This window comes from Neofelis nebulosa, chromosome 9, assembly GCF_028018385.1.
Source record: "Neofelis nebulosa isolate mNeoNeb1 chromosome 9, mNeoNeb1.pri, whole genome shotgun sequence".
Classification (NCBI taxonomy): Eukaryota; Metazoa; Chordata; class Mammalia; order Carnivora; family Felidae; genus Neofelis; species Neofelis nebulosa.
This window is the reverse complement of record NC_080790.1, coordinates 31,108,854-31,230,749: the sequence shown is the minus strand read 5'-3', so window position 1 is coordinate 31,230,749 and position 121,896 is coordinate 31,108,854. Positions and strand designations below refer to the sequence as shown.

Here is a 121,896-nt window from a genome sequence, read left to right as displayed (position 1 = left end):
GTGACATTCGCCCGTCTCAACTGGCACATTGTTGTAGCTGTTTCGAGAAAGCCGGAGGTATCGGTAGCCTTATGGACACTGTGTAATCTGTTGGGGTACCTGCCAGACTCCTGTCCCTTCTAGCTAGTAGTTTCAGAGATTGGGCAAGAGCAGTTGAACTGATTCAGGTATCTCGATGGGTCATTGTAAAAGACCAGAAGCAGGAACTGGCTTAGTTTGATTAAACAGCATCTAGGTCAGGGCTTGAAATTTTGAGTGTATAAATGTACGTGTGTGCCCATATATTTGGGATAGCAAACGGGAAACTCAAATTTTGACCTGATGTCCAAGGTGAGGCTGGTTAAAGCGTAGTGAGGAATCTTTATAGATCACTGCTAAGTACCATGGGAAAAAATATCCTTTTAGTTTATTAAAACTTGGGAAATATAAGAAATAAAACACAACTCCACAGAAATATGAACTACCAGTTGAGTGTATTTCCAATAGATGCTTTTCTGTGCACATTTTCATATAGTTGAGATCAGATGTATACACTATTTTGCCTCTTACTTGCACTTAAAATGCTCTATGCATTCACTATTTTTGTAATTTTTTCAACGTCAAAATAATATCCTACTGTAGTTATATTCCAATATGGTTAACCACTTCCTTATTGTTGGCCATAGTGTTCTACTGTAATAAATAATGCTGTCATAAACATTTGTGCATAAATCATTATATCTTTTCTCCTTAGGACTATTTCCCGGAAATGACATTACAAGATTAAAGAATCAATACATCTTGAAGGCTCAGGACATTTTTAAGGGTATTTTGACACAAACATTTGGTAAAGTGTTTGTGTCAAAATACCCTTCTACCGGCTGTGTATGGGAATGTTCCAACTCGTGCCATCATTATCAGCATTGAATATTTTTAAAGTATTTTTCATGTTTTATTTATTTATTTTGAGAGAGAGAGAGAGCGAGCGAGCCAGAGCACAAGCAGGGAAGGGGCAGACAGAGGGAGAGAGAGAATCCCAAGCAGGCTCTGCACTGTCAGCACAGAGCCCAATGCAGGGCTTGAACCCACAAACCGTTGAGATCATGACCTGAGGCGAAATCAAGAGTCAGATGCTTAACCGACTGAGCCACCCAGGCACCCCGCATATTTCTTGAAAGAAAAAAAATCCTTGCTAATTTAATATTAAAACATTACCTTACTGTAATTTCATTCACATTTCTGATTACTGGTTACAATATATTTACTCTTTTGTTTTTCCTCTTCTGTCAACAATGTGTTCATGACCTCTGCCTATTTTTTTCCGTTTTTCATTCGCATTAATGAAATTTTGTTTTGCCAAGTCTCCACTGAAGCATTAATCAGACACTCACTAGAGGTCATTTTATTGAATTGACTTAAATATTTTATTTAAAGAAATATTCTGAAGACTATAGTTTATTGGTAGGAAAAATAGAAATCATACGTGTTTAAAGATCATTTTGTACTGACATTATGCGAAATCGACTTCTCCAAGTAACATTATTAGTTTCGCAGTGATACTAGTGGAATGCATGCTGCAGAAACATGGTTTTACCTTCAAATCTGAGCACATTACCCTTACATCAGAAAAGAAAAAGGGATAATAAAAAACGCCACTTGGATTAGCTCAAAGTTTAGTAGACCACATCTGATTTGTTGAAGAGTGAGTTCTTTTATTTACCTCTTCAAGGAAGTGCTTATTTTTTTCACTTCTTTCTGTGCATCTTTATCCTATAAAGAAAATACAAATACACAATGAAATTTCACACATTTATCCTGCTCCTCTAGCTACTTTGAAACAATCTTCGGTTGAGCGAGGGGATACTTTGTGCGGGACCATTACAAGGAAACTACAGATTTCTGAGATCCAGGCATGATTCAGATCTCCGAGACCACGTGTAATGCAGAGAGCTACTCCCAGGCTGTTCCCCCGCCAGGTCTGGAGGGGTGGGATACCAGAAGAAGAGATCCTTCGGTGTAAGCTGACATATTGGCCCTCGCCACGGTGTTAATGGTAACATTGGTTTTTTTTTTTTTAATTCAGCTGTATGATGTGGAAGAAGTCCTAGCCTCAGCAGCAGGATTGGAAGAAATTGGAGATTCCACTGCAAGATCCAGGCTAGCTATACATTTCATCACTGACGTCATCAAGTAGTTTATATTAAAGGTGAAAAACCATATAATATGTTTTCTACATGGTCTAATATATTCCACTTGTTATTTCTTTAAAACAAGAGTGGAGGTTAGAAACAGTGGCAATAAATTTAGATGGCAGGGTACTCCTATGCACTTTTGCATTTAACATTTATTGAGTACCTAATTAGAAAGAATTTAAGGGATGTAACAAATTAAAACAAATAGATGAGAACAAATGAACAACATAATATTTGGAAGTGGCTGTTAGATTAAACAAACAAACAAACAAACCTGGAAGTTCTTCAATAGTTTTAATCATAACATAGTGTCTGGTCGATCAGATGTCTACCTACTAGCAAATCAGTATTTCTTCAAGGTTGCGAGAAACTATGATTAATGAATTTAAGGGATTAATGGATTATTTAAAATAACGTATAAAAAATATGTTTATCTTGGTAATTCATGTTTATCTTGGTAACCCTGGGGATAGTTCAGTGCCTGGCACTGATAAGTCCCTCAATGGGATACCTATTAGCAGTAACATTTCCCATTAATCGATGTTTAGGGATCAATTTCTTGCAGAATAATGACACAAGCGAGAGAATCATTTCAACTAGATGCCTAAAGGAAAGAACGTGCAGAAACCCGAAGGAAAGATTTAAAATTAAGATCACAGCTTGGCAATATGTGTCCTCGCGCACCCACACTCCCCCACCCCAATTCAACTGGCAGCGAATTCGCTCACCGCACACCCACACCCACACCCACACACACAACACCCCTCCCGTTGTACCTTGTTCCCGGGGCTTCCATCCAAGCATTTTATTTATTTATTTGTTATGTGCAGGTTTTTTAGCCCAAAACGCCAGCTAACGCCGCTACCCCCAAACACGCTTCCCTCTGTTATTGCCCCAAATATCTGCCCTTCCCACCATCAACCCTCATTGGGTACTCCCCCCAATACCACCCTCCTTGAGTCAACCTCCCACTTTTCCTCTTTTTCTCACACATGTCTACAGAGCTCCCTGGCACTCCTGTTAGGGGACTTGTTTTGAAGTCATTTTTGTATAACCAGCAATGCATTTGCTGAGAATATATTTTGGGGGAAGAGGATAATTGTCCTCTGCCATTTCTTATAGCTGTTAATCTCCTGGTCACTCTCCTTTTACATTTGATTTTTATGACTTTGGCACCTGGGTCACTCTCCACGCCAAGGCCTGCCATCGCTGTTGGAGACATCCTAGTCCCCATGGACCGTGGACCCCACCTTCCTGGAGTTAGCCTCCTCACCTCCGATGCCCTCCCCCATCACCCCGGTGAGTGGACCCTGGGCTTTGTCATGACCTACAACTGCCCTACCTCTGAAACAGGCGTCCTGCCCTCTGAACACAACTGCCCGTCTTTTCGTGTCATTTGTCCAATTACTCTCAATTACAATAATTTTTCAACTTCCACAGATTTATTAAGAGATTTTCTTTCCTTCTTGTTCTCTGCCAGCTTTCTCCTGCTTTGACTTATTTTTTTGTTTGTTTGTTTTGCCTTGACTTGTTTTCTACCCACTTTAGACTCTATATCCAGCGACCTTTGAACTAAAAGACAAAAGCCCTTTCCCCCTCTGTGGCACCTGCCCTGGGTCTCTATAAACCCCCAAGTCCACAAATCCATCAACTTTTCTATTGTGTTGGCAACAAAAAAAGAGAACCCTGATGCGCTCTGGATGCCTTTCTGACTTCCTCAGGGCCTCCCTTATTCTACCAATTATGTCCTCGCTCCTTGGTCGTTCTTGAATCCTTCCTTCTTTGCGGACCTTCTCGTCATTTAAATATGCTCCCCTATTTCCCATCTAAAAAAACACAACGATTTCTCACCTCTGGCACCACTTCTCCTCTCTTCCCCATCAAATTGTTGGAAGTGCATCTACCAGCACCGACCGCGTTGTCTCAGTGCTCTGCACCGTCTCTGCGGCTATCGTTCCACTGACAACAGTCTGGGTTAAGATCACCAGTGACACAGACATCATTGAACTCAGCTCATTCCAGTCCTGACTTCTCCAGGGTTTCTGACAGAGGTGACCACTTCCACCATCCTTTGGCTTCTGAGGCCCTGTCTTGTGGGGTCACTTCTGCTGGTCTCCCTTGTAGCTTCCTTTTCCTCCTCCCCTTCCATTATGCTGCTGTTTCTCAAAGCTGATCCTCTGCCTGCTGCCTTTCAAACACTACATAACTTCACTGGGTGACCTCTGCCACCTTGTGGCTTCAGACATCATTTATGTGGCAAATATAAAATCAGTTTATGGATTTGAAAATCTCACAAACTCAGAATGTCTATACCTGAGCTCACCTTCTCTACCAAATCTGGTTCTCCAATGCTCCCCGGGTCCTTAAAGGGTACCTCCATCTACCCTGGTCCGTCTCTAAAGCCAGGAACCCCGATCTCATTCTTGAGTCCTCCACCTTCGAGATATTCAATTTGTAAGTCTTGTAGAGAACACCAGCCATGAATCCGTTAAGTCTGTGTATCTCCGCTCACTGCTCACTGTCATCATCTTAGTCGGCATCAGTGGCTCAGCTCTGTGCTACTTGCTGTAGTTAATCAAATGCTACTCCTTCTTCTAGTTTTGCTTCCCTCCAAGCCAAGTCAGTCCCCACAGGGTAGCCAGTGTGCCCGCCCCAAAATCTCATTTGTCACTTGTTGCTTAAGACCCTGTAATGGTTTTTCCCTGCCTTTAAGAAAAAGACACAAGGCTCTCATCTCTTCTTTCCCTCTCGTGCCCAACGTTTCAGCCATATTGTTATTTGATTCGACGCTTTTAGGCCTATTTTTCCATTCCAAGCCTTTGTCTGTTTTTAGCGTTTCATAAAATAGGGCATGTCTGCCACCTGCATCAGTATCACCTGAGACCATGTGAATTACTTGCAAAGTGTGTGTTTAATTGTCCAGGTCTCCATTCGCCCTTGCCATGTAGATAACATATTTCAACACTAATATCATCATTAGAACACATTATTTTGTATTCTACAGTTTTTTTTCAGTTACATTAAAAGTTGTTTTCTGATTGAACGAAGTTTTTGGAAATATGTTGAGAGCTGCAAAAAGAATAGAAGCTGATCAGCTTTCGACAGTGATGTAATAAAGGAAAAATGGCCCCAATACTCAGCATAACGTTTCATTATTTTTTTAAAGACAAATGCCAATGCGTTAGATTTTTTACCAACAACTTTTATTAATCTACTGAGGAGAGGTTATCTTATTGCCTATTACAGCTTACAAATTCTGCATTCAACATTTCCAAGAATGCATCACGGTACATCTTTCTACTACGTTTATTTTCAGTGATATGTCATTTGCCAAAAGTCTAAATTATAGACTGAATTGTGTTCTAAAGGGTTCTTGATAGTTTCGTTTTCCAGTATGAGTTTTCTTATATAAATTGTAGATAAAGGCATTTCTACTTTGACTTGAAGCCTGGGAGACTTCCCAGTGTGAGCATTTTAAGGCTGACTAAGGTATATGTGATCACGGAAGTCTTTCTTTCCATCATGATACTGAGAGTGTCCTATACAGTGACAATCCTCACATGCCCTGTAATGTTGCTCTACGAGGAAAGGGTTCTCATGTTCATTTCATTGAATTGCTTCTCTAACATGAATCATCTAGTATTTCCCAAATGGCTTCCTCCTCCTGGTAAAGACTTGCTCCCTTCCTGCTTGGTTTGCTCAGTGTTCTGTGCATTTGAAGCCTTGAGATTTGGCTGAAGGTGACAGAGTTTCTCCCCTGTGGGAACTCTTGTGTCTATAAAGGTTAAAGTTGAGGCTGAAGGTTCTTCTCCATTCATTACATTTATAGGGTTTTGCTCTGGCGTGTATTCTCATGATGGCTAAGGTTAGAACATCAGCTAAGGGCTTTACCACATAGATGACATTCGTGTAGTTTCTCTGCCATGTGAATTCACTCAGGCTGTTTCAAGGATGAGTCGTTACTGGAGGTATTTCTGCTCTGATTATAGGCAAAGGGTTTTCCTCCTGTGTGAATTCTCTGCTGTGAACAGAAGTTAGCTCTCGGGCTGAAGTGTGTGCCACGTTCGTTACATTGGTAGGGTTTCTTTCCAGTTAACACATGCTGAATCAGTTGAGCTGTGGGTATTTCCCCATTCTCAAAGAGCTCCTCTCCAGTGTGAAATCTCTCCTACTAACGGGGACAGGAGAGGACGTGAAAGGCGTGCCTGCATCCACTCGTCTCTTCATTTTTCTACATACGAATTCTATGCTGATCCTTCAACGATGGTCTCCAAATAAAGTCTCTGCCGCATTGGTTACACTCACATGGTGTGATACTCTCCTCCGTGTAAGCATTTTTCTTCATAGCATGTCAACTGCACAGGCATCTGATCAACTCTGAGGGCTTCACTGTGTTTCAAGCACTCGATATATTGTCCACATTTGCTCAAATGTCATCTTCTAAGGACTCAGGTTATGGTTTTGAATTCAGGGTATTCCTTCCTTCTCCAGATTCACACTATCCAAACCTTTCTGCTGAAGCAGCACACTTTCTCTCCATTGAGAACACTGCAGTTTCAAATTCCGGGGATACAAAGCTGCTCACATGCATGAATCTAGGCCCTGGAGCCCAAGGGCTGACACTCTCAATACCAAGTGCAGTGTGACGAGCTTAGGGCTCCCTGGAAGGGACATAAGACATGTCACAAGTAACTATCATGCCAGGAAGAGGTTACAAGTGCCACAAAAAAGAGGCACATGAGGGAAAATATATCAATACTCTCCGCCAAAGGCTTTGGATAAGTAAGAGAGAGACTTACTTATATTAAATGGTTACACTCCTGGCATGTGCGTGATGATTATCAAACATCAACCTGACTAGACTGAGTGCTGGGTAAGAATGACTGATCCCAGACTGATGCCGTGTCACCAGATATTTTAAGAATATTATTAAAGGAGGTCTAAGAGCAACGCCTGGGTAGCTCAGTTGGTTAAGCATCCAACTCCTGATTTGGGCTCAGGTCATGATCTCACAGTTGTGAGATTGAGCCCCATGTAGGGCTCTGCAAGAACATGGAGCTTGCTTGGGATTCTCTCTTTCTCTCTCTCTCAAAATAAATAAAATAAACATCAAAAAAAAAGAGGTCTAAGAAACTTCTTTAAGGTGCTTTTAAGATCAACCTAAGAAATATAAGCAAGGCCATTATATATCAAGAAAGCTTAACAAGTAATATATTTTGGACTGCCAATAAAAGGTTAGAACCCAAAGAGTGGAAATAGGGGGTTGTAAACAGAGTAACAGTCCCTGCCTGCAACTCATGAAAATGTCTCTTCAGAGAGTAGGAAAAGTGTGTCCCTTCTTTAGTGGCCTTATTCATTTCCTTTTTAAAAAATATTTATTTTTTTATATTTTATTTTTTATATTTGAGAGAGAGACAGAGAGACAGAGAGCAAGTAGGGGAGGGGCAGAGAGACAGAGGCAGAATCTAAAGCAGGCTCCAGGCTCTGAGCCGTCAGCACAGACCCTGACGCAGGGCTCAAACTCATGAACCGTGAGATCATGACTTGAGCCGAAGTTGGACGCTTAACCGACTGAATCACCCAAGAGCTCCCCAAAATATTTATTTTTGAGAGAGAGAGAGAGCTCAAGCAGGGGAGGGACAGAGAGAGAGGGAGACAGGATCCAAAGCGGGCTCCACACTGATAGCAGAGAGCCCGATGTGGGGCTTGAACCCATGAACTGTGAGATCATGACCTAAGCCAAAGTTGGACGCTTAACCAGCTGAGCCATCCAGGTACCCCTAATTTCTTTTAAAATGCACCAGGAAGAATGAATTCTCCAGGCCCAGAAAATAAGTTCAAACCAGAAATAAAGAGGCAAATAAGAATTTCTAACAAATGAGACCGTGGGCAATATTGCTGGGTTTCAGTAACTGACCCTACTCATACTCTGAGCTGTAGCATTCCCTCAGCTGGAAGGCAGGCTGCACATCTGTGGACTAATTATAGCTTATAAACTTATCTGAGAAACCAATGTCTTAATTTAAAAAAAAATCAAATATGAGGGACGCCTGGGTGGCTCAGTCGGTTGAGCCTCTGACTTCGGCTCAGGTCATGATCTGTGGTCTGTGGGTTTGATCCCGTGTGGGGCTCTGTGCTGACAGCTCAGACCCTGGAGCCTGCTTTGGATTCTGTGTCTCCCTCTCTCTGCCCCTCCCCCGCTCATGCTCTGTCTGTCTTTGTCTCTCAACAATAAATGTTAAAAAAAAAAAATCAAATATGAGGTCTTAAGACAGAAAATTAAAAGCACGATTAGGATTTTATTACTAAGAGTGGTTACTAATGAGAGGGATGATTCTCCATTTATATAACAGGATGGAAATAACAGCCCAGGATTTTAAACAACAGGTTAACTTTAAAGCCAACTACACAACTTGTTAGCCAGGAAGACGTGTTCTTTACATTGAACACTCCCGGAGTCCTTCTCTTCCTGACACTGTTCCCGGTATAGTTTATTTCCTATCCTACAAGAGTTTGTCTTAGAAGGGCAATTAATGTCACTTCAAAATGTGACAACAATTTCAAAAGTTTTTTTCTTTACCAAATTAGCACATCCCTCGCACATCCCTCGCCGTAAAACAAAAGATTACATAATGCTTCCTGCACCGAACTTTGGCAGCCTGCCCCAGGTCAGTAACTTGGATACTTTGTCTAGGCAAACAACTCCCAGGCTGCCAGAGTGGTCATGATTTCCTTCATCAAGCATTCTCACACTGCCTTCGACACAGGAATCCTTTTTCAGTTTAAAAGTGGAACGTTTCTGGGGCTCCTGGGTGGCTCAGTCGGTTGAGCATCTGACTCCCATTTTCGGCTCAGGTCATGATCTCATGTTTTGTGGGTTCGAGCCCCACGTCGGGCTCTAAGCTGACAGCATAGAGCCTGCTTGGGTTTCTCTCTCTCCCTCTCTCTGTCTGCCCCTCCCCCATTTGTGCTGTCTCTGTCTCTCTCAAAATAAGTAAATAAACTTAAAAAAAATTTTTAAAGTGGAACGTTTCTCAGGACCCGAGGTGACCTTCCTAGAGTCAAGAAAAGGCCACGTGAATAATAAAATACTGTAGTTTCAAGTTCTGGGGATGTAAAGTTGCTCACATGCAGGAATCTGGGCCCTAGAGCCCAAGGGCTGACATTCCCAACGTCAAGTGCAGTGTGGTGAGCTCAGAGCTCCCTGGAAGGGGCAGAAGACATCACAAACGACTCCAATGTCAGGAAGAGGTTACAAGTGCCACGAGAAAGCAGGTATGTCAGGCAGGTTCACATGACAGAGGGAAAACTGATGGCTGGGTTGCCTTCACTGTTATTAGTGGCTCTGCTGGACATTTTGGAAATGAACAGACTTGTCAGCAAAATCACTAATGGGGTGGGTATATTTCAATCTGGAAAAACTTACAGAGATAGGGGGACTACAGATAACTCTCCTCAGTCTATTTTCTAATTGAAAAAAATTGATATTCCTGACATTACATTTACTACTCGAAACAAAACAAAACAACAAAACAAAACAAAACCTCCTAGAAAATATAAATGGAAACGTCATTGGAAAAATAAGTAACATAGGAAATACTTATTAATGCTATTTTGCTTATTACCTAAATATTTCCACAGTGCCCAGCTTTTTATTTTTATGCTATGAGTCTTCTGATTTTTCCTATCAGTACTTATGGGTGCTTATTACATGCCAGGCATGATAGTTGGCATTGGGAATAGAGGGGTGAATGAAACACACTTAGCTGTGACTTTCCTGAGAGAATCACACAAACAATTATACAACCACAAACCATGCTAGATGATGTGAAGGAAAAGTACGAGGTACTTTCTTGCCTGGGAGTGGCAAGGAAGTCTTTCCTAAAGAAATGACATTTATGGTGAGGCCTGAAGGGTGAGTAGGAATAAAGCAGGGGAAGGGAGTGGAGGACTTGGGTGAGAGTGTTTCAGGAAGAGGCAAGAACAGGTCCCGAGGGTGTGAAGCAGGGAAAGGCATAGTGCAGAGGTGGGGGGAGTGGGCAACAGAGATCAGAGCCTTGAAGGACATGCTAAACATTTAGGACTTTATCCCCAAAGCAAAGGGTTTCAAGTAAGAAGTGACATATTGAGGTTTACTCAATCTGTTCCTTTGCTGCTACTGAGAGCCAAGAATGGCCTGGTGGAAGGAAGAAAGCCAAAGACCAGTGGGAGGTTCCCACGTCATAGTTCCAGTGAACTCGGGTGGTTTCCTGCTTGGAATGGTAGCAGTCGAGTGAGAGGGCAGTTGGCTAGCTCAAGGCATGCTTTAGAAGAGGAAGACTGAGACTTGGTGAGTGGGTGGATGTCTGTGTCGGGGGCTGAGGGAGATGATTCTCAACTGATGGACAGATGTGTCATTTACTAGAGAGGAAGTTGGAAAAGACCAGATCCAAAGGCCCAATGACGAGTTGAGTTTGAGATGTCTGCGAAACATCTCGGTACAGATGTCAAGTAGGAAGTTGGATACTCAGGTCTTAGGGCTCAGAAGGGAGGTCTAGAGATACGAATTTGAGGACTCCTGGCAGGTAGATAGCATCCGAAGCCATGGACCATAGGTTTGTGGGGCAGGAAGGAGGAGAGAGGAGAGGAAAAGAGAGGAGGGAAGGAGAGCGGAGGGGAGGCGAGGAGAGGGGAGACTTAGGGACCAAGGACCAAACTCTGGGGGGGAGTCATTGATATTTAGCCCTTGTGTGACACCTCTGGATATCGTGCACAACTATTTGCACGTCAAACCAGGTATTATGCCTTACTATCATACTGTACGCTAATCTCAAATTCTAAAAAGAATGCACAGACCCTCAGTTTTAAATGACTGCATATAACTTGAAACATCATTCAGGACAGATGGAAAAGTTGGTAGGGTCCCCACCACCTCTATGGAGCAAGCAACCAGAGGGACAAAATCTGTTTTCTGCCCAAACAATTGCACAAAGTGTCTTCCGGAGAAGTGCCGCTCCTGAGCCTAGGCTGTTGTGCGCCTCGACCAAGTGAGGGATCGGAGTAAGAAGGACAATCAACCCCGCAGGAAAGCCCAAACGTAAGCCGTCCGAGACCTTGCGCAGGTGGTTGCCAGCAAGGCGCAGTGAGGCCTGAGCAGCCCTGTTTAAAGACGGAGGCATCCCTGAACCCTGAAGTTCCCGGCAGGTCTTATTATGCTCCCCCCTTTCTTCCTTGTTTCCCAGGACTGCGCTGAACACCCCTGCCCCTCCCCCTCCAGGCAAACAAATCTCCGCTTTTCCACCTCTGTGCCTTTGTTCACCGCCTGCGAGGCACTTCACTCTCACCTCCACCTTACGTACACTCTCAAAGTCCACCTCTGATGCTACCGGATCTCTTCCAGGTGAAAATAATTTCTCCCTTTCCACTATTTCCATCACCAGTTATTTGCCCCTCTCTGAGCACTTCAGGCTTTCCACCCTGGGCTACAGTTACTTGGGTATATGGCTTATATTCTCTCCCAGGGCTGTGAGCTGCTAGAGAGCTGTGGGCGTGTCTATATTTGAGGTTCACAACAACCATCGGAGCTGGTTTTGCTTCCGCAGAGAAGACAAGGGATGCTCCTTTCTGAGGCATTTCTTTCCACTGTGATTCAGAGGACGGTAATGTGCGGCGGTACGAGAAGGGAGCAGGAAAACACTGATCTATTTCCTTGTATTCCTACAATACCAATATACGGCTCACAGCAACACAGACTGGGCCATTAACTCTGAAATTCCTAAAACAGAGCACATCCAGAATCCTGAATTAGTGAATAAAAGGGCAAGAAGCAACGGGATAGTTTCTTCTTCGTTAGCGGTAGGCATTCAAAGACCAAGAAAATGTCAAGGCATCATTTTTAAGCTTCTTCACGGTAGAGGATAATCACACCCTACTGTGAGCAGAAGACTGAAGACGGCAGACCCCTGGACCGTCTTCTTGCGGTCTAATGCTTAACAAGCATCAGTATATTTTAACTGCTAGCCCATGATTTGTGTGTCCCTTAAAGAGACAGGGAGTCTGCTGGTGAAGGGTTACCCACAGCAATTCTAAAAACCTCACAGCACATGTTCAATCCCAGTGAAATCCCAAATGTTTTAGTATGGAAGAAAAATCCAGACGCACCTAAGCCAGCTGTTCCTATCTGGAGCTAGAAAAGTACTGGTGAAAATAACAGCCTTCGCTGTCCCTGTTGGGACTTACCTCTTTGGTAACACAAGGGAGCAATACTGCCAAATTACAAAACTTCACAGCATCATCTGTTTGTTCAAGATCGATGTAACACTAGAAATGAAAAGTCGACAATGTGAAAGGGAATCCCATTTTTATGTAATGCATTCAAAGTGATCTTAAAACAAGTGGTCTTCCTTACCTTGGCCAAGAACAAGTAATTGGACTTAGAAAAACCAGGGTGTAGTTCTTCAACCTGATTTTAAGAGAGAACAGAAAAAAGAATAAATGGGGCAATATTATAACAACCAGTAAAGAATCAGATATTAACCAAGTTGTCTGAAAAATTTAGATTGGTTGTATTACATCTGACTCGTTTGATCAATTCAAGTATGGTGGAAATACAGCTTTTGAGATTATCCATTAAAATGAGATTATTATTGGGGCACCTGGGTGGCTCAGTCGGTTAAGCGTCCGACTTCGGCTCGGGGCATGATCTCACAGTTCGTGGGTTCGAGCCCCGCGTCGGGCTCTGTGCTGACAGCTCGGAGCCTGGAGCCTGCTTCGGATTCTGTGTCTCCCTCTTTCTCTGCCCCTCCCACACTCATGTTCTGTCTCTCTCTGTCTCAGAAATAAATAAACATTAAAAAAAATGAGATTATTATTATTATGTTCATAGAGCTTGTGAAACAATGAGATCCTTTAAGATTTCAGGATTCCTTTGTATAACCTATCCTTTCTCTTTTTTTCTTTTTGAGGACAGAAACAATTGGCAATACATGCTCCCAAGACAAGTCCTATACAATTTAGTCTACTTAGGAGACGATTAGAGGATGATAGGTATCCCATGACAAACATCCTCCACCACATTAGTATTTGATTTCTTATGATTTCAACACATCCCACGGGCTGAATAATATCTAAAGTCCATCGCGTCAAGTATTTTTGAAGAAAAGACAGACCTGGGAAACAACTAGTCCAAGTAGCAGACCTACTTACAAATTTTAATAAGTGGGTATTATGAAGGCACTTTACTAAACTCTTATGCACATCTACTAAACTTTTTTTTAATGTTTATTTGTTTTTGAGAGGGAGAGAGAGAGAGACAGAGAGAGAGAGTGTGAGCAGGGGAGGAGCAAGAGAGAGAGGGAGACACAGAATCCAAAGCAGGCTCCAGGCTCTGAGCTGTCAGCACAGAACCCAGTGCGGGGGTTCGAACTCACAAACCACAAGATCATGACCTGAGCTGAAGTCGGATGCTTCACCGACTGAGTCACCCAGGCACCCCACACATTACTAAACTTTTATGCATCAGTTCCCTTTCTCTATCTCTGGTGAATAAGAATTCTTGCAGGTGCCTGGCATTGTTACTAGAGAGCACTTCTTAGAACCTAAGTCAATCTTCGGTCAGCTGCTGCTGTATTAAGGGCCAATGCAAATAAGCTCCCAATCTGACCTTGGAACCCAACCCAGAGAGACGTAGAACCCAAGCGAAGGTTACTTTTTTTTTTTTTTAATGTTTATAATTTTGAGAGAGAGAGAGAGCAGGGGGAGGGGCAGAGAGAGAGAGGGAGAGAGAGAATCCCAAGCAGACTCCGTGCTGTCAGTGCAAAGCCCAATGTAAGGCTTGAACCCACGAACTGTGAGATCACAACCTGAGCCGAAACCAAGAGTTGGATGCTTAACTTCCTCCAGGAGCCCCAAGAAGGTTACTTTAAAAAATGTACAAAGATATGCATGTTTTTCAAGATACAAGTGATACGAACATTTCCAAAACTAAAAAGTGAGTGCTTCTTTGTTCTGACTTTATTTTCAATTTCAATCTCATCTCCCAGGGGTAACCACTATAAACAGTTTGACATGAATCTTACCAGACCCTTTATCAAGCATACACAAGTAAAAAAAAAAAAAAAATTCACTTTGGAAAAAAATGAATATGGGACCATTTCTGTATATTGGTCCAAAACTTTTTTTCCCACAACATATCACAGACACATTTCTGTGTTTGCATACACAGATCTACCTCGTTCCTAAGAGGTGTATTTCATATTACGCATATGTCGTAATTAAATTAAGCATTCTTTATGACACATTTAGACATTTTTTTACTGTTACCAATAATGATCAGTGAAATACTTTCTCCTGTATACTTGTGTACAAGTGTGATTATGTCTGTAGAAGAGATTCCTGGAAGTTGAATTGCTGAGTCAAAGGATACATGCATTTTAAAGATGGATACTATTGGGTGGATCCAAGACTTAGGGGGCTGAGGAGTTCACATCTTTGGTAAAGGGCATATACTCTACAAAACCCAAAAGGGAAGGCTCCTAGGATAAAGTGTCTTGGGCTGGAGAGTCAAACTGGGTGTTTATTCTTTAGGACCGAGTAGATGAACAGTGTGTGGATCTGGCCAAGAACTTGCTAGTGAAACAGCAAGGCTGCCAACAGATGGGAGGACACTGTCAAGTTCAATCCTAGCCAGAGCCTGGAAAAGCCTAGAGAGCCACCCATGGTATTGATGAGTTCTGGTTCTGCTGGTTCTCTCTTGTCCAATCATTTCCATCTCTACTCTTCAAGTCTACTAAGTGCATTTTTTAAGTCTCTCTAAAAGGAAGACTTTGATTAAACTTTGTTCAGTTGCACGTTCTTCTACGTCCAGTAGTTGCCCAGCTCTGTCCAAAACCTGTTCATAAAACTTGCTTCAACATATGAGAATAAGCAGCTTATTTCTTTTTTTAGTTAATTAATTATTTTTTTAATTTATATAAAAGTTAGGATATAGCGCAACAATGATTTCAGGAGTAGATTCCTTAATGCCCCTTACCCATTTAGCCCATTTCCCCCTCCCACAACCCTCTGCTTGTTATCTATATTTAAGAGTCTCTTATGTTTTGTCCCCTCCCTGTTTTTATATTATTTTTGCTTCCCTTCCCTTATGTTCATCTGTTCTGTGTCTTAAAGTCCTCATATGAGTGAAGTCATATGATATTTGTCTTTCTCTGACTGACTAATTTTGCTTAGCATAATACTCTCTAGTTCCATCCACATAGTTGCAAATGGAAAGATCATTCTTTTTGATTGCCGAGTAATACTCCATTGCGTGCGCGCGTGTGTGTGTATATATACATATATATATATATATATATATATATATATGTATATATACCACATCTTCTTTATCCATTCATCCGTCAATGGACATTTGGGCTCTTTCCATACTTTGGCTATTGTTGATAGTGCTGCTACATATATAGGGGTGCATGTGCCCCTTCGAAACAGCACACCTGTATCCCTTGGATAGATACCTAGTAGTGCAATTGGTGGATCATAGAGTAATTCTATTTTTAATTTTTTGAGGAAACTCCATACTGTTTTCCCGAGTGGGTGTACCAGTTTGCATTCCTACCAGCAGTGCAAAAGAGATCCTCTTTCTCCGCATCTGTTGTTGCCCGAGTTGTTAATGTTAGCCATTCTGACAGGTGTGAGGTGGTATCTCATTATGGTTTTGATTTGTGTTTCCAGGATGATGAGTGATGTTGAACATTTTTTTTTTATGTGTCTGTCTGCCATCTGGATGTCTTCTTTGGAGAAGTGTCTATTCATGTCTTTTGCCCATTTCTTCACTGGATTTTTTTTTTTGGGGGGGCGGTGTTGAGTTTGATAAGTTCTTTATAGATTTTGTATACTAACCCTTTATCTACTATGTCATTTGCAAATACCTTCTTCCATTCCATTGGTTGCCTTTTAGTTTTGCTGATTGTTTCCTTCGCCGTGCAGAAGCTTTTTATTTTGATGAGGTCCCAATAGTTCAATTTTGCTTTTGTTTCCCTTGCCTCCGGAGACGTGCTGAGTAAGAAATTGCTGCTGCCGAGGTCAAAGAGGTTTTTGCCTGCTCTCTCCTCTAGGATTTTGATGGCTTCCTCTCTTACATTTAGGTCTTTCATCTATTTTGAGTTTATTTTTGTATATGGTGTAAGAAAGTGGTCCAGGTTCAATCTTCTGCATGTCGCTGTCCAGTTTTCCCAACATGATTTGTTGAAGAGACTGTCCTTATTCCATTGGATAGTCTTTCCTACTTTGTCAAAGAGTAGTTGGCCATATGTTTGTGGGTCCATTTCTGGGTTTTCTATTCTGTTCCATTGATCTCAGTGTCTGTTTTTGTGCCAGTACCATACTGTCTTGATGATTACACCTTCGTAATAAAGCTTGAAGTCCGGGGGTGTGATGCCTCCAGCTTCGGTTTTCTTTTTCAAGATTGCTTTGGCTATTTGGGGTCTTTTGTGGTTCCATACAAATTTTAGGATTGTTTGCTCTAGCTCTGTGAAGAATGCTGGTGTTATTTTGATAGGGATTGCTTATTTCTTTAATATTGGCATTTTAATCCTGCATATATACCTTAGCACTTATGTTTAATTAGCCATCCTGATTATAAATCAGAACATCTCTTTCTTTTTGTGCTCATGGTTAAAAAAAAAAAAAAAAAGAAGCCACCAAAGGTACATAGGCTACTAACAACACCAACTTCCTAAAATGGAGCAGATTCTAACTTTTTACCAAAGGGCTTGCCTAAATAACAAGGAAGGTAGTTATTTAAGTAAGTACCTAATGTTCAGTAGAATGTTCTAGTTAAGAAGCAGTTCCTAGCTAGGCTCTTAGAACACCCTATAATAATACCTGGCAGAGAATATTGTAGCTGTTTACTTGGTCTTGGCTGTACAAGTTCCCTGGAGACAGGAGCTGCATTGGTCATTTCTGCATTCCCTACATTTGCCATGCTGGTACTAGGTATGTGCTTAATAAACATTACTGAATAAGCTAGCATTGTTTTAAAAACATCTCAGAAACTCAAGCCATAGCCCTCCACCATATCAGGGCATAGAAGAAGGCTCTGCAGGTGGTAAAACCACTCAGGGAGATCCAGAGGTCTTATGTTGCAAAGAGTGAGTGAGATCAGGCCCGTCCGTCTATCCCCCAACACTGCCACACCTGTTATCTACTACACACACCCAGGCACTGATTTCAGGCTCTCAACCACGCCATGGGCTGCACAGGAATAGCTCTGAGAGCTTTAAAAACACTGATCAGGCTTTAAAAACACTTTGTTGTGACCCAATAATTCCATTTCTAGGTACTTACCAAAGAAAATTAAAAACATGTCTACACAAAAGCTTGCATATGAATGTTCATTGAAGCTTTAGTAATAATAGCCTCAAATTGGACACAACGCAAATGTCCACCAATGGGCAAATGCATAAGCAGACTGTGGTATATCCACAAAATGGAATATTACAAGGCAGTAAAAAGGAACTATGGATACACCGATGAAATGAATGAATCTCAAAACATTATGCTGAGCAAAGGAAGCCAGATACACAAAGTAAAAGCTCAATGATTCCATTTATATAAACTTTTAGAATAGGCCAAAAAAACAGAAAAGCAGATCAGTGGTTGCCTGGGGCAGGGGCTGAGGGAAATTGACAGCAGAGGGGCAAAGAGAACTCTTGAAAGTGATGGAAATGTTCTAAATCTTAAAATGGTGGTGGTTACCTGAGTGTATTAATTTGCCAAGCTTCAATGAACTGCACACTTAAAATGGGTGCATTTTGGGGCGCCTGGGTGGCGCAGTCGGTTAAGCGTCCGACTTCAGCCAGGTCACGATCTCGCGGTCCGTGAGTTCGAGCCCCGTGTCGGGCTCTGGGCTGATGGCTCGGAGCCTGGAGCCTGTTTCCGATTCTGTGTCTCCCTCTCTCTGTCCCTCCCCCGTTCATGCTCTGTCTGTCTCTCTCTGTCCCAAAAATAAATAAAAAACGTTGAAAAAAAAAATTTTTTTTAAATAAAAAAAATAAATAAATAAAATGGGTGCATTTTATTGAATATAAACTATATCTTAATATATTCAAAGATTCTGAAATAATTAGTCTGGGTCATGGTCTGGGCTGGCATTTTTTTTTCAAAGTTCACCCACTTATTATTTGAGAGAGAGAAAGAGAGAGAGCGAGCATGTTGGGGAGGGGCAGAGAGAGAGGGAGAGAGAGAATCCCAAACAGGCTCTGTGCTGACAGCGTGGACTCCATGCAAGGCTCAGTCTCAGCTCTCCAGATGATTCTAATGTACAGCCAGGGGTGAGAACCACTGCCCGAGGGAATTATGCCAGAATTTTGGATGAGGTGGGAAGCATGCTATAGTTTGAAAGAATTCCCACAGAGGATTCACAGATGACTCCTGATCTAAAATCACCTCCCTGGGTTGCTGTGATGCTGTGGGGGATAAGATTTCACCAGTTATAAGAGCAAAATAATAGCAGTGAATGTTTATGTGTAGTTAGAGTAGTTAATGTGCGAGGTTCTGGGCCAAGAAAATTACAAGCATTATTTGATGAATTGTACCACAAATCATATAAAGTAGGTATTCATCTGCTTCACAGATGAAGAATTTAAGATTAGGAGAAATAAAGAAACACGGCCAGGTCACAGGGACAGGGAGAGGCCCAGATCTCAAACTGATTCTAAAGCTAATGCTCTACATCTCTCCAGAACTGAGATGGATGGTCTAGGGACACATTCCTGGCCCCTATGAATCCTCTTTGGAGACACAGAGCTGGGGACAGGAGTCCTACAGTCTAGGGTCCAAAAACACGACTTCCTACTGGGACTAGGGGTTGCAGACTCTCCTAGGGCATGGGATCCAAGTTCCTTCTCCTCCCCACACCTCCCAGATTTCTCACTTCCTCCCCAGCCTTTGCCCTAGCTCCTCGGTACCCCCAGATGTTGCAGTCAACGTAGAGGGGAGCTTTCCTGATGCCTTCTGACTCTGAACAAACACCACCAAATGCATTTTCAGACGGAATCTAAGTCAAGACTGAATGGGGAGGTCCCCAAGATGATTTGCCAAGGTGTTTACATTTTAATAACATTAACATTTTCTGAGCTGATATGGAGCACTTCCTAGGAGCTAGGAAATCGCTAAGTAATTTACTTGTATTAACTTATTTAATGTTCACAACAACACTCTGAGTCAGGTACTATTCTCTCCATGTTATTGATGAACTTGAGAGAAAGGTTAAGAAACTCGTCTAATGTTAATCAGCCGGTAAGTGGCAGAACTGAGATTTAACCAGGTGGTCTAGTTCTAGAGGTTTCAATCCTTACCTCTATATCGCTGGGCCTCTGATCACTTTTGATTTTATCTGTGTAATATTTCAGGTACATTAGCACCTTAAGAATTTGGGGGCAGTGTCCTAAAGATCTGATCCCCCATTTATAACTGCTACTATGGAGAAATGAGTTTCAAGCCCCAACAACATTTTTCCTAATTAGCTTAGCACCTTCTATGAACCATTTAGCTTAAATATACCTATGATCTATATATTTTTTTAAATGTTTATTTATTTATTTTGAGAGACAGAGAGAGAGAGAGAGAGAGAGAGAGAGAGAGAGAGAGAGAGAATGGGGGAGGGGCAGAGAGCAAGAAAGAGAGAGAGAATCCCCAACAGACTCCACACACAGCATGAAGTCCAACTCGGGGCTTGATCCTACGACTGTGAGATCATGACCTGAGCAGAAATCAAGAGTTGGTCACGTGACCGACTAAGCCACCCAGGTGCCCCTACTATGATCTGTATTCTTATAAATTTAAAATGAAATAACAAATTACCAGTGGTGGATAAAAGGTGAAGAAATAAGGATGATACAGTTTTAAACTACATTCATGTCTTTGGTCTGCCATTGTGTGACACTAGAAAAAATTAAGCTCCTGAGGTCTTGATTTCCTTTGTTTAAGTTTTAATTTAATTTAATTTTAATTTAATTTAGAGAGAGAGACCACAGGTAAGGGAGAGGGGCAGAGAGAGACAGAATCTTAAGCAGGTTCCATGCTCAGTGCAGAGCCCGATGTGGGGCTCGATCCCATGACCCTGGGATCATGACCTGGGCCAAAATCAAGAGTTGGATGCTCAACTGACTGAGCCACCCAGGTGCCCCTTGATTTCCTTTTTATAAAACAAAAAAGATCACATTAAATAAAAAATAAGAAACATCTGGCCCTTGTACTTTTATTCCCTGTACTTTTTCCCACTGGACTCATGCTTAAGCTCAGAACATTTATTTTTTTCCACAGAGCACAGTAGGTAGGCACTAAGCATTCATTCATAAATGGAAAGTACAATGAAATATACTTGTGATCTTAGAATATGTGTTCTCTAAATCCCTTTCAGTTCTACAAAATTGATCCCTAAGATACAACAAAAAAATATGAGAAGGGACAAAATGTTGGACAATACAATTTAGAGTCTGATTTTGTCTATATTGTTACAAATCTGAAATAGGTAGACGAAAAAGATGAAACATCTTAGTCTCTATAAGATTCTATAACTGGTTCCAGAGAAAGATAAAGGGATTAGCCTACCAGAAAGTTGATTATATGCACACACATATATTACTGTTTAGTTTTATTATACATTTTAAACAGGAATGAAAATACTGGTTTGGTCTGATACCCTAAGAATGTTCTAGAGAACTGTCTGCAACCTGTAGAATGGCTTTTGAAATAGCTCTCCCTTTTGGCATCTTTTAGTTCTTTAAGATTAAACTGGTTCTATAGTAGGCTCATTACGAGAATTTGGAACCAAGTCTAATAATCAGGGCATGAATGCTTTTGCACATGCTCACACAACCTGGAGAGCTGCTCTTGGATTTGGTAGTAGGGGCTGTACCTAGGACCTCGGGAATAACTAGCTGCTCTGGGAAGCAGTTTGGACATGCTAAAACTAGGACTCCACCCCAGGCTTCCATTGGAGATCCACATGAAGAAGGGTAGGGGGGACTAACGCAGCTCATAGCCAGTTCGATACTAAAATAATGGATACACAAAATATACCTTAAGGAAATTTTGCAAAGCTTCTTCTACAGTTGAGGATGGTATTTTTCCAAACAGAGTAGCAGCCATTTTTTTCTCAATCCAGCTCAGTTTCGAGACCTGCAAATATGAAGCAACATCATTCTTAGAGAGTTTTCACTTTTTGAATGAAGAATCTCTCCTCAGTTAGATGTGTGTGTGTATGTGTGTGTGCGCGTGTAGGTGTATATGTGTGTGTATGCATATAATACATAAATATGGACATATTCCTAAATAACATATACAACAGAGATCAACTTAATGATATTAATATTGTACCTTCCCTTTTTTATAATTCTAACAAACTATGAGCTCTAAAAAGCACTGGTTACCAAACCAATTTAAAATACTCATGATGAGGGGCACCTGGGTGGCTCAGTCGGTTAAGCATCCAACTTCAGCTCAGGTCACGCTCTCGCAGTCCGTGAATTCAAGCCCCGCATCGGGCTCTGGGCTGATGGCTCAGAGCCTGGAGCCTGCTTTGGATTCTGTGTCTCCCTCTCTCTCACCCCTCCCCCGTTCATGCTCTGTCTCTCTCTGTCTCAAAAATAAATAAAAAAATAATAAAAATCAGAGTCAGGGGTGGGGATGGGGAATAATCCTGATCCTGTTTGTTCATGTGATTCAAGAGTCTGAGATGGCCATACAGTATTTCTTTGCATGGAGTATAGGAGCTACCAGACCCCACCTTTTCTTTCTTACTGCCTACTTCCCGCTGCCAACCTGATCCAGAATACAGCATCACAGAAATGTAAATAGAACAAGGATCCTCAACCCAGGGGGAGTGTAGAGCGAGGTCTCGGTATACATATTTACAATCCAGGAGAAAAATTTTTTAACCAATAACCACCAAAATTAAATTTCCTGTTATCATTTATTTTTTGCTTCCTTCTCCCATCATTTTATTTTAATTCCAGTTGAGTTAACATACAGTGTTATGTTAGCTTCAGGTGTACAATATAGTGATTCAACACTTTCATATATCACTCAGTACTCTACGAGATAAGTGTACTCTTAATCCCCTTTACCTATTTCCCCCATCCACCTGCCACTGCCCCTCTGCTAACCATCTGTTCGTTCTCTTAGTCAAGTGTTTGTTTTTTGGTTTATCTCTTTTCTTATTTCCCTTGTTTGTTTCTTGAATTCCACATGAGTGAAATCATAAAATATTTGTCTTTCTCTAACTTATTTCACTTAGTGTTAAACCCACTAGATCTGTCATGGTGTTGCAAATGGCAAGATTCCATTCTTTTTATGGCTGAATAATATTCTTCTGTGTATAAATACCACTTCTTCTTTATCTATTCATGTATCAATGGATACTTAGGTTGCTTCTATAATTTGGCTATTATAAATAATGTTGCAATAAACATAGGGACGCGTGTATTCCTTGGAATTAATGTTTTTGTATCCTTTGGTAAATATCCCGCAGTGTGATTACTGGATCATAGAGTAGTTCTATTTATAATTTTTCAAGGAACCTCCATACTACCTTCCACAGTGTCTGCACCAGTTTGCATTCCCACCAACAGTGCATAAGGGTTCCTATTTCTCTACATCCTCACCAACACTTGTTATTTCTTGTGTTTTTGATTTTAGTCATTCCAATAGATGTGAGGTGATATCTCATTGTGGTTTAGATTTCCATTTCCCTGATGATGAGTGATGTTGAACACTTATTCATGTGTCTGTTGTCCATCTGTATATCTTCTTTGGAGAAATGTCTGTTCATGTCTTCTCATGTTTTAGTTGGATTATTTGTTTTTTGGGTATTGAGTTGTATATGTTCTTTATATATTTTGGATACTAACCCTTTATCAGATATGTTATTGACAAATATATTCTCCCATTCAGTAGGTTGTCTTTTAGTTTTTTTGGTTGTTTCCTTTGCTGTGTAGAAAATTTTTATTTTGAGGCAGTCCCAATAGTTTCTTTTTGCTTCTGTTTCCCTTGCCTCAGGAGAATCATCGAGAAAGATGTTGTTATGGCCAATATCAGAGAAATTACTGCCTGTGCTCTCTTCTAGGATTTTTATGGTTTCAGGGCTCACATTTAGATCTTTATTCCATTTTGACTTTGTGTATGGTGAAAGAAAGTGATCCGGTTTCATGTTGCTGTCCAGTTTTCCCAACACCATTTGTTGAAGAGACTGTTTTTTTCCCATAGCATATTCTTGCCTCCTTTGTCAAAGATCAATTGACCATGTAATTGTGGATTTACTTCTGGGTTTCCTATTCTGTTCTATTGATTACATGTCTATTTCTGTGCTAGTACAAACTGTTTTGATTGCTACAGCTTTGTAATATAACTTGAAGCCTGGAATTCTGATACTGCCACTTTCGCTTTCCAAGAATGCTTTGGCTATTCAGGGTCTTCTGTGGTTCCATACAAATTTTAGGATTGCTTGTTCTAGTTCTGTGAAAAATGCCGTTGGTATTTTGATAGGGATTGCATCAAATCTATAGATTGCTTTGGAGAGTATAGACATTTTGACAATATTTGTTGTTCCAATACATGAGTATGGGTGTCTTCCCATTTCTTTGTGTTATCTTCAGTTCCTTTCATTAATGTTTTATAGTTTTCTGAGTACTGGTCTTTCACCTCTTTAAGTTTATTCCTAGGTATTTTACTATTTTTGCTACAATAGTAAATGGGATTCTTTTTTTAATTTTTAAGCATTTAATTCATTTTTGAGAGACAGAGAGAGACAGAGTGTGAGTGGGGGAGGGGCAGAGAGAGAGGGAGACACAGAATCTGAAGCAGGCTCCAGCCTCTGAGCTGACAGCACAGAGCCTGACATGGGGCACCAACTCACGGACTGCGAGATCATGCCTTAAACCAAAGTCAGACGTTCAGCCAGTTGAGTCACCCAGGTGCCCTGGGATCATTTTCTTAATTTTTCTTTCTGCTGCTTTTAGAAATTCAACAGATTTCTGTACATGGGGATTTCTTATCCTGTGACCTGAATGAATTCATTTATTAGTTCTAGTAGTTTTTCGAGGAAGTCTTTATTTTTTCTATATATAGATTCTCCCAACTGCAAATAGTGAAAGTTTTACTTCTTCCCTACCAATTTGAATGCCTTGTATTTCTTCTTCTTCCCCTTCTTCTTCCCCTTCCCCTTCTCCTTCTTTTTGTCTGATTGCTGTGGCTAGGACTTCCAGTACTATGTTAAATAAAAGTGGTGAGAGTGGACATCATTGCATTGTTCCTGACCTTAGGGGAAAAGCTCTCAGTTAGCTGTTTTTCCACATAAGGCCTTTATGATGTTGAGGTAGGTTTCCTCTAAACCAACTTTGTTGAGCATGTTTATCATGAATGGATATTTACTCTGTCAAATGCTTTTTCTGCATCTATTGAAATGTTCATATGGTTTTTATCCTTTCTCTTAATAATGTGATGTATCACACTGACTGATTTGCAAACAATGAACCACTCTTGCATGCCAGAAATAAATCCCACTTGATCACGGTAAATGATTTTTTGAATTTATTGTTAGATTTGGTTTGCTATTATTTTGTTGAGGATTTTTGCATGTATGTTCATCAGAGATATTGGCTTGTAGTTATTTTTTGTAGTGTGTCTTTATCTGGTTTTGGAATCAGGGTAATGCTGGCCTATTAGAATGCATTTGGAACTTTTCCTTCCTCTTCTATTTTTAAGAAAAGTTTGACAAGAATAAGTATTAACTCTTCTTTAAATATATGGTAGAATTCACCTGTGAAACCATCTGGACTTTTATTTGTTGGGAGTTTTTAAATTACTATTTAATTTCACTGCTGGTAATCAATCTGCTCAAATCTTGCATTTCTTCCTGTTTCAGTTTTGGTAGGTTATATAGTTTCTAGGAATTTATCTATCTCTTCTAGGTTGTCCAGTTTGTTGGGATAAATTTGCATAATATTCTCTTATAATCCTTTGTATTTCTGTGGGGTCAGTTATTTCTCCTCTTTTGTTTCTATTTGAGTCCTCTTTTTGTTTTTGTTTTTTTGATGAGTCTGGCTAGAGGTTTATCAATTTTGTTGCTCTTTTTAAGGAACCAGCTCCTAGTTTCACTGATCCTTCCTTCCTTCCTTCCTTCCTTCCTTCCTTCCTTCCTTCCTTCCCTTCCCTTCCCTTCCTTCCTTCCCTTCTTTTTCTGTATCATTTATTTTTGCTCTAATCTTTATTATTTCCTTCCTTCTGCTGGATTTGGGTTTTGTCTGTTCTTCTTTTTCTAGCTGTTTTAGGTGTCATGTTAGGTTATTTGAGATTTTTCTTGCTTCTTGAGGTAGACCTGTATTGCTATAAACTTCTCTCTTAGAACCACTTTTGCTGGACCCCAAAGATTTTGGATTATTGTGTTTTCATTTTCATTTGCCTCCATGTATTTTTTTTATTTACTCTTTAATTTTTTGGTTGACTCATCCATTGATTAGTAGCATATTATTTAACCTCCATGTATTTGTGTTCTTTCCAGATTTTTTCTTGCAGTTGATTTCTAGCTTTACAGCATTATGATCAGAAAAGATGTATGGTATGACTTTTTGAATTTGTTGAGACTTGTTTCATGGCCTAACATGTGATCTATTCTGGAGAATGTTCCATGGGCATTTGAAAAGATATACTTATTTTTATTGCTTTTGTACTTTCTACCTTTCTTACTCTTATTGATGGTTTTTCCTTTCCACTCACAGAGTCCCCTTTAACATTTCTTATAGGGCTGGTTTAGTAGTCCTGAATTCCTTTAATTTTTGTTTGTCTGGGAAACTCTTTATCTTTCCTTCTATTCCGAATGATAGCCTTGCTGGATAGGGTATTCTTGGCTATAGATTTTTTCTTTTCAGCACTTTGAATATATCATGCCACTCCCTTCTGGCCTGCAAAGTTTCTGTTGAAGAACCTGTCTCTAGCCTTATGGGGTTTCCCTCATATGTAACTGTTTTATTTTCTCTTGCTGCTTTTAAAATTCTTTACCACTGCTTTTTGCCATTTTAATTACTATATGTCTTGGTGTGGACCTCCTTGGGTTGATTTTGTTGGGGGATCTCTGTACCTCCTGGATCTAAATTTCTGTTTCCTTCTCCAAAATCAAGAAGTTTTCAGTCATTGTTTCTTCAAATATTCTGCCCTCTTTTTCCTCTTATTCTTCTTCTGGGATCCCTATAATGCAATTGTTATTACATTTGATGGAGTCACTGAGTTCCCTAAGTCTATTCTCATCTTGCATAATTTCTTTTCTCTCACTTGCTCAGCTTGATTCCTTTCTATTACTCTGTCCTCCAGATCACTGATTCATCCTTCTGTTTCTTCTAGCCTGCTATTTATTCCATCCAGTGCACTTTTAATTTCAATTATTGAGTTCTTCAACTCTGATTGGTTCTTTGCTATTTCTGCGTTAAGGGTCTTGCTGATGTCCTCCACTCTCTTCTCAAGTCCAGTGAGTAGCTTTGTGATCATTACTCTAAATTCTCTATCAGGCCTATTACTTACCTATGTTTCCCTTAGGTCTCTTGCTGTGATTTTGTCCTGTTGTTTCATCTGGGATATATTCCTCTGTCTCCTCATTTTGCCTAACTCTCTGTGCCTGTTTCTCTGTGTTAGGAAAGTCAGATAAATCTCCTGCCCTTGAACACAGTGGGCAGGGTGTGTACCCTTAACAAGGTGGTGCTGGTCCTTTTCCACAGGAGATGTGCAGCTGCTGCCAAGACAGGGGCCAGCTGGGCCACTCTGCAAAGCACATGTGGGCAGGGGCACGGTGCTTGCAAGTTGTGTGCATCAGTCCTCTTCTACAGGGGATGCACAGTATTTTTTGCTTCCTTTGAAAAACTTTTCTTTTTTCCCAAGTATGAATATTAGAGGTTTATCATAAAAGATTAAAAGGATTCAGAAATGAATACTTAAGAGGGTACTGATACTCTCTCAACCCCATCAAGTGCCTTCCTTCCCAGTATCATCTTCTAGGTTTCTAGTAGCCATTAACCTCTATTAAACAAAATTATTCTCTTGCCTTCCTACATAGTGTTACTTATTGCTCTGTTTATTTTTGCCTTTTTTTACTTAAAAAAAAATGATACCATGTTGTTTATTTCTTTCTATGACTTATTTTTTTCACTTATTATGGTTTTAAGATTTTATCCAGGTTGCTGAGTGTGACTGAAGTTCTGTCGTTTAAATAGCTGTGAAACATTCCATCATTTAAACATACGTCAGTGAGTTTTCACCCACTCTTTTGTAAGTGGACATTTGGATCTTTTTCATTTTCTTGCTCTTAGGAACAAGGCTGCTGCAGGCATTCTTGCACATGCCTCCCAGAGTACTTTTGCAAGACTTTCTCTAGGGTAGGCACCACTGTGGGTCATATGGTAGGCAAGTAATCAGATTTAAAAGCTAGTATCCAATTATTTCCAAAGCAGCATGCTCCTACAACAATGCAAAAGTTCCTGTTGCTCCACATCTTTGCAACATCTTACACGGATATTTATAAATTTTATCAAATGAGTAAGAATAAATGGCATCTCCTTGTTGTTTTTTTAATTATAACTTCTTATTTCAAGACTTATGTTTCTTAAGTTGTCTTATTTCATAACTTGAATTTAATTGCATTATGATCAGGAAACCTGTTTGATATCGATTCTTTGAAATTTATTAAGACTTGCTTCATGACCTCATATTGGTCAATGTTGTGAACACTCTACATATACTGGAAAAATGTGTATCCTCCAATGGTACATTATTTTCATATGTGTATTAGATCAAGGTTATTAAATGGGAAGCTCCAATGTTTTACATGCTTAATATGTTTTTTTTTGCCTTCTTGTTTTATTAATTACCAAGAGCACATGAAAATTTAGCACTGTGCAATATCCTTTCTTCCCTTCTATGTCTTTTTATCTTTCCTTCATATTTTCTATCTCTTTGTTCCTCCGTGCTGCACTCCAGGCAACTTTTTCAGATTTACCTTAAAGTTCACTAATTTTCTCTTTAGTGGTGCCTATCAACTGCTAAATCTTTCCACTGAGTTTTCTTTTAATGTGAAATAATAGACTTTTATACCAAAATTTATCTTATCTTTTTTCTAATCTACCTGGTCAGTTTTGTAGTCTCATGCTCCTCATCTATTCCCCTCTCCCCGATTCCTTTTATTTGAAAAAAAGAAAAAAACACACTGTATAAGTAGCTATTTAACATTGTATATTCCACGGTTCCAAGATCTGAAGTCCTTTTAGATCTATTCCTGATTTTGGTTTCTGCTGACTGTCATACTTGATGCCTTATTTCTTTGTATATTCTATTATTTTTGACTGTGACCTCATCATCCTTGGGCTACTCTGCAGTTTTATAAGGCCTGTGTGCATGTATATTCTTCCAGGGAAGATCAACATTAGCTTCTGCCATTTGTTTATGCCATGAAGATCAGGATCCACTTTAAATCAGAATTTCCTTCTTGGGTTTTTGTTTGCTTGTTTGTTTTATTTTTATTTTTATTTTTTTGAACTTTTAAAGAATTTATTCTATGAAAAAGAGACCAGGTGATGGCCACAGGCATGACAACTGGGGTCCAAAACAGAGAAAATGTCTTTTTCATCACAAAAATCAAACTCTACTCCTAGTGTCCTTCTCTCAGGGTTTGTGTTGAGTTTCCAGACCCTTAAGCTCTATTAAGAGCCAGCTTTCACTACTTTTAGGTAAATTCACCAAAATTCCGTTCTTGTTAAAAATTGTGAATAAGGGGCGCCTGGGTGGTGCAGTCGGTTAAGCGTCCGACTTCAGCCAGGTCACGATCTCGCGGTCCGTGAGTTCGAGCCCCGCGTCAGGCTCTGGGCTGATGGCTCGGAGCCTGGAGCCTGTTTCCGACTCTGTGTCTCCCTCTCTCTCTGCCCCTCCCCCGTTCATGCTCTGTCTCTGTCTGTCCCAAAAATAAATAAAAAACATTAAAAAAATAAAATAAAATAAAAAATTAAAAAAAAAAATTGTGAATAATAATGGGGCGCCTGGGTGGTTCAGTCGGTTAAGTGTCTGACTTCGGCTCAGGTCATGATCTCGCGGTCTGTGAGTTTGAGCCCCGCATCGGGCTCTGTGCCGACAGCTCGGAGCCTAGAGCCTTCTTTGGATTCTGTGTCTCCCTCTCTCTCTGCCCCTCTCCTGCTCATGCTCTGTCTCTCTCTCTGTCAAAAATAAACAAACACTAAATTTTTTTTTAAATTGTGAATAATATTTCTGTGAAATCAGTTAAACTCAGCATTTTGGCCGGTTCCATTTTTCTGTTTCTCGTCTTAGTATAACTATCATCTGTCCGTACGACACACCCATAAGCAAGGAAAACAAAGAATCCTAGCTTTTAGTTTTTACATTGTCCCCATACTCTCTGAGGGCTAGTAGCCTTCGTGAAGCTTCGTGTGGGAGTAGAAGGCTTCTTGATCCGGGAAGGATTTTCCACAGATGCTGCCCAGGCAGCCATCATCCTCCTTGCGTGAGTGACGGACGCGGCTGTCATGGCAGCGTGGGATGCAAAAGATTTACCGGAGTACTTGCATTTGAAGGGCTTTTCCCGAGTGTTGCCTGATATATGTGCAGAGGATGCCAGAGGCAGTGAACCTCTTTGTGCAATACACACACTGGGATGGTCTGTCTCCAGAGTGGATTCTCGTGTGTTTGTTTAGGCTGGAAGACTGAGAGAAGCATTTCCCACACGTAGAACACTTGTGAGGCTGGTGCTTCTCGTGAACGTGCAGGACAGGGATCCGGAGCTGGTCCCACTTCTCAAAGGATCGTGTGCAGACAGAGCAGGGAAATTTCCTATCACCCTGGTCCACACAAGGGGTGTACTTGAGGTGCTTGTCTCTGTAATATTTGTAGGTAAATACTTTTCCACATCTTTCACACCTGTAGCCTTCTGCAGACTCTTCAGAGGGCCCAGGCACCTGCTTCCTCTGTTCTGTGAGCTAAAGGCTCACGGGAATGTCCAAAAACTTTCCATAGCAGTCTCCATACCACACAAGGACCTCTTGGTTCTGGCAGATATCCTTGCAGCTCTCGTAAGATATCTGCCTTTGACATTGCAACCAGGCTCTGCTCCTTGGGGAAACAGGCACAGTTGACAGAGGACATCCAGTTCCCTGCACCTCCTTTTCCATCTATAAAGTGGCTCAAATGACCACCTTTGACGGTCTCGCACATCAGAGAACTGTCTGCATAGGTCTTGACTTCACTGGCATTGACCACTTTACCTTGAAAAGGTCCAAACCTGACTCCTTTGGCAACAAGGCTACTGCAGAATGCACCAAAAATGCCACACTTCACCAAACATCGTCTGCTTGAGGCAGAGACCTTCTGGTAGTTGAAGGAGTCTTTACCCAGAGTTCGACAAAGAGAAGCAGATCCAGAGCTGTCTGTGGGGACCAGGAACCCGGGAAAATGATTTCCCTTGCTGGTTCAGGAGTTTGGAGCCCTCCTCAGACCACTTGCTGGGGGAGCAAGATAATAACTGGGAGGCCTCCACCCCCTCAGGTCACCGGGAAGCGTTCGCAGCCGGCGGCGGCATGAAAATTTCAGGTCCACGGCATTGGCCACTGTCGCGTCGGCCACCAGTATGGCCCAAGCCTTCACTGGTGGCGCCTGTATACTCGTGGCTGCTGTTGAGGAAGTGGGGCACCTCTCTGGGGAGCTGGGGAACTGGGTACCGCGCTGGTGGCTTGCTGTACCAGGGCGGATCGTAGAGCCGCTCCCTCCACAGGGCCAGGTTGGAGCTCAGCAAGGGAGGCGCGGACCGCACCGGAAGGCAAAGGGGGACATAGCGTGGGATGCAGGCACGGCGGCCTCCAGCTGCGGGAAAAGTTGAACATCGTCCCCCGCAGCGGTTAGCATGTTCCCATAGCGGCCACAGGCCGGGAAAGGTGTGCAGGAGGCGTCCAGGTGTTGGGGGCATCCTGGGCCGCCCTAGGCAGGTAGCACATGTTGCCCTTGGATCCGGCCTCACCTGGCGGCCGCAGAGCCATCCCGGGGCACAGCGCGGGTCGGGTCTTCCAGAGGCCCACCACGCAACCAGCACCTCCAGGGCCCTGAGGGTGGCGGGGGCTCCGCACTGGTAGGCTGCAGGCTGGTGTTTGTTTTTAACAGTCATTTATTTTTGAGAGACAGGGAGAGACAGAGCGTGGGCAGAGGAGGGGCAGAGAAAGAAGGAGACACAGAATCCAAAGCAGGCTCCAGGCTCTGAGCCGTCACCCGTTCGACGCGGGGCTCGAACCCACAGACCGTGAGATCGTGACCTGAACCACCTGGCCGCCCCTCCTTCTTGGGTTTTTTAAGCCTAAACATATAATGTACATTCAAGCCCCAGACTCGTGTGAGGTCGGGTTGGTGGGTTTTAAGCCTTTGGAGTCTTGTACCTTCATGAAGACTCAGATTCTTAATATCAAAAACTGGCATAATAAAAACTGCTTACAGGGCTGTTTTAAGGATTAAAGGAGATAAGAAATATAAAGTATAAACTGCACATTTGATACATAGCAGGTGTTCAACAAAAAAGCTTCCTTTTCCATTCCTAATCTTCAAACCTCAACTAACAAGCTTCCTCTTTTGCTTATGCTAATCTTCTCATTCAGAAATAGCATTTCTCTTAAGCATAATTTTTTCATGCATCCCTGAAGATGTATTTTCACATTATGTTAATTTTCTATAAACTAATGTCACTTAACACACCGGGGCTTAGACTCGCCAGCTGCCTTTATTTATTCCTATATATTTCATGTCCTTTTCTAAATTCAGGTCTTTCAAGGCAAGAACAGTAGGCACATAAATGCTCAAGACACTCTGTTAAGTGACAAAGTCCTCTCACGAAACAAAGAGTAGGACACCAACACAGGGCACACGCAGGTAGGTGGCTGATCGCCAATTGAGAGAGCACAAAGGAGACGGTGTGATTGTTGTGAGGGGAAATGGAGAGGTGGTAGGTGGAAAAGCACAGACATCTATGTATACATATAAAACCACATGCCATATGTAACATGGTATATAAACCAATCAATCATAAACTCATAAAACACGTACTGATTTTATCATTTTCCCTACAGCAGGCACCTGGTGAGACAACTAAAGAAAGAATAAGTCATTAAAAATATATCACGTAATCAAAGTATACTGAGATAAGAATTATGGATAAAAACATTCGGCTTACAGTATAACAGTATCTTCCTTTGAGGTAATACAAAAAAGGTTCTTCGGGTAAAAACTGGATTGCTTTATCCAGATGCTCCTAAAAGAAAAGTCCAAAACAAATACCATCTCTCAGGGTTCAGGTGGTGTTGAATGCAGCTGTGCCGAAATTCAAAGGGGCTTTACGGTGTTGTTTAGTCCCCCTCCTTAATCCCTACCATTAACATAAGACGTCATACCAATAATTCAATTATCAGAAATGATTGCTCACAACTAGAACCTGACTGTGATGATGATTTCATTAAGCTATGGGTAATTTAAAGCCAACGTCACTATAAAAAGTAGAAAACCTCCAAGTGACGCTTTTGTCTGCCCATGACTTGCCTAGCTAATACTCATTCAGCAGCATGCTTGCAAGTTTCCAATGATTAGGATATAATGGAAGACAGAATAGCAGAACTGGGTTGTGGAGGAAGCTATTCCCCTGACATTATTAAAATGGGTATAGGGAGCTGGAAAACAAAGAAACTTCTTAGCTCATTTATTGAGCTATCAAAGCTACAGGCACATTACAAATGATTTACACGTATATTACTTATTTTATTCATTTATCACGGTATGTTGAAGTCCTAGATTGGATTCTATTCCCCCCACCAAATCAATACGCAAGTATTTTATTCATTTATCATGGTAAGTTTAAGTCCCAGATTGGATTCTATTCCTTCCACCAAGTCAATATGCAAGTAATGTTAACTAATTAGTCCCGATCATGTTTCTGATGTTGGTGAACTCATCACCAAAAGACTAATCCTGTCTTTGAAAAACTAATACTCATCTACTATGTAAGTTCTTTCAAGATCTAGAATAATAATCTTCAATCACTCAAATAGGTTTCATTTTTTTGGCACAGTACTATTTAAAGACTGTCACTTCATTTAGATAAAAAAGATAGGGACACCTGAGTGGCTCACGCAGTTAAGCATCTGACTCTTGATTTTGACTCAGGTCATGATCTCACAGTTCGTGTGCTGGAGCCCCACCTTGGACTCTTTGCTGACAGCGTGGAGCCTGCTTGGGATTCTCTCTCTCCCTCTCGCTCTGTCCCTCTCCCCTTCTTGCACATGTTCTCTCTCTCTCTCAAAATAAATATATAAACACTGAAAAAATAAAATAAAAATTAAAAAGATAAACTTCTTGAGATTGAGATTAATTTGGGTTTTATAACTTTTTTTTGAGAGACAGTGTGAGAGAGAGAGAGAGAGAGAGAGAGCATGAGCAGGGGAGGGGCAGAGGGAGAGGGAGAGAAAGAATCTGAAGCAGGCCCCACACCCAGCATGGAGCCTGTCATGGGCTCAATTCCATGACCAATAGATCATGACCTGAGCCAAAATCAAGAGTTGGACGCTTAAGTGACTGAGCCACCCACACACCGTGAGAGATCCATTTATTAAATAATTTGATTTATGCCTTTTAATGGAACACATAGCTACATTAAAATATCTTTAATATCAAGAAATACCTTGAAGCGATGTCCATAGTTGATTTTATTTTGTAAGCCCTCAAACTCAGACACATAGCCACACAAGACTGCATACCTGAAAAGGATAAAAACAGTGGATAGTGCGTGAACTTTTTAATCAAATATACCAAGTAAACATTTTAAGAATATCTCTAAAGCATTCATTAATACTTGATGAAAGGATTCAGATAGATACAAGGGCCCTAAAAATAATAAATACTTGACATTAACATGAGGCTGGTTTCCTCAGCTATTACTGAGGATACTCACACTGTCTACCTCATATGTGTGCCACAAGGGCAAGATACCTAAAACGTGTAATTGCTTAGAATACTACGTGGCACACAGTGAGTTTCAAGAAATATTAGCTGCTTCTATCACCATCATCAGCATCAAAGTCACAAAGAGGCTCTCAGAAAAAGTCTAGTCATAACAGTGATAAATTGAAAAAATATATTGTGTCATCATATCCCTGTTCTTCCTTTAACAGAATTAAAAATAAAAATGTCACGGCCTCCCTTGATATGATTTGAAAACAAAAATAAGTATCATGACTAAAACAAAGTCAAAGGTAATTTCAAAATACACTTTTTTTTTTAAGTTTATTTATGTATTTGGGGGGGGGGGGCGTGTAGGGGCAGAGAGACAGGGAGAAAGAGAATGCCAAGCAGGCTCTGCACTGTCAGCACAGACCCCAACACAGGGCTCGAACTCACAGACCATGAGATCATGACCTGAGCTGACATCAAGGGTCAGATGCTCAACCCACTGAGCCACCCAGGCACCTCCACTTTTCTTTTTCTTGAAAGTTTTAAAAAAATTTGTTTATTTATTTTGAGAAAGAGAGAGAGAAAGAGAGTGAAAGTAGGGGGAGGGGCAGAGAGGGAGGAGAGACAGAATCCCAAGCAGGCTCTGCACTATCAGCACAGAGGCTGACGTGGGGCTCAATGACAAAAACCGTGAGATCGTGACCTGAGCCAAAATCAAGAGCTGGACGCTCAGCCATCTGAGCCACCTAGACGCCCCATGAATACGCTTTTCCAAAAAATTCCCCATGACCTTCAATCCTTCCTTGGAAACACTGCATACGAGAATATGGCATCCCATGAATTGTTTACTTTTTTTTCCCCACTGGGAATACAAAAGTTACATCAATAATTATTTGAAATAAGTTGGGTGCAATATTTGTTTAGCAATTTGCTCACTCCAAAACCTGGGGATATATTACTTTTCATATTCAGAGGGTTTCTGTCTGTGCAAAATATTCATTTACCTAAATCTTTCAAGAGTAGGTATTAATTGCTACTTGCATTATCATAACTGAAATGAAAGATGTAACTTTCAGTATTTATCTTGATCATTTCTGTGGATAAGCAGAACTTTCAAGTACAAAAATGAAGCGAACAATTTTCTTAATTTGGAACAGTGAGACCATTCCTGAGCACAAAAGATCCCACAATTTGCACAACTTATGACAAACAATAAAATGGTCACTTTTCAGTTATGACTTTTTTGACCTCTTAATTTTCAGTTTCTATACAATCAACCAAATCTGCAACAGTAGAAACAAGAATGATGACTAAATCAACCTATCAAAAGTGACCTGAGAACTTAACCAGATTAGGAGATGTTACTATTCACAAATTCTACCATCACATTGCCTGACACATACCTCTCACCACCCACCAGAGATTGAGTTTGTAGGAATAGATTACTGGACTCGTGAGCTCCCCTGGAAAACCGTTACTGTCACCTCCGGTCTGACCATGTTCTTGTGAAATTCTCTCTGTCGTTCTGCTTTATCATTCCTCCCAGGGAGTTCCAGAAAGTGGAGCAAATTTCCACACAGCTACATCCCCAAATTCCCCCATTTCTGTTGTGGGCATTATTTGTATTTAAAACCTTAGGTCACTTTATTTAAAAAAATAAGCTTTTATTTATTAAAATTTTTTTTTTAAATGTTTCTTTAATTTTGAGAGAGAGAGAGAGAGAGAGAGAGAGAGAGTGAGTGAGTGGGCAAGGGGTAGAGAGAGAGGGAGACACGGAATCCAAAGCAGGCTCCAGGTTCTGAGCTGTCAGCACAGAGCCTGATGTGGGACTCGAACTCACGAACTGTGAGATCACAACCTAAACCGAAAGTCTGACACTTAATCGACTGAGCCACCCAGGTGCCCCAATAAGCTTTTATCTTAAAATAGCGTGAAATTTATAGAAAAGTTGCAAAGATGGTAGAGAGAGTTCCCATATACCCATTACTCAGTTTTCTCCACTGTATACATCTTACGTTACTACAGTACATTTATCACAACTGTACTAACACTGTCAGACAAGATTGATATGTAATTTTTGCAATGTACCCAAATTAATATGTTATTATTAACTAAACTCTCCATGTTATCCAAATTTTCATGTTTTCCCCTAAATTAAATTTTGACACTTTTCTTTCCATCCCTCCTTCCATATGTATCTCTATTCATTCACATATATGAAAATCTTTTGTTTCTAATGTGAAAGTCTTTTGAATTACTCTTGTCACCCATCATACACTCTGTTCCTCATAATTTTGTGTTACTTGCAACTTTTATTACATACTTATTATATCTTCATCCACTGACAAATTATGGAACACACTAGTGTCTAAGATACAGACGTGGAATCCTGGAATCGTCTCCAGGTTGATAGTGATGTTGCCAACAGTTACTCTGTTGAACAACTGGCTTAAACCCTTCTCTCAATATGGGTAACCCAGAGGCCTGCCCACATTTCTATATCTTGTCCACAAGAATGTGGTAAGTAAACTGACCTCACTGCCTTGCTTAAATTCACATATACTAGTTCAATTTCCCTACTCTCTACACTGGCAGAAAAATTAAAAAAACAAATCATGTCACATTTTTAGAAAAATCTGTTGGATCTATATGAACTTTCTCAACCAGAGATTTATAGAACGAAACACTTGTACTGGAAGCAAAAGAAAAGAATCTGTGTTCACTGATCTAGGATCAATCATCTATTTTCTGAACATCAGCATCAGGTTGATGTAATGCACACCTCGAGGCATTAATAGTGCTGTCTCAGCACATTCCCTCCAACTGACTCTGAGCGAGGAGAAAAAGGAAAAACAAAAACTATGACTTATGAATACCATTGCATGAAACAGGTACATTTCCCTTATAATAATCTGTCCTACAGTCTTACGCATTTCCCAATCTGTTTTGAAGTTTTTTTCTTTACATTCTAAAATATTATTTATCTTTCTAGATATCATAAATTCAAAGTTCACCTGACCACTTTTTTCCCAAAGGATCATCATTTCTTTTCTGGCGATCAGTTCCACCTATGTCTGTGTGTGTGTGTGTGTGTGTGTGTGTGCGCGCGCGCGCGCGTGTGTTGTTGTTGTTGTTCTTGTATATTGTTCATCTTTAAAAATGCAATTTAAAATCTTATTTCACAAACCATCTCATGTTGATAGGAAGGCTGAAGAATGTTAATTCACAATATGGTCTTTTACCTCCATCTAGAGGTCATTCTCACCATACATGCTTTGACAAAAATTCTGTATTTTCTTGGCATTGATATTGAATATATCTTTAATAAGTGACAAACATTCCTGTGTCAACAGCTACTAAAATAACTCCATTACCTTCCCTGCGGTACTTCTGATTCAGCACAAATGCTATTTATGCCGTGAGAAAGCAGAGGAAGAATAATGTAATAGAATACCGAGTATATACGAATAAAAGATCTGGTGTTTGCTTTTCTACTTACTGTGTGACCCTTGCTCACTAACAACCTATCCCCACCCCCCACACCTCCCCCATACACTACCTTGCTCACCCTAACCCCTAAAACGGAAACAGGTTGTTCTGTAAATCACGTGCTGTAAGCCATGTGGATACAATTTGTGAACAGTAGAGCACAACAAATATGTAAGATATTATTTGTAATTACGGCCAGGCCCATGGGGCTGACAAACTACAAAGCCACAGCGACTTTACTCTCTTGATCCTAGAAGTATTTTGGGCTGGTTCAACAAAAATAACAACATTTTTGTGGACAGCTTTATGAAGACTTAAAGTTTTGAAGCTTTCTGGAAGAAATGAAGATGGAAAACAAGTCTTAAGATGCTATTTGTTTTTCAACCATCCTCTCAGTGTGAATCCTTTCTGATAATTATTCCTGAAGATTGCATCTTGTATTTCAAACTGAAGCTTATAAGCCATCACATAGTCCTTTCAGTCATGGATGTGCAAAGTTGTGCTGCAGGGCCAGGTAGCAAACATTTTAGGCTTCGGGTCAGAGAGTCAAGGTTGCAACTACTGAACTTCACAGCTGTGCACAAATGCACGGACGGGGCTGTGAGCCAGTAAAACTATTTATAAAAATAGGCGGTTGGCCTGGCCAAAGTTTGTCATTTATGTCAAACTTATGGGGGGAGGAGCAGATCAGAGTTAAGAGGAGGGCTTGGGTCCTTTTTCTGCCTCTAAATCTGGCCAATTAGCTTCCAAACACTCCCAATATCAGAGGAAATGAAGAGAGTGTGGCTTGATCAGTACAAATTCATTGTAGTTACCACTAAAAGTGGAAGAAAGGAAGTACTTTAAGGCATACATATGTTAATTTATTGATATTAATGTGCAAATTAGATGAGAAGGTAAATTTGGTTATAGAAATAATACCCTCATACATTGGGAAAATGACCCTAAAGATATGTACCAAGACGCTAACTGCAAAAGTACCTTTCTCCTGGCGGGAGGTGGAGGAGTGAGGGCTCCTGTGGATAGAACTGTTCTGGGGACTGTGGCTTCCACAGTCCTGTGGCTTTCCCCTCATGGAGGGGGCCGGGGCAAGCTTGCACCTCGTCTTAGGCAAAGTGAGAGCAGGTCAAAAGATCTATTTTTATTTTGGCCTGTGTCCCTTCAGGGACATAGAAAATGTCCTTGACTCCTAACCAGAGAGGCTTGAAGAGGACGGTGTGAGTGGAGCTCCCCCTGCTGGTGGCAGAGTAAATAAACAGGTTTGTACTTGAGAGTTGGTGGAGTGAAACCAATTCCCTGTGGGGCAAATGCAGACCTGCAGAAAGGGAGCCATTTCTGCCTCAAAGTGCTCCAGGAGAATAAAATAATTCCGAAGAGGGGTGGATTTCTGGAAACCGAGGTCTGAGAGAAGGGTCATACATTAATTTATTACTGTCATCTTTCTAGCACCTGAACTACCTGTATTGCCGCAAGGAACTAAAGAATGTTGTAAAAATGCAACTACAAAGTGTTAATTAATATATGTCTTCTGGGGCGCCTGGGTGGCTCAGTCGGTTAAGCGTCTGACTTCGGCTCAGGTCATGATCTCACGGTCCGTGAGCTCGAGCCCCGCGTCGGGCTCTGGGCTGATGGCTCGGAGCCTGGAGCCTGTTTCCGATTCTGTGTCTCCCTCTCTCTCTGCTCCTCCCCCGTTCATGCTCTGTCTCTCTCTGTCTCAAAAATAAAAATAAACGTTAAAAAAAAAATTTAAAAAACAACATATGTCTTCTTATTTGTGCTTTATAATTCTAAACAAACAAAGGATCCAAAATAAAACATATTCAAGAATATATTTGTTTCCCCAAGGGTAGTCAGCTACACCCATCCAACGAATTAAATTCCCTTTGTTTGAGCTTTCTTATATTATACACGACTTCTCTTTGACCTGTAGTATTAGTATACACAAGCTCATTAAGGTATAAAAAATGAGCGATATGCTTTTATCCTGTGAAGCATTCTTTCCACATTTCATTTAGAAGCATATCACTTTAATATTTGTTTTGAAATAAAATGTTAAATCACACTTAATTAGAATTTATCATGTTCGAAGGGGCTGCACTTGGTAGATTCACTTAGGAAATCTTTGATGAAAGTTTACCTTGAATATATTTAAAATATACATAGTGTAAAATACATGAGACTAAGAATAGTTACCCTGCTATCTATTAAATATATTTTTCAGTGAACGTGACTGACAGGTTAAAGGGTCAATAATATCTTAAAAATCGGGGGCGCCTGGGTGGCGCAGTCGGTTAAGCATCCGACTTCAGCCAGGTCACGATCTCGCGGTCCGGGAGTTCGAGCCCCGCGTCAGGCTCTGGGCTGATGGCTCGGAGCCTGGAGCCTGTTTCCGATTCTGTGTCTCCCTCTCTCTCTGCCCCTCCCCCGTTCATGCTCTGTCTCTCTCTGTCCCAAAAATAAAAATAAAAAACGTTGAAAAAAAAAATTAAAAAAAAAAAAAAAAATAATAATATCTTAAAAATCGATCGTAACTTATATAGAGGCATATGAGAATTCTAAAAGACTGCGTAAGTTCTATGTACTTACCACAGATGACAATGCCCATTCATGGGCGCTCTAGTAATAGCTTTTTCCCCCAATGTCTTCCCTGAAAGAAAAATGTACTTGCATTTAGTACCTTCATATGAGTTGGGGGGGGGGGGTAGATTACTGAATTAAGTCAGTGGTTCCTAAAATATGCTCCTAAGACCAGAAGCATCACTTACAGAAAAGCAGATTTTTGGCTAAAAGAGAGACTTACCCTATAACAAAGTCTAGGGCTCAGCAATCTGTTTTAACTAGCCTGTAGAGATTCTGATGAATGCTCAGGTTTTAAGCTCACTGGACTAAGCGATGTAACCAAGTGCAAGAAAAGTCATCCAATCATTATTTAAAAGCATTAATAAAAATCGTTCTATAATTGACCGACATTTACTGTATGCCTTCTGAGTGTCGTATCATAATCTCTGGGAATAAAAAGTCAAATTAAGACACAGTTTTTGACTTCCAAGGGTTCACATTTCAGTAGAAAGCAGGTATATAAGCAAACAAATTGTGTGTAAAAACCAAAAGTGAGATGAAAAACAGAGAGCATGTTAGAGAACAGTGTTGAGATGTAGAGAGAACTCCATCCAAAGGGAAGGCTTCCCAGAGAAGTGCTTACCTAATCGTGCACAAAAACGAACAGGCTCGACACATAAATCACCCTGCCAAATCATTCCACTTAGTTTTAGAAGTAACTTTTCGTAATGTCATAATTACTTTGGATAGAGGTTTGTCTAGCGGCCTGAAAAACCAAAATGCTTGCAATGAAACTGGACAACATTCTGAAAATCCTTCTCCAAAAGGGGCTGCTTTGTTTTATACCATCTCCCTTTACCCTGCTCCATTTTGTTGTTGCTGTTGCCTTGAAGAGAATATCCAGGGATCTGCAAAATGCTCTTCTAAGTTAAGTGGATGATGTAATCTTTATAAATAGGGATCCTTACTTCTAAAACCATTCTGTTAATGTGTTAAGGTGGGACACTTCTATATTTTATAGCTCTACTCATTAAGGGAAATATCTCATGTATAAATCTACCTAAAGTGGAAAAAATTAAAAAGTGAAGTGTTTTAATACTGACATTACATTGTAGACCTATATTCAAAGAGTGATTTTTAAATAAACAATTGAAAAACATAGCTTTAAATGTACAAACGTTAAAAATGAAATCAGCATGTAGCTACTTTGCCAAATGAACAAAAATAGCTTTTAATGTACAACCACCAGCCTAAAATAGAGGAGAGTCCATAACCCTGAGAATACAAAAGGAAGCTGGGTCGGTCATATGCAGGCTGGTTTTGCAGCCTCGTTTATGTAGGTGAAGTCTGAAAGAAAAGCTGTTTCACTTACAAAATGGTACTTTGTGATCTATTTGAGGCACATGTATCGATCACTTAATTCTGGAAATTATAATAATGTTCCTTTAGATATAAGATTCATAGTTTACTTGGAATACAAATTATGATCAGAGTGCTTATAAGACACACTGTGTAATGCTATACCCCATCCTGAGTTTTATGAAGGAATTCTGTGCTCTCCAGTGATCAAATCATGCCTTGGGGTAACAATTTTAAATATGCTATTATGGGGAAAACGAGTCAGCACGTCCTCCTCCCGCACACTGAGTTCCAGTGTCCCCCAACGCTGGTCTCAGCTCTAGCGCACTCTGTCATCACCTTTCCTAAGCACTCACTACCCAAACACTGAAGTATATTGGGCTGTCTCCATGTTGATGTATCTAGCAAGTTCCTTAGCATGGCACCAACTTAATCACATTTACCTCCCTCCTCTCTTCCTTCTCTCCCTCCCTCAACCCCTCATTTTAACATCACTCCCGGACACAGTAATTTCAAATAAATATTTCCTAAATGGATAGAAAAAAAAAGAATTATTTTTAATATATTCAATATGTGAATGAGTAGAATACATCGTAGGCTTTTACTCATTTGTCTTGACACTATAAAGGTTTCTCATTTTTTAAGATACATCCTATTCCAATCTCCATTTTTGTTCCCAGATTTCTTCCCGCCTATTTCTTTTTCCATTTTTACCACCTCTTCCATGAACTCAAACTTCTACTCCGTCTAAAAATAGAGATTCCAAGTGATTTCACCTAAGTGAAACTCTTACTTTCACAGTAAAGACTTCCCTGCATCAACCCCCAGCGGCTTCCGTCATATCCTTTCTGTGATTACTCTTTTAACACCTTGCATTCTCCTCTACTCACAACGTATTTCTGTTTGTTTCTTTATAATACATGGTTATTTCAATGATACTGTTTCCCCACCACCCCCCCCCCCCACACACACAAAGCCATAAGCTTGTCTACAGTCTGAGAACATGTGATTTTGCTCTCATTTCTACTTCCTATCACACACAGGACGACCCCTGATGCCCAGGGTAGGGCAGGAGCTTACAGGAAATAAAAAGTCTTTCCTACTTTAGCAGTTTACATAGCTAGACTGTGATTTTCTCAGGAGATATGAAAATAAATCAGTTTTTTCTCTTTGGTTAAATTTTTATTTACCCTAGAGTTAACAAACCTCTTCTTTAGAATTCGATTTTGTGTGTGGCCTGCAAGATGGATCACTACAGAAAAACTGCCCCACAAAGCTGATGATGAATAATGTGGCAAGGAAATCTACAAGTGGAAGGAATATAATTACAAGGGGTTTGGAAATATTTCCTTCTTGGAAATAAAAAAGACAGGGAACTACCGTGGAATGAGATGTGTAGTATCATTATTTTCGTGCTGTTTCTTCCTCACGCTAACTTAGAGAAAGAAAGCTTGGAGAAGAGAAAGTTTAGAATAAAAGAAGAAATTAAAGAAGTCTGATGTCAGATTATTGCCCCGAAGCTCAGAGAATTGGCAGCTAACAGGCTTTTTGCAAGAAAGAGTTTTGATATCAAGTGACAGAAATAGATATGTATAAAAGCTTTGACATTCTGGCTATTACTATGTTGTTATATGCTGTTGTTACTAGGGAAAATTTCAAAAAATATGCATAAAATGGTAGAGGACAGTATCATGAACCATCATGTACTGGATCAGTCAGCTTAAACAATGATCAACTCAAGACTAATCTTGTTTTATTGAGATAAATTTTGAAAAAAAAAAAAAACAACAACAACAACAACACGGGGCTCCTGGGTGGCTCAGTCAGTTGAGCGACCAACCTCAGCTCAGGTCATGATCTCGCGGTTGTGAGTTTGAGCCACGCGCAGGGCTCTGTGCTGACAGCTCGGAGCCTGGAGCCTGCTTTAGATTCTGTGTCTCACTCTCTCTCTGCCCCTCCCCTGCTCATGCTCTGTCTCTCTCGGTCTCAAAAATAAATAAAACATTAAAAAAAGAGAGAGAGAGAAAAAAAAGACATTGAAGTTTAAGTAGTTATTTCTTTGTGGCACCTGAAGTTCTCCCTTATAGGAGTCAAGGAAGGTTATTTTAATTGTGCTGGAGATACCTATCCTCTGCCTCTTACTGTTCCTCAAATATTACCTAATTGTCTTTCTGTCATAAACATAGTATCTGAAATTCGAGTTTTTAAGCTGTCTATTCTATTATACTCAAATATTTTTAAAGAATATATACCTTCGTCAAGCTCTGGGCTGATGGCTCAGAGCCTGGAGCCTGTTTCCGATTCTGTGTCTCCCTCTCTCTCTGCCCCTCCCCCGTTCATGCTCTGTCTCTCTCTGTCCCAAAAAATAAATAAAAACGTTGAAGAAAAAAAAAAAAAAAAAAAGGGGCGCCTGGGTGGCGCAGTCGGTTAAGCGTCCGACTTCAGCCAGGTCACGATCTCGCGGTCCGAGTTCGAGCCCCGCGTCAGGCTCTGGGCTGATGGCTCGGAGCCTGGAGCCTATTTCCGATTCTGTGTCTCCCTCTCTCTCTGCCCCTCCCCCGTTCATGCTCTGTCTCTCTCTGTCCCAAAAATAAATAAAAACGTTGAAGAAAAAAAAAAAAATTAAAGAATATATACCTTAGTCCTGAAAAAAATTTCTGGCCTTAGACTACATGTATTTTCCAGTACTAGGATATATAAAATAGATTAAATATATTGGTTTTAGCTAAGATAATTTGGCTTTCATTAAAATTCATTGATGGGTTATTATAGATAACAATTGTCACTTGAGAATAATCAATCTATAAAATACTTACCAATATTAGCATAATGTTTCTTTTCTTGTGCATTAGTAGATAGCTCATACATGTCTCCATAAGCGCGAGCAAACCTCCAAATAAACTCTATTTCATCTCTGAACTGAAAAGAAAAAATAGCACTATACATTAGATTGACTCAGTCACTTGATGAAACTATAAATGTTTTCCACTGTAACTTTTAAAAAATTAGGCAGATGAACTGGTATTTATAGATGACTGAATCTAGTCATGTGCATACAATGAATTTGTGCATAAAATTTGAATTTTAAATTCAAATATTCAGGCTACAAAAAGTGATTTAATAGGGTTACATTTGGATCTCAAAAATAATGAATGTTATCCAGACTCTACCTCTACACCAACATGGAAGAGAGAATTGATAGGTACCAGAATTTGGAAGTTTTCCCTGGTGGTAGTATCTTCTTCTTATTTCTAAGTTACCTACCTTCAATATGATGTCTCAGTGAGCATTAGAGATCACATATACTCGAAAGAGCAGTCACATTTTTAACCTATATTACCTAAAAATATAATCATAATGCTGGAGATTTAAAAAGTTTTATTTATTTATTTTTTTTTAATTTTTTTTTTTTCTTTTTTTTTCAACGTTTATTTTATTTTTTGGGACAGAGAGAGACAGAGCATGAACGGGGGAGGGACAGAGAGAGAGGGAGACACAGAATCGGAAACAGGCTCCAGGCTCTGAGCCATCAGCCCAGAGCCTGACGCGGGGCTCGAACTCACAGACCGTGAGATCGTGACCTGGCTGAAGTCGGACGCTTAACCGACTGCGCCACCCAGGCGCCCCTTAAAAAGTTTTAAACAATCTGTTTAGAGTTGCTGAAGCCTCAGACAAAGGATTTAAATTGCTCATGGGAAAGGAAGATTCATTGCTCACTGGGCTATTGAGAACCTCTTCTTACATCTGTCCTTTCTTTTTTCCTTCCTTCCTTCCTTCCTTCCTTCCTTCCTTCCTTCCTTCCTTCCTTCCTCTCTTTCTCTGTCTTTCTCCTTCTTTCTTTTTCTCTTTTTCTTTTTCTTTTTTTTGGTGGTTGTAGTGGGAAGGATGGGCTTTCCCAATTCAGCCCAATGTTAAACATTGAAAAACGACCATTAGTAGAAATGGACTGAAATACTGTACTGATAGCTGTTACATTAATAACTACAAGACAGAAAACTTAAAATGTAGTTTTTCCTGCCCCAAGAGGAGTATGTCTTATTCTTTATCTTACAGAGTATGTATTAAATACAACAAATTAATAAATATCAAATAAAAATAAAACTGTATAGTCATATCTCTGGTTCTCATATTCATGGTCTTAGAGCATAATAAACTCTTAGATTTACTTTTTTAAAGTTTAGTTTAGATTACAGAAAAATTTTGCATCAACCAATTTGGCTTGGGTAAACTAACCCAATTGTTACGGTCATAACATAAATGGGATAGCAGATTAAATAAAAATTAAAATCATACAGATGCTATTATCTCACATCTCTTACCTTTTCTTTGTGGTCACAAAGTAGTTCAAAACTCTCCATCTTGCTAGATTCATTCATACGTAAATTATCAACCTTCTGAAGAAGGACATCTAAATGTAATTCCTCTATGTGTGTGTTAAATGCCTTAGGGACAGGAAAACTCTGTTCTTCTGTGTCAGTATTAGCTGTAATATACCTAAAATTGCAGAAATAATAAATAATGATCAACTCTCTTGAAAGTTATAATAGCCAGAGTGATCCTTTTAAAATGCAAGACAATATGCTATTAGTACAGGAACAGATGAGTGACTGATGGAATAAAACAAAGGCCAGAAGTGGATCCATACATATATGGAAATGTGGTACATGATAGAGTTGGCAGGTGAGATCAGTGGGAAATTAAGGGATTGACCGGGGGGGAAAAATGGCTACTCCTATAAAAAACCAATGAAATTGAATTTCTATCATATAATATAAAAACAAGTCTGGATGATATAAGGAATTAAATGTTAAAAATAATTTTTTAGGGGCGCCTGGGTGGCGCAGTCGGTTAAGCGTCCGACTTCAGCCAGGTCATGATCTCGTGGTCCGTGAGTTCGAGCCCCACGTCAGGCTCTGGGCTGATGGCTCGGAGCCTGGAGCCTGTTTCCGATTCTGTGTCTCCCTCTCTCTCTGCCCCTCCCCCGTTCATGCTCTGTCTCTCTCTGTCCCAAAAATAAATAAAAAACGTTGAGAAAAAAAAAAAAATTTAAATAAAAAAAAATAATAATAATAATAATTTTTTAAACTCTAAGTAGAGAGTATAGGTGAATACCCTTTAGTCTTTGGAGCAAAAAATTTTCTTCACCAAAATATGAAAGCATTAATTATAAATGATTATTAATTACACATGATTAATCAGCTTGACTATATTAAAATGAAAAACTGTTGCTAATCAAAAGACACTTTAAAAAATATAAAAATGCAAAATAAAAACCAGGAATGGATAGTTTTGCAACACAACTGGAGAACACGGATATCAAGAACACATAAATACTTTCCTAAAATTCAATAATAAAAACACAGTGAACTCAACAGAAATATGCTTGAGAGATATACTTTCCCAAATGAGAAAATACATATAGTCAATAAACATAAGAAAAGATGTTCAATGTTCAGCCAATTAGAGAAATACTAGCAAAGACCACAAAGAGATATTGCTTTAAGCTCATTTTGTTGATAAAAGGTAAAAAATCTGACAATACCAAATGCTGGGGAGGAAGTCAATCCACAGGATCTGATGAAGTGTAAATTGGTGAAACCCTCAGGAAAACACTTTGGAATTATCTTTTAATACTGAACTTTCACATACGCTAGGACCCAGTAACCCAGGTCTCTTGCCTATGTGCAGAAAGAGATGTATAATAAAAAGAGCAGTACTTTCAAATAGCAAACACCAGGAAACAAACTAAATGCCCATCCAAGAGTGGATGAATATTACACAACAGTCAAAATGAAAGAAACATAGTGATGTGCAAAATTATGAAGGAATCTTTTTTTTTAATGTTTATTTATTTGGAAAGAGAGAGAAAGAGTGTGTGCATGCACACACAGTGAGGAGCAGAGAGAGAAGGAGACAGAGAATCCCAAGCAGGCTCTGTGCTATCAACCCAGAGCCCAACGCAGGGCTCGATCTCGCAAACCGCGAGATCATGACCTGAGCCAAAATCAAGAGTCAAACACTTAACTGAGCCATCAGGTGCCCCAATATGAAGGAATCTTAACAAACTTATATTAAGTGGGGAAAAAAAGCTCTTAAAATTATATACAACACAATCCCCTTTCCATAAAAACAATCAAAATTAAATGTGTTTTAATATACACATGGATGCAATAAAATGATGTATTAAAAAGAAGGAATGAACAATATACATTATAGATTCACGATTATAGTTATCTTCAGGTGAGGGGAGGCAGGGGAGCCAAATGTTTGATGAGGACTACTGTCTACATCCTATCTTTTGTTTTAGGACGTGGTTTCATGGATGCTTTCACATTATTTACAATAACTAACTAAATGAATAAAAGTGGCACATGCATGGACCAGTCATGAGAGTTTGTAAGAGCTAAAAGTAGTTTTAGTCCAATTCTATGCACCTGAGGTATAATAAGAAAATAATAACCAAAAGGTGTAATTAGTTGAATATCGGGCATAATACTCTTTAGAGCAAAAAGCTTTAAATCTAAAGAGGGACACAAAACACTAAAAATGGTTCAATTTATGATAAAGAAAGAGCAGTTTTAGACTTCTATGCATCTACAAACACGAGTCTCAGATATATAGAAAACACAAATTAACACATACAAGGAGAAATTGAATCCACTATTAGAATGGGAGATTTGTAACATAAGATTCTAAGTAATTGATAAAGTGTGAGAGAAAGTAAGGATACAATTTAAACACCGTATGAACTAGCTTAAATACAATCAAGATACTAGAACTAGACACAGAACCCCTGGAAAACAATGTCTCTTCCAGTATATATGGAATATTTATGAAAACAGCCATGTACAGAGGGCCATGAAGCAAGCGACAAATGATAATAATCTATTGTGTAGACCACATTCCCTGTTCACAATGCAACTAAGTTAGAAATCACCACTAAAAGGTAGGAGAGAAAACCCCAATATTTAAAAATAATTGATGTGGCTCAGTCAGTTAAGCGTCAGACTTTGGCTCACATGAGCTTGTGGGTTCGAGCCCCGCGTCAGGCTCTGTGCTGACAACTCGGAGCTTGGAGCCTGCTTCAGATTCTGTGTCTCCCCCTCTCTGCCCCTCCCCCACTCGTGCTCTGTCTCTCTCTCTCTCTCTCAAAAATAAACATTAAAAAAATTTTTTTTAATTAAAACAGTTCACAGCTCCAATCATCATCTCATTCATATAAAATCCTAATGAATCCACAAAAAGTTATTAGAACTAATAAACGAGTTCAGTAAGGTTACAAGATAGATCAACTTATAAAAGTCAATTGTATTTCTGTAAATCTAGCAATGAACAATCCAAAAATGAAAACAATTTCACTTACAATATTATTAAAAAGAATAAAATTCTTAGGATTGCATTTAACATAAAATGTGCAAGACTTGTACACTGTAAACTATAAAACATTGTTGAAATTAAAGAATACGATCTAAATGTATGAAAAGAAATCTCATGCTCATGAATCAGAAGATTTAGTATTATGATGATGGCAGCACTCCCCAAATTTACCTACAGATTCAAAGCAGTTTCTATTAAATCTCAGCTGGTAACATTTTCCCCCAGAAATGAGTAAGCTGATCCTAAATTTCATATGGAAATGCAAGGGACCTAATATAGCCAAAAGAATTTTGTAAAATAAGAGCAAAGTCAGAGAATTCACACTTGCAATTTTCAAAATTTACTATCAAGTCATAGTAATCAAGATAGTACTGTCAGAAGGCTGATAGACATGGAATAGAGATTAAGGGCCTATTAAGAATTAAGGGTCCAGGGGCACCTGGGTGGCTCAGTCAGTTGAGCGTCCGACTTCGGCTCAGGTCACGATCTCGCGGTTTGTGAGTTCGAGCCCCGCGTCAGGCTCTGGGCTGATGGCTCAGAGCCTTGGAGCCTGCTTCCGATTCTGTGTCTCCCTCTCTCTCTGCCCCTCCCCCGTTCATGCTCTGTCTCTCTCTGTCTCAAAAATAAATAAACATTAAAAAAAAAATTTTTTTTTAAAAGAATTAAGGGTGCAGAAATAAACCCTTATGTTTATTATGAGCAATTTGTTTTGACAAGAGTACCAAGACAACTCAGTGGAGGAAATAATTTTATTTTCAACAAATAGTACTGGGACAAATAGATATCCATATGCAGAAGAATGAAGTTGAACCTATACCTCGCACCATATATAAACATTAACTGAAAATGGATCAAAAGTCTAAATGTAAGAGCTAAAACTGTAAAACACTTAGAAGAAAACACAGGAGTAAATAGTTGTGACCATAGACTAGGCAATGATTTCATAGATATGACATTATAAGCACAGGTGACAAAAGAAAAAATAAACAAGATAGATTTTATCAAAACTTAAAATTTGTGGGGCGCCTGGGTGGCTCAGTCGGTTGGGCGTCCGACTTCGGCTCAGGTCATGATCTCGCGGTCCGTGGGTTTGAGCCCCGCATTGGGCTCTGTGCTGACAGCTCAGAGCCTGGAGCCTGTTTCAGATTCTGTGTCTCCCTCTTTCTCTGACCCTCCCCTGTTCATGCTCTCTGTATCAAAAATAAATAAATGTTAAAAAAAAAAAAAACTTAAAATTTGTGCTTCAAAGCAATTTTTTTCATCAAGAAAATGAAAAGATAATTCACAAAATGGAAGAAAATACTTACAAATCATATATCTGATAAGGGACCTACATAGAGAATATATAAAGAAACCTTACAACTCAATAATAAAAAGAGTTGTATAAAAAAAAATAACTGAACTTAAAAATGGAAAAAGGATTTAACAGATATTTCATCAAAAGATGATAACAAATGGCCAATGAACACACAGAGATGCTCAATATCTTTAGTCACTAGGGAAACGAAAATCGAAACCACAGTGAAATATCACTTCATAGCTTCTAGGATGGCTAAAATAAAAAAGACAATCACAACTGTTGATAAGAATATGGAAAAACTGGAACTCTCCTACACTGCCAATGGGGCTGTAAAATGCACACGCATCAAGTTTGGAAAAACAATTCAGTAGTTCCTCAAAATGTTTAACATGGAGTTATCATATGACTCAGCAATTACACTCCTAAGTACACATCCAAGAGAGCTGAAAACATACGTCCACACAAAAACCTATATAGGAATGTGCATAGAAACTTAATTCGTAATGGCCAAAAAATGAAAACAACCCAAATACCCATCAACAGATGAAAGGGTAAACAAAATGAATAAACGATGAAATATTATTTGGTAATACAAAGGAATGAAGTACTATTGTATGATATGACATAACAGCCCTTGAACACATTACTTAGTGAAAGGCCACGTATTATTATGATTCCATTTTATGAAATGTACAAGATAAGCAAAACCACGGAAACAGAAGGTAGAATAATGGTTGAGAAGGCCTGAGGATGAGGAGAGAATGAATGGATACACGGTACAGGGTTTTCTTTTGAATAATGAAACTGTGTTTGGAAATTAGAGAGTGGTGATGGCTATATAACTCTGTGAATAAACTAACTCCCACCAAATTATACACTTTAAAAGAGTGAATTTTATAGTATATGAGTAATATACTCAATAAGGACTTTATTTTTATAAGAAAAAACAAAAACGTGAATAGTCCGATAGCCATTAAATAAATTAAACCAAAATCTATTTCAACACACACACACCACAGATTGAGAGAGAAAGAGAGACAGGGAGAGAGAGAATCAATTTCCCTTAAGGGGAATTCTATCAAATATCCAAAGAATTAGATTTATTCAAATTCTTGCAAGGAATTCAAAATGAGGGAAAACCTCTTAGCTCCTTTTTTGAAGCTGATAAAACTGACACCAAAATCAAACAAAGATAGTGTAAGAAATGAAAATTATAGACCAATTCCACACATAAATACAGATGTAAAAATATCAACCAAAGGTATCAGAGACATCACAAATATCAACCAAAAACTGCAACAAATGTGAAAGAATGCATCATAAGCAAACTGGATTTCTCCCAGGAATTACAAGTGTGGCTTAATATTAGAACATTTCTCTAGCACAACAAGTAGAATTAGAAAAACTGCATGATCATTTCAGCGGTTACCAAAACTTTTTTTTCAATAAATGCAATAATACCATGTTAGGACAAAGGAATACCAAACCCATAAATAAAGAATAGAAGGGGTCTTCTGAACACAGTAAGAGTTATATGCCAATGACTATAATACATTTCACACTTAATGATGAAACATTAGAAGCATTCTCCTTAAAATAAGAAATAGAAAAGGACGTTCAATATTGTTGCTTCTAATCATCAATGTACTGCAGGTCCCGTTAGCACATTAAAAGGAAACAAATAAAAATTATAAGCATTGGGAAAGAAGAAACAGAAGTTTGGAGTTTATTCAATAGAAAAAACTCTAGAAGAAAAATTACACAAAGCTAATCAACATTTATGATCAATTTTTGAAAACCAATCATGTTCTTATATCTATAAAACAAGTTAGAGAATGTAGCTTCATAAATTATAATGTTTACAATAGCAGGGAAAATACATGGTACCTAGGGTAAAATTCCACATTGGTTTTTGTTTTTACTTTTCGATAGAAAATTATAAAAATACTATTTGGTGACATTAAGAATATCTAAATAATTAGAAAAAGATACCATGGATAGGAAAACTTAACATTGAACCAATTTCATATAGCCCCAAATTTAACTACACTTTAACACAATTCCAGTCAAAACCACAATGTTTTTTTTTTTTTCCTATGGAACATACCTGACTCTAAAATCAATATGGAAGGGCAAGTACAAGAAGAGCAAAGACACTTTTAAATAACAGCCATCAGTGCTGTAGTACAAAGGATAAAACTACAAGAAGTCAACGCATAGCAATAGACAAACTGGCCAATAAAACAAAAGAGAACATCTAGGCTGGTCTCTTCCCCACATTTAGAAACACTCAAGTGTGGGGAAACTGTTTTCCTACTTTGGACAGTAATCTTCTACTTCTAACTGGGCATTTATCAAAAATTATCAAAAAGTTTTAAAAGCAAATTTTAAAAACAGGGCATATCTAAACAGGTCTGGGAAAACTCGAACATGTGTTAATTTGGGGTTAGAGCTCAGATCTGGACTAGGCCGGGGAAAGGCAGTTCATAGATTATCGGATGTCAGAATTTTCTTTTAGCAGGTCTGGAGGGTCCCACCTTAAAATGTCAAATTTACTTACAAACGTTTGTCATTTCATGTACTTTTCTGGCCCTATTTATTGCTCCCAATTTGAATAAGAACTAGGCCTTTTCCCCTACGCCTTCATTTCTTCTGCACAATCAATTACTTGCTTCGATAGCAACAATAGCATCTCTAAAGGTATCACTGCACTATTTAAAGAGAAAATGACATTATTTTCTAGGAAAAGAAAGTAGTGTGTTTACAAAAGTATATCAGTAGTGAGCGGCATCAGAACAGGCAAAAACATGCCTGGCTATAGCACCGTGTCATCCCCCACATCAGGCACCCTGATCAGTTCCTTTTGTTCAGCCTTACCTAACACCTCATTCCCTCCAACATTTTTTTTCCAAAAGATACATACCAAGAGAGACTGATGTCAGCAAGATGGTGGATAGGAAGCTCTAGGCTCTCATTCTGACATGGAAACACTAGATGAACAACAGGCAGAATGAAACGGCTTTGTGGGAGATTTAGAAGCTAGTCAAAGATTTGGAACAACAAAGTGAATGTCAAATCAAGAGCAAGCCATACTCGCAGTGGTAGGAAACTTCCTGGCATTTTTGTTCACCCTTGCCTCACCCCTCCCTGGCATCATACAGCATAGACAGGAAGAAGTTGTCCAATTCCCAGCTCCTCCCTTGGGACAGGAGGAAAAGAGTGGATCTTGTTTGCAATGTCCTGGCATGTCTGATGGCTTCCTGAGAGACTGGTTTCTGTTTTGCTTGCTTTAGAGCTTAGACAGAAATGAAGGCATCATTGGATATCAGACTGGAGATTGCTAAAAGCAGTGGCAGGCACCGTGGCATGTGAGAACTACAGGAGTCTGCAAACTCATGGGTGCATTTGTGAGATTATGGGGAGAGGAACACAATGAGATCTAAAAACAGGGGTAAGGCTCACTGAAATTAAGATATTTAGGGGGCGCCTGGGTGGCGTAGTCGGTTAAGCGTCCGACTTCAGCCAGGTCACGATCTCGCGGTCCGTGAGTTCGAGCCCCGCGTCAGGCTCTGGGCTGATGGCTCGGAGCCTGGAGCCTGTTTCCGATTCTGTGTCTCCCTCTCTCTCTGCCCCTCCCCCGTTCATGCTCTGTCTCTCTCTGTCCCAAAATAAATAAATTTAAAAAAACGTTGAAAAAAAGATATTTAGGGATGCCTGGGTGACTCAGTCGGTTAAGTGTCCAACTCTTGATTTCAGCTCAGGTCATGATCTCATGGTTGTGAGATTAAGCCACATGTTCGGCTCCACACTGGGTATGGAGTCTGCCTGGGATTCTCTCTCTCTCTCCTTCTTCCCCCACTCAAAAAAATAAAATTAAACAAAATTGAATAAAATTAAAATTAATTAAATTAAATACATATGTAAAAAGTCACGTATATAGGATGATTAGGAGGAAAATACACACAAACAGGCCCAGGGAAAACTAATGACTAGAAAAGACCTGACAGTCCTTAAGCCTTTGCACTGGGCTAATTAGCGAGGGTCTTCCACTGCATGGAGTCAATCTACAAAGGCCAGGCTAGGTGGCTGTTTTTCAGATTTGTAATTTTCAACAAAAGATTATGAACCATAGAAAGAAATAGGGAAAGATGGACAAAATAAATGAACAAAACAATGAACAAAATAAATTTCCAGAACCTGACTCTAAAGAAATACAGGCTTTAGACTTACAAGACAACAATTTTAAAAACAATGGTGGTAAGTATGCTCTAAGAGCCAAAGGAAAACATGGAGAGAGAACACAAGAAAATCAGGAAAACAATATATGAACAAAATGAGAATATCAACAAAGAGCTAGAAATTATTTTGTTTAAATCAAACAAATTTTGGAGCTGAAAAAATAAAATAAGTAACTTAAAAAATTCACTAGAGAGGATCAACAACATACTCAAACAAGCAGAATAAAGTATCAGCAAACCTGAAGACAGATTATTTTAAATTGATGAATCTGAAAAGTAAAAAAAAAAAAAAAAATGAAATAAAGAAAAGTGAACAGAGCCTAAGAAACTCTGCAGAATAACATAAACCAGACCAATATACATATTATTAGAATACCAGAAGAAGAGAGAAAGGGACACAGAGCTTATTTTGTGGAATAATGGCCAAAAACGCCCCAAATTTAAAGAAAGATATAGAGATACAAATATAAGAAGCTCAGTGAATTCCAAGTAGGATAAATCCAAAGAAATCCACACCAAGACAAATCCTCAAACTGTGGAAAATTAAAGACAAATTTAAAAGTCTTGAAAGCAGCAAAAGAAAATACTTATCACATATAAAGGATCTCCGATAAGATTATGAATGGATTTCTCAGCAGAAACCTTCTGGCCTGAAGGCAGTGGGATAATATATTTAAAGTGCTTGAAAGAAAAAACAAACTGTCACCCAAAACTTCTATATCCAGCAAAACTGACCTTCAAAAAATAAGAGAGAAATTAAGACATTCCCAGATAAACAAAAGCTGAGTTCTTTACCTCTAGAACTGTACTACAAGAAATGCTAAAGTGAGTCCTTCGAGTTGAAATGAAAGGACATTAGCAGCAACTTGAAGCCATATGAAAACATGAAGTTTTTGATAAAGGTAAATACATGGATACACTTATTATAATTTTGGTTTTTTATTATAATTTTGGTTTTATTATAATTTTGGTTCATAACTCCTTTTTTATTCTTTTACAGCATTTAAAAGAAAAAAGCATAAAATAATGATAAATCTGTATGGCTACATTATATACAAAGATATAATCTGTGATATCAATAACTAAATGAGGAGTGGAGCTATCAAAGGAGAAGAAGTTTTTTTTTTTAATGTTTTTATTTATTTTTGAGAGAGAGACAGAGCACGAGTGGGAGTGGGGGGAGAGAGAGAGAGAGAGGGAGACACAGAATCTGAAACAGGCTCCAGGGTCCGGGCTGTCAGCACAGAGCCCAATGCAGGGCTCAAACTCAGGAGCCATGAGATGACCTGAGCCGAAGTTAGAGGCTTAACCGACTGAGCCATCCAGGCACCCCAAGGAGAAGAGCTTTTGAATGCAATTGAAGTTCCATTGGTATCAGTTTAAAATAGATTGTTATAACTTTAGGATATTATATGCAGTGCCCATGGTAAACACAAAAGAAAATATCTACAGAATACACATGAAAGGAAATGGGAAGGGAATCAAAATGTGTCATTGCAAAAACTCAAGTAAATGCAAAGTAAGGCAGTAGTAACAGAAGAAATGAAGGATTAAAAAAGCTGTAAGACATATAGAAAACAAATAATAAAATGGCAATAGTAAGTTAATCTCTATTAATCAATTTAAATTAGTAATTATTTGGTCATTAATTTAAATTACCAATTAATTAGTAATTAACTTAAATGTAAATGGATTAAATTCTCCAATCAAAAAACACAGGTTGGTAGAAAAGATTTTTTCTTTTTTTTTAAGTTTTTTTTTTTTTTTTTTTTTTTGAGAGAGAAAGAGCACCAGCTGGGGAGGGGCAGAGAGAGAGAGAGAGGGAGACACAGAATCCAAAGCAGACTCCAGGCTCTGAGCTGTCAGGACAGAGCCTGATGTGGGGCTTGAACTCATGAACTGTGAAATCACGACCTGAGCTGAAGTCAGATGCTCAATCGACTGAGCCACCCAGGTGCCCTGGTAGAAAAGATTTTAAAAACCAGGATCAAGTATATGCTGTCTATAAAAGACTCACTTTAGAACTAAAGACACATATGGGTTGAAAGTAAAAAGATGAAATAGATGCTTCATGTAAATAATAACCAAAAGAGAAAGGGTTGGCTATATCAAACAAAAATGACTTTATGTCAAAACTTTACAAGAGACAAAGAAGGACATTATATCTCAATAAAAAACTCAATTGACGAGGAATATGTAATATTCTTCATATATTTACATTAGAGGTCCTAAATATATGAAGCAAACATTGACAGAATTAAAAGGAGAAATATACAGCAACATAATAACAGTAGAAGACTTTGATATGTCACTTTCAATAATGGATAGAACAACCAGATAGAAGATCAATAAGGAAACAGAGGATTTGAATATCATTATAGAACAACTTGACCTAACAGACAAATACAGAATAGTCCACTCAACAACAGAAGAATACATTGTTCTCAAGTGAACATGGAACATTCCCCAGCGTACATCATATATTACACAAAACAAGTCTTAATGAATTTTAAAAGATTTAAAATCATACAAAGCATATTTATTGATTGCAATAAAATGAAAGTGTAAGTCAACAGCAGAAGGAAAACTAGAAAATCCACAAATAAGTGGAAATTAAACAACACACTCTTAAATAACAACTGAGTCAAAGAAGAAATCACAAGGGAAATTAGAGAATATCTAGAGTCAAAAGAAAGCAAAAACACAACATAACAAAGTGTGCAGGATGCAGTGAAAGCAGTGGTAAGGGGGGAATCTATAGTTATAAATGCTTTCATTAAAAAGAAAGATATAAAATCAACAATCTAAATTTACAGCTCAAGAGACTAGAAAAAGAAGAGTAAACTAAACCCCAAGTTAGCAAAAGAAAGGAAATAAAAAGATGAGAGCAGAAATTAACGTAATAGAGAATTTCTTTTAAAGAGAAAAATCAACGGAACCAAGAATTGGTTCTTCAGAAAGATCAACAAAATTGACAAACCTTTAGCTGAACTAAGAAAAAAAGGATAGAAAATCACATCACTGAAATCAGAAATGAAAGAGGAATATCACTATCAATTTTACAGAAATAAAAAGGGTATTAAGAGAGTACCATCAAGGATAGCGTGCCAACAAACTGGATAACCTAGATGAAACTGACAAATCCCTAGAAACATACCACCTACTAAGACTGAATCAGGAAGAAACAGAAAATCCGAACAGATCTATAACTAATAAGGAGATTGAATTAGTAATCAAAAACTTCCTAACAAATGAAAGCCCAGGATCACATGGCTTCACTGGTGAATTCCACCAAACATGAACTAGTTCCTAAAACTCCCCAAAACATTAACTAGTTCCTAAAGAATTAACTAGTTCCTCAAACTCCCCAAAAAGTTGAAGAGAAAGGAATATTTCCTAGCTCATTCTATGAGGAGGTCATTATTACCACGATCCCAAAGCCATACAAATATGCTATAAGAAAACCAGACCAACAGCTTTGATGAATACTGATGCAAAAATCCTCAAAGAAATAACAGCAAACAGAATTTGAAAGCACATTAAAATGGTTATACACCATGACCAAGTAGGAATGCAAGGACAGTTCACCATATGAAAACCAATGTGATATACCACATTAACAGAATTAAGGGAGGGGGGGAACATGTGAGCATTTCAATTGGTGCAGAAAAAAGCACCAGACAATATTCAACACCCAGTCATGATAAAAATGTGTAGCAAACCAGCAACAGAAGGAAACTACCTCAACATATTATAGGCCATTTAGGAAACGCCCATAGCTAATATTATACTCAATGGTGAAAGACTGAAAGCTTTTCCTCTAACCACAGAAACAAGACAAGAGTGACTGCTTTTGCCACTTCTATTCAGTACAGTACTAGGAGTCCTAGCCAGATCAGTTAGGCAAGAAAAAGAAATGATACCTACATCAGAAAGGAAGAAACAAAATTATCTCTTAGCAGATGACATGATCTTATATGTAGAAAATCCTAAAGATTTCACACATGCACACACACACACACACACACACACACACACACACACACAGTAAGAATTAATAAACAAACTCAGCCAAGCTTCAGAATGTAAATCAATTTGCAAACACCAGTTGTTTCTATACATTAACAAGAAGCAATCTGAAAAGGAAATAAAGAAAATGACTCTGTAATAACATCAAAAAGAATAAAATACCTAGGAGTGAACTTAACAAAGGAATGAGAGATTTGTACACTTAAAACTATAAAACATTGCTGAAAAAAGTTAAAGAAGACTCAATTGGAAAGCTCATGCCATGGATTTGGAGACTTAATATTGTTAAGATGTCAATACTACCCAAACAATTTATAGATTCAGTGCAATCCCTCCCAAAATTCCAACAATGTTTTTTGTAAAGGTTGACAAATCCATCCTACAAATCATATGGAATCTCAAGGGACTGCGAATAGCCAAAACAACCTTGAAAAAGAATAAAGGTGGAGATATCATACTTCCTTATTTTAAAACTTATTACAAAGCTACAGTAATCAAAATAATGTGGGCTGACATAAAGTTAGACATATACATCAATAGAACAGAAAGCCCAGATATAAACTCTTACATATATGGTCAAATGATTTTTGACAGGGGTGCCAAGACTATTCAATGAAGAAAGGAAAGTCTCTTCAGCAAATGGTGCTGGGAAAGCTGGATATTCACATGCAAAAGAATGACATTAGACCCTCTATATGCAAAAATTAAAAATTAACTCAAAATGGATCATTTAGTAAATGTAAAATCCAAACTATGAAACTCTTAGAAGAAAACATAGGGGGAAAACTTCATGACATTGTATTTGGTAATGATTTCTTGCATATGGCAACAAAAGCACAGGCAACAGAAGCAAAATAGATAAACTGGACATCAAAATTAAAATAAATTAGACATCAAAATTAAAATTAAATTCTGTCCACCAAAGGACATAATCAACAGAGTGAAAGGCAACCCACGTAATGGGAGAAAGTATTTGTAAATCATGTATCTGATAAAGGATTAATATCCAGGATATATAAAGAACTCCTACAACTCAACAACAAAAAGCAAAGAACCCAATTAAAAAATGGGCAAAGGGTTCGAAGGAATATTTTTCCAAAGAAGATATACAAAAGGCCATGAAAGGCACATGAAAGAATGCTCAATGTCACTACGCATTAGGGAAATGCAAACCACAAGAGAATGCCACCTTGTTAGGATGGTTACTGTCAAAAACTAGAAAAGAACAAGTGTTGGTGTGGATGTGAGAAACTGAAATCCTTGTGAGCTCTTGGAGGACCATAAAATGGTGCCTCTGTGCTATGGAAAAAATACGGTAGTACGTCAAAAAATGAAAAACAGAATTACCATACAATCCCAGTAATTCCATCTCTGGATATATAATCAAAAGAACTGAAAGCAGAGCCTTGAAGAGATCTTTGTACACCCACGCTCATAGCGGCATTATTCATCACAGCCAAAAGGTAGAAGCAACAACAAAAGTGTCCATCAACAGATCAAGAGATAAGTAAAATGTGGTATATACATTCAAAGTAATACTACTCACCTTAAAAAATAAGGAAACTGTCACATGTTGCAACATGGAGGAACGCTGAGGACATTATGCTAAGTGAAATAGCCAGTTACGAAGAGACAAATACCATATAATTCCACTTCTAGAGGAAACAAATTCACAGAGACAGAAAGTAGAAGGGTGGTTGCCGGATGGGAGAGTGGGAAATGATTGTTTATTGAGTCCAGAATTTCCGTTAGGAAGATGAAAAAAATTCTGGAGATAAATGGTGATAATGGTTGCATAACCATATGAATGTATTTAATGCCACAAAACTTAAAAATGGTTAAGACAGTAAATTTTATGTGATGTGTATTTCACCACAAATAAAAAACTGAAGTAGAAAAAAAACTTTTTTAAGATACACGCTAAAAGGAGGAGAAAAACACAAAAGTAAAAGTAACATCTTAGCCCAATGATATAGGTTTAGGGGGCATTTTATCATGACATACAATTGAAAATAATGCCAATTCCTTTCCTCTACAAAGACCAGCTATATTCTAACTTAAGTATTTTTAATGGCCTATATGCGTTTTCCATTCATTACTTATTCTGATAAACATTTATAAACTTTAATACAGTGTGAAAAAATTGAAAAATATTTACTCAAAAATAAAATTTCGGGAGACATTTTTTAAAATAAAAATTTTATTTAAAAAATTATTTTAATAAAAATTGTGGAAAAAGTCTGAAAAATATTCACTTTTAAAAATAACGACTGGGGCGCCTGGGTGGCTCAGTCTGTTGGGCGGCCGACTTTGGCTCAGGTCATGATCTCGCGGTGAGTTCGAGGCCCGCGTCGGGCTCTGTGCTGACAGCTCAGAGCCTGAAGCCTGCTTCAGATTCTGTGTCTCCCTCTCTCTCTGCCCCTCTCCCGCTCATGCTCTGTCTCTCTCTCTCGGTCAAAAATAAATAAACATTAAAAAAAAAATTTAAAAAAAAATAACAACTAATCTATGAGTCTATTACCTCTGATATCGAGTTCTCTGAAGTCCCAGACATGCACACACAAATGTATATGAAAATTATTTAGTCAAAATCACTGGTTTCAATATTGAAATATTCTACATGTTTCCATTATAATATGTGTGTATTTATAAGTTGACCCTTATATTAGTAAAAATATCATCTGTCAGGGGGATGTCTGGCATGAGAAAGGCAGCTAACAAGGCTAATATAAATGCAAATGTGCGAATTACTGAATATAGCTCTAGAGATGAATAGGTAGGAATACTGTCCCTCATGATTAGAGTAGGATAAAAGAAAATGTTAAAACTCTCAAAGAATGTCATACATTTAGAAGATCTATATATCAATGTTTGATGTTATTTTCAGATCACAGAAATATTACGATCATCACCCAGAAATTTCAGACTGGTCAATTTGTAAGCAATTTGTTAAAAGCCAGAAACAGATTAATAACCTTTGACTTCCAAACTCCAATAATGTCAATAAACTATCTTTCAAAAAAATTACAGCAGTTACAGTTAAATTTAGAATGCAACATGAAGGTCTTTTTCCCCCCAAAAATGCAGTGAAACTTAGGAAGACAGAAGATTTCTGTGAGAACTTGAGCAACGAATACCATGGACTATGGAGCGTGCCTGGTGGAAAAATTTCTGCTTTGAGCTACCCTTCGAAGAAAAGGCAAAGTCTGAGGCGACCTTATTTTAGGAACTGTAATAGATGAAGATGTGTCTTCATCTTGAGATGAAATAGCAATGTTTTCATCTTCCACGGAATCTGAAGCAATGTCATTCTGAGGTGGGATAAAGCTGGTGGCATTTTTACAAAGTGAAGAAAATCCAACATGACAGAGAAACAGGGGAAGTTAGTCTTTGAGAGGGATGCTATTGAATCCTAGGTGGAAAATGAAAGATACAGTGACTTTGAGAACCAGGATGAAAGGAAACTTTCCTTGATTGGCCTCTTCCTTCGGTATCAGTAGCAATCTTGCCTTGTTGACAGGAATAGAAAATAGTGGGAAGAGAAAGTAAGGTGGCCGTGCTGTGTTGGTAGATGCTTCCATCAACAGTGTTCTGATGGGTTGAAGAGTTAGCTTTTGCTTCAAAATTCATAGAACATCTAATGTTATATTTGGGAGAACAAGAGCTTCTATATTTTTCAGCACTAGTCATACTTGAGCTTTTAGAAACGGTTTCAACTTCATCTGGATTAAAGATTTTATGACATCTTGATTGAAGATCAAAAAAACTAGTGCTCTCGTAACAGGAAATTATACTAAGTCTAGGGGCAGAGAAAAGTCTTTGGGATCTAAGGCCAAAATGGTTTGAGGAGAATTTTACATCACTGAAGCTGCTTTTTTCTTGAGAATCAAAATTGGCTCTACTTTGTTGACAGTCGGGGAAAATACCGCTTTTCTGAACTTTCACAAATAAAGAATGTTTTCTTCCAGAGAAAGATGAGTGAGTAGATGCACTTGATGAAGAAGATAAATTTTTACTTCCTCTGCGTGAACTGACTTTACATACTGCAGATAGACGGGTTCTTTTAGGATCAAGAGATATAGTTCGATGAGTAATGGAAGAGAATCCAAGGTGCCGGTGGTCTGAAGTAACTTGATCTGCAGGATAATTTGGTAGCAAGCTCTGGTCGTCTTTGCAGTGGCTAGAGTGAGAAAAGCGTCAAATGAGGCAAAAAAATCGGGAGCAGAGGTGGAAACCTGCCAAGGCTCCTGAAGAATAATATCCACTTTATCAATATGGAAACAATGGGGAATGAGAAAATAATGGCGTCTGAATTCATGGTCACCCAGATGTACCCCCACAGAATGCCCTAGTCTAAAAGATTATCTCTACCAACACAATACCTGCCCAATCTACTAAACTGGGGGAAGATAAGTTGAAAGACTCAGGGAAACAGGCAGAAAGAAAGATCAGGGGAAATATACGAGAGGGCTGGAGAACAAAAGTCTCCCCTGAAGAAAAGGGTAGGTCTTCCTGTTTCAAATCATAATATCTGTTTGAGACTCTTGAACTACTATATTTAAAGGAGTTAAGTAGAATAAATTTATGCCCTGTTGACTACTACATTTTAAAATATTAACCACGATGGATGAAGTGGGACCTCTCTAGAGAGAATACTGTAGATAAATATCCACATATTCCAGAGATTCAGTTACTATGGGAAACCAAAGGAAGCGATAAAGCTTGGTTTATGAATGCTTCAGTGTTCTTTAGCCCATGAAACATATGTAACAGTGGGTTTTCTTTTTCTTTATAAAGGCTTACCTTAAGCATTTTCCCATGTTGAATTTAATCCAAAGTAAATTTCTCCCTTCCTTTCTAAGCCATCATCCTTAAGCCATAAAATGCCCTGTGTAGGTGGAACAGGTCAGAAGACTGAATGTTTAAGCTCCACGTGGAATTAACATGGCAATAACACAGAATGTGATGACAGCAGACTCTAGAATCTAATGACATCAGGTCAGGATAAAATTGTTCTGTGGCTCGCCTTTCTGAAAAGCTGCAATTCACGTGACTGGGGAATGTATTCTCTAATTCCATCGTGTTCAAGGAGTCAGCCAAGAAATCAAGGACGAGAAAACAGCAGGATAAAGGCAGTAATGTATATAATATCTGCACAATCCTTTGCCCAGGACTGTCTCTCTCACTAGCTGCCCTTGGCCTACTAATTCATTCTACTTTCACACGAACACTCCTAAAGGCTTTTACACCCTCCGGTGATATGGAAAAGTGACCATTACAGACTTTGGTCAAAAGATGTATTGAGGGGCGCCTGGGTGGCGCAGTCGGTTAAGCGTCCGACTTCAGCCAGGTCACGATCTCGTGGTCCGTGAGTTCGAGCCCCGCGTCAGGCTCTGGGCTGATGGCTCGGAGCCTGGAGCCTGTTTCCGATTCTGTGTGTCCCTCTCTCTCTGCCCCTCCCCCGTTCATGCTCTGTCTCTCTCTGTCCCAAAAAAATAAATAAAAAGCGTTGAAAAAAAAAAAATTAAAAAAAAAAAAAAAAAAGATGTATTGAGAAGGAAAACAGAAACATAAATAACAAACATCATTCCCCCCAAAATGCAACAAACCTTATCTACATTGGCAGCAAAGGCTGCCATCTGAAAAGTGTGGGCCACATGCGCAGATTACGGAGATCTGTGTGCGACTGTTTCTGACCCCGGGAAACAGCTTATACTCATTTCAAGACAAGGTTAACACAGTTTTCAGAAAAGAAATACTGTCCTCTCCTTTTCCAAACCAACCTGGAGCATTAGCTGTATAACAAGTGTGTGTGTGAAGTCACGGATGACATAAAAAACTGCCTCAAAAACATTTCTACTCCTCAATATCCTAAATACCCTGTTACTACCTCTTGTTTCTGTTTCAGGGTTTCTCACCACAATCCTGAGATTTGGCCTTGATAAACAGTGGTCAGGCAGACCTTACACCCTTCCCAAAAATTAGCTCAAGACGGAACACAGACCTCAGTATAAAATGCAAAACTGTGAAACTCCCAGAAGATACCATGGAAGAAAAAAAAACCTAGATAAATTTGGGTGTGGCAATGACTTTTTAGATGGAACACCAAAGGTCTGCTCCCACTTCCTGGATCAGTCTTCAGTCCTTCTTTGGCAGGCTCACCCACTTCTGCCCGTTCTGGTCGGTACTGGTTCCAAAAGGCTCTGTACTCCACCTCTTCGCTCTTCCCATGTGACACATTCTGCCCGAGCAATGTCAGCCGTTCCTAGAGCATCAGCTTCGTACACATTCTGGAGGGATGCCTGGAACAGGAGCAACTTTCCCCGAAGACATGCTTCTCGCAGCCCCTCGGCTGCTTCCTTTCACAGGCCTCAGGCGGGTGAATGCCCAAGCTGGCTGTGACTTCCATCTATTGGCAAGTCCTGCCCAGAGGGTCTAACAACTGGCTCTACAATGCAAGGGAAGACTTGGCCCTTGTTGCTGTTGTTGGCCTTTGGGGCTCCGGCTAAAACTGGAATACAGTGTCTCTCTTTAACATTCTCTTACATTTTTTTTTGTTAATTCTGTTTGACTTGTGAGGCTTTGTTTTATTTCCTAATGGATCTTGAGTGTGAACCCAGTGCCTAGCACAGAGTAGACGCTCTCATTGAATGAATAAAAGGAACGCCAAGTTTTACCTTCCTTTGTTGTTTCATTTTTATTTTTTATAAAGTTTATTTATTTTGAGAGAAGGGAAGAGAGAGAGAGGAAATACAAGTGGGGGAGGGGCAGAGAGAGAGAGACGGAGAGAAAGAGAATCCCAAGCAGGCTCTGCACTGTCAGCACAGAGCTGAAGGCAGGGCTCGAATTCACAAACTGTGAGATCACTACCTGAGCCGAAATCAAGAGTCAGACACTTAATGGACTGAGCCGCCTAGGCGCCCCTCATTTTTAAAAGAAATTCACAGGGGCGCCTGGGTGGCTGAGTCAGTTAAGCGTCCGACTTCAGCTCAGGTCATGATCTCACGGCTTGTGGGTTCGAGCCCCACGTTGGGCTCTGTGCTAACAGCTCAGAGCCTGGAGCCTGCTTCGGATTCTGTGTCTCCCTCTCTCTCTGCCCCTCTCCCGCTCATGCTCTGTCTCTCTCTTTCTCTCTTTCAAAAATAAACATAAAAAAATTTTTTTAATAAAAAAAAGAATGAAAGAGATTCACAGATGAGAAGACCAAAATACAAATAAACTATGAAAAGATGCTCAATCTTATTAGTGTTCAGGGAAATGCAAACTGAAATAATGATTAGTTACTACAACCATCAGGTTGCCTAAAATTAAAAAGCCTAACTATAAGAATTTGTATGGGAAAATAAGAGTTCTCACAAACTGGCACACTCTAAAGAATAGTTTAGTTATACAGAATAACAATATATTTGGTTTACAATTCAGCATCCAATTCTAAGTATATACTTTCAAATCATTCTACATGTACCTAAGGGAATATGAAGGTGTTCAATAAAGCATTGGTTAAGGGAACAAAAAAATGGTGACCTAAATAAACATCTATCCAGGGAGAGAGAAATTAAGGCATATACCTACGATGAAATGCAACATAGCAACCGAAAAGAATGAGATAAATTTACATACATCAGCATGGAAAAAATCTCAAATAAAAACATTTGATGCAAAAGTGAGTAACAAAATGCTCTATACCATATAATGCCATTTATGTAAATCTTAAGACCCAAACACCATTTATTCATTGTTAACGCAAACATGCACACCTAGGGGAAACATGCAGACTTTCAAAGGAAGAATCTGCACTAACTATAAGACAATAGTTACCTCTGAGAGAAAGGACTGCAAAAAGGATTTCAATTACGTGTAGTTTTTTATTTTCAAAAATCCGATACAAAAACCAATTTTTGTGTGCAAATGTGTACTTCTACAACATGAAAGAATACAGAAGCACCCAGGGCACCTGGGTGGCTCAGTCGGTTGAGCTTCCGACTTCAGCTCAGGTCATAATCTCACAGTCCATGAGTTTGAGCCCCGCATTGGGCTCTGTGCTGACAGCTCAGAGCCTGGATCCTGCTTCAGATTCTGTGTCTCCCTCTCTCTCTGCCCCTCCCCTGCTCATGCTCTGTCTCTCTCTCTCTCAAAAATGAATAAAGGTTAACAAAAAATTAAAAAAAAAAAAAAAAAGAATACAGAAGCACCCCATCATGAGTATCTGAATTTGTCTTTCTCTCAAGGCCTAGAGAAATGGAAGTCCAACCTTAAAACGGACTTAGCAAAAGTAAAAAATAGTAAGAATAAAAAATGTAAATGAACTAAAAGCAAACATTGTATTTTGACTCATGAAATGAAAATGTAACGAGTTTTCAATAAAATCTCAAAAGTCTGTTTCTGGGGCGCATCACCATCCCCTGTATTTGCAGAAGTACTAGGTATTCTGGCTTGTATCATGGCCCGGTGTTCTTTTGGGGGTAGATTTGTGGGGTTTTTCTTTTCAAATAATCAGAATTGTGTCTGTTGAAGCTATCACATGAACTTAACACTACATGGAAAATGCCTAAGACAAGAAAAAAAAAAGAAGGCCCATAGGGTCACTATACAACCCTGATTTACCTAACAGAATTGTCTCATTTTGAAACACATGTATTCTTTGTAAAGCCCAGTTGAAATGAAGAATTATGAGTTTAATATGGGATATTACTTTAATCCAAACTGTTAAAAGATGGAACTGTTGTAAGAGAGGTTTCTAAAGCTTTACATAACACTGTGATTTAAATAACCTTTTAGGAGCGCCCGGGTGTCCTGTTTCGGCTCAGGCCGTGATCTCGCGGTTCGTGAGTTCAAGCTCCACGTCGGGCTCTGTGCTGACAGCTCGGAGCCTGGAGCCTGCTTCGGATTCTGTGTCTGCCTCTCTCTCTCTGCCCCTCCCCTGCTCGTGCTCTGCCTCTCAAAAATAAATAACCATTACAAACAAATCAAGAGCTTTTTAAACTCATGGTTCAACAGAGCAATATAGATAATGGTTGACCGAGAAAAGAACAGTGAGCAGCCTGAAAAAGAAGATGAGCCAAAAAGGTTTCAGAAATAAGGCAGGACTTCAGTTTACGCTGAAAAACACCAACATGAACTTGCGACCTGAAAAATGTTGACAATGCCTTTTCTTCACCCTGACCCGAAATGGGCCCAAACAAGCTCTGGTATCATCCTGCCTACAAACAGTGCGTGTCTTTACACCCAGATGCTGCTTTCTAGTGCTACTTGTCACTGAAAGGCAAACCGATGCTGCCAAGGCAGTGACTGACTCCAAGCCTTGGAGCAGGGACAGAAACAAAATCAGCGAGACATAATATTACCGAGAAGCACAGATGCTTTCCAAGATGTTCGTGCTGGTGCTAAGAAGGAAAAAGAAGAACCTGACGGGCCCTCCGACGGCCCCGTTATGAGAATTTGAGCCTCAGGCATGATCGGATCTACAACAAAGTAGATGAAATCAGCTAAATCCAAAAAAGGCATAAATCCCTAAGTCCGTGATGATGCTGTGAACTAAGACATCATGCAGAAAACGCTAATAGTATTTGCAGAAAACACGTTCTACTGACCTACCCACTCAAGTTGTTGACGCCCCCGAAGGATACAATTAGGTTTTTTTCCTTTCCTTGTGTAAAACAGTGTCAGCAAATTGTGACCGTCATCTCTTTCACTAAAAGAAGTCAAAATCTCTGGGAACCTTTAGCAAACGATAAACTTTACATATGGAACATGCAATTGTCATTTGATGTTTTAATTTTGCTGTCAAGGACACACCCCAACTTAAATGTGGTGATGGGACTAGGGCAGAATCTGACCATGACCAGTCATTTCTGTCCCATGCAAGGTTTATAAGGACAGGCAATCTAAACTTTACACAAGTATACTTTATAAGGACTTTGTTTTTATTTTATCTTATTTTAAAAAATGTTTAATGTTTATTTATTTTTGAGAGACAGACAGACAACATGAGTGGGGAAGGGGCACAGAGAGAGGTAGACACAGAACATGAAGCAAGCTCCAGGCTCTGAGCTGTCAGCACAGAGCCCGACACGGGGCTCGAACTCACAAACTGTGAGATCATGACCTGAGCCGAAGTCGGACGCTCAACCGACTGAGTCACCCAGGCGTTTTTAAAAAGTACTTTATTCACTTAAAACGTTTGACTCTAGGTTTTCATTTAGAAAGATGTGTTAAAAATCTTTATCTTATTCCTCTCTCTCAAAAAAAAAAAATCCAAATTAAGTGTTTGGTTGTTTTCTTTATTTTATTGAAGCACTGCTAAATAGGAATAAGTTTTCCTCTACTTTATCAAGAGCCATTCACTGTAATCTAGTCCTGGTCCTTATCTCTATTCTAGTGCTCTGTTGCTAACAAAGGCACCCAAGCTCAATCTTGACATCAGTCTTAAAGTTTTTCTTATCAGCTGTCTGTGACTGTTATTCAGAAATTTCACAAATCCTTTTGAACTCACATAAACAATTTACGCCTACACTGCTACTTGAAGTTACTCAAGTCCCACAATGACCTTCTTTTCATTTGTTCCAAACTTATCTCAAACTTTATCAAAGGTTGCCTCTCTTTCTAGAATTTTAGAATTTCTTGAACAAGACTGCGCTCAACCACGGTCTTTTTAGATTAAGGGCCACTCGGCCTCTTGATCTCCACTCCTTCACCAGGATTGCCATCCCCCCTCCCAGTCTAGCAGATCTTCTCTGGCTGGTCCTTAGTTCCATTATATCCTTCCTGAGATGTGATTGCCAAAGGGACTCCTCAAGAGGAAATGCTACAGAGTATGTAGATAAAGGTTGGATAACCGCTGCTGTTCTTCAAAAACTCTCATCGATGTCTAATATTGTAGTGGGATTTCTGTCTTCATGAGACTACTGAGCTGCTATTCTCTATACCCTTAACGATTAACTGATGTCTTTTGGAAGTTACAGTTCTGGATGATTTAGAACTATTTTCGGTTCCTTTTAAACACTCCATTGCCAATTTTCAAAATCAGTCCACGATTTGCTGCTGCTCAGGAACACAAGTGTCTAAGGCCTTCTTGTTATCTGGATCTATCATGTATCTTCCAATATCTGAAAGATATTTTCATGTAGTTATGTGTCCGGTTTATGTATAAAAATGCTAAGTAATTCCAGTCCTGGCATGATGTCAAAGACCTGATCAACCATTTACATTTCTTTATCTATGAAATCACACTTTTATCCTTCCTGGTTGTCCCTTCTCGCCAGATCCCTTCTCTCAATTCCATGGTGATTTAGCAGAATACTCACTTGTTCAAGATATATTTATTGGCATCTACTCTGCTATGTACAAGAATAAGGTGTTAAGAACATGGCAAAGGAAACAGAGTGTCCCTGCCCTAAAGAATTTCCAGCGATTACTTATTTATCTGCCTATTTTACTCCCTCACAAACACTAGTTAGGCACAATTTCTTTACCCATAAATCATTTGTTTTTCTTCTAAAAGAATATTATTTATGTTCTTGGCTTTAGAACTCAAAGGATGACCACTGAGGACAGCGAAGATGACAATGAATCACGCTAACACTTTCAAATCTTTCTAGGTCTGCACTGCCCAATTCGGTAAGCCACTAGTCCTGTGGCTATTTACATTTAAATTAATTACAATGAAACAGGATTAAAAATTCAGTTTCTCAGTTGCACTAGCTACATATCAGGTGCTTAACAGATATATGTGGCTAGTGGCTACCAGCAACATCGATTTAGATCATTTCCATCATCACAGAAAGTTCTTATATAAGGGGTCATACCATGGCCACATACAAAAACAGGTTACACATTTTACAAATAATTACTGGCTTTTTCATTACTCACATGATGTCACCTCGTCCTAGTAAGTTACTTACATTCCTCTCGTCAAAGGAGTCTAAACTATCTTAAATACAGACCACGATTGAGTGTAGTTTTAAGTATGATGTAAGCCAAAATAATCATTCCTTTTTATATCTTATTAATAGCAGGATATATAACTGGACGTGCATAATGAAAGTACCTAAATAATAGCAATAGTGAAATCATCAGTTCAACATGGGAAACATCGTCAAGAAACTTACCCTCCTTCACTTTCTGCTTCCTCTGAACTATTACCTGTTGTGGGACTTTGAACGGTGGCAAGCCTTCTTTTTCTAGCTCTGTGTTGAGGACTTATCCTATGAACAGTTATTTTCCCTCCAAGTTCACCTTGTATATATTCCTCCAGCTTTGGAACGATTTCTTTAAGGACTCTGATTTCCTCTTTGAGTTCTTCCATATTTGTCAGTAATTCATTTAACTTCTCCAGTATCTGAAGCTGCCTTCCTTGAAAGATTGCTACTGTTCCACGGCCATTATACATTTCATCTTGAAAAGTCATCGCATCAAACTTACTACCCAGAGAAAGAAATTTGGGTAAATTCAGTGCTGTCCTTGATTTGCGAGCCTTGTGGTACCATAAGAGAAGCAAGCTGATTCCAGTAGTTCCCACCATGATGCCAAATATCAGTTCTTTATTTGTGGAATGAGGCATTTCTTGGGTTTTGTTTCTAAAATTGAAAGCATAAAGGTAAATGAATGTTGTTTCTGTCTTTGCCCAAGACAAAAATATGAAGGCTTTCTCAATCAATAAAAGCCAAGTCTACATGATAAACAACACACACACATACACACACACACAATAAATCATAAATGGGAATATGTTTACCTCTAAAATGTAGTGGCCCAATAGAAATATTTGCTTTAAGGATATCACTGAAGTGCAGTCTAAAGTAGCAATTCTAATTCAGAATCTGTATTCTACATGACTGATTTGAAACGTACTGTATCATGTATTTTTAAAGAGTATGATAATGGTAAAAGAAAAGCATCATTATACATTTCTGAAAAAAAAAATGACTTAAGAATTCAAACTGTGCTTAACTGTGTTTGAACCCCTCATAAAATGAGTGTGCTGATTTCTGGGTCTTATCTTTAAGGAAGTCCAAGGAGCTTTTTCTTAGCACCCAGTTCACATGTATACTTAGAATAATAAACAACATTTTAAAAGCCCAAGGATTTAGAATATAAAACATAGGAAGCTCTGGCAAGTTTGTAACGCACCTCATCTCTGTTTTATTCAACATGGAGAGCAAAAATGCTAACATGTACAGGCGTTATCTCTGGTCTTCTTTTTACCCGGAATTCCTCTGCTCCTTACATGTCTATTTCTGTCTGAAGTCTTAATGTTGTTATTTTCTTTAAATTTTCCTATTTTTTAAAGTAACAAGAATGTCATTTCTTAGAGTCTTTTCTCCATCTGAACTTTCACTGTTTGCATGTAAGGCTCAAGCCTTAGCTTGCCTAATTCCACATAAACTCAGCTACTTTGACTAAATGCATCATAATCTTTCTTTGGTGTACCCCATCTTCCCTAGTTTTATTGCTCATCTCTGGTTTTAAAATCAGAAGACCATTAAAGGCAAAAAAATATAAAGCTCCCTTTTCTTCCCAGACTTTAAAATGGCAGTAAATATATTAGTACTGTGATAAACTTCTGTGATTAGAGCAAAATACACTGAGGCTTTTTATGGACTTTGAAGTTCTCAAAATTATTTTCCCATCAATTTCCACTATTGTGTAAACAGGTAAACATCTATATTAAATGTTGGTAGCAACTTGGGGAAAATGTTACAAATAATGGTAAACTGTCCATTACAGGTATTTAAATTCACAAAATTTTTGGTTTGTTTTTCTTGACACTTTCTCCAGGAGATTAATCACTTTGATTCCCAAGAAAGAGGAAACAAATGAAGTTAAGTCCTATGATCTCCCAGGTTATTATTAATTGGAGGCAACTTCTGGACTATGGCACAGAAGGGGAAATCCAAACAAAGGCTGGTAGTTTACTGAGTTGAACAGAGATCAGAGTTCAGAGAAACCGAAGCACCTAGAATTTGTGTCACACAGTCCTGAAGATGAAGGGGAGTATGTAGACAAAGAGCTCTAGAAATATGCATAGGGGTCTCTTAAGTCTTTAAATGAATACCAGTCTGCATATGCACGGAGTGAAACCCCATCAGACTAGTCAAAAGAACAATTTCCAGAAAGCATATATTATATATATAATATATATATATGCCTAAGATAAGAAACAAACAAAAACAAAAACAAGCACAGCCTATGGGCAATATCAAGTAGTCTAACACATATATAAAGTCACAGGGAGGAAAAAGGGGCATAAAAAAATATTTGAAGGAAAAATAGCCAAAAATTTTCTAAATTAAACAAAATCTATAAACCCAGAGATCCACAAAGGTCAACATAATCCAAGCAGAATTAAGTAAGCAAAAGTAAACCCAGGCACAATGTTATTAAAACACTGAGACCAGTGATAAAGAAGAAATCTTAGAAGTAGTCAGTGGGAGGGGTGCCTGGGTGGCTCAGTCGGTTAAGCGTCTGACTTCTGCTTAGGTCATGATCTCACAACTCAAGAGTTCAAGCCCCGCATGGGGCTCTGTGCTGACAGCTCAGAGCCTGGAGTCTGCTTCAGATTTTGGGCCTCCCTCTCTCTCTGTCCCTCCCTCACTTGCACTCTGCTTCTCTCTCTCTCAAAAATAAATAAACATTTAAAAATTTTTTTTACAAAAGTACTCAGTGGGGAAAAAAAATGACATATTGTGTACAGGGAAAAAGGGATAAGATTACAGCAGACATTGTCTCAGAGACATAGCCTTAGAAACTATTCAAGCAAAAAAACCAATGAAGTGACATCTTGAAAGTACTGAAAGAAATGGTCAACTTACATTTTCATATCCAGTGAAATACTTTCCAAAAACGAGGGTAAAACAAAGACTGTTTTGGGCAAACGTTGAGAGAATCCATGCCATGAGACAAGCACTGCCAGAAATCCTAACAAAGTTTCTTCAGGCAGGAGGAAAATGATAACAGACAGAAACTTGATCTATACAACAGATGTAATTCACCAGCAGTGAATTACACCAGCAGTGGCAAATACGTGGGTAAATACAAAAGTCATTTTTCTCACTTTAAGATTTCTTTGTAAGGGTGCCTGGGTGGCTCAGTCGGTTAAGCATTCGTGGGTTCAAGTGACACATCAGGTTCTCTGTTGTCAGTGCACAGCCTGCCTGAATCCTCTGCTTCCCCCTCTCTCTGCCCCTCCCCCCGTGTGTGTGCATGCTCTCTCTTTCTCTCTCTCTCTCTCAAAAATAAATAAAAACACTAGAAGGTTAAAAAAAAAAAAGATTTCTTTATAAAATATTGGCTTATGGGGCGCCTGGGTGGCGCAGACGGTTAAGCGTCCGACTTCAGCCAGGTCACGATCTCGCGGTCCGTGAGTTCGAGCCCCGCGTCAGGCTCTGGGCTGATGGCTCGGAGCCTGGAGCCTGCTTCCGATTCTGTGTCTCCCTCTCTCTCTGCCCCTCCCCCGTTCATGCTCTGTCTCTCTCTGTCCCAAAAATAAATAAAAAACGTTAAAAAAAAAAATTTAAAAAAAAAAATAAATAAATAAAATATTGGCTTATTACAGCAAAAATAATAGTAAACTATTACATAGAAGTAAAAAATTAGGACAACTGTAGCCCAAAGTATGGGAAGGGACAAGTAGGATATACTGTTGCAAGGGTCTTGGATTATAATGCAGTGTCATAATAATAAGTTAAAAGATGTACATTTGTAAATCCAAGGGCAAACACTAAACAAACAATAATAACAGTAAAAAAAAAAACCAAAAAACCTCTACAAAGGTATAAATAGTAAGTCAAGAGTGGAGATAAAAATGCAATACTAAAGATATTCAATTAGTCCAAAAGAAGCCAGGGAAGGGGGAAAAAAACAAATGGGCAAACAGAAAGCCAGGAAAGAGAGAAGAAATCATGTTCATGACTCCACAGGAAAAATGGTGCCAAAAAAAGATGGAGAAATAACAGTATTTGTTTGGGAATGGACGAAATCCAATTTTTTTTCTAAAAGGAAGATAAAATGATGAAGTAGAAGAAAGATCAGAGAATCACAGCAGCAGTGAACTTGAGAAGGCAGAGGGTTGGAGGGACTGCAGTGCCCAAGTACAAACATTGACCTTTGATGGAAACACAAACCATTCATTCATAGTAATGAAAGAAAAGGCAGATTATGTGAACAGATTGAAGGTGGGTGGATGTGACAGTGGGAGCTTATGAAAGTCCTTTGTGGTGGCTTCATTGTTCTAAGTGAAATAGGAAACAAAATAAACAGCCGAGAGTGAAAACAGGGGAAGGCACACTGGAAACATATGAATTCCTATGGTCTATATCCCATGATCTCACATACTTAAGCAATGTATTGTTTTGGGTTTTTTTAAATTTCTTTATTTTTTTTAACGTTTATTTATCTTTGAGAGAGAGACAGAGCATGAGAGGGGTAGGGGCAGAGAGAGAGGGAGACACAATCTGAAGCAGGCTCCAGGCTCCGAGCTGTCAGCACAGAGCCCGACCTGAGGCTCAAACTCACAAGGTGTGAGATGGTGACCTGAGCCGAAGTCGGATGCTCAATGGACTGAGCCACCGGGGTGGCCCAAGGCATTGTTTCTTACACTCTAAATGACCAACTAAATGTGGTGTTTCAAATGATGCCCTATGGGAGAGCGAATATTTCCAAGAAGTCTGCCTAAAAGAATGTCTCTTTAGATTCCTAAATAACACATTAGATGATACACATGAACACACGGAGTATCCTATCTGGATGTTCTATTTCATTACAGGTCTAAGTGTAAAAGAGAAGGAGTAATGATTTTAAAATAATTTTCTATGGGGCACCTGGAAGGCTCAGTTGGTTGAGCATCTGACTTCGGCTCAGGTCACGATCTTGCTTTTGTAGGTTCAAGCCCCGCATCGGGTTCTGTGCTCACGGCTCAGAGCCTGGAGCCTGCTTTGGATTCTGTGTCTCCCTCTCTCTCTGCCCCTCCCCTGCTCACACTCTGTCCCTCTGTGTCTCTTAAAAAAATAAAACGTTAAAAAAATTTTAAATAATAACTTTCCAGAAATTACCTCAGATGTTGGTGAATATTATACCCAAGGGAATTAAGAATCCCTTCTCTTAAAGCCAAGGATTCCAGTAGAAAGCCCATATGCTTAATCTGGCCTGCCTGACCTCAGCATAGTTTGCCTAGAATTGATTTTTTTAAGCAAAAAGCATTTTTACCTAGTTGGTAGAAACTGAACGGTAAGTCTAACCATTTGCCCACACCTACCCCATCCGGGAGACATGCCAGCAATCGATTGGGATCAATTGTAACTTCAGCTGAAGTTGTAGGTAATTATTCTTAGCCGTACTCTTTTATTTCCACAAAATAATGTATCACCAAACTAAATTATTTTGAAAGACTATTGCAAAAAGGCAACAGATACAAGAAAAGGCCCTACATGCTCATGGCTTCCATTTGCATCGTTCTCTAACGACCATGCGTAGAGCTTGGACATCTTGGCTTTTTGTCAATAAAAAGATTAATGCAGAATGTTCATATGCTGATCTTGAAGTCTATTAAAAGAAATCTTCCTATTCCGATTGTTTCTTGGCTCATTCCTGCCCGGCCTTCCTTGACTTTTACGTGAAAAAACGTAGCCTACTTTGAAAATTTTTTTCATTTAATAAGTAAATAAACGGAAGTCAAAATCTACCCAGGAAGGCGATCTTTTCCCTGAGATTGTACCAGTTTAAGGAGATGGCAAAGAGTATCAATTTTGTTTGAGCTTTTCTTTAGGGATTACACCAATTCCAAATTACCTCTTTGAGGCAGGTCCTACTATTACCTCTATTTTGCAGATGAGCAAACTGAGGCATACAGCTGTCAAGTCATTTACCGGGGGCCCATCCAACTAGGACAGGAAAACTGTCACCCGGGGAATTCCTGGATGTACTGGGGCATGAGGAAGATTCCGAAAGCATCAGTAAGGACATGAAGGAGAATGCTGGCTGGGCAGAGATGTTCAGAGTGGAAATATGACTTCAGAACTATTAAAATCAACTGGGGGGCGGGGAACTAGAATCAATGGAGCAGGTATTGCTTTTAAATAACCACAATTAGAGCCTAACAGCGCGCGATATGTTGGAGTTTTTTATCAGCATGAAATAAATGTGCATCTAAGCCACGAATCTGAAAAATGCCACACGTTAAAAACAGTAACTAGCAAAGCAATAGATCAGAAGACTTGCTTGCCTGCAGTATAATTTCAAAGGTTATGTTATTTACGCAACTTTTATGTTTAACGATCAAATTAGCACACACTCACACTTTAGTATAAAAACACATTAATTAAAAAAAAAATCTATTGACTAGATAATCAAATGCTTATCATTATTCCTGTTACGAATTTCGATTTGTAAGGTGCTAGCAATAATGGTGGAAAATGATAGGCATTATTTTAATAAAAATTATTGGCATCTAAAATTAATGGGCAATACATAATTATCTGCAGATGAGAACCAAGAATCTTACTGAAGTAATAAGTCATCAAAACGTTAACACTAAAATTTTAGATATGTAAAATTTTTAGGTATGTAAATTATGCTTTACCCAGTTACTTAGAATGTTTTCAGCAATATCCAGCACATATCTTCGTTTAACTCATCAGCGGAATCTCAGGGGGAAGTACATAAAATATGTTAATTCTGGTACATGAGACGTATGAAAAATTTTGCAAGGATACAGGAACATCATGGGTTACACGCAGGCCTGAGGTTTATTTCCCAAGGGATTGTCTCCGAGACCTTGACTTGGCAATCAGATTCCCCACAGCGACCTGGATAACCTGATACTTTCTAAATGAATTCTAATACTCCTATTTTATCTAGGTTTTCACTGTTTTTCCTGTAATTTCTTTTAAAGTTAGGGGTCGCTGACGTTTGGCTTATTTGCAAATGTTTGTGGCACTGAAAATCTGGCCTTCTTTTCATGTAAAACAAAGAATCGGAGTCTCAGCAAAACACGACACAACACAAATGTTTGCCAGAGGCTGAAAGGTCAGACCCAGGGGCGAAGGCTAAAGGCGACCCAGAGTCTCCGGCTGAAACTCCCCGGGTCTGCAGGGACCCGCCGGGGCCGCGGCAGCACACCGCCAGGCTTCCGCGCACCCACGAGGGGCGGCCTGCGTGGAAACACCCGCGAGTTCCAGGGCTGAAGCTTCCAAACGTCGGCTCGGCGGGGCCGCGCCGGGGAGGAAGCCGCCCCAAGCCTAGTCTGACGCACCGCGGCGCCGGCCAGCGGGAGAACGCCTCGCAGGGAACCGGTGGCGCGGAGCACTCGCGCAGTACCCGGAAGTGCCGCGGCCGACGCCGGAAGTGCCGCCTCAGCCCTCCGCACCCCGGCCGCGTCCGGCCCCCGCCCGCCGAGCCGCCCGTTGCCCACCTCGGCACGCACCTGAGTTCGCCGCACGGGCCTCTCCGCCGTCGGAGAACCGGGGCCGGGGACCTGCGGCCGAGCGGACGGGAGCGGAGAGGAGCGGCGGGCGAACAGCAGTCCAGAGCCCGTGGGTCCCCTAGTGCGGCCCCGCGGCCGCCGCGTCCTGACCCAGATAGCGGAGGCGCCGGGGGAGGAGCCCGCGGCCGCTAGCCCTACGGCTCCCGCCTCTTCCCGCGGGGGGTTTGACTTAGCCGGGCGGGCGCCGAGAGCACCTTTCCCAGAAGGAGAGTGCGCTCCCCGGGCGCCTTGGCTCGCACCGCACATGGTTGCCGGGATGTCGCCTCCCCTCCAGGCCCGTCTCCCCCGGGGCCACCTGCCCTGGCTCCGGGCCACCCGCGCCTGGCTCAGCGCGTTCCATCCCATCTCTGCAGCTCCCCGAACCCGCTGGCCCCCGCTGGCCCCCTTCCGGCGCCGCCCCCTTCCCCATACCCTTCTTAGTTCCCCCTTCGGGACACAACCTTGAACTTTGATCTGCAATACAGGGTAGCTCGGACGTCTTACACTACTTAGTAATCGTGTCCGCAACCACGTTTTCCTGACTTTAGTTCACGTTCCATTTTAATGGAGAAAATCCCCATCCTCTTCGTACCCCCACCATCCTGAGTTGCCTTTATGTGAAAACCACTGTCTTCTTTTTTTTTTTTTTTTTAACACACACACTTTATTTATTTATTTTTATTTATTTATTTATTTATTTATTTATTTTTTAATATATGAAATTTACTGTCAAATTGGTTTCCATACAACACCCAGTGCTCATCCCAAAAGGTGCCCTCCTCAATACCCATCACCCACCCTGCCCTCCCTCCCACCCCCCATCAACCCTCAGTTTGTTCTCAGTTTTTAACAGTCTCTTATGCTTTGGCTCTCTCCCACTCTAACCTCTTTTTTTTTTTTTTTCCCTTCCCCTCCCCCATGGGTTTCTGTTACGTTTCTCAGGATCCACATAAGAGTGAAACCATATGGTATCTGTCTTTCTCTGTATGGCTTATTTCACTTAGCATCACACTCTCCAGTTCCATCCACGTTGCTACAAAAGGCCATATTTCATTCTTTCTCATTGCCACGTAGTATTCCATTGTGTATATAAACCACAATTTCTTTATCCATTCATCAGTTGATGGACATTTAGGCTCTTTCCATAATTTGGCTATTGTTGAGAGTGCTGCTATAAACATTGGGGTACAAGTGCCCCTATGCATCAGTACTCCTGTATCCCTTGGATAAATTCCTAGCAGTGCTATTGCTGGGTCATAGGGTAGGTCTATTTTTAATTTTCTGAGGAACCTCCACACTGCTTTCCAGAGCGGCTGCACCAATTTGCATTCCCACCAACAGTGCAAGAGGGTTCCCGTCTCTCCACATCCTCTCCAGCATCTATAGTCTCCTGATTTCTTCATTTTGGCCACTCTGACTGGCGTGAGGTGGTATCTGAGTGTGGTTTTGATTTGTATTTCCCTGATGAGGAGCGACGTTGAACATCTTTTCATGTGCCTGTTGGCCATCCGGATGAAGACCAAAGCAGGAGGCATCACAATCCCAGACTTTAGCCTCTACTACAAAGCTGTCATCATCAAGACAGCATGGTATTGGCATAAAAACAGACACATAGACCAATGGAATCGAATAGAAACCCCAGAACTAGACCCACAAACGTATGGCCAACTCATTTTTGACAAAGCAGGAAAGAACATCCAATGGAAAAAAGACAGTCTCTTTAACAAATGGTGCTGGGAGAACTGGACAGCAACATGCAGAAGGTTGAAACTAGACCACTTTCTCACACCATTCACAAAAATAAACTCAAAATGGATAAAGGACCTGAATGTGAGACAGGAAACCATCAAAACCTTAGAGGAGAAAGCAGGAAAAGACCTCTCTGACCTCAGCCGTAGCAATCTCTTACTCGGCACATCCCCAAAGGCAAGGGAATTAAAAGCAAAAGTGAATTACTGGGACCTTATGAAGATAAAAAGCTTCTGCACAGCAAAGGAAACAACCAACAAAACTAAAAGGCAACCAACGGAATGGGAAAAGATATTTGCAAATGACACATTGGACAAAGGGCTAGTATCCAAAATCTATAAAGAGCTCATCAAACTCCACACCCGAAAAACAAATAACCCAGTGAAGAAATGGGCAGAAAACATGAATAGACACTTCTCTAAAGAAGACATCCGGATGGCCAACAGGCACATGAAAAGATGTTCAACGTCGCTCCTCATCAGGGAAATACAAATCAAAAACCACTGTCTTCTCAGATGCCTAACATTCGAGATTTTACCCAGTTTCACGTTCTGTGGTTTGTATAATGAAAACAAACTGCCAAATAAAAACTACACGTTCAAAGAGCCGCGGTGGAGGATAACTGAAGCTCCAAGTTTCCCAAGTCAGACCTGGAAACTGGAGGCAGAGCCAACAGCCACAGCAAAAATACTGGTGATCACGTGTTACACTTACTTCCTGCTTCCTTCATCATACGAATTATCTTATTCCATTTTCCCAGCAATGCAGTGAGATAAACAACATTGCAGACCAGGTAACCAAGGCTTGGAGAGGTGAAGACACTTGGCCCCGGCCACACAGTCACTTTTAGAGGCAATAATCAGGGGCCCTTGGGTGGCTCAGTCCGTTAAGTGCCCGACTTCAGCTCGGGTCGTGGTCTCATGGTTCCAGTGTTGGAGCCCTGCATCAGGCTCTGTGCTGTCAGCATGGAGCCTGCTTGGATTCTGTCTCTTTCCCTCTCTCTGCCCCTTGCCTACTCTCTCTCTCTCTCTCTCTCTCTCTCTCTCTGTCTCTCTGTCTCTAAATAAATAAATAAACTTTAGCAGCAATAATCAAACCTAGCTGTGTCTGAGAGCCTTTCCTCTTGACCACACCCTGTGAGCCCAGCCTGGACTGCAGGCCTCCATGCCTGATGGACCACTTGACCAAGGAGGCTCAACAAAACAGCTTTCCTAAGCACATTACAGCATTTCTTACGTGATACTGTCCTGTCAGAATCTCCCACCCCAGTTATTTGGGATTCAACCCTCACTGCCTCTTACAAGAGGGACTGAATCTCCAGATCAGAGGACTTTATCCTATGGGGAGCTTCTCTCTAGGGGTTTACCATTATCTCTAAGCCACAGGATGCATATAGAATTATGGTGGGTCTATAGTGTTCAGGTTAGGCTAGGAATAGACTTGGGGAAAAGAGGAAAAATAATGCTGTGTCTAATGCAAGCAAGGTGTTTTGGGGGCATTTTTCCTTTTGGGGGACCCCTGACACAAGAAACACAAGAAAGTTATTCCCCCCAAGTGATGAGATTCCTATGACTAAATTGGACCTTCCAAGGGAAAAATGCTTTTTTTTGAAAAAGGCATAAGAATAATTTTATTAACTGTTTCCACAAGCCTAAGTAATTAGTGTAATAAACTACGTATTCATCACTTAAATACAATAAAATAGTTGACCCAATATTCCTGTGCTGAATAAATCTTAACAGGTATTTTAGAAAAGTATGTATGAAAGAAAAATTAGCAACAATATTTATGTAATACTAGTTAGCAATTCAATGTTGAAACAATTTATTAAATATGGTTACCTCATTGAAATATGGAGTTCATTTTAAAAACTTTCTGTCTGGCTAAAAAAATTAAGTTTTTGTTCAGTGAAGAAAGTCATCTGCAGAAAGGCATATACTTTGCCTGATTGATACTAACCTTGTTCGACGATGATCAGTTTTTCCGGCACACTTGAAGAGAGGAATGAAATTTCTTCAGAAATTGCAGAAGGCTTTTTAAGTCACATTCTTACACTGAATTTATTTATTTATTTATTTATTTATTTATTTTTTTTTTTTTTGTCGGCCTGTTCAAAGTTCAAAGCACAGCCTTGGATCCACTTGAAAATGGAACGCAACGTATTCAGAGTACAGAGTAATTTTGCCCCTCCCCTCTGCCTTTTTTCTTCATCTTGAGAGAAAATGTTCAGGGACATTTTCTGATTTATATGTCAACTTCACAGGGCAAGGTCAGTTTCTTTGTGGCAGATTCAAAACAAAGTCAAATGTTCATCAGTTAGGCAAAACACTGTTGCAATACATGTATGTACAAAGTAGTTAAAATAACTGGATAGTTTTAATTATACATAAGGAGAACAAAAGATTTCATTTTGAACCTGGGTGATAGGCAAATTTTGCAGGAGGTTCTGCTGGGGAAAATTTAGGTTAGCAGTTTCCCAGACCTACTCTCCTCAGACTATACAACAGAAGTCATTTTCTCCTTAGACGCAGATCTCTTTCAAAAAATTATTCAGTGGACACAGCCTCTTGGTATGCAAATAAATCTGTAGGAAGAATTCATTCTATGCCACAAGAGAGACTCATTAATTAACCAACCATTGTTAAAACTTTTTCCATTTTATAAAGATTGTAGTCCCATCATTATAATTAAGACGAGTAGACTCTCATTCAGAAAAGTGAATCTAAAAACAGATGAAGATTGGAATTCATTCCCGTAATGATTTTAGAAGAAAACTTGCTTCATAAAGCAGGTGACTAACCCATAGGCATTATGATCCAAAATAATTGTGGTTTGTTTGGAACTTAGAACATATCTTACAAGAATCATGCCATAATTGTGCTTTGTTTTCTAAGTAACCCCATAAAATCCTTTGTAATCTACACAATAACATACTATATGATTTCAGTTGAATTCTCACTCAGAACTGCTGATGTCAGGCTATCACCAATCTGTAGCTATGGCCTTCACTGTTTCCACTTAGGAAAAAAAAGAAAAAAGGGGACTTGTCCCGGCCAGCTGCAGCAGCTAATAACTGTCCGATGAAAAGAGAGAACCCATATTGTAACTATCGCATCTGCTTACCTGCTAATGAAAAAAAAAAAAAAAATTCTTCCTACCTCCAACCACAGGATCTGCTGAGTTTTCTAGCAAGAAAAGAACTATCCATTCAGCCACAGGGTAGTCACTCATGGTACAGGAAGTATAACTCAAGGGGTGTCTGTATTTAATAAATGAAAGACTCTTAAACTAATTTTAATCATTGAGATATTCACATAGAAAAATGCAATGCAACTTTCCAGAGTGACAGTAGTTTAAAAAAGTATATTTAATTGTGAGAACCCAACTTTCGACATAAAGGCACTTCTATCATTATGGTTTGCTAAATACTTGTGATTGTGAAGGCACGACCAAAAGTAAATAGTAGTGTTTTCTCCTCCTTTTAAGGGGTAAAAGCTGTAAAGATCTTTCAACAAGATGATATAATTGCCAGGGTGCCTGGGTGGCTCAGTCGGTTGAGCGTCCGACTTCGGTTCAGGTCATGATCTCACAGCTCGTGAGTTCGAGCCTGGCGTCAGGCTCCGTGCTGACAGCTCAGAGCCTGGGGCCTGCTTCGCATTCTGTGCCTCCCTCTCTCTCTGCCCCAACCCACTCGCATTCTGTGTCTGTCTCTCTCAAAAATAAGTAAACATTAAAAAAAAAAAAAAAAAGATGATGTAATTGCCACTCTGGCTCAGGTGAGAGCTTCAACAGCATCAAATATCTAAAGGAAAAATGAAAATTTCAGTTGATCCAAATATTTTTAAATACTTTGCTACCACCAACTATCCTTCTGCAAAAAGCTTCTTAACCCTGCTTTGCCTTTGGTGTTTATACCTTATCTCACACGGGGAACTACCAAAAGCTGTGAGAGAAAACTTTCCATTCACAGACTTCGCTTCTTGATCCCCCAACCATTTATCAGCCCAATACAGGAAACCACTAACACTACTCTCACTAAGGCGACAGAGTCTCCTGATTTCCCAAATTAGTGGCTTTTGATCTCTTTGGAACAGGGTTTTTCAACTTCAGTCCTACCGACTTTGGGGACTAGAGAATTGTTCGTTGTAGGGAGAATTCCCTGTTGTGGGATGTTTAACAGCATCCGTGGCCTCCACCCTCTAGTTAACCGGTAGACCTATAAATTGACATGTAACTTCATGGAATCTCAGCCCTTACTTAACAGTGAATAGCCCAAACACTCGTGCATTCTTCTAAAGAATTAAATACCCCCTGGGCAAGCTTGTTAAGCAATGCTGCAACATTGAAAGAATGTGATGTGAGTTCTGAATTTCTAAGGTTAGATCATTTTTCTTAAAGCATGGGCCCAGGTCTGATTCATTTTTCTACCCTCAATACTTGGCATTCACTAATATACATCTTGAATGAATAAAAAGACTGATGGATAAATTCAAATACCTCAGCATCTATATTCTTTAACCTGAATTCTCAACCTGAAGTTTGGCAAGTTTGCACATACGTAGCCAGCCTACGTGATTGCTTTAAAAAATGTTTTTTCGTAAACGGTTAATGCCAGGTAAGGTACGTTATGGAGGAGAAAGGACCATTGGTCATGGAATATGGAATTTGTGGGGAAACGGAGAAAGGACAACTCAACTATCCAAAATTAAACGGAATACTTGACTTCACCTCAAAGACCTAAATTTTGCCTGAAGCTAGCTCTGGTTATCAAACCACTTTTTCTCATCAGGATTATACTATCCTGTGTTTGGAATTCTTTCTAAATATGTATACTTCAGAAAGGTTTAGTGTCACTGGTTCCTGCTTTGCAAGGCCCATTAAATCTTGTAGGTAGCATTTGTAACTAAAATAGCAAAGTGAATGATTAGGACATTTATGTGCATATTCATCAACTAGACTGCTTGCTTATTTTGTAGACTCTCTGACCACCAAGACTTCAGATTCTTAGCCTTGAGATGTGGCCCAGGAACTTGCATTTCAAAATATTATTCTGGGGGCCCCTGAGTGGCTCAGGCAGTTAAGTGTCCAACTTCAGCTCAGGTCATGGTCTTGCACCCTATGAGTTCAAGCCCCGTGTCGGGCTCTGTGCTGACGGCTCAGAGCCTGGAGCCTGCTTCGGATTCTGTGTCCCTCTCTTGCGCTGCCGCTCATCTGCTCCTGCTCTCTGTCTCTCTTAAGAATAAATAAGACATTAAAAAACAATTAAGCAAAATATTATTCTGACTTGATGTCGCATGGGCCACCCTTTAAAGAAACTTTGCACTGTAACAGTATTTCTAAAGTAAAAATGAGATAAGGCAGCGTTATACTGGAGGAACCACTGTTAAGTCTGTTCTTTATTCATTTTGGTGTTTTGTGCAAAAACAGAGGTTCAAAGACCATGTTGAAAAAAGAAACCAAATGAAATTCAGGTTTGGGAATCTGCGTACCTCTTCAGGGGTCCTTCTTGCAATTTTTCCTGTGCACAGGGACGAACAGGTGAACAAGTGCAAAGATAAGGAAGGGTAAGAAAGGCCCACGAGGATCCATTCTCAAGATTCCAACTCTTGGTACTTTTCATTTATCTTGTACACTATGGCTTAGGCACTTATTAGACTCACTTCCTGAGATCATCAATCAGATCGTTGAAGGGAATACACAGGGGGTTTCTTTAAGAGTTGTGGTGGGAAGAAGAAAACTGTAAAGAATGAAAATCTAGATGCACACAGTCACGAAAAATAGTACAGAAGCTCTCCGCTCTGTGCTCATGTATGTTTGCAATATCTGGATACCCAGGATGATAAGGAAATCATCTATTTGGTCTGTCATGGTACTATGCAAGAGCCATTGAAAAGCACCATGGAGTGCCAGAGAAACCCCTGTGGGGAACAGATCCAGACTAGGAGGAAAAGCTCTGAGAGGGGTGGTCCTGAGAGGACAGAGGGGCTGGGAGTAGGGTGGACCTCCAGAGAGAATGAAGCATTTAGCTCTGGAGAATAAAATGGAGGTGAAAGGGAAGGGGATTCCCTCCCTTTAAATCCAGGACAATTAGAACACAACCTAAAATATTTTTATTCCATTTTCACAGCATATGGAAATTAGTTCTCTTTCCTATGACTTTTAATGTATTGCTTGCCTGCAAGTAACAGAAAACCAACTTGACATGTCTTAAGGTACACTTAAGGTTTTTATCATCTCATATCTCAAAAAGTCTGGAGATCAGATTGATTCAGCATCTCAACAGTATCATTAGGAGCCAGACACTTACCATATTTCCAAGCTGCAACCCACTGTGTGTTCACTTTTGCCTTAGGCCTGCGTCCTCATGGTTGGAAAATGGCTGCCCCAGCTCCAGGAATCAGGCCCTTTCACCATTGCTTCAAAGGGCAGGAGGGAAGAAGGAGGCCATCTCTTTTTTTGTTTTTTGCTTTTTTTATGACTAAGGACAATTTCCCCGGGTGTTCCTTATGTCTCAGTGATTGTAACTGATCATACCCACGCCATCACCATAAGGGAGCTGTTTCAGAACAACAAACAACTGTCCTTTGCACCTCTGTTGTAGGAGGCAGACTTTGTCAAACAGGAAGAATAGGAAGGAGACTGGCTATTGGGCAGAGCAACTTGTGGGTGAGCAAACAAAATTGTTTCATGAGCAGATATAGTGTTTCTACCCAGGTGTTTCAATACAAGTGAGTCAGATTTCTAAACCTGGCTTCATATTAGAATAGCTCAGGCCCAGATATTTCCTATCTCCTGAGAGTAATTCTAGCCCATTAACTCACTTGAGAGAACAGGGTGTTGGTTATGAGCTCGCTCTCCCACTAACATGTTTTTTTGCACTTGAAGGAGCAATGTCTGTGTGAAAAAGGAGAATGTGTTCCGACATATTATGGTTGCCAGAAACACAGTGAACAGAGGTCCAAAAATACGGGAGGTCAAGAAAGAGTTTTGTTTTGTAGAGATCACATTTGTATTCATGCAAAAACAGCTTTCACTGCTTTTCCTTTTGTACACATACAAACAAATTTCCAATTGGCCATGAAAGATTTGTGGAGGTGCCCCGTGTCTAATGACACTTAAAAAAAAAAAAAAGGGATTCTGGCTTTTACCTTCACAGTGTGGGAGTCAGGGAGTTAGTGGATCCTTACAGAGATCTACCACGGTATCTTCAGTAAAACAAAATATTGCTAGTAGAGTAGATAAGCCTTTCAGTCAGAAGATTCAAATATGCAGAAATGTCACTTTCTTTATCAATCTGTACCTGAACTCCATGCTGGATCTTTTAATCCTGGCTAGCAACCCAACAGCAGAGATTAATATCACCGATTCAGGGGAACTCGGTTGCTTCTAGATTTTAAATCTGGGAATCTTCCACTCCAATTCACCCTCTCTCCTTCTCCCTGAGGGTGAGCTAAGCTCTTAGGGAGGCTCATGTATCATCCTTGCACCTCACTAGTGTGGCCATGCTCTGTTCCCATTCATTTCTCATGCCAGGGAACTTGTTTCTGCCCCCACCCCCCAAGCCCTCCCTCCACTCTGTCCTTGGGCTCATACTCTGGCTTCAGGAGCTGGGGTCCATGGCGGCCTTTGGTTTCAAGGTCTAGCGTTTTGTTTTCTTTTGCATCACAACTGCAAGCTTTTTCTGCTCTCTGGCCCTCCCAGCACTCTGCACGCCCCCTGCCCCCTCCATCCTTAGGGGTTTTAGAAACTCTTGCCCGGCTTTCTTACCTGGGTGGGGTAACAGAACTTTCTGAGGCAAACTGGCCCGTTCATTTAAAAAAAAAAAAAAAAAATGGTGACACAATTAAGCACAGCTATCTAATGAAAGACTCCCGACCTCGAGATTTTCCAAATCCTCACTTTCCTTTTATACAGTTGTGTGCATATGGAGATTTATCACAGAGGAAAATTAGAAATCAGCCTTGCTTCCGACACCACAAGCACGGGTCTGGGAAAAGCAGGAAGAATTTGATCCTCTCTTCTTAGATAAGGGAACAAAGTCAGAGATAAGATAATGTTGCCTTGGGAAAAAAATGTTTCCTTTCAGTGGTTTTCCTCCTGGGAGCCAGATTAGTCTGTGGGGATTCAATACTCAGCTGAGTCAGTGTGGGTTTCTGTGCCGGTGAGCTGTGCACTTAAAGCATTCAGTTTCGGGGCGCCTGGGTGGCTCAGTTGGTTAACCGTCAGAGCCGTGGTTTGGCTCAGGTCATGATCTCACTGTTCGTGGGTTCAAACCCCACGTTGGGCTTTGCAATGACCATGTGGAGCCTGCTTGGGATTCTGTCTCTTTCCCTTACTCTCTGCCCCTCCCCCCCTTGCCCTCTCTCTCTCTCCCTCTCTCAAAATAAATTTAAATTTTTTTTTAATGTTTATTTATTTTTGAGACAAGGAGAGACAGAGCATGAACGGGGGAGGGTCAGAGAGAGGGAGACACAGAATCTGAAACAGGCTCCAGGCTCTGAGCTGTCAGCACAGAGCCCGACGCGGGGCTCAAACTCACGGGCCGCGAGATCATGACCTGAGCCGAAGCCGGCCGCTTAACCGACTGAGCCACCCAGGCATCCCCAAAATAAATTTTAAAAAAAGCACTCAGCATTGTGAAATGAAGAGCTGCCGAATACTAAGTACCCCCACATTGAATCAGCACCACCAGGCTCTGGGTGCCCTGGGACCTGTGTACTGGAACTAAAACACAGAGGGGGCTCCTGTGTGACTCTGTCGGTTGGGCTTCTGACTCTTGATTTCGGCTCAGGTCATGATCTCACAGTTCATGGGATGCGATTCTCTCTCTCCCTCTCTCTCTGCTCCTACCCCGCTTGTGCACTCTCTCTCTCAAAATAAATGGATAGACTTAAGGAAAAAAAATTAAAAACAAAACATGGAAAGAAAAAGCTGACGGATATAGTTTCATAGTTTCTAAATATTCTTTCATACGAGTTACAGGAAGAGTTTTGAATGATGACGGTCTGTGTGTTTGAGTACATACATGTTAAAGGTTAACATTTAAGTTAGGAAGAAGTTTTGCATGGATGTAAATCTATCAAGAATCGTTCTGGGGGCGGTGGTCACCAGGGTTGTTTCGTCTTGGGCTGTTTTGGCTGAATAAAGCTGGGAGGGAGAGCTGGGATGCTGTGTTGACCTCTGAAGTCCATTTGCCTTGTGACTTCAGGCAAGTCACCTGAAAGGATCTTTGTCACGGATGAGTCAAGGACCTAGCCTGGAAGTTGTACTGAGGACCAAAGCAGACAGACTTGTCCGTCTGAATGACTGGAGCTTCTCGGAGGGGCAGTGCCGCCAAATGAAGAGGTGTGACTTTCTCATGCCCTGGTGAACCTGATGGGGACCCATCAGAGCTGGAAGAGGCTCCTGAGGCCACCCAGCCCAGCCCCCTTATCTGACAGATGAGGAAGCCAGAGAGGGGAAAATAACTTAGCAGGGTCACGTAGCCAACGAGCGCGGGACTGGATCCATAACTCGGGTTTCACGGTTGCCGTCGGGGTTCCAGCGTCCTCCATGTCTAGTCAGGAATAAAGAGTTTATTTTACGGTTCGAAGCAGGGTGAGTGTGCTCACGGTGCTCTCAAAGACACACCAGGCTCCGTGTCCTAGAGAACATGCCTTGAGGAAACACCCCCAGTGAGCCAGGCAGTGCTTCGGGCATGCGTTCTGGTCCATGCTGGCCTCCCTAGCAATGGGCCATCTCTCAGGCTTCACCTTCAAGGAGAAGCAGCCCAAGGAGTTCTTTGTGTTCCTCACACCAGAGATTTGACTAGGGAAGGCAGGAGGAAGAAAGCACTGAGTAAGCAAGGCAGGCTGCAGGGTAGGAGCAGAGGTAGGCTACCCTGGGCACAGAACACCTCACAGCTGAGGTTATCCAGGCATCGCATGTGTGTTGATTTTTTTGTTTGTGTTTGTGTTTGTTTTGTTTTCCTGGGGGTGCTCTGAAGAGTTGCTTTGAGGGATTCAACTGTTAGATCTGAAGCGTGTAGTAACAATGTGATACCTGATTAGGAAGCCATGTTCTCTGGAACTGGGAGCTTGGGTGTCCAGGCTCTGAGTGACAGCCGACGGATATTGGGAAAACAGTATCTGGTGAGAATGTTGGCCAGGGGGAAGGGGAGGGGAGGGGAAAGGAAGGGAGGGAAAGAAGGGGAAAAGCAAGCCGAGGAGAGAGCAGACAGAAAGGGTCCTCCCTCTTCTGATGGAGCAGGGCTGTCGCCTACCTGACAGACGGGAAGGGTAGGTGATCCCTGGGCTAGAGGGTGCAATGCCAGCTTCTGGGCCAGCGCCCTGATAGGGTTTGGAGGAAACAGGCAGGACGGAGTCACACTGGAGCATTTTCTAGAGAGTCTCTGAGTAGCTGGCTGTTCCAAATGGAGCCTTTGGGCAATGGATGCTTCCATCGGGCTCCAAACGACTCCGCCTCTAAGATACAGCCCTTGGAACCCTAAAAGCTCTGGACTTGGTAATAAGTAATAAGCAATATGTATTAAATCATGAGGGAGCATAAGGCAAGCTGACAGGCCACAAACACCCCCTCCCCCGCCACCCCCCCCCAAACCAGGTGGGATATGTGTGATATTCCTCGGACACTCCTGGCTGCCCAAGAACAAAGGAAAGGGGAAAAACAAATGGTTAACTGACAGAGTAACCAGAAAAGATTCTTGGTAGATTTACATCCATGCAAAACTTCTTCCTAACTTAAATGGCGTGATAGAGATCATAGTCTTGCAGGACCTAAGTCTCCATCACCCCTCCATAGTGATGTGGGAAACAAAGGCAGAAGGAAATGGCAGAGAGAACTAAATTTCCTTACAACCCGCAGCCCATTGACGAATACTTGAGGCTGGCAGAGTAAAACGTTTGTCCAGGAACTCTTTACTGTCTGAATGCTAATGCTTTGCTAGAGGGAAACACCACCTTAGCTTGACAATAGCTGGCCCTCCACCCTCTAAAGAAGACTGTAGCATATGAAAATCTCCCTGGAAACTTCCCCTGGACTTCACCTCCCCCAACCCCATAGTACACAACCAGTCTCTCCTCACAGTCCCGGGCAGCTCTTCCTGTCCACGGGTCCTCTGTCCCCGTGCTTCAATAAAATCACCTTTTTGCACCAAAGGCTTCTCCAAGAATTCTTTCTTGCTTGTCGGCTCTGGACTCTGCGAACCCCACTCTCATCTCCAAAAACCCCATCGTTACGTACTTCCACGTGTATGAAATGTGATAAGCATTTCTCCGTGCTCTGTCTCATTCAATAATCACAACAGACTTCGAGTTAAACATTGTTATCCTCACTTTGCAGGGGAGGAAATTGAGGTTTAGAGATGTAAAGTAACGTCCCAAGACTACTGGGCATATAAGCGCGGGCAGAGATTCCAATCCAGCTCTTACTTCAAATTCATTTTTTTTTATTTACAAAAAAAATTTTTTTTATGTTTGTCTTTATTTTTGAGACAGAGAGAGCATGAGCACTGGAGGGACAGAGAGAGAGGGAGAGACAGAATTGGAAGCAGGCTCCAGGCTCCAAGCTGTCAGCACAGAGCTCGACGCGGGGCTCAAACTCATCAACTGCGAGTTCGTGACCTGAGCCAAAGTCCGAGCCAAAGTCCAACTGAGCCACCCAGGCGCCCCTCCAAATTCATTTTTAATTGTTACATCACACCACCTTCCATTGGGCAGGTTATTGGCTCCTGGGGATGAAGTAAGAGCTTATTCACTGGAGAGGGATCAATGAGCATGTACAATAACTTCAGGACTCTAGCAGGGTCCAATAGGGGGACAGAGATGGGGCAAAGTAAGTGGGGACTCTCCACACTTGGGCTCTGCCCCTGGGGTCTGGTCCAGACTCTTCTTTGAGATATACCAATTCTGGTTTTTCTGACGTAACCTGCCCATTCCAAGCTCCATGTCAGGAATCGGAAACTCTGACTGATTAAGGAAGAGAAAGAGAAAAAGGAGGGGCGCCTGGGTGGCTCAGTTGGTTAAACGTCCAGCTTTGGCTCAGGTCCTGATTTCATAGCTCCTGGGTTCGAGCCCCACGTTGGGCTCTGTGCTGACAGCTCGGATCTCGGAGCCTGGAGCCTGCTTCGGATTCTGTGTCTCCTTCTCTCTCTGCCCGTCCCCCACTCACAGTCTGTCTCTCTCTCTCAAAAATAAATAAACATTTAAAAAAGAGAGAGAGAGAAAGGAGGAGGGTGGTGGATTGGGGTGGAGAAGCAGTGTGTTCATGGAGCCTCAGACCGTGCATCCGGCCTGCATTTCTCTGTGGCTTTTGATTCTTAGTCTCTTAAAAAAAAATTTTTTTAAGCTTTACTTATTTTTGAGAGAGAGAAAGAGAGAGAGAGAGAGAGGAGCAGAGAGAGGGAGACACAGAATCTGAAGCAGGTTCCTGGCTCCGAGCTGTCAGCACAGAGCCCAACCCACGGGCTCAAATTCACAAACTGTGAGATCATGACCTGAGCTAAAGTGAGACACCTGACCAACTGAGCCACCCGGGTGCCCTGATTCTTGGCCTCTTAATAGCTCTCATCTTCTGGAAGCCAAAGGACAGGATAGGCTCTTGTAGAGAGGCCAGGACCAGGGGTCTAGTCAGACAGCTGTTTGTTCAGGCAGAAAAGGAGACCAGGTAATGTAGGGCACATGTGTGCAGATGGTCAGTCTGGGGTGGGGGGTGTGTGTGGGGGGGGTGGGGGTGTGGGGGGGTGGGGGTGGAGGCAGGATACAGAGTCAGGGCATCTCTATGGGAAGGAGGACCAAGCAGCAGGAGGGTCTGGAGCAGGTGAGAGAGGTCTTTGGCTCCATGAGATCATCTCTGTCAGGAAGAGCACAGATAAAGTTTCAGGCGAGTAAGCCAGGCTAGAGCGCCTAAGACTTCAAACAGAAATGCTAGACAAGCCTAGTGGGTCCTCTCTACTGCGTCCTGGTAGAAGTTCAATGGTAGAAGTTCTCAGAGCTGCCACCAAACCTGGACAAGACCACGGATCCCAAGACAGTCCGTCTGCACTCGCTCATCTTGGCTGGCTACTGTGCTCAGTTTGGATGGGAAAATTTGGCCACGAGAGGGCGGTAGGGAGCCACTGACACCCTTAGGTGGCGTACTGTGGGAGACTAGGTGCCCCCAAACCTGGGAATCAACTGATTTGATTCCTTGGCCTCACCCTGGACATTCTGACTCAGTAGCCTGGGTGGGGGCCAGCGGTCTGTAGTCTTAACTGGGCAACAGATCCACAGTATCCTAAAGTACTCTGAATCTTCTATTATCTTGAGCTCCCTTAACCCAGGAGGACGAAAGCAATTGTTAGGAGAATGATGTGCTAAAATGTTTTATTGAGAAAAGAAATCATGCAACAATGTATATCTAAAACATATGCTCATTTCAAAGTATAGTAATAAAGGGAAGAGCTTTGCTGACACCTAGTAGGTTGAAAAGTAGAATGTCTTCTGCACCTTCGAAGCCCCCGTGTGTCTCTCACCTCACAACTTTTCCCTCACTCAGGAGGTGACCATAATCCTGAGGTTTGTACAGATCACCTCCTTCCTTGTCTTTAGAGCTTACCACCTCTGGTTTTCGTTCTGTTTTGTTTTGTTTTGTTTTTTTGTTTATCCCTAAATAATAGATTATTTAACTTGGGCTGATTTTGAATTTTTAACAAAAGGAATTATTTTTTTCAATGAACAGTAGGCTTTTGAGAAAAATCCATATGGACACATGTGTTTGTAGTTCACTACCATGTACATGCCTACATGGATTTATCTCCTCTCTCTCTCCCTGTCTCTCTCTCTCTCTTTTAAAGTAAATTTTACCCGTAATGTGGGGCTTGAACTTATCACTCCAAGATCAAGGGTCATATACTCTACTGACTGAGTCAGCCAGGCACCCCTCATCTCCCTTCTCAATGGACATTTACAGAGCTTCTGGGTTTCTCCCTCCACATTTCTGTGAATATTCCTGTGCCTGGAGAATTTCTCAAGAGTTTTTCTGGAGCATACATCTAGAAGAAGAATTGCTGAGTTTTAGTGTATGCATAATAAGCACTATCCATAAAAGAGACTGATACATTTGATCACATCAATATTTAAAGGTAGTGAAAAGGCAAGCCATGTCCTGGGATAAGATGTTTGCAATAGAATATTGATAAAGAACTAATATTCAGAGTATACGAACAATCATGAATCCATAAGGAAAAGGGAGACAACCTAGAAGAAAAATGGGCAAAAGTCACACATGCTTCAGAAACAAGGAAATGTAGAAGGCCATTAAAAATATTATGTCCAGGGGCTGCTAGGTGGCTCAGTCAGTTGAGCGTCTGACTTCGGCTCAGGTCATGATCTCACAGCTCGTGAGTTCAAGCCCCGCGTCGGGCTCTGTGCTGACAGCTTGAAGCCTGGAGCCTGCTTTGGATTCTGTGTCTCCCCCTCTCTCTGTCCCTAACCCACTCGCATTCTGTCTCTGTCTCTCTCAAAAATAAATAAACATTAAAAAAAAAATTAAAAAAAATATTATGTCCAATGTCATTAGTTATCAGAGAACTGTGAAGTGAAGCCACAAAGAGATATCAGCACATAGCTTGTGGATTGGTCAAGATGAATCAGCCAATATTAAGTGTTGTCGAGGTTACAGGACAATAGAAAAATCCACTCACTGCAGAGTGACACCAACATTATCTAACTAGTCCTCTCAAAGCTCTGGTCTTATAGGATAAGTTGGAGAATGCGATGGAATCTGAAAAGCCACGTGTCTAGCTCTGATGTGGGGCTATGAAGGGGAACTCATAAGAGGGTCTATAGGAAGCTCTCGCCTTGGTGTAGCTGTGGCCTCTGTGGGTTCACGGCCAAGCATCTGATGGAAGGCCCAGGGCTGTCATGGCTCAGCATGGCCTATAGTCTGGAAGAGCTAGACATGTAGCCAAGGAGAATGAGGCCAACCTGGATGGCCTCTGCAGGGCACCTAATCATGAAGACTGTCTGAGAGAAACAGCTCCTGCTTCACTCATTCTCACTTCCCAAATCTTGTCCAAGTTTGTCTTTTGGCCAACTCTAACCGGGACATACAGGAAAGGGGATTCTGGGAGACATGGTTTCCAGGGTATTTGTTTCCTATTACCGCTGTAACAAATCACCAGAACCTCAGTGGCTAACACGATGCAAACTGAGCTTGCAATTCTTGAGGTCAGAAGTCCAAAACATGTTCCACTTACTTAAAATCAAGGCATTGGTGGTGCCCCACTCCCTCTGGAGACTCTGTGGGGGAGTCCACTTCCTTGCCTTCTCCAGCCTCCAGAAGCTACCTACACTCTTGGCTTGTGGCCCCTTCCTCCATCTTCAAAACGTGTCACTCCAGCCTCTGCTTCTGTGCCACATCTCCTTTCTGATTGTGATCCCCCTGACTTCCTCCTATAAGGACCCTTGTGATTATATTGTGCCCACCTGGATAGTCTAGGATAAGCTCCTCATCTCAATATCTTTAACTTAATTACATCTGCTAAATCCCTCTTTTTTTTATCAAAAATTTTTTTGTCAATGTTTATTTATTTTTGAGAGAGAGACAGAGCATAAGTGGGGGAGGGGCAGAGAGAGAGGGAGACACAGAATCTGAAGCAGGCTCCAGGCTCTGAGCTCAGCACAGTCCAACATGGGGCTTGAACTCATGAGCCCTGAGATCATGACCTGAGCTGACATTGGACGCTTAACCAACCGAGCCACCCAAGTGCCCCAATCCCTCTTGCCATGTAAGGAGACACATTCACAGGTTCCAGGGATTAGAACGTGACCATGTTTGGGGGTTTGTGATTCGGACCACCACAGTGACACAGCCCAGCCATCTTTGCACCAACTGGAGCCTTTTTTATTAGATGATTTTCAACTTGCTCACCTAGGTTCTCACACAGAGTATGGCTCATTTTTTTCAGGGGTGAGTTTGGCTGATAATCTATGGATCCTCCAGCTTGTTGAGATCTTTTTAGACTTTCTTCTCTCTCTCAGGCTTTGCTTCTGTCTCACGTTTTGGCACACCCTCCCATACTCTCAAGCTATGAGAATTCTTTTTCACCTAGTTATGTAGAAGGTGTCCTTAGTGTTTTCCTTTTAATCACCCTTGTAGCTATGTCTGTTTTTATGATTTGGGGAGTTTAAATAAAACTCTGTTGCCACAAGTTCTTGCTATCTGAATGGTCTGCACTCTTGCCATGGTTTTGAAGTCATGGACAGGTATTATTTTTTTAAGTGAAGTTAGAAAATAGGTATCATGATAAAGATTAATGAAGGTTTTCAAAAGACCTTTTCTGAGAATGGATTTCCTAGCCAATCTCTTCCCAAACCATCCCCTAAAATATGACTCAGCACTAAACTTCAAAGCTGGGTAGCTACTTACACTACTAGAAATAAAATTAGATAGAGAGTTATGTGGCTAAGATATCCTCCCATTATGGTCAGAAATGGAATTGCGAAGGTTTGGGGTCAGGATATTTTCTCAGTTGAAGCATCAGTTTCAAATACCTATTTTCAAGATTCTCAAACAAAGCGGTTTGATTTCCTAGTGTCCTGTAAGTGCTTGGCTTCACTTCATCCCAAGTGAGATTTCAGACTATGAACCACATTGAAAGAATCCCTTGGACCACCTACCTCAAAGCTTCTGCTTGCAACCATGGAACACACAGAGACACACACACACACCCCACCACAACCACACCATTTGAAGTGTTTGCCTAGCATGTGACCATCTTTGTGGTTACAATTGTCAAATATCTATTTTTGTACCCTTTTTATGGAGAATTCAAATCTCTAGCAAAAAACACTCTTCGAACAAAACCTACTCATTGCATTTGGGCAACCGCAGACCACCTGGAGGGCCTTCAAAGACCAGATTTCCAGAAACTACAATTTAGAACAAAAAAAGAATCATGGTGCCTTGAGTTGAGGAGGACCAAAAAGGTACCTGGTACAAGCTCACCCCAAATTTGAAAACTGGCAAAGCACGCAACTTGCCCTGGTTTCCATATTGTACAAAACGCCTTAAAGGGATTAAGTATGGAACCTAGAATTCATCTAAGACCAACTTGCCCATTGGAGATTTAGGAAACTTTCTAATGGAACTTGGGCCGAGCTCCTACATTCACAAATGTTTTTCTGTTTTGTCTCTCCCTCAACCTGGCAACTCAGAGCCTTGGAAACTTATGTACCTGGCCATTCTACTCAATCATCTCTAGAAGTTGATGGTGTAAGAGAGGAGTCAGAGGGGTCATCTGATGCCACACCCCACATTCTGACATCTCCCATGTCTTCCCTTCTTCTCTTCTTCCTCTTCCTCTTCCTAACACCACCTCCCTCCCTCCATAGAAAGCAGACAATTCCATCTCCTTGCACTGTCTGCCCTTCCCACGTGGCCTTGTCACCAGTCCCCACCCTCCTCCCCACTCCCCAGATGAATCTCCTCTGAGTGGGCCTATTGAGTATTTCCCCAGTAAGAATGGGACTCCTGTGAAAAGGAATTCACCTACCAGCTGCTGGAAGAACAAAAATGTCTTCATCGCCTTACATATATGGCAGGCAAAACAATCATAAAACCATGAAACTACATGAAGAGCTACTCAGTGTCTTCCTCCACAGAAGAAAATCCACACAAAAAACTCAGACAGGCGAGGACAAGTGACAGAATGTCTACAGGCTTCTCTCTAGAACTCCTTCCATTAGCAGGCTCAGAAAACATGCATTGCCTGAAGTTTTCCCCCTCTCCCAATGCTACAATCAGAGCAGGCTGTTCTTCTTTCTTCTGCATTCTTTCCAAACCCTGGGGAGATCTTCCCCATTCATTGAATCTGTCATCCTATTCTGCCTCCTTGGTTATGGGTACGCATCCAAGAAGTCAACTTTCTACTGCTAAGTTTTCTGTTTGTTTCACTTGCTGAAAAGGCAACGTGGCAATGAACTGTACTTATCAGTAGAGAAATCAGTTAAGTTCTTACGACCGAAAAAGAGTGGGTTCTTATATTTTTCATGATGAGTCCCAGGGGTATGTGTATTGTTTTACTGACAGGGCAGCAAGTTCCTGGGACCCTGTCTTGTACTTCTTTTCAAACTCCACCTAATCTAGCTGCCACCTACTTGCTTCAGAAATGAACATACACCACTAAGCTTCACTGGGCTGCTTCCTGCTAAGTCAAACAAAAGAGGGCCCTGTTTTTATTCACAGGACTTTAAGAAACAACATGACGTAATGGGAAACATTGGGTTTAAAGCCTGAGGGCCTGACTTCAGAAACAGTGCGGGCAGGTTATCGAACCTCTCTGAGATTCTTTGGTTTGCTTGTTTGTAAAATGAGTAATAATAATTACTGCCCAGCATGGGGTTGTTGTGAGAAGCAGATACAAGTGTGCATGTTAGAATCCTGTGCAGCCCACAAAACGTTTTACAATATTGAGAAATCAAGCCGGAGTTTAGCCACCAACAGAAGCACCAAATAGGATGTCGGAGGAAGGAATCAGTTAATTCTCGGAGTCTTCAGGCACGTTTCTGAGGACCTGAGCTTCAAATCCCTTCCCGCAGCTCAAGTGTTCGTACAAACTTTTTCTTTACCTTCAGTAGTAGTCTTGAGTGCGTGATGCATCGGCCACAGCTTGGCGACTGAAAACGTCTAAACAAGCAGCTTAAATCTAGCCCTCACGAAGAAGCGTCCCACTGAGCCATGGACGGTCCGGCACTGATTTGCTCACCTCTCCATGGCTGGAGACGCCAAGCCCATCCCTGTGGATTTTTCGTTTCCTGCTTTCCCGGGCCTTGTCTGAGCAGGACACCAGTGCAGAGACTGAGACACAGTCTGGGCAGCCGAGCTGGGTAACTCAATCCTGGGCACATCTTCACCTCCCCGTCCAGCCAAACCCTCCGAGGAGGGCCACCCCCATATTCCATTGTACACTCGAGGAGGCTGGATTGTGAGATACGGCAGGGGCCTGACCAGGGAGGGCGTGACAGTGACTTACCAAGGCGACAGCGCTGGGTTGGGTCTGGAAGTCCGCTGTTGAGCCAAGGCGTTAGCCCTTTGTTGCCAGATCTGGGGGGTGGGAGGGGGGGCTGGGGGGGGGTGGAGATCCAGGGGAAACGAGAAAGGACAGAAGGGTTTGCATAGTGAGGGTAGGGAGGTCGTAGGGGAGCCCTTAAGGGAAGTGTGCCAGCAGCCTCGTAGCCACCAGTAGGAAAGTGTTTCAACACATTAAGACCTGGAATGTTCTTGTAGGAACACACAGGCCAAATACCAGCCCAAGGATTGAGACGTCATCCGGTCTGTCCCTCTGGCTTCACCGATGAGGAAGTTGAGTAATTGGGCCAGGTCGCTTTTCCAGCAATGGCCTCTTTGCCCCATTCTCTCCGGCCAATTGTCCTCAGTAATCTGGCCTTCAAAATAGGAGGACTGAAGGGTGCCTGGTTTCCATGGCAACCAGAAACCAGCCGCAATGCTGGCACAACCCTTTATTTAATCTATTAAACTCTTGTTACTGGCACCTTTGATTTGATTTCCTAACACTTCCTCTGGTTCCTTCAGTAATTTACATCACCATAACTTTGTTAAGCAGCTACTGTGTAGAATGGACTAGATTTTACAGGACCTTCAGAGGACCAAAGAGCCTCTGGTGTATGTATATTTATTTACGAATTACATATACCTTGTACCAACATTTTAAATATTAAACATTAAGCAAATGTTAAACATTAAATATTAAACATTAGCAAATGTTTTAAATATTAAACATTAGCAAAATTTAATTACAAACGTTCTTTCTTCATAACAGTGAGATATTTACATGATCTTTGATGACGGAAATGGATTCTATATCCATGGTTTTCCTATGTGTGGATCTTCTTTGGTGGAAAGACTCAAGATTTTCTACCAAACACATAAAGTGTGTTAACTTTTCTCCAGTGTTCCATAATAAGATCATCATCTGCCTCACATATAATTATTGTTGCCACCGTATGTAGAAACTGTGACTCCAAGCTCCTAACTTGTGTGTTTGCCTATTGATCTTATCTCACATTGAAGACCATGGTGCCTTCCTTCCTTGCATGGCAGCGTCATGATTGTTAAAAACACCAAAGACGTCAAACTCATACGCAAGTCTGGCTGTCTCGTTCACATCTACAGAAGCTGGGACTAAAGTGGTTTCTTACCTTGCAGAAACACTTTGAGCTCATCTCACAGTTCAAACATCCCTGAGTCGCTAGAGCTTTGCCCCTCCATAGCCATCATGCCTCATCAATAAACTATTGTTTTTTTATGGATCAGCATCCATATTAACACATAATAAAGAGAATGATTTGAGTTGGACTTATCAGCCAGGATGTCATTCCACTTTTTTTTACTGTATCAGTAAGTACATTGCATAGTTCAGCCAACTTTTAAAGGATGGTTAATAAGATTTTCTTGCTGAATAAAGCAGTGAGTTGATTCACATTCACTGGTGTAAGCTTCTTGGTACCAAATGAGTATGCAGAAGCTTGTCTAACCTAAGCAGTCAGCTTCTTTCTGCTTCCTAACCGGTGCCTGGGTCTAGAGACCAACACTTTCCTCTCCCCTCTTTTTTTAAAAAATTTTTGAACGTTTATTTATTTTTGAGAGAGACAATGCGAGTGGGTTAGGGGCAGAGAGAGAGAGAGGGAGACACAGAATCGGAAGCAGGCTCCAGGCCCTGAGCTGTCAGCACAGAGCCAGCTACGGGGCTCGAACTCACGAGCTGTGAGATCATGACCTGAGCCGAAGTCGGACGCTCAACCGACTGAGTCACCCGGGCGCCCCATCCTCTCCCCTTTTTTATTTCCTATATGGACTTTTATGGTCAATAGGGGTTTTCATATGTCAAAGAAGGAAATAACAGAATGTTGGAAGAACTTTCTCTCTCTCTGAATTAAGCTTGAGTTTTACTCGTGGTGTTTTACTACAAAATCCTGTTTTGAATAACTAAAGCTATGATCCAAAATATCAAACTTTTTTTTTTTTTTATCCAGTTTGTGCTCCTGCTGTAACAATCTTAATCCTAGAGACAGGTGATATTTCAGGCTGCCAAGGGAAAAAGACATTCTTTACAGAGCCCCATCAGTTGGCCACAGACATTTTGCAGTCTTCTCTACAGATCGTGGTTTGCTGGCCTTGTGTTGTGACACTACCAGCCGTGTAATGCTGAAGCTTGAGGCTCTCCGAGGGCTCTATATTTGGGTTCTCTGTCATAAGTGTTTCCCCCGTAAGATTCCAGCTTCAGGAGCTCTGGGCTTTGTTCTTTCATCTTTTCTTGCCCATTGCCACTGGGGACGCTCTCACCCACCCTGGGAAGTCTCCGGTTCACGAATGGTCTGTTTGGCATGTCTATAAGCCTAGCATTTGAAACCCAGAACTCATTTTTCTGTAGAGAGGATGTTTTAAGTGTTTGTTGGGTCTCCAGGTCAACCCACAAAGACTCATTCCACCCCTAGTACAGGTAATGAGTTTTCCCTTTGTTCCTTTTATATAGATCATAGAATTACAGAATGTCAGGGCTGAAATGGAACTTAGACCATTGTGTTATACATTGCCGACAGAGTTGTTTTACAGTGTGTTCTATTACAAATGCCCCACATTCCACCTACTTTAGATGTTAAGTAGGGTCCTGTGGTCTAGCCTGGAAACCCAGTCATCCTTTACAACATGGTAAATGAAATAGTCATAAAGCAGGAATGGTCTTGCCACAGAGAACTTCACCTTGGCTACTTTTCTTTATAACCTTTGAGGCACACTGCAAGGGCCAGGGCTTTGTCAATGGTGTCTCTACACAGTCACGGCCAATACTTACACACCTTAAATCAATGTGATCGTGGGAGCCGCATCAGGAAAACCTCTGCTGAGCTGTGGGAGCAAAGGCGTAAAGGAACACCTTCTGGCATTTGCTGAGCCAGGCATATTTGCATCTTAGGGAGCCCTTATCTCTCCTGTCCTTTTATCTTTCCTGTCCTCTCCGTCTGAAATGCTTTACCCCAGATATCGTCATGGCGCAGTCTCTCACTTCATCAGCTCTTTGCTCAAGTGTTGGGAAATGTGCTTGTAGGTGAAACAATGAAGCTGGTAAGCACTGGACCAGATGCTCTGTATACGTTATTTCACTCAGTACTCAGAGCCCTTCCAGATGACAGGTTTCTTCTTTGACAGCTGGGTGGCCGAACACCCTTAGGTTATAGCAACTTTAGCAATACAATTTTGTGATTCATATAAGCATTTTATCAGTTTCCAATTGTTGGGGGGCGTTTTTGGATCTTAGTAAAATCCTTTCATATTCCCTATAGAAGACATCCGAATTAAAAGAAATTCTCTCTAAATTTAGTTATCAAAAAGGGGGAAGGATGGCATTTTACAGTGGTTTGTGTCTAAGGACAATTTGGAGCCCAAATGTCCATCGAGTGATGCATGGACGAAGAATATGTGGTTTATATATACAATGGAATACTACTTGGCAATCAAGCCAATAAATCTTAAATGAATGATGACCACCATTGCTGGCAGGGTAGAATTTAAGGTCTTTGTCCTCAAAGACCTTATAGAGATACCATGTCTTTGTCCTGGGAGAAATAGTATGTAGCCATTTTTCACTCATCCATTTGTAAAAAACTTTGAGAACACAGTGAGATAATAGTAAAAGAGAGGTTTGTGTAAAATGCTATGAGGACACGTGGGCCTAAACGCTTATCGTCCTTTTCATTCTTGGTTACGGTCAAGGTTACATGCCAAACTCTCTAAACTTCTTCCTGAAATTACTTTCTTAAATATACATATGCATAGCATGGTTAGGCAAACTTGGCTCTTCTATGCAAAGAGATATATGCATCAGACCACAAAGGATGGGGTCCGTATCAATACCTGACTGCCCCCAAAATGAACGTCCACAGAAAGATATCAGAAGGGAATGCAAAGCCATGTTTTGTGAGTTGTCAGGAATGAGAACAACTTTGGAATCAGTTGAAAAATTGGGTTTAAACCTGGTTCTCACTTAGCTGTGTATAATCTTGGGTGTGGTCTCTCCTATCTCAGAAGCTGGCCATCTCACAGAATTGCTATGAAGAAAATTCCTAGCACAATCTGATACTTAACAGGTGCTCAGTAAATGTCATAGAACAAAGCTACCTTGTTCTGCTAGCTTTGGGGTAAAATTTACATCTATCATTTAATCAGCAGAAGGATCTTATAATTATTCATATTTTACAGGTGAAAATCTGAGGGTAAAGGTATCTACTAAGTGGTTTAGCTGGGAGCCCGTAATTTCCCCTTCCAAAGTTAGTCCTCAACAAAGATAATTCTATTTTTATTTCATCTGGTTCTTTCTGCAAGTTGCTTAAGGAATTCATGATCTAAAGTAAAAAATATGTGTGCACGAATTTATTAGTTAAGTCCCCGGGGATGCAAAATTTCTTTCCTGCACTACATAACCCCTAATTTCATTGACAAGTTATTACAATGCTTCGCGATTTTATTTCTTGACAGTAGATGGCGCTGACGATTGTCGAAAGAGACAAGATGCGGCCAAACACCCCACCCCCTACTTTCCTTGGCCATTACAACAAAATAAAAAACAAACAAACAAACAAAAAAACAGTGAAAAGAAAGTAAAGACTTTCATTCAAATGAAAGGTTGAAATTAAGAATTTGGAACTGCCGTGTAATTGAGCTGGATGCATATGGGATCCATGTGTGTTTAATTTAGGACTCTAGGGAAGATCTTCTGGGCTCCTTGCAAAATTTCATTAACAGGATTAAAACAAAATATAGTAAAATGTAATTATCCCGACAAACAATAAATTTGGAGTTACTTGTCAGATTTTATTTTCTGCACCATAATTTTAGGAAGAGATGAATATTAAGACAACTAAGAATGCAATTAAAAATATATATAATATACATATATACTAATATATAAAATATACAGAATATAATATATATTATATGTTTTATTTATAAATATATATTCTAAGTTACATATATATATCTTCCAGAGTGTTGAAGACAGTACAGAAGAATACAGTGGTCAAGATGAAAAACAAAACAAAACAACTTAATTATATGACTTTTGGGTAAGTTAACATCTTGGAACATAAGTTTCCTCCTCTTTAAAGCTGAAACGTTTCTTGCCTAATTCACAGGATGGTTGCATAGATCAAAGGCAGTAATGTAGTATAAATGCCTTGAGAGCGATCATGCCCCATATCCAGATGAGCCTTCTTTTATCCTTTCCACACATTCAACCCAACCTCCTCTAAGGCACACTGAAATTCAGAATAAAAGACTCGAGTGTTCAATTTGCTCATCTGTCCATGAACAATGTAATGGCCTTTGGTGTGCTAGATTCATGGAGGACCCGGGACTAAGGTGTTTTCAACCATAAAAGGAACGTTTAGGTTAATATTCAGCTATCCAGAGAATTAAATAAAAGAACCCTTGACTCCAAAGGATATCAGTTTATTGAGGTAGCCTGCGCTCTCCTTCTCACTTTCAACTGTCTTTTCCTCTGTAGGAGCGTGTGTACCCGCGTGTGGAGGTGCTGTGTGTCTGTGGGGCACGCGTTTGTGGGGTGCAGGTGAAGCGGGCTACCTAAGCGCATTTCCACTGCAGCGACAGTCATAGGTCTGCAGGAGCCTACGTGGAATTTCTCCCTTGATTTTTACAAGAGGCATAGACGTCCTTTTTTTTTTCTTTTTTAATAGCTTATTGAAATATTTTTGACATGTAAAAAAAAATAGACGTGTCTCAAAAGAAGAAATTCAAATAGCTAACAGCTTCTCAGCATCTTTAATCATCAGAGACATGCAAATAAAAACCACAAGGAGATATCCTCTCACACCTGTCAAGGTAGCTATTATCAAAAAGAGAAAAGATAACAAGGGTTGTCAAGGATGTGGAGAAAAGGGAACCCTTGTGCACAGCTGGCAGGAACGTAAATTAGTGCAGCCGTTGTGGAAAACGGCATGGAGGTTCCTCAAAACATTAGAAATAAAATTACCAGAGTACCCTCTGTTCTCCTTTTAACAAAAGATTCACAAATATTTGTGGGTGAGGGTGGATATATTGTCATCTCTGCTTTAGGAATCCTGGGAGTCTCATGGTACTGGTTCCTGGGCCTCAAGCTGCTGTCCCCTAGAGGGGAGTACCTTCTACACCAGGGACCGTAGGCTGCTAGTTTCAGCTTCTCAATTCCTGCCAGAAATAAGTGACCCGTCTCCATGCTCCACTCTTTAATCTGGGCTTTGGGGACATAAAGCATCCAGGCCAAGGCCAAACAGTGTCTGGCTGGATTCTAAAATCCGGGGGGTGCGGAGGGGGGGGTCAGATTCCTGTACTCTGCCCTTTTTCTTGCTTTAACAGATTCGGTCACTTCCTCAGGCAGGACTCCTTGCCTGGCCTCCACCGTATTCCCCACCCTGGAGGAAATATTCCCTTATAGCCTTCCCACATTTGTGATTAGAGAGCTGTTTCCACGGTAGTTTATCTCCTCCCCCTAGACTCTACGTTCTGGGGGATGGGACACAAGTCTGTCTCTTGTCCTGCTGTGTCCTCGTGCCTGGCACAGGGCCCAGCAGAAAGTAGGTGCTTGGTGAAGGACCGCTGAATGAGTGACAGAGTGATTGACTTTAACCTACCCTGGGAAAGGCTGGCAGGCATCTAAGGGTCAAACTGACCCAACCACTAAGCGCCCAGACGGACCACCTTTATGCCACTTCTCAGGCATTTCAAGAGGACAGACTGGTGGAAGACAGGGGAGAGTTTTTGGTTGAAAAAGGCCGGATTTGTAGACATCCAGCCCCCATGCTCTAAGCTCTCCAGAACCTTTCCTGCTAAACCACTCACCCCCCAGAGGGCCCCTTCCTCCTCTTTCCATCATTGCTCCCTGCGGGCATGGGGCTGGCATGGAACCTGATCCTAAGTAAGAGTCTGTTCTAACAGGAAGCAAATAATGTTCCTCCCCTGATGGAGGTGTTTCCTTCTTAAAGAAGTTACAAAGGGCTCTTTTCAGAGAGAAAGGGGGCGGGCATGGTGTGTGGGCCACACTGCTGTCTGCCCTGTGCAGATTGAAGCACATTCTGGAGTCAGGGCCTCTGAAACGAACCCCAACACTCAGTGGCCCAGGCTCTCTGAGCTCCCTTTACCTGTTGGTTACAAGCATCCCCTGGAATCCCCTAGGGTCCTTGTGAATCTTTTTCTTTTCTTGACTTCCAGGATAACAGCAATCTGGGTTTTCCTCTTGTTTTCTCGAAGTCTCCTTGCCGGATCCGCTTCCGCTTTGTAATCTCTGCACTGTGGGTGCCCCAGACCTCTGTCCTGAGGCCTCTCTCCCCTAGCCACGTTCACTTTGGGATGAACACACTGAGCTTCATGGCCATAAATTCCCTCTGTGCCCTGAGGAATCTGTCATGCTTAGTTCTAGCTCTTGCTTTGTCCCTGACTCCAGATTTTTATAGCTAGCTGTGGACTCTACACCCCCCACTGGGGGGTCTAATGGGTGCTTCACACTAACCAGATGTAAAGCTGAACGCTCTCTCTTTTTCAGAAGACTATTTTTAACGAGCGACGGAACATCCGTGTAGACCCAATAGTTGATACCGTGTGCAATAATGAAAAAATAGGGGCCTTCATGTTAAAGGTCAGGAAGAATGGAAAGAGGTAGCCATCTTGATGCTATTTAAACAATGATCAGGAGGGGCGCCTGGGTGGCTCAGTCGGGTGGCTCAGTCGGTTGAGCGGCCGACTTCGGCTCAGGTCATGATCTCGCGGTCCGTGAGTTCGAGCCCCGCGTCCGGGCTCTGTGCTGACAGCTCAGAGCCTGGAGCCTGTTCCGGATTCTGTGTCTCCCTCTCTCTGACCCTCCCTCGTTCATGCTCTGTCTCTCTCTGTCTCAAAAATAAATAAACGTTAAAAAAAAATTAAACAAAAATAAACAATGATCAGGAGCTTCTAGTCAATTAAATAAAATGAGGGGAGAGGATAGAAGAAAGGAGGATGAAAATTATTATTTGCAGATGACATGATTGTCAACACTGCAAACCAAAGAGAATCTAAAAGAAAATAATATAAAAGAGAGATCAATCAGGTAACAGTCAGTTAGAAAATAAATGTGCATATATTAATACCTTTTATACTAGCTCTAACAAATTCAAAATATAATGAAAAAGGTGCTGTATATGGCAGAAGTTTTTTAAAAATATATAAAATATCTCAGAACCAACTTCTCAAAGAGGTGTAACATGTCCATTTTGGAAAATTTAATGTAAACTACATGTAATTTTTTTCATGTTTTTTTTTTAAAATTTTTTAATGCTTATTTATTTTTGAGAGAGACAGAGACAGAGTGTGAACTGGGAGGGTCAGAGAAAGAGGGAGACACAGAATCCAAAGCAGGCTCCAGGCTCTGAGCTGTCAGCACAGAGCCCAAAGTGGGGCTCGAACTCATGAATCACGAGATCATGACCTGAGCCGAAGTTGGATGCTTAACTGACTGAGCCACCCAGGCACCCTAATGTTTATTTAGTTTTGAGAAAGAGAGAGAGAGAGAGAAAGCTTGGGGGGGTAGGGGCAGGAAGAGAGAGAAGACACAGAATCTGAAGCAGGCTCCAGGCTCTGAACCGTCAGCACAGAGCCCGAAGTGGGGCTTGAACCCGCAAACGGCAAGATCATGACCCAAGCCAAAGTCAGACGCTTAATTGACTAAGCCACCCAGATGCCCCAAACATAAACTACATTTAAAAGCAAGTGACAAATCAGGAAAACAACTTCCCAGTAAATGACAAATCAAAATTTTCCTATCTCTAATATATAAATAGTTTCTTATAAATAAAGAACAAAAAGATAGAATCCCAATTAAAAATTGCAAAGGGAAAGTGATTCACAAAAAGAAGAAATAGTCAGTAAGTCTTTTAAAAGTGTTTGGCCTCATTAGCAGCCAAAGAAGTACAAATTAAAACCGTAAAATTGAATTCATGCCTTGTCAGATTATAACCTTTTTCTACAATATTGTTTGCTTTGATAAGATGTGAAGAAACTGGCATACTTCTATGTTGCTGGTGGCATATAACTGGCTGTGATTTTCCTGAGGGCAACACGATAATATGTATCAAAAGCCTTAAGGCATGCTTTGACCAGAAATTTCACTTCTAGGAATATAATCATACTCATCATAAAAACCTTTGCTACAACAGAATTTTGATAAGGGGAAAATTCTGGCAACAACCCAAATGATGAACAATAGGGGACTGGTGAAATAAACTGGGTCCCTCAAAATTAAAGAGACCATAAAGCTGAACTCTTGTTCCCACCCTTCCGGTGCTCCCGCTGGCCTTGGTCTTAACCTTCCCCACCTCAGTAAGTGGCTCAGTCCCAAAACCTTGCAGTCATCCTTGACTTCTCTCTTTCCTTCCCAGTCTGCATCTAATCCATGGGCCTGGAGGCTCTACCTTCAAAATGCATCCCTTGTTTGACCTCTTCCCACCACCCTGAGACACGCTAGGCTTGATGGAGAAGAAGCCACAGTACCTCCTCCCTGGACCACCTCTGGCAGTCTCTGTCTCTCTGCTCCCCACTCTTGCCCTGCTGTAGGCAATTCTCTATACAGCAGGCAGACTGATTTTTTTTTTAATTTTTTTTTAATGTTTATTTATTTTTGAGACAGAGAGAGACAAAGCATGAACGGGGGAGGGTCAGAGAGAGAGGGAGACACAGAATCTGAAACAGGCTCCAGGCTCTGAGCTGTCAGCGCAGAGCCCAACGCGGGGCTCGAACTCACGGACCGCGAGATCATGACCTGAGCCGAAGTCAGACGCTTAACCGACTGAGCCACCCAGGTGCCCTCAGACTGATTTTTTTTAAGTACCTGCTCGAAACTATCAGGGTTTCTCTCACACACGGAATAAAATTCAAACTCCGTGCAAATGTCTAGCCCGCTTCACTGGCTCTGGTCCCCGCGTATCCTCTGACTTCAGCCTGTATCTCTTCTCCAGCCACGCGGAACTTCTTGGCATTCCCCAGACTCACAAGCTTGTTCCTGCCTCACATTTGCACCGGTGTTCTCTCTCTGGAGTTCTCTGTCCCCAGTTCTTTGCATGGCTGTGTTCTCAGAAGTGCAGAGACGGCCTCATTGGGCCACTTAAGTAAAATAGCTTCCCATCACTCTCCATTCCCTCATCTGTCTTTTTGTCATTGTACTTCTGACTACCTGTGCTAGGAGTAACCTATCCTTAGGCGAAAGCGTGAGAAACCCTGGCTAGTTTAAGTAGAAGAGGGATTTGAGAAGAGACAGAAGCTGGAGGAATGGTTGGGGAGGCTCAGTGGTTCCTAGCCAAGAGCAATGCATAAATCATGCCAGTGGGTAAGAATTCTGCTGCCCTTCTGCCAGAGGGTGCGTCACCGGTGCTACTGTCCCAGATGCTGGCTCTGCTGTACCCACTGCAATCTTCATCCCCCCTGCACATGCCACCACCAGCAGGGAGGATCTTCTGCAGGTCCTGTGTCCTCGAATCACCGGTTCCTGTCCCAAAGTATGTGCTCGTATGTCTGATCGGCCAAGACTTGACCATAGGTCTTGGCCCGTTCTGCAAGGGAGACTGATCAAACTGTCTGGTGATTTCTATTTCTATGTAGTGGGCCATGGGCTCTGCATCCCCATAGGTACAGACTCCCCAGGTATGAGATGGAGTTTCAGATTCTAGGCACCAACAAAAGGATGATAAATGTCTACTGCATTAGCTGGCTTGCTATCGTATGTTTATTTGTCTATTGCCTATCTCCTCTACTAGAATAGAAGCTTCACTAGGTCGGGGACTTTGCCTGTTCCCCCCGTACCCCAGGAGTCCAGCACAGTGACTCCGCAGAGGTGGCCTTCCATTAATATGTGTTGGTTGAGTATCATGTACTATATTGAAAGTGTTGGCAATCATAAAGATTAAATAGTCCGGTTGTTACCACTCTTTCTTTTGGTGATGGATGCTCCTGGCCCCTCTTCTGGCCCACTCCCCCTCCCCTCACTCCTAAAGCAAAAGCGTGCCAGTCTAGCCTGACGTGGTTAGAAATACATTTCTAGGTAGAGACTGTCAGAATCGAGTTGCATTGTAGGACATCCAGCTGATGTCACAAATTGCTTGCTGTGGGGAGAAACCTTCACACGCTTGGTGACCAGAAATGAAGTGCTCTCGTGTGTTTAAGTCAAGGAGACACAAAGGGAGGAAACAGTAGAAAGGAAGAACTGGGTTTTTCCCTACACGGAAGGAGAAAACGATTTTTTTTTTTTTCCCTTACAAGGACACAGACATACAGAATGTCCATGATGGTGGAGGGGGGGGGGGGGGGGCGGGGAGAGTGAGATGCAGAATTTTCCTCTTTTAATGAGAAAGAGAGAAAATGATTCGTGAAAGTAGTGTCGGGGATGGATTGCCTGCAGGACAAGGATGGGTGGAGGAAGGAGAGAGAAAGGGAATGGGGAGAGGGAGAAAAAGAAAAAAGGAAGGGGGCTCTATGAGGGAGAATCAGGCTGCCAATAATATCGAAAGAACGCTTCGTATATTCTATTTATAGATTCTAGAGACCTTGTAAGAAGAGACAGCGTGAGTCGGTTTAGCTGTGTTAAAAGATTACTAATTACAGTCATTTATGAGAATCGCTGCTTAGCATTTCTAGCTAATCACTGTGCAGGCAAGCATTATCTATATGGTGAATATCTGCCAGAGTGTCTTTTGTTGTAAATTTTATTTGATTGCAACACCTGCTCATGAAGATTCCCTCTGTTCTGGGGCAGCATAGCTGTTCAGGGCTGAAACAAAGCAACCCAGAAGGAATGCTTTCCAAGAATAAAGGAAGAAAAAAATGCCTATAAATATGCCACGTAATTTTTGTTATTTGGGGTGGCGGTTGCTAGAAGAAGGTCAACAAAGCACTAAGATTTTTTTTTTATTTTTGCAGCCTCTTGTGTCCCCCATTCTCTATTCTCACCATATCACGCACACGCGCACACACACACACACAGACACACACACCACTCTTTGCACACTAAGTCGACGACAGATTCAGAAACTGAAGCATGTAATCTGCAGACCTATCCATTATGGTGTTTTGCAGATGGACAGAAGTTGCTTTTCCCATTTAAAAAAAAAAGTGCCAGCTACTAATGGTGCCTGGGTCACTCAGGAAACCTGTGACATATGGAGCAATGTAGGGTTTGGATTCGGACAAAAGAAGGTTAAGTTGAATGCAAGCAAAAGCATCTTGACTTTTAGCTTAGAAACGTGTGCAGTTCCTTCCATTAGATTCAGTTTTGCAAAGTAACTTTCCAAAACACATTTTGTGGGCGTGTGTACCTGTGTAGCCCTTAGAGCAGTTTGGAAAGAAGCAAGTCAACACGGCCCCCACTCTGAGCTCAATGCCTGCCACCTGATCTCTGCACCCAGCAGATAAACTGGGGCAGCCGACCAGGACTTCTCTACCAAGGTTGGAATGCAGACGGGGAATTGCATACATAGAAAAAGAAAACAGATTGGAATCACTCAGTTCCTCTGTACATTCATCAACTTCTATCCAGTCAACATTTGGCATCAGCGCCTGGGGATCGACCTTTCCAGGCCTGTTGTTCAGATGAAGACATTACAGAACGCAAAAGGCACGTCAAGTCCTCCAGCATGGCAGTGGGCCTGAGATAAAAACCAGACTTTGGAGTCAGAGTGGGAACAAGCTATACTGTTTTAAAATGTTACTTGCTGCTAAAAAAAAAAAAAAAAAAAAAAAAAAAAAAGTAATCAGGAGTCAGAAAATTAAATATAAGGGCAAGATTTAAAAACTTAAGCATTTCCTTCTTACAAATACTACTTCTATGTAAAATTGCTACTGACCCTTAGTTACCCCCCAATAACTGGGTTATTGGGGACGAACCAAATGACGAAAAGTTAAAAGTCACCGACAGCAATTCTCACCTGATATTTGGATCCCTCTTTGTGCCCCCAACATCTTGCCATCTTGCTTCTGGCTCAAAACTTTCAGTGGCAGCAAGCCTGTTGCCTCCTGGGGCGACTATCTGTCTCTGGAACTTGCTGGTTGAGAGGCAGAACTCTCTGCTACCCTATCTCCCCATAGTGCTGGAGATGCCTTTTGGAGACGTGCAAGGCCAATCTCTCTTCCTTGCGCAAGCCCTTCCTTTGCCATTAGGAAACTTCAGTTATATGCCTTTCAAGACTATCTATCTATATAATATTTTATTTATAACTTATAATAAATATTTATTATGCATTATATTATTTAATATTATATTATAATAAAATATTTTATTTATTTATATAATATATATTATTTATATTTCTTTATATAATAAATATATAACATTTATTTATTTTTGAGAGGCAGAGAGAAACCGAGTGTGAGTGGGGGAGGGGCAGAGAGAGAGAGAGAGAGAGAGGGAGGGACACAGAATCTGAAGCAGGCTCCAGGCTCTGAGCTGTCAGCACAGAGCCCGATGCAGGGCTCGAAACCACAAACTGAACTGTGAGATCATGACCTGAGCTGAAGTCAGACGCTCAACTGACCGAACCACCCAGGCACTGCTCAAGATGATCCTTATGGCCCCAAGTCTACAAATACTCCTGAGCCATGGTGCCAGGCTCCAGTGCTGACTGTCTTGGTTCCAGTTTGCAAACGCTCCTCTTCAGTGTGACGCTGACCACCAAATCCATCCCACAGCCTGAGGTCTGACGAGGTTCGGTAGATACCCGCCATATTTTTGACCACCCAGCAACTTTTAAATACCCCCTTTAGGAGCCTGGTTATCCCTAAGAAAGAAGTCAGAACTTGCTTTTTGTTTTTAGTTTTTAAAAATTTTTTAATGTTTATTTATTATTTTGAGAGAGAGAGAGAGAGAGAGAGAGAGCACAAGCAGGGCAGGGGCAGAGAGAGAGGGAAACACAGAATCCAATGCAGGCTCCAGGCTCTGGGCTGTCAACACACAGCCCAATGCAGGGCTCGAACTCACAAACCTTAAGATCATAACCTGAGCCGAAGTCACTTAACCAACTGGGCCACTCGGGTGCCCCAGAACTTGCTTTCCAAGCCTCCCCTGCAGCTAAGGTTTGGCTATGTGATCCAGACACCTCTGATCACATACGACCACAGAGATGGTGATTTGGGAGCTATGGATATGAAGAAGGATTGCCCTGAAGCCATTCTGGTAAGGGTAGACATGGTGACATCCAAAATTTCACAGACAGGGCTTGTGAGATCTTTCAGTAGAGGCTTTAGCCCCGAATTTAGAAGATGAGCTACTGTGGCAGGCAGAATAATGGCCTTCCAAGGATGCCCGTGGCCGAATCTTTAGAACCTGAACGTGCATCTGGGACTCACGTGGCTGATGTGACCAAGCTCAGGATCTCGAGATGGGGAGCTATCCTGGATTATCTGGGTGGACCTGATGTACTCTGTAGAGTCCTCATAAGAGGGAGGCAGGAGGGTCAGAGTCCGAGAAGGTGATGTAATGAGGAAAGCTGAGGGAGCGAAGGGGACTTATCCCCTTGCCTGAACCCATGTGCACGGTCGCTAAGAGCAAAAGCTCTGGTGTTAGTGACACCTGACTTGGGTAAGTCCTTCACTATGTGGGGCGGCCTCTGTAAAGTAACAACCACAACACCTTCTTCCTGGGTAAAAGGGTGCTTTAAGAACTCCTAGCTCATAGCATTGCCATGTAATGAATGAAATGAGACAATGTATAAAGATGCACTTGGCTCAGTGCTTGGCGTAGTAGGCATGTGATTATACACGTGTCACTCCCCACCTGTTCCGCCAATACTCCCCTATCACCCCTGCATTTTCATGCTGACGTTTCTTGTAACTTCAGAGTCCTTCCAGCCTTTTCTTTTGCCTGGCAAAACTATTCCAAGATCGAGCTCAAATATGATCTTCTTGTGGAACCTTCTCTTTGACTCCTTCAAGCAAGTCCCCACCCTGAATACCTCATCTGATTCTGTTGCCATGGCTTGCTTACAAAGGCACTTCTGCCATTGAGAGTCTTTTTCATTTTGAGGTAGATAAAGCCCAGCGTGACCTCTCCAGCAAACAGGAGCCTCTCGAAAAATGTCAGGTGAACATTCCCAGAATGACGCAATGATGGAGAGGGGAAGGTTGGAACTGCCACCTGCCCTTTCCGGAAAGTAAGGTTTGGCTGGGAGCGTGAAAAGTTCAAACCTGAAACTTTACATGATTGCATAGCAAACCTATGGAGGTGTTCTAGGTGGGTTTAAAGGAAAACAACTTTGAGAAAGTTGAGGATTACAGGTGGCTCGGTTGGTTAAGTGTCCAGCTTGACTTCAGCTCAGGTCATGATCTCACGGTCGTGAGTCTGAGCCCCACATTGGGCTCTGTGCTGACAGCATGGAGCCTGCTTAGGATTCTCTCTCTCCCTCTCTCCCTGCCCCTCCCCTGCTTATACTTGCATTCTCTCTCAAAATAAATAAACATTTTTTTAACAAAAGAAAGTGTAAATTACATAATGGGTGCGTATGAGCAATTATTTTACAGAGGATTTTTCGGTGCACAAAAGAATTGTTTTCTCTAGAGAGGAAGTCGTCCCATTGCTATAAGCAATTATCTGCTTAACAATTCCAAATGCAGGCAGGGCAAAAAGTCCCAGTGGTAGAGGCCACTGCCAAGTGAGGTTCTATCTGAAATTAAGACAAAGGACCTCAGAGCTGAGTGCCAGTGAGAAAAAGACATTGCTGGGCGTGCAACTATTTACACGCTTGTGCAAAGTCAAGTGCATCTGAGTGGTATTTGACTGTTTTTTTTCCCAGAAGTCAGCAAGAAGTTTCAAACCCTCCAATGTATCTTTATTTTCAGTGTCAAATCACAAATTGCAACTAAGATCACTGGGCAAAAGGTTATTTTGTAAGGGCAAAGGGTTATTTTGTAAGTTACTCGGACTTTCAAACAAAATACACAAAAATGGAGATCACACACACACAAAAAAATGGAGATTACTCCTTCAGGGCCCTATGAATTGGTGAAACAAATGTAGTTTACAACTCAGTTGGGCTGTGGCCCACAAGGCCCCGTCTGCCTCCACAGAAACCTTTTCTGTCAAGCGGGAATTACACTTAGAACCACTGGTCCACTCTTACCCTCGGCCTGCTGACATTAGGAACAGAGTTGCATTCAGAAATTCAGAGACAAGAGAAACATGGTTGGGGTCACTCAGGCCATGGAACCTTTGTAAGAACAAAAAAACCAAAAGGTCATGACCTTGGTTGCCTCTAAAGTAAAGACTTCTCTGTTTTAGATTATAAACTGGTTTGGATGAAAACCAGCTGATGTGTGGACAATCTGATGGGTTCAATAGGCTTTTTTCAACCTTTGTAATTATCTCTTTGCTAAAGTAAATGTTAGCATAACCATTGACATTTGGTAAGTTATTCTGTGCTACTCAGGATAGGAGACAGATAAACTTTTATCATTTTTTTTGAGTAGTTAATATACATTTCCTATCACAGAACCTTATTCTGTTTTGTCGCTATGCTGTGTAGAAATATATTTCTATACAGTTAAGTTCAAAGAGTTGCACCTGGGTGCAAATTTTTCTGTTTTCCAGTGTGTGCCTAATTCTGAAGACACGGCACTCCTTTGAGAACAAGCAGTGAATTTCCTCTGCAAGCCTGGAGATCGAGCAGAAGTAACGGAGAGGTCCGGCTGAGGACCTACTGGGGAAACAAACCCAATCAAAGACAAAGAGGCCCAATCACGGGCCTCTTGGGGCGTATTTTTGCTAAGACTGATCACATGTTGCTCTACTCCGGCAACATAGGATGTACCCCTTCTCAGATCCATGAGAACACTTTTTCTAAAAGATAGGAAACATGCCATTTCTCAATAAGTAGACAACCTGTCAAAATTACGCAGAAGTAAAATCGTAACTAGAGAGCCTTGGTCCTTTATAGCCATTAATCTCTTCTATCCTCTTTGAAAATCCCGAGGGGAAGAGGCAAGTGACAGCAGCTCTCACACAGAGACATGGGTGCATGAAGGACTCCTGCCAACTTGACAGGATCTAAAATAGATTCCAGGCAGAAGGGCAACTGTGCACATCAGAAGAATGGGTTCCCTCCCTTCGGCTGGGGCAGGCGCTAATCCTGCGGTCTCCCCAGGACGGCAGCTGTGCTCTAAGGGTGGCCATCGGATGCTTGACAAGAGCCAGCTCAGGGAGTAGCCCAGCCCAAGCCCATACCCGCACGCTGCTACTGAAAATGTTTTAAAGATTCATAACGTCTTACGTACTCCACTTAGCAAGAGCAGCTGTCCGTGTTCTCCTCCCTCCTTGCAGAGTAGGGCAGTATCAACCTCCCTTTGGAGTTCGACCAAGTAATAGGAGTCCCCACCCTGGGCGTTATCAGCTTGTGTGTGAGTTGCCGGGAGACTGGTTTATTTCACGTTCAGCAAGCGTTTCCTGAGCTCTCATTACGTGTAGGGCTCTGCACCATGGCTTGGGGGAAAGTTCAGAGAGGAGTAATAATATTCATTAAAAAAAAGAACTGCTCAGGGCGGTGTAATAGAAATAAAAAGATCAGAGGGTCGCCTGGATGGCTCAGTTGGTGAAGCTTCTGGCTCTTGGTTTTGATTCGGGTCATGATCTTGCGGCTTCATGCGTTTGAATCTCGCATCAGACTCTGCGCTGGCAGTGGGGAGCCAGCTTGGGATTCTTTCTTTCCCTCTCTCTCTCTGCCCCTCTCCCACTCATGCTGGCTCTTTCTCAAAATAAATAAATAAATAAATAAATAAATAAATAAACGTTAAGAAATAAAAATAAATAAATAGTAAAAAGATTAGCTCCAGGGTATCACACACCTACTGTGTGTCAGTCCCCATGTTTGCCCTTAATTGTCTCGTGCAATCTTTGGAACAGCCCTGCAAGCTGAGGATCTTCATTCCCGTTTCACAGATTAAGAAACTGAGGCTCAGAGAAATTACATGACTTGGCAAAGCTCAAAATATCAAGGTTGGGAAGGGAATTGATTCAGTGGCAAATGGGGGAGTCCTTGAAGGTGGTTGGGCAGGGACATGACCTGATCAGAGACTAAAGAAAAGAAGTGTGTAGAATGGCAATAGGATAAATCAAGAGGTGGGAAATTAGCCAGGGGTCAGTTAGCATTTGGTGGAAAATGTGCTAAAGATTGACATACAAATCTAAACAACACACACATATGCTTTAAAAACACGATCATCTGCAATAAAAACTACAAAGAAAAGCCAGGAAATTGCAAATGCAAAAATTCAGGCTAATAGTTACTTCTGGGAAGGGGGAACAGGAAAAGGAGGGAGGATATAATGAGGGTTGAAGTTTCAGTGGGCTTAAACTGCATTTATTTTTGTTTATTTTATTTTATTTTTCAACTTTATTGGGGTATAATTAATAAGTAAAGCTGTAATCTTTTAAAATATACAATCTGCAGGGGCGCCTGGGTGGCGCAGTCGGTTAAGCGTCCGACTTCAGCCAGGTCACGATCTCGCGGTCCGTGAGTTCGAGCCCCGCGTCAGGCTCTGGGCTGATGGCTCGGAGCCTGGAGCCTGTTTCCGATTCTGTGTCTCCCTCTCTCTCTGCCCCTCCCCCGTTCATGCTCTGTCTCTCTCTGTCCCAAAAATAAATAAAAAATTAAAAAAAATGTTGAAAAAAAAATAAAATATACAATCTGCAGGGCACCTGGGTGGCTCAGTCAGTTAAGCATCCGACTCTTGATTTCTGCTCTGGTCATGATCTTGCGGTGTGTGAGTTTGAGCCTCGGGTAGAACTCAGCATTGACAGCATGGAGCCTGCTTGGGCTTCTCTGTCTCCCTCTCTCTCTACCCGCCCCCCCCCCCCCCATCATACATGCACCTGCACTCACTCTCTCTCTCTCTCAAAAATAAATAAACTTAAAAAAATACACAATCTGATATTTGATATACATACACATCGCAAAAGGTTTCCCACCATCAGGTTAATTAACAGACCAGTCACCTCATGTATTTCCTTTTTCTTTGTTTTTAATTTTTTAAAATGTTTTATTTATTTTTGAGACAGAGACAGAGCACGAGCAGGGGAGTGGCAGAGAGAGAGAGTGAGACACAGAATCCGAAGCAGGCTCCAGGCTCTGAGCTGTCAGCATAGAGCCCGACGCGGGGCTTGAACTCACAAACCGCGAGATCATGAGCTGAGCCAAAGTCGGATGCTTAACCGACTGAGCCACCCAGGTGCCTCTCCTTTTTTTTTTTTTTTCTTTTTTGGTGAAAATGCTTAAGTTCAACACTCTCAGCAAATTATACTTATACAGTATAGTATCCCCGAATAGCAACCACAGAAGCTGGGGCACCAAGCTCTTCCCAGAGAGATGGTGATGATCTGGTTGTTATAGCTGGGATGAACAGAGGGAGAAGGTGGTGGAAATGCCCACTGGCATCCCTGGGTTTCACTGAGGATCGTAGCTAGCCCCTAGATGCCTGCAGAATAGAAACCGGAACCTCAGATAGAGGTTGTAAAGTCTCCTGTGTCGCCATCTTGATTCCTCTCCTTGCCTCATTCAAATAATGGTTACATTCTCCCTGCCTTGTGCTGTTTTGCAGGCACATGGGTGGTCAATACGTTCTCCTTTGAAACCCTGTGTGCTAGCGTTTTAGAAGTTCTCCCAGCTCAGAGCACTCTCAGTGTCTCAGTGAAGTTTTCAGTGTCCTGAGACAAAACCAAATACCTAATAGTTTTGTTTTTCAATGGTTAGGTCCACATAACTTCAAAGTAGTGGATTATGTGGTGTCTTTTGGACGTTTAAAATACCCAGTGGTGCTCCTGTGATTTCACTGTGGTCTTCTGGATGGCTCAGCACACAATCTATCTTCAGATATGCTCATGGGTATGAAATGTCTCTAGATATAGATACAGATTAATTATATAGATTGGTATAAAATATTAATATTTAATATATAAGGGCTTGTTCAAAGCTGAGGTGGATGGAGACATGAAAGGAGCATGGGATTCCCTTGGCTTGGTGATGGATTGGATGTGGGGAGGGGAAAGTCAAGGCCTCATTAGAGTGTCGAGGCAGGATGTTGAGAAAAGCATAAAGTCGGTGGTAGGAGCTGATTGAGGGATTATAGGAAGAAACAAATGTAGTTTGGGACGTAGTGAGTTTATGGCAGCAGAAGATATTCAGATTGCCAGAGACAGTTGAATAATTGGTATAAGCTTACATTCCAGAGATCTGGACCCAAGAGACCGATTTGGAGACCACCTACAGACTAACCCTAACCCTAACCCTGGCCGCTGGAGGAGTGTGATGGGAACTGAGGGCAGAGACCAGGGAAGCACCCACACATTTGTACAGGAGGAGTGAGAGAAACTTGTGAGAGGACTGCAAAGGGGGAGCAGCTTCAGAGAAATCAGGGGGAAGGGATTCTGGAAAGGGGTGGGGCTACGGGGGATTGTCAGTGGAGTCCAGTGCTGCTAGGACAGAGGAGAAAGACGGTTACAAGCCACGGGAACGGACAGTCAGCAAGTCATGAAAAACAGATCATGGGTTAACCTTGCTCTTTCAATAAATTTGAAGGTAAAGAGAACGTTGGAAAACTGGCCTAAAGGGATAAAAGGGGTAAAAGGACTTTTCATGGCTGTTACCTATGCTCACTTACAGGCAGAGAGAAGGAAGCCAAGGGAGAGGGAAGCTGTAAAGCAGAAAAATAGAAGGGACAAGGACTTCGGTCAAGTGACAGAGGAGACAGGAGGAAACAGGGTCAAGAGCACGGGCCAAGAAAGACCAGTGCTCCTTTCTCAGAGACCGTCATGGGTACAAGGGAAAGCGGGATGAAGGTTAAGTCCACGGGACAGACATTGAGAAAGGTCCTGCCTAAAGGCATCGGGTGTCTCAGGAAAGTGTGAAGAAAGCCTGCAGGAGTCAGGTTCGCTCAGGGGCTTTAGAGCCAAGACCAGAGAAGCCGGAAATCAGCCAAAGGGGTGCAAAGGATCCTCCCACAGCCTTGAGGTTCACATAGAGTTTCAACAATCCGATCCGTGTCTGGTGGCTTCGGGGAGCTCTGCTCTGTGGCTGTCTTCCATCAGGGCTCAGCAGCTCCGGAGGGAGTGCAGACGGGACCAGGATGGCATGGTCAGGGCTGGGGCGGCAGAGGACAGGGCATGAGGGCATCAAAGAGATATCTGGTGATCATCTGGCCCCAACGAGGGAAAGAGAGGCGGGTCTGACAGGTGCAAGGAGGGGTGAGATCTGGGAGGGGCCAGTGTCCTGTCAGATCCATCCCGACTCTTCCCAGGCTTCCCAGCCTGCCAGCCGGTAGGTACCATCCACCAGTGGAGGCACTGGCAGAGTACTGGGGGTGGAAGAAAGGGTGACTCGAGGCTATTTATCACCTTCTTCCCCTCCCTGTGGCATCACTGGTGTGGGCTGTGTTTCCTCTTGGGCTCCAGGCCCTACAGGGAAGTCCCTCCCTCTGTGGTCCCAGCTCCCAGCGAGCAGCCCCTGCCCTGGGCTGGTTTCTGGCCTGGTTATGCCCCCTCTCCTGCTGATTCTCCAGTCCCAGTGCCGGTCATGGGTTATTGCAACCGTGAATATCTCTGTGACCCGTGAACCAATTCCCTGGTTGAAATATCTAGAGTGTGTTCTGTCTTCCTAAGTGACTTTCACAGATACGCTGGAATAGAAAGGAGTCGAAACCGACACCTCCTTTTTGATCTGCTCCCATCCCCTTCTTTCTCTTCTGCCTCAAAACAAGCGAGGAACAACATGTAGTTTTTATTTTTTATTTTTTTTTATTTTTTTTTTTTTTCAACGTTTTTTATTTATTTTTTGGGACAGAGAGAGACAGAGCATGAACAGGGGAGGGGCAGAGAGAGAGGGAGACACAGAATCGGAAACAGGCTCCAGGCTCCGAGCCATCAGCCCAGAGCCTGACGCGGGGCTCGAACTCACGGACCGCGAGATCGTGACCTGGCTGAAGTCGGACGCTTAACCGACTGCGCCACCCAGGCGCCCCTGTAGTTTTTAAATTGTCGAGTGGAGTGTGGCCAAGGAGAGTGCAAGTGTGTACACAGTCTTCACCGTGTAGGGCCTGGGTGGCCATCCCGGGCCTGGGTTGATTGCAAGAGCCAACACGAGCTTCCTTGCCACCTTTCTGAGATGGGGCCGTGGAGACACAGAGCCAGGGGTGAGTGCGTGTGGTCATCTATAAGGCCCTCTGACCCAAAGTAGTTCTGCCACCATAGGTCTTGGTAGCTGAAATTCCTCTTTTTTCCCCCTTTGACTCAAGTTACTCTGCGTCTCCAGGAAGCTTATATTTAAATAGGATAATACAAGAAAGCCACTCAGACCAAGATGGACTACAGAGATGGCAGAAAACTTTAGGAGATGGAGCCCCTGTAGGAAGTTTGGGTTTGTACAGGCAGAGGGGAAGGGAGAAGGCCTTCTAGAGACAATCTGGGTGGAGGGTGGCCCAGGGAACAAAGTGCAGAAAGGCACAGGTTTGCTAGGGGGAGACAGTGAGCACCTCCACCTGGCTGGTGCTTTCAGCCATAGAGAAAGAGAGAAGTTAAAAACATTTTTTTTTATTTTTTATTTTATTTTTGGGACAGAGAGAGACAGAGCATGAGCGGGGGAGGGGCAGAGAGAGAGGGAGACACAGAATCGGAAACAGGCTCCAGGCTCCGAGCCATCAGCCCAGAGCCTGACGCGGGGCTCGAACTCACGGACCGCGAGATCGTGCCCTGGCTGAAGTCGGACGCTTAACCGACTGCGCCACCCAGGCGCCCCAAAAACATTTTTTTTAAACATTTATTTATTATTGAGAGACAGAGAGACACAGAGCGTGAGCAGGGGAGGGGTAGAGAGAGGGGGAGGCACAGAATCCGAAGCAGGCTCCAGGCTCCGAGCTGTCAGCACAGAGCCCGACACGGGGCTCGAACTCCCGATCTGGGAGATCATGACCTGGGCTGAAGTCAGTCGCCTAACTGACTGAGCCACCCGGGCACCTCAAGAAAGAGAGAAGTTTAGATAGGTCAGCTGGAACCTATAGGACCTTGACTACCAGACTATGGATCTCGCCTTCACTCAGGAGGCAATAGGAAATAGTCGGAAATTTCTGAGTCGAGCT

At 41.3% G+C, this 121,896-nt stretch overlaps 2 protein-coding genes and 1 long non-coding RNA gene across 9 annotated transcripts; 1 reads left to right on the top strand and 2 right to left on the bottom strand.

The window, feature by feature from the left end:
• Positions 1-1,376: 1,376 nt before the first annotated feature.
• Positions 1,377-81,793, bottom strand: RMDN2 (regulator of microtubule dynamics 2). 7 transcript variants are annotated; one of them, XM_058683070.1, is made up of 11 exons: positions 81,685-81,793; positions 70,628-71,095; positions 45,896-46,070; positions 44,393-44,495; positions 40,245-40,305; positions 33,901-33,976; positions 32,404-32,481; positions 21,231-21,329; positions 12,559-12,612; positions 12,390-12,470; positions 1,377-1,749 (listed from the first exon to the last, which is right to left on the bottom strand). In XM_058683070.1, the coding sequence occupies exons 2-11, from the start codon at positions 71,077-71,079 to the stop codon at positions 1,696-1,698; spliced, it is 1,233 nt and encodes a 410-aa protein (XP_058539053.1). In that variant the 5' UTR covers positions 71,080-71,095; positions 81,685-81,793; the 3' UTR covers positions 1,377-1,695. The 7 variants fall into 7 exon arrangements, with proteins under 7 accessions (XP_058539053.1, XP_058539052.1, XP_058539049.1 ...); XM_058683069.1 differs by lacking the exon at positions 81,685-81,793 and adding an exon at positions 77,938-78,326; XM_058683066.1 differs by lacking the exons at positions 70,628-71,095; positions 81,685-81,793 and adding exons at positions 61,981-62,700; positions 63,324-63,486 and having other exon boundaries at positions 45,896-46,061.
• LOC131484637 (uncharacterized) lies at positions 29,457-32,394 on the bottom strand. Its single transcript, XM_058683074.1, has one exon. It carries the CDS (start codon positions 31,348-31,350, stop codon positions 30,739-30,741), a length of 612 nt encoding a protein of 203 aa, XP_058539057.1. The 5' UTR covers positions 31,351-32,394; the 3' UTR covers positions 29,457-30,738.
• Positions 63,512-65,084, top strand: LOC131484638 (uncharacterized). Its single transcript, XR_009248360.1, has 2 exons — positions 63,512-63,660; positions 64,429-65,084. It is a non-coding gene; the product is annotated as an uncharacterized LOC131484638 (long non-coding RNA).
• Positions 81,794-121,896: the final 40,103 nt, after the last annotated feature.

Coding starts and splice junctions, on each gene's coding strand:
- LOC131484637 (XM_058683074.1), bottom strand. CDS start 31,350: ATGACTGTTAAAAACAAACACCAGCCTGCAGCCTACCAGTGCGGAGCC.
- RMDN2 (XM_058683066.1), bottom strand. Junction 21,330..32,403: donor AAGGAAGATACTGTTATACT/GTAAGCCGAATG, acceptor TCATATTTGCAG/GTCTCGAAACTGAGCTGGAT. Junction 1,750..12,389: donor TCCCTTGTGTTACCAAAGAG/GTAAGTCCCAAC, acceptor TTTTCTTTATAG/GATAAAGATGCACAGAAAGA.